The sequence below is a fragment of the Capricornis sumatraensis genome, chromosome X, assembly GCF_032405125.1.
Source record: "Capricornis sumatraensis isolate serow.1 chromosome X, serow.2, whole genome shotgun sequence".
NCBI lineage: Eukaryota > Metazoa > Chordata > Mammalia > Artiodactyla > Bovidae > Capricornis > Capricornis sumatraensis.
Window position 1 is genome coordinate 17,428,199 of NC_091092.1, and position 144,179 is coordinate 17,572,377.

Here is a 144,179-nt window from a genome sequence, read left to right on the forward strand (position 1 = left end):
TGCTTTTCAAAATGATTTCTGTAGCATATTTCAAAGGTAGCTTGCACTTTCTTAAAACAGTGATTCCGCTTGTAAGTTGGTTCTATAAAGTGATGAGGCAGTTTTTCCTATGATAACTAGAACAATAGGCATAAATGATTTCTCACTCTGTGTGACAAGTCCTATCACGGACCTTCGAATATTCTACACTAGAATGAAAGTTCATATATTTTAACCATGGGAAAAATATACTTAAGCAGTAAAGACCCATATACTAAGCTCTTATAGTAAAATGAATTTTAGACAAATTCAAAAGTATACAAATACCTGAATCTGATATGAATTACTCCCAAACATGGCTATCAAAAGTGATCTATCTTACGAAGGAAAACGGAGGAAAAATCTAAATAAAATCCTTAAAAACTGCACAATTTCTTCCATCCACAGTCAAAAGAAGGAAGAAAGAGAAGAAAGAAAGAAAGAAAGAAAGAAGACAGGAAGGAAGGCAAGAAGGACAGAAAGACAAACCTGACTGAAATAGCAAAGCAAAATTCTATATAATATTATAAGGAAAGAAAACTCCAAAATTCATATATGCTGCAAAAAAAAAAATGATCTAAAATAATAAAACAGGAGGATCTTCTTAATGAATGCCACTTTCCTACCCGTTACCATGATGATCTTAGTTGACAATGTCGAAGCTTCACCATGGCAACGGAAACTATCATCATAAAATGGTACAGTAAAACAGATAGCTAGACCAAGAAGGGGTAGGGTCTCCTGGGAAGAGGTCTGCAGAGAGGCCCAGTGACTGGTTGTGCGGCTCAGTGTCAGGAATAATGGTTGTATGGTGGAAGGGGATGCCCAATGCCATTTTGGAAATGATGATGCTGGCGATGAGCAAGGTATTCAGCATAGCTCAAGGTCATCTTTTCACTACGGTACCTGAAAGAAAGTCAGGGAAGAGACAAAGTTAACATCATGAAATAGGTGATGTGTGAATGTCAGAGCCAAGGGATCCTTAGAGATAATTCTATATCAAGAAACAGAGACCTGGAGAGACCTGCCCACACAGCAATACATAGCAAAGGTGAGAACCACCCAGGAATCCAGAGTCTGAGTCCAGGACTCTGCATTCTACTATTCCTTGTTTAGGGCTTCCTTGGAGGCTCAGATGGTAAAGAATCTGCTTGCAACGCAGGAGACCCGGATTCAGTCCCTTGGTTGAGAAGATCCCCTGGAGAAGGAAATGGCAACCCACTCTAGTATTCTTGCCTGGGAAATCCCATGGACAGAGGAGCCTGGTAGGCTATAGGCCATGGGGTCGCAAAGAGTCAGACACGACTGAGCAATGAACACTTTCACTCCTCGTTTAAATTGTTCTAGAAATTGTACTGCCCTCTCGGCTCCAGTTTGCTAACAGGAAAGAACAGAGGAAAGCCAGTCTATTACTGTCATGTATACATTTCATTCACTTGACTACTTTTTCTTCTGGGATCCTCCATCGGTTTTCTTTTACCATTCTTTTCCTTCTGTCCACAGGTCTCAGGTTTTGCCATTAAGGGAAAACAGCAGCAACACAAAACGTGTCTTGATTGCGGTATCTCAATCCTCTTTCCTCATCTTTTTTTTTCCTTTTTCTTTTCATTGCCACACTTCTCAGAAGAGTCATGTGTTTTCTACCTCTCCATTAGGATACTTCTCACCACTCCCTTTGGAAGCTCTCTGTGCCTTGCGTTCTGTAACTTCAGACTCCCCTGGTGCTCCCCTTACCTCTTGGACTGCTCCTTATCTCTCGGATCACTCATCCTACCCTTGTGCCTTGTAAGAGTTTCCTACATTTCTCCCTTCAGTTCCTTTGTCCCTATGCTCTGTCCCAGTTCAGTGAACCTTTGCCTCACAGCTTCAAGTATGTCGTCTTTGCAGATGATCCCAAATCACCACCTCTAGCCATGAGCTCTACCCATGTACATTTTCAGTGACCTATTGGACATTTCTATACAGTTATCCCAGGAAGCACTTAAAATCCAGAATCAGTGCATAAATGGAACTCCTCAATGTGGTCCATGTCTTGGTCAAAGGGACTGCCTTGGTCCCTTTTATTTAGATAAAAGCCTTGACTTGCTCATCTTCCCTACTCCTGAATGATGACTAAGTCCTTTTTTTTTTTCCACAATATTTTCTTTTCCTTCCTTTCATGCCATCCCATGGCTACAGCTCTTAAGGCTCCCATTTCACCTTCTTTAGATTGCTGCCACATATTCTTAGATAATAGAAATGTCTCCTAATTTTCCTGTTTCCAATTCTAATTTTACATTTCAAATCCATCTGTTCAAAACCCGTCAGCGGCTACTATTGCCTACAGTCGAGTTTAAACTTCTCTCTGCCTTCTGGGCCATATTCTCCCTGGTGACCTCCTTCTCTATGTACACTGATGCTCAGCTCCTTCAGTTGTGTCTTGACTCTGCAACCCCATGGACTGTACCCTGCCAGGCTCCTCTGTCCAGGGGACTATCCGAGCAAGAACACTAGAGTAGGTTGCCATTTCCTCCTCCAGGGGATCTTCCCAACCCAGGGATCGAACCTGCATATAATACATCTCCCACATTGGCAGGTGGATGCTTTACCACTGCACCACTTGGGACGCCCCTCAGAAAGTTCTCTTTAAGTTAACCCCTTTCCTCCCTGACTCTCCCCACCTGTCAAATATTCTACTCATTCTTCAGTGAGTAGAATTCTTATACTCAGCCTCCAATCTACTTCCTCTTTGAAATTTTCTGTTATTCACAACCCCCTCTTGGAATTCCTCTTTCCCTACTCTATGATCTCATACCATCCATCATATTTTGCCTTCTATTAATAATTATTTTTGCACATGCCCTTCTATTCTCCTAGAATGTAACTCCTCAGAGCTGAGAATAGCTCATTTTTAGACTATAGGCATTCAGTGTGGTTTTAGAGAATTAAAAGAAATGGAAACAGCAACCCATTTTCCTAAAATGTTTGATACTTTCCTTTTTTTAAGTCAGTACACCTATGAGCCCTTGCAGAAATTCATTCAGCATCTGTGAGTCTAGCTCAATTGTGTTTTTTTCAGCTAGCTTTCTGTCACTGCCAAGATTCTAAAATGAAATTCAAATTTGAGGGCTGTTTATCAGGATCCTGCGGTCCTGCTAAGGCATGTCAAAAGCTGACCAAAAAACTCAGGTAACTTTCTTCAGTAACGTAGTCTAAAGGCTCAGAAGGCTTGCTTTAACAAAGCCAGACTAATCACACAGAGCTAAGATGGGAAGGATGGGCTCATACAGCATAGAGGCTTTACTGTTGAGCAGAGTTCCATTGTATCCACCCTCAGAATGGCCCTGCCATTCATTTCACTCTGTTTCAGAAAAAAGCAGCAAGTATAGTTAGAGAAAAGATTACACAAGGTTACAGGTATGCACATCAAAATATATCAGTCAGCCCTGCACTAGACAGTGCTTTCTGTACCTGGTCAGTTTTATGGTTTTCCTGAATTCATTCGTAATTGGAGCTTTGTATCCTCCTTTTCTCAGTAAGGAGTCTATGGTCTGAATGTGGTCCCATCCTGTGGAGAGTAGACCAGATAAAATACCAGTCAAGCACATGTAATAAGCACCTTTGGTTAAATACAAAATGACTTTGTAGAGGTCAGCTATCACTGTCACCAACTGCTATCAACCCCTTTGGTCCTAAAAACAGGCACACAGAAGGGCTAAGATTTCACCCTGTACAGAAGCAGGTATACCATGGCACACCTTCAATTTTAGCTATCCCTGCTGGCTCACAACACCGGCTTCTTTATCTCAACCACATTCCAAGACACAGAGCCTAAGAGGCCAGCAGTAACTTCTCAGGGGTGTCTCAGCAACAAACCATAAACACTGTACTCTCCTCTAACGGTGATATCTTTAAAAGGGAGGGAAAAGACTCACTGTGCCAACTCAGTAGGACATAGGAGTCCCACACCAACTCATGGTAATTGCCATTTCTAATGGTATCTTCTGGAGTCAATCATGTATATCTGTGTGCAGCATTCAAAGGCATTTTTGTGGGTTCTGACACAGGATGTACATTCATACCCCAGGCCCTCAAGCTCATGTACGCTCTACAGAGTCAGCAGAACTACAGAACTAAGAAAATTTCAAAAGTAACCCCAATAAATCTTCAGAGAGCTGCTTTAAAGACTAATAACTCATTTGGGGGTTTACTATTAAATTTTTCAGTTCTATATCACATTTATATTAAACAGATATGGTGAAACCAAATTACCCATGCTTTCTGATGAGAAGAAAAGCTCCATGAGATAAAGAAGAGATATTCATTTCAACTAACATGAAATTATAATTTAGTAGTGGCTAGAAAGGACAAGATACTAGAGTGAAATGTATTTGGGGTTACACTGGTAGTTCCTAAAGCTTTGTGCTATGTATGTAAAGTCAAAAAACATTTGTTGACGAGGAACAAATAAAACACTATAATAGTTCATTTATTCTCAATGCTCCTAATCTTCACGGGAAACTTAACAGTTTTAATAGTAGCAGAATGAGTAATGGCAACCACCTAAGGAAACATTTGATAATGACAATGAAGTGTGTGGCTGACCATCAAACAAAAGACTTGTTTATTATGCCATAAGGCTATAGCACAGTGGAATATGGGAAAGTGGCACATCAAATTTACAGCAAACCATTACCTAAAAGCCCAAACTTTTACAAATCTTTCCTTTTTTGAAAGTTTATTTTTTTATGTTTTTGCTGTCAAACTTTAGTACAGAGATTCAACTTCTGTGTAATTCACAAATTTCAGACAGACATTGCAGTGGCAGTGATAGAAGAATCACTTCTTATAATCTGACAGTGATCAATTATCAGATATAACTGCAAGGTCAGATAGCACATTTTACTTTGTTTATTTGTTCAAATTCTTCACCAGATGGTATAAAATAAGTACAGCAATGACCTTGCTCCTTTGCGACCTCCGGTAGATAGGTGGCGGTGCGTTTTGATCCTTTTTCATTGATGAATTCTATTCTAATGCCATGTACACCCACCTGAAAGAAATGGGCAGTTTTATTAGTACAGTCTTCTTCATAGGAAAAAAAGAAAAAGTTATAATTTAACTTTCAGAGAATGCAGTTTTTTTTTCCTTTCCCCTTGCTTTTTGGAAAGGCATATCTCTTCTCTTTCCAAAACACTGACTTTGGAGATTGAAGGCCAGTATCATGGCCATGGAGACTGAAAATGTTGATTTACACGTGCCCAACATGCACCAGATTATGTATGCCATTCTCTTTGGAACTGGGACCACCACTCTGGGGCTGTGTGTAGAATAAGACAATCAATGGCAAGCATCCTGCCCCCACCCCCAAATCGTAGCTCATGCCAATAAGGAACTAGACCAAGGGAACCGACTTCAGAGAGACAGCAAACAACCATCCTGCTTTCAGGGGCAAACACCATTTCAGACTGAGTTCCAGAACTTGTGGGGTAGCTGACTCCCTTCCCAAACTGTCTAGTCTCTTTGAAACCTTGATTAGATGTAGATAAACAAACACAGATAAGACAGAAAAATCTAACAACCAGATCCTGCATCGTCACCCATTATGTCTGAAAAAAAATGTATTATGGCTTGAAGTGTGCCTGTAGCAAACCCTATCTATCTACAACACTGCTGCCAAATCTAAGAGCAGTAAAATTTCAAACTACCTTGAGGCAGGGCATTTTCACACAGTTTCTTATATACTAACCCAGAGACCACTATAACTATATTATGTGAAACAGACAAACTTTTGATGATGCCCTAAAAAAGGTAGTCTCTTAAGCAAAGGGAAATTTCTTGCTACTGTTTTAAGAACATTATATACTTTTTGTTCGATTAGCATTCAATCAAAAGGAATCTGTCCTTTCTGGTCATATGTCACATAGAATAGTACATAGAGCTAAAGACCATACAAAGTTCTTATATTCTTTATATACATTGATAATGACATTTCAAAGTATAACAAACTCCATTCTGCTTTCCCAAACGTATGGCTGCTATAGGTCAAGGGTTCCTAGGTGGAATTTAAGGTTGTCCAGGAGGGAAGATGTTAAGACCAGGTAAACATTTTTACCAAAGAGGCTTCTTTGCAGAACAGCTGGTTACATCCATTCATCTGTATGGATGTAAAGGCCTTTTGCTTCTTCTGCACTTAGCCTGAAATTTCTCAGTTTTTCAGGAATAAGAAGTCCTCTGGAAAAGCCATTTTGTTTTTTTCCCCAGGTCTTCACACATCCATCCATTCATTAGAGCCTGTCAGATCTTCTGAGAAGTTTATGTTTTTTATTAAAGCCTACCTCTGTGGGTATTTTTTCTATCTAATATCAGTATTCTTATGAATATCCTTCTGCTGAAAATGCAATCAAGGCAGCTGTTTAAAAACTAACACAATAACGCCTCCCATCCCCTGTGGGAAATGACCATGGACAGCTGAAAAGACATTTGAGTGCTTAGCTATCAGGCATTTCCAGGATAAAGGACATCTACTAATCTCCCCAGTGCCTGACAACATATTGAGACAATGACAAATTTGCAACAGTTTCTGTATACTGACTTTCTGATCAGTGACTTTGAAATTTTTTCCTTCAACAATATCAGATCCTTCATAATTTGTTTTTAAAAACATACGGTATAAATAATTTATGCTGCTATCATTCACTGAGGTGAATTCTGCATCTTCAATTCAATTTATCAAAAACCCGTCATGTTAAAATTGAAAAGAATTTTGGTGTTTATTAAGGTGTCTCATCAAAACTGTGAGAGGAAGAGTGTTTCCCTATCTGTGAAATGAGAATGTTAGATTCAATCAGTACTGTTTAATTGGTCTGGGGTGGGGCTGGGGGCTGCAAAGTTTATCAGAATTTCAAGCGGTTCGTAGGTACAGTTTGTAAAAAGAATAACTCCCCAAGTGATTTTTATTCTGGGTTAACTAGATAACCTTTAATAATCAGTCTAGAGCCGACAAACTGTGGCTAAGTATTGAAAAACAAAAACGATTCAGGCAAATTGGAGGTGATTTACACATAAATCTTTTCTTCATAGAGTACATTCTGTACTTTTCAAAAAAAATTACAGAGATTTTGAAACCTAGTAATTTAAAAATGAAAAGAGGTAAGACCAATTGTATGGTACGTGAATGATATCTTAATAAAGATTATATATAGATATATAGATATGAAGACGGTAAGACCAAACTGGAAGGGCATGTTGACCAAAATAAAAATTATTCATGAATAAAACTGATTTACTTTTGTATTTCGAGGAGGCCCCACCATCAAATTAAATATAAAAAAATATCAAAATTTTCCCATTTTGAATCAGTACCACATTTACAATTTTTAACTCTTTTTTTGTGTTCCTATGATTCTGAACAATCGAATCCTAAGTCACTTCAGTCGTGTCCGACTCTGTGCAACCCCATAGACGGCAGCCTACCAGACTCCCCTGTCCCTGAGATTCTCCAGGCAAGAACACTGGAGTGGGTTGCCATTTCCTTCTCCAATGCATGAAAGTGAAAGTGAAGTCGCTCAGTCATGTCCGACTCTTCGTGACCCCATGGACTGCAGCCCACCAGGCTCCTCCATCCATGGGATTTTCCAGGCAAGAGTACTGGAGTGGGGTGCCATCGCCTTCTCTGTGAACAATCAAAAGCCCTTGTAAACTGAACTGTAGGTATGGTGATTTTCAAGTAATACCTTTGTGAGAAATAACTTATTTCATATGTCAAAACTATATACCACAGAGATATAAAGCCAAAGCCAGAGTGACTCATTTTTTTTTCCTGACTAGTAGAATCAGGAGAATGCTAATAATGTTCTGAACAGAATCAAAGTATAATAGCCTTTTTTCACCTGTTGAGCAACAGCATTTTCCTTGCTCCCAGAACCACAGACACCACCAAATAGTCACACTGCACAATCAAAACAGGAGAGTGGAAAACGGCCTGCTGTGGAGAATGACCAAATCTGGCTAACCTAGGAAAATCACTGGCCTTGCAAATTAAGTCATCTCCACTGAAATGAGCACCAAAACTAATTCTGCATTGTTGGAGGGAGGCATCTGTCACAGCTGTAATTCCAAAATGTAACCCTCATGTACAATAATTGAATACTTCATCCCTTCAACAGACTGGAGAATCCTTTGGGCCAGCAGCATCCCAGGAGACAAAGGCTCTAGCTGCAGTGATCAACTAGATAAGAGGGCAACTGACTTAGGGGTCTTAGAGTCCTTGAAGCAAACTTGCTTGAAAACACTATCACAGTAACTTTCCATTTCTTAGGATATATAGGGAGTTAGCATATGGGAAAACTATGTCACTTGACACCCTTAACCACCACCGCCTAAAAGTACAGCCAGGTGAGCAAAAACTGAGACACGCAAAATCTAGCCTTATTGGAGTCTTCAGGTCATTTTCAAAACTATTAGAAGGTCTGGGGAGACAAATGCTTTCAAGGTCCATCAGCTGTGATAATATCCTTTTAATCAAGGCTGTACTTTTACTAAGCAAAGCTATAAATCAACTGGAATGGTAGTAAATTAAATGTAGGACTTATAGATAAGAGGATATGGAATTAAACAGAGCTGTATCTGTGTGTGCTGTGATAGAACATGAAGAGCAGTTCAACAGATTCCTATTTCATGTTAAAAAGAAAGCTATATTTATTCTGAACCTTTCTACAGCAAGTGATTTTTATTAATGCTATTATACAATCTTTTGTTTTCAATATGGCCCAGAATGATTAAATATCAAGATGAATGTTAGGACCCTAAAATATATCTTGATTATTCTGGAGTTGATTATTCAGTGTGGGGATTATGCATCCCCAACTCCCCCTGGCCTCGGCCTCATGCTCTTTCCTCTCTTGTATATTTCTCTATTTGTTCATTCCTCTATCAGAGAGCATGTGGGCACAGGGAAAAGAGATACGTGTAAATTAATCAATTTTGCTACACAGTAAAATGGTTTGGTAGGAGAAGAGCTTATAAATAATGGCTAAAATGAAGCTTCTAGACTGCAGATTTCATTTATCCTCGTTATCTCACCCCTTGTTAGAAATGTGGCTTCATTTAAAACTATTACCCCCTAATGCAGTGACTCTCAACACGGGAGCATTAAAAAAAAAAGTGCCCTCTCCCCTCCTCATTATAATACACGGTCCATATTATGCCCTGTACAATTGCATAGTCAATGTCTAAAATACCCTATAATCCACTAGCAGCACTACAAAAGGGTCTTGCTTTTACTTGTGAGCCTAATCAGCGAGCCAACAATCCGGATATGCTGAAACAGGACAAAGAGTCATCTGGCTAAAAGCATCAGTGAGTATAAAATGTGATCTGGCTAAGTGGTGTAGGCTCCATGCAAGCCTTGGACCATTTGGGTCCACAATTACCTACACATCCTGACCCTTAAAGCTAAATCTGCCCCTGATCACATCCTGGCCAACAAAACCAATTTACTTCCTCAGGTTCATCCTGTCTTAGCAAATGTCCCTGTTACTCCCACTCTTCCCCATTTTCAGAACCAAATGTTGGGTTCTCCCTGTAATGAATGGTATGGCCATAGCTTCATTCCACTGATTTTCAGTGGGTTCATCTTGAATAAAATAAAAAATATTGGGAGGTCAAAGAATCAGAGGTTGTCTGACACAGCTTCATTGCTGGTATCATTTGGCAAAATAGGCTCTGCAGTTAACAAAGCAGCCAGTCGCTGGTCATTCACATAAGACTGACCTGCCAGGCTCAGTGTGCCAGTTCCATTGAACTGAATGAAAGGACTATGTTCCTAAAGAGAGGAGCTCAGGATGTTTGGCATACCCCCTAAGCTTTAGAGGCTAGCATCATAGGAGACACACATGAGGCTCTCTCATGGGCTCTCTCACAAAACAACCCATGGCACCACGGACAGAAACAAACAAACAAACAAACAAACTACAGGTCTGACCCAGAGTCTGGCGTTTCTGCTATTTTTAGGATAAAGCCACAAGTGATATTTTGCCTGAAAGCACAAAATCCACAACGCAGCACCTTCAACTCATTCAACTCACAGCCTGACAGTACACCTTTTGCCTCATCCCCAGCTCAGCCTTCTTCACACTGACTCTTACTCTCCCCAGTGAAAGCAAATTCCACATTAAAGAGGCAAATTCACCAAACTTGGTTGTCCACCAAGAATAATTCTTATTTGGGCAAGAAAAATTAGCATTTTCATCATAAGGGCTGATGACAATTTGTACTGATCCTAATGAATCATTTCCCCCAATCCTGATAATGCTGACTACAAAAAAAAGTCAACTACATATTGTCCAAACCTGCCCATCAAATTCCCAAAGTTGTGATTCCACATCACTTTACTCTACCCATCAATTTCAGAAGTTAAGTCTGAAGCTTTGAAAATGCCCATCTGATTGATAGTTAACACTTAATGGTTAACAATGAACACTTCAGAATCTGGCCAAATAATAAATTTTAAAAATAGTGTTGCTGCAGTTCAGGGTTTTTCTTCTCAGTAACTTTTACTTCTGTGAACTTTAAAAATTATAAACATGGATTTTTTAAAAATTTATAAGAATAGTACATGCGTATTACAAAAATCATCCCTTTTGAAAATTATACAGGAGAAACTAAAGATGATGTATAATCCTCGTACTATCTAGGGGCAGCTCTTGCCTTCATGAGACTTAAAAAATAACCTTCTCTTGAACCAACTGAAATGTCACCAAGGACTGTTATTAGGCTGTTTTTATCCATTATCTGACCAGTTCCCTTAGTCGTCTTTGTAAAAAATATTACAAAAGTAAACAAAAAAGGTAATTGATTGCAAAGCCTTCACTTAGGCACAAGTAACCTTTTAGTATATTCTACCTTAAAAACTCTACTGCACCCTCCACCTCAGCTGATGGTTCCCCCCACCCTGTTGTTATTTTGTAAAAACACCTGCAAAGGTCTCCTTGATCAAAATACATATGTATTGTTCTTTTCTAAAATCTCTGCAAATTAGACATCCTTACTTAGAAATTCGGAGAAGGTGATGGCACCCCACTCCAGTACTCTTGCCTGGAAAATCCCATGGACGGAGGAGCCTGGTAGGTTGCAGTCCATGGGGTCGCCAAGAGTCGGACATGACTGAGCGACTTCACTTTCACTTTTCACTTTCATACATTGGAGAAGGAAATGGCAACCCACTCCAGTGTTCTTGCCTGGAGAATCCCAGGGACGGGGGAGCATGGTGGGCTGCTGACTATGAGGTTGCGCAGAGTCGGACACGACTGAAGCGACTTAGCAGCAGCAGCTTAGAAATTAGTTCAGTCTCCATGGACCAATTCTTGGCTTTTACAGAGCTTACCAAAAGACCAATTACTGCCAATTTTGATTCATGTAGGAGACTGAGACATCTTGTCTATCAGGAACATAAAGCTGCCAATTTCACAAAGGCCACTGAACAACAATCTGATAACATTTATTTTAACTAATGGCAAACACATAGCAAATGCATAGCTCTAAAATACCTGGGGCTTCCCTGGTGGCTCAGAGGGTAAAGCATCTGCCTGCAATGCAGGAGACCTGGGTTTGATCTCTGGGTCAGGAAGATCCCCTGAAGAAGGAAATGGCAACCCACTCCAGAACTCTTGCCTGGAAAATACCTGGACTAGCTAATAATCATCTCCATGAACTTTTAAATAATTAGCTAAATTTTAAATAAAGCATAGTTAATGAAGAGGTGCTTTGAAAAGCTAAACATGTTTATACATCATTTGCAATGAAAGAAACTGTTTTTATTCTAAGGTTTTGCAGGGAACAAGTGACAGCTCAGAGTGCAATTAAGGGGGAAAAAGCCCATTCTCTGTAATGATTAATTATAATGAGCATTCCTTAAAAATTGAACATCCTGAAGCTTTCCAAGGAAAGCTCAGGCAACACAGGTGACCTTTAAATAAAAAGCCTGCTTTTCGTCAAAAGTTGGAAAAATGCATTCCTACCATTTTTTAAAAGGGGATGAGGAAGGGAGTGAATTTACAGACAAGGAAACTAAAGTTATAAATTTTTTAAAAAAATCTAGAGATCTGCTTTAGTTTGCTTTTCAAAGGCTGAGGGGAAAAACACCTCTTGAAAATGTACCTCAATATAAAAATGTTGTTTCCCTGGTAAGAAACTGAGAACAATCTTATACACATTAGAACTGTACATACACTGAGTACCTGACTCAGTATGGTTTTACTCAGTTTCTACAAAAGAGATTTGTTCCTAAAAAGTTACATATGGCTTGAACTTATGTAAATAAATTAATCTTAAAGTCATGAGGAAGACAGTAAAGAAACCCTATAGGGTGTCCTTCTGCAAATGAAAATATCTATTTGTAAAGTGAATAATCAGTCCCTAATATATTTGCTTAATTTAGATTTATACCAATAATGTTGATTTAGAGTATGATGCAATAATAAAGTAGAAGCATTTATGGTTTAGAATTGAGTATTCTTCTTCCTAAAGAGAATTCTTTTGTGAAAAAGAAATTTAGAATGCAAAATTTTAGAAAATGGACAATCTTTAACTTTGGTGCCTACTTTAAGTTGGCAATGGCCATTTTCAAAGTTAGGGACCTTTTATGACTTCTCAATGGCTAGCATTCATTCATTCCCTGGATGTAAAACAAAATGAGCCATTTTTAAAACCGGTTTCACAGCGTCACACTCTGTCAGCATCCAGAGAGACCTTAGGAATTATCTAGTCCAACTCTTCCAACTTCCTGGTGAGGAAATGGAGGTCCAAAAAGGGTAGCAAGCTGGGTAGTGGCAGTTAGGAAGAGAGCCCAAGTCCCCTCACTTCCACAATTCAGCACTCTCTTTTTATCAGATGCTAGGGATACACACACAGAGGCAACCTGTACAGGAAAGAGTAGTTGAATGGGAACTACTACAAGAAAAGGGCTGGAACAGTTTGTGGATTTGAGGGAAGAAGCAGGAAAAAATTCCCCGCACCAAACTATGCCCTGGGAGGGAAGCTGGAAGCAAATGGAGGAGGCCTGACAATAGACTACAGCAGCCCATCTCACTAACAGTATCAATAGCTAATAGAAAATTTTATGCATTAAATCACCTTCTAGAGGTTACTTTACTTTGTTCGGCTTGCTTCCTCACTAGGCTTCTGATACGTTGAATTGTTGACTCACAGCAAATTCTTTCTAGATGGCCAGGAAGTGTGAAGCATTCCTTTCCCAATGTTCTACAGCACTTGAAAAAACATTCAAAGCAGAGCCATCAGAATGGAGACTAAATTATCCTAATGATAGTGACATCTTACACAACCACCTCAAGGTGCCTGAGAAAATACTGTGAAAAACATTTTCTTAGATAGATGAAGCCTATGTATTTTTTTTTTTAAGGTAGAAATCTTAGGTTAGAAGAGAAACAAAACACAGTGTCTATCATAGTTGGGAAAAATAAGCAAGGGTCTGGGGTTGACAGAACATATACCACTAGAAGTTATTTCACTTGGTGACTTCGTGAGTCACGCTAGTCATCTGCGTATGAATGGAAACACTGTTTTCAGTGGAACATTAATAGGAGCCAAAAAAATGTAAAACCTTTAAGTGGGGAGACAGGGTGAAAAAAAGAACATGAACTTCTAAAAAATATATATGCGAGATAATGATGGTAGCTGATTTATTCACCTCATCTGTTTACTCTCATGAAGGCTGCTACAAAAGTTCCCTATTATTAACTGCAACTGAACACGTCAGAAATGGAGTTGAGATCATTTAAGAGGTGTGCTTTGGAGCTTGCTTTTTAAAGTGAAGTACAGTTCTCTGGGTACTAAGAGTTCAACAAACTTGGGCACTTTGGGGACAGAGTAAGACTAGGAGGGACCTGAGGTCCACCTTTATAGTGTGGGGACAGATTTTTGGTACCACGTAAGAATCATGCGGGCCAGCCCCACCCAGGACGGGTTGATTCCATGTAAGCAGTCTGCCTTAGGACCACAAGTGACAACTGTATACACAGGTGAGATGTCAGTGATTCAGGAAGCTGCATATAGCAAAAAGTGCCTTATGGTTTGTGACAGTATCAGTAATCTATTGAAATATGATATATGGGTCTACTTCAGAATACAGAGAACATGTCTTCCTCATGCCTTCAAAATGATCTTGTCTCTAAAGCAGAGATAAAAGATGCCTGACTACAATTTATAAAATATTTTGATATCTGTCAGCAAATTGCTACATCAGTTCCCCACAGGATCACTGGTAGCATACTTGCTACACAAGTTCTTCTACAAACAAAAGGCTTATTCATTTATATAGTCCTGAAAATGAGCAGCTAGTAGATGACTCACCTAGAATCACCCCTTGAGTCAAACTCTAGGGAGTATGATGCCACTGGTTTTATCTTCTTCCAGATCTTTAAAAGGAAACATGGCTCCCAAACAGTGTAGCTACACAAGTTCTAGGCTCCCTATCATTTCAGAGGACTCCAACATGCTGCATGAGCTCTTTTTTTTTCCCTTTCTAAAGTGCCATGTCTGTCAGCCATCCTGCCACTCAGAACTCTGAGTGTTGTCAATTGAAGAATACAGAACAATGATGATAAGTTTTTGTGTTCAAACACAAGGCAGATCACTTCAGATATCTCCCTAGAGATATAATTTTCCTCATTTAACAACCATGTTACCCTTGCAGGTAGGTTTTTCAACTTACCAGTTAATTATTACCCACCCACCCACCCCCACCCCCGCCCCCGCCCCTGCCCAGATCAATCACGCCTCACTCTTCTCATACTTATCAGGGCAGTAAGTAGATCATGATGTGGGCAGTGATCAGCAATTCTCAGAAGGGAGGGAACACTATTCCAATTTGTCTTTCAAGCCTTTGGTGGCTGGTTTTGTTGTTTTTAATGACTATGCAGATTCCTTGAAAGGCTACCTGTAGACACTTTCATTTTAAGTGTATAATTACTATTTTGAGGAAATATAACAGATAGAAGCATTACTGATCATTTTGTCAGTTCAACAGGCAAATGTGAATTCAAATGTGTGACTTGAAAATTAGTTACATCAACTTGTGTAACCACTTATCATGCATTCTTCACATTATCAGATAGAAGCATTCTAGCCTCTAAAAGTCTGATGTAAGTCCTATTTTCCTACTAAATGTCTCATAAAATTAGAGACATGTTACCAAAAGAGAGATCCCAAATAGGCTGAGTTAAAAACCTTGGCTGAAGAAGAGAGTGACTGCCAGCCCTGTGGCAGTTTACTTGTTCCTGATCATTTGAAAATTAGGTGTCTATTACCGCTGGTCACGTCCCTCATCCTCATGACCATAGGTATGTCTTTCTTGTTGTTGAAGTTACCTAACTCTATCCCTGGGGACTTCTAGACTTTGCCCTCTTCCTACTTTGATCTGGGCATTTTTGTCCTTTTAATTAAGAATTCTACTGCAGTAACATGCTTCACCAGCGGGGGTCAACTCTCAAACTGTACTTCCACCAGAAAAGCCCTATGTTTGAGACTTCTGCTTATATAAAACATACTCATTACAGATCGATCCCTGACTTAAAAATTCTCCACTGAATTTCTGTAATCATCTCCTGTTTCCCCCTCTGGTATAAACATACGTAGTACTTTGTATTACAGGTTAAAATTAGATACTTATGGTGAATAGGATATTTCATTCCTAGAAGAAAAGCTAATACTTATTTGACTGTGTGAAATTCCTCAAAGTGAAATGTATACCTTCCTAATATAGACTGACTCCTCATAAAGGAACTCCACAAAAAATAATTAACATATATACAAAGATAAACCATAAACAAACTCCCTATAATCTTTTTAATAGTGACTGTAAATTTAATATAATCTCAGTTACATAAACAAATATGTAGATTTATTGATACAAAGATACAAAAAGAATTAAGAGAAAGAATTCCAAAATATTAACAGTTATCTCAGAATGGTATAATTCCAAATGGCTTGCAGCTCTTTCTTTACATTTTTTGAATTTTAAAAGTTTCATTCTTTTTAGAATTACTATATTATTGTGGACAGTAGTTTAAAATATATACATATATATGCATGTGCACATGTACCTTTTTATATGATAAAATACACATAAAATTTACCATTTTATCCACTTGAAAGTGTACAAAATAGGTGGCATTAAGTACATTTATAATGTTATACAACAATCTATCCAGTTTCAGAAGTTTTTCATCACCTCCAGTGAAAACCTTGTACCCATTAGGTAGTCATTCCCCATTCATACCCTCCCCCCAAACCCCTGGCAACCACTATCTGCTGTCTATCTTCATGGATTTGCCCATTCTGGATATTTCTTATAAACAGAATCATACAGGATGTGGCCTTTGTGCCTGGCTCTTTTCACTTAGCATAATGTTTCCAAGGCTCATTCCTGTTGCAGCATGTATCAGTCCTTCATTTGTTTTATGGCTGAATAATATTCAATTCTATGGCTATAATGCATTTTATCCAGTCATCTGTTGAGAGATGTTTGTTTTCCACCTTTTGGCTATTGTGAATAGTGCTGCTATGAACATTCATGTACAAGTTTTTGTTTCAACATCTGTTTTCATTTCTTTGGAGTATATACCTAGCAGAGGAAGGTTATTGACATATGCTTTTTAAAAAATTTCTTTAATTCTACTTTGGCATTCTGTGTTTAAAGTAGCAATGCTTTTTTCAGAATTGTTAAGGATAATCCTTATAATACTGATTATGGTACATTTTTTTAAAAGCCAAATCACATTCTTTTTAGAAATGTAATTTTCATCCTTATTCTTTGGGAACAAATTTCTCTGATGCTGAATACTTTAAACTATGATGAAGTAACTGACAAATGACAGTCTTTTCCTCTTAGCATAGCTATTCTAACAGTACTTAAGTCACTTTCAAATGCTTATATATTAAAGTACAAAAATATATGTATATGTTTTGTTGCTTCTTTAACAGAAAAGCATCACTAAATAGACATCAATATTTAAACTTTAAGGGCTGTATTAAATATATAATGCCAAGTAGAAGCATATAGAATCTTCTAGAAATTCAAACTGGCAGATGGTAATCAGAGAGGATGAATACACCCTAAGAGAGTACACAGTACCAATTCTTAAGTGCTTTACCTCTCACCCTCCCAACAGAAAGATAATATATCTCATGAACATACAAGCCCAATAATATCTAGGTTCATTTTAGTTGTAGACACTACTTGATGTGGACTAAAGAAGATGATGGTGTGCTTACCCATACCTATTTAGCAACTGTTGGCTTTTCCCATTTTTCCTTCCCCTAGAACATATGCACACACATTTATGCAATAACCATTCATGTACATGTCACACGTGCACACTTCTGCACCCTTTCTGAACTATACTTCCAACTCAGTGGCTGCAAGTAAAGTTAGGAATGTTTTTGTAGCCCAATCACCCCCTAGATCTCAGGTTTTTTCTGCTATTATCACTCCCATCCCTACCAATACACACATAGCGCCCTGTGATTCAGAAAGCAGAAATATAAGTCTAGCTAGAGAAGAGGAAGCAGTACTCTTAAAACAATAAGAACAAACCAAACTGTAATATTTGTTAATAAGTAAAGAATATGATTTGGGATCACTTAAAAATAAGGTACTGAGGTATTTCTATAATACCGGTAGATATCTCTTTAAGAAAAATTCAAATAAGAACAATAAAACTTATAGAAAAGGATCAACTGGAATATTTTAATTCTATAAAAGGTTTTCACATTCCAACTTTGCCAGGATCAACACTATCAACAAATTTTACTTTTTCCTTTACAAAAAAATCTTAAGATGGTTTCATATTCTAATAATGCTCAAAGAAAACCCTACCACAAACCCCAGAAAGGAACTGTTTCATCCTACTCTGAAGAATTTTTAAAATAGCTCTCGCATAACAACATTATTTATATCATGGAGATTTTTTTCGATGAAGATTAAGAACTTTATAAATGTCTTTTTTTCTGTATGTGGAAAACTGAAACACAGTGGAGTAAATTGTCCAGGGTATCACAAGGAGTGAGGGGGAAGCCAAAAATAAAATTAACTGTCAAGAAAGCAGCCTGTCCACAGAGAAAAATATCTCAGTTACCATGGGGGATAGTCATTCTAACAAGGCAGTAGAATTAAACACGTTATATCATGATGATACAGTCAAATCATTTATGAGTATCTGTGTGCACATGAATGCTCTGTGTATCACTGAATTCCCACTGCTTCATTCTTATGCCACTTAATTTCTTTGTACTTGTGTATAATTCTTTTCTCTGCTATTAGACTATAAGATGTTTATGGCAGGGACCAAATCTCAGCACTTACATGCATGAGGCACATGCCTGGAATACAGTAAGCAGTCAGGTAACACGGGTATGTTCACGTGTAAAATTTCATAGATATACACTCAACTACCACCACCCAACCACCAAAACAAATCATGGTGAGAATCTGAAGTTTCTTAACAACTCAACCCCACATACTAAAGAAGAACAAAAAGATGATCAATATAGGCTACTATGATAATTGTAATGCACAGAGATACCCTAGATATACTCTTACTTGTTAGTGTGGGCAAGGACATAGATTAAGGTAGCCAAGAATGAATTAGCATGATTTACCTGTAGTTAACCAACACCCCATTATTATTGAGCTGATTTCCCCAACTGGTATATTATCCTAACCCTTTTGCTGCTTGTTACTGTGATACATCCTCTGACTACCTAACTGGTGGCAGTCATACCAGAGAGGAGAAATAAATTCTAATCAATCCTGCTTACTACTTGTTAACAGCTTTTATGAGGTGCTGTAGTGAAGTTAATAGGATAAAAATGAAGAGCAAATTTAGTTTGGGGTATTTAAACAACATAAGGTACTTTGCTTTAAAAAAAAAAAAAAAAAGAAAAACTCCTTCACTCACATTTCATTGATCAGCTGTGAGGTTTATTTATCCATGTTATCTCCATCTCCATTACAAAAGAGTTATCTTGGGCCTAATTTTTAAACAATTACTCAGGAGTTACCTTCCTTTTTCTTTAAAAATTCTCTATTGTCTTACCTCCCAGTCCAAATAATCACAGACGTCTTCAAAGTTAGTGAGCAGAGACACTGAGCAGAACAGCCGTGGCAGCTCATCTCTTGTCATTGGGGGAAAACGGCTATCTTTAAGGGCACTGTTGAAAACAAAGTGAATATTAAAACAGTCACAAGATATGAGTTCCTAGTTTCAAATGCAGACAATCACTTGAAAAAGGTAAGAATTTCTTAAAAAATCAGTAAGGTGAGAAAGGTGCCAAAATCTCCAAATGCATTCAAGCACTCCAAAGGTTTTAGAAGTTATTTTTGTTCATTCAGCAGATTATGTTTACTAGCCAATCCTGTGACTGATTCAATTGTAAAGAGTGAATGATCAATTACATTTCCTATATAGTCATTTCCTTGTATACTTCCTTGTTACTTGTAGAATTTGACAATATTTTATTTGATTTTTGAGGAGAATAAAAACCAAAGCAGTGGAAACTTAGGGGAAGAATTCTGTATCTAGCACTGGTGGGAGGGGGGGGGAATATATATATATATATATATTTCATGTTGTTAAAAAGAAAGGTTCACACTACATTGGACAGTTACCATAGAACAACATATAAAAAGTTGAAGAAAAGGTAAAAATGTTATTTTCTTCAAGCAAAAGAAATCAAAGAAAATGAAAATTATCATGCAAATTATGGACTAAAAGTACAAAGATTTCAGGCCCCATCTAAAGAAGAATTCAAGATTCTACTCAAAAACTGTGAAACTTCAGAAAATAGGGCTAATCTTAGGAAATAAAATTATGATTAGGAGACCATTAATCACATCAATGGATTTCTGAGTACATCAACTCTGATTCAATCCTGTAATCAAGGGTAGTGCACCACAGTGCCAAATTCTAGAAAAACCTCACTGTAAAGGACAAAAATGTTGGAAGATCATAATTCTTCCTGCAACAGTAGAATAGACAGAAAAGACAAAGACACACACACACAGGCTGTGTGTTCCTGTACTTTTAAAAGAAACCACTTCCTCGTCAAGAAAACAAACACACCTCTGATTGCCTCCTATATTAATGGCATTTGCGCTGTCGATCTTCAAATGTCCTGTATAGCAGAGCCAGGCTTAGAAAATGTTTTCACAGATTAATCCTTAGAGGTTACAAACTTAGAGCCTACAAACTGCTTGGGTCATAACAAAGTTCCATGACCTTTGGAAATAATTTAACTCATTTTTCAGTAACTTCCTCATTGCTGGATTTTCTTTTTTCCATTCCTTCCTTTGCATTCAGAAACTCACTCACTGTATTGTACAAATATACCCCTATGTTTGTTAAGTATTTTTGATACATTGTGGTGCTCGTTCTATCCTGCCATACAGAGGAAAATGCGTATAGAAAGAGATGTTACACAGAGAGCATACATGGTTTCCCCATTCAAGGAGCCAAGATTAACCAAGAAAATCAGGAAATCTGTGATAACTCATACTCTGAGAATAGCATTTCACTATTTCATAATTTAACAACATAAATTTCCTATCATTGGCTTCTTTTATTTTCCAACTGGCAAATAAACTTTTAAGAAATATTTTCAAGTTCTTATCCAAAGCCAACATAAAGACATATATGATGTGTGTATAACACCCCCCCCACAACCCCACCCAGGAGAGGAGTTGTAAAAACAGAAGACTCCCATGCATAAAAATCCAAACTTTCACACTTTCAGTTTTCTTTTTGAAAAGAAAAAGAAAAAGAGAGGGTAAAAAGCCTTATACATTAGAATAACATAAAATATTATTTTTAGGGTTCTAGAGTTTATTGTGGTGAAATATACAAAACATAAAAATTACCATTTTAACCACTTTTAAGTGTTTATTTCTCTGGGCTTAAATACATTCACTTGTACAACCACCACCACCATCCATCTATCCATCTCCAGAACTTTTTTTCATTTTGCCCAGTTGAAACAAGGTACCCAATAAACACTAACTCCCCATTCTTCCCTCCTCCCAGCCCCTGGGAGAAATGTAATTTAAATACACTTTTATAATTTCAAATAATTATAGTAATATAGTTGCTAATGTTTTTCCTATGAAACAGCTTTATTGACATACAATTCACATACCATAAAATTCACCCTTTCAATGTACACAATTCAATGATTTTTCGTATATTCAGAATTGTACAATCATTACCCCATCCAATTTTAAAATATTTCATCACACCACAAAGAAACGCTTTACCCGTTAGGAGTCCGTCCCCCCAGCTCTTGGCAAGCACTAATCTATTTTCTGTCTCTATGGATTTGCCTGTTCTGGACATTTTATATAAGTGGAATCACACACTATGTGACCATTTGTGTCTGGCTTCTTTCACTTGGGATAATGTTTTTGAGGTTTTATCCATTTTGCAGCATGTATTGGTATGTGTTAGTCGCTCAGTCGTGTCTTACTCTTTGCAATCCCATTGACTGTAGCCCGTCAGGCTCCTCTGTCCATGGAATTCTCCAGGCAAGAATACTAGAGTGGATTGCCATGCCCTCCTCCAGAGGATCTTTGCAACCCAGGGATCAAACCCTTGTCTCTTATGTCTCCTGAATTGGCAGGCGGGTTCTTTACCACTAGCATCACCTTAATACGTTTTGTAAAAGCACATCATCCTTTTAACTGCACAATAATATTCAATCCTATAGATATATCACATTTTTGTTTTCCATTTATCTGTTGAAGGACATTTGGGTTATTTCTGCTTTTGGGCCACTGTGAATAATACTGCTATGAATATTCATGTATGAGTTTTTTGTGGAAAGTAATGTTTTCATTTTTCTTGGGTAGATACCTAGGAGTCGAATTGCTGTGTCACATGGTAATTCTGTGTAACTTTTTGAGGAACCAACAAATAGTTTCCCATAGTGGCTGTACGTTCCCACCAGCAATGTATAGGGTTCCAATATCCCTACATCCTCACCACATTTCTTACTGTCTGCCTTTTTCATTATAGTACTAGGTCTCCTTTAATGAAGAGATTTTTGTATCTAGCTCTAGCTTTCATATATACTTAAAAAATACACATGTTGAAGTTACCATACAGTTAATTTCTCAACACTCTGAGGCAGGTTATTATTTTATTTCCTAGCAAACCAGGAAAGGTATATTTTAGCTCAGTACAATTCAAACTATTTCAAATCAACAAAATTTTCAAGTGCAACTGAGGACCAGGCTAGGAAGCTTTCCTTGTGATATGGAGTCTATTGCTCACTCATCAGGGACTTAAAAAAAAAAATGTTTAGATCAAAGAGTGAGTGGGAGAATGCTAGCATGGCTAATAAGATAAAATAACAATCATGCCTTGCTATATGACACTCAAAACACTGAACTAATAAAGGTATGTTAATCATGATGTAAACAGTCTGATTTTACAGAAACACTCATTCAAACAAGACTTTTAATTCTTGCATTTTTCTTCGGTAACTTTTCATTAAATTCATGCGCACAGACAAATTCCAAAAGGCAGGAAGCCCTCAGTATCTCTAAATGCAAATTCCTAGGGAAAAGAACTAGCAATGAAAGCCTAGCGAGGATTTAAGGGATTATTAAAAAGATGAAAAAATGGGGCTGGAGACTACCTCAGAGCTGCTAGACTGGGGTAGATGGCTGATAAACAAGAGGTTCAGCTTCTCTTGGCTCTGCTCCCTTTTGTATATAGAATATGCGATGTGGAAGCTGAGCCTTTAGAGACAATATGCTATGGGGAGTCAGGCAGTGACTTACTCGAGGTTGACCCAGCTAGTCAGTAACACAAGTAGGGGGACAACCCAGATTCTCTGATGCAAGTTCACAATTCTTTCTAATATCCACTCCTTAGTTGCTACTTTTGACAGGATTATGAGGGTTTTTTTTCATTTGAAAACAAAATGCTTGCCTTACTAGGCAATTCTGATCTCATACCTGCAGTGCCTCTGCCTAAAAAAGATAAATAATAATGTAACAGCATTCACTAGTAGCCAAAGGGTAAACAGAGCTAGATGTCCTGTCTACTGGAAATCTGCAGGGGCAAAAAGGATTTTTAAATATTAATACTGTCCATGGAAAGCATTTTATACCAAAGTAGTATGTGCCAATTTAAAGAACTGACAAAGAAAGAGATCTTGTAGTAAATTTGTATGAAGTTCTCTTTGTTACAATAAGAAGCCATTTTCTAATGTTTAAATATTGCTAGGAAAAAAACACTTATGTACAAAAATCTGTTGGCTGCTCCATCACCCATATGATGGATGGCTAAGGTTTAAACAACAGTTTGATTCAATACCAAATTCAAATATATTCAATTCAAAGTGGCATCTTCCCAAGACTACATTCCACCTAATTGAGAAGCAGCATTAACATCTGTCAAAGTTAATATCTAATGTTAAATAGCACTTTAATGAAAATGAACATTAAAAAAAAAGTATTAGGAGCTTAGCTATCAAAGAATCACATGGTTTGTGACAGTACCTGGAAACTATGAGGGGAAAAACGACAGCTGAAAAGAGACAAAGCCTTAGATATGGAAAGGCTCATCACAAACAACAGAGCATGCAACAGAAATTATTTGTGAGTCTAGATAGCTAGTCATTCACTCACTCATTCATTTTTTCTTTTGCTTTCTAAAACACTGATGACCATAATCAGTTAACTAGTGGAAAGATACCAAACTGAGAAAGGCTTCATATTACAAGCAATCATTTTCCAGGACAAGGAAGTAATAACCAAAATTTAAAATCCTTGTTTGGACAGGTGAAGAAAAGCAAATCAAGCAAACATTAATCTAAAAAATTTTTTTTTAAAAACAGCTTTTTACACAAGGGGTTTCAATTATCTGGATATTCTGCTATTCCTCGTCAGAGCTTCTAGAACAGAATGGACATGTGACATGTCTAAACTCCAGGAGCTGAGAATATTAGAATCCTAAGCCCAAATCTGAAAAGTTATCTATATCCTCTCTTCCACATTAAGTATCAAATTTAGCTTCCCGTGGTCCAAAAATAAGTAAATAAATAATAGGCACAAAGCAGAATGCAAAAAAGTAAGTGACTATTCATCAAACCTAAGTGTAGAGAGGAACAACAAAGGACATGGTCATGCTTAAGGAGTGAGGAAGGGAACCTCATTTTGGTGAGAGTTGAGACCCATAAGAAAGGAAATTTTCAATTGTAAGCCACATGTAAACTGTTACTTAATTGGGACATGTTTTTCCCTTTTAGAGTAATGAGTACAACCTACTTGCTGCTTAATAAGCATTAACACTACAATTTATTAATTGTAATATGTATTTCTAAGCATGACAGGATGGGTACTTAGCAGGGAGTGGAGGAAAGAACTTAGGCATGGAACAAAAGAAAGAAAATGTGAAGGAGGAAAAGAAAACGAAAATATATATAAAGAAAAATGGAGAGGAAGAGAAAACTAGAAGCAGAAAAAGGAAGTGGGAAGCAAAGAAAGTTAAAAAAACCAGCACCGTGTCCGTTGCCGACGCCTCAAAAAGCGTTCAGGTCTCAACTCTGAAGACAGAGTTCCTGCCCCTCCTGAGTGTGTCGTTCGTCTCAGAGAACAGCGTCGCGGCTGCTGGCCACGATTGCTGCCCCATGCTCTTTAACTACGACGACAGCGGCTGCTTGACCTTCGTCTCCAAGCTGGACATCCCCAAACAGAGCATCCAGCGCAACATGTCGGCCATGGAGCGCTTCCGCAACATGGACAAGCGGGCCACGACCGAGGACCGCAACACGGCCCTGGAGACGCTGCACCAGAACAGCATTACTCAAGTGTCTATTTACGAGGTGGACAAGCAAGATTGTCGCAAGTTCTGCACTACCGGCATCGACGGGGCCATGACCATTTGGGATTTCAAGACCTTAGAGTCTTCCATCCAGGGTCTTCGGATAATGTGAAGCTGAGCGAGCCTCCAGACCCAGCATGAGGACGGACCGGCTGCGCCAGGGCAGCGCTGCCATGTCACAGGGAGGGGAGCCCGCCGCCAGGAAACACTGAAGACGCACATGGCGCAAACCTCGTTGTGTGTTTTGTTTGAATAGAATTGGTGAAAGTGTTGGTTTTTTTTTAAAGCAGCAGTGATTTGGGTTTTGTTTGGGGGGTTGTTTTGTTTTGTTTTGCAATTTCATTCCATTCTTGACCAAAGCTTCTCTTTAAGTAGTTTATTATGGAACGTTGTCAACACTAACTTAAAGGAAGGGGTGGGGAGGTATGTAAATTGTCTGCTAAAAAAAAAATTAAATAAAAACACTGAATATGTAAAAAAAAATAAAAAAATAAAAAACCACACACACAGAGGGGTAGAGAGAGAATACAAAGATGGAAGAATGGAAGGGTAGGAGGGAGAGGGAGATCTAGAGTGGTGGGTGCTCGAGGTTTTCATGTAAGTTATATGGCTCCTATCCTATAGGATTCACAGAGGCTTTAGTCTGTTATCACCTACTATCCTCTGAATGGCTTAAAGCTCTTGAATTGCTCTAATCTGGAATTCTTAAAAGCCTCTACTCTCTGAGATGGCCACAGCTGCCCACCAGGAAGGAAAAATACTCCCTGGGCTGCATGCTGTGATTATCAGAGCAATATTGTCAAGAATCTGCCTCCTAGCCACAAGTTCCTCACCTGTAAATTAGGAGACAAGGTTGTGAATTTGATTTAGTGGAGCAGAACTACAACTGGAAAATATCAATAAAAGATATTTCTTCATGTGAAGAAACAGATGGCTAAATGTTTGGTGTATGTAGCGTCCACATGATGCTTTCCCTGCAGAGTTTCTGGGTTTACTTGATCCTATTTTTAGAAACGAAGGGCTAGAAACTGGTTTTTAATTATTTTTCTGATGGAAATCTTTTAAAATATATTCTACCAGAGTATAACGGACATAATTTTCTCTGTATGACTGAGGTTCATCGTTAAGACTCAGTATGACTTGGGCCATTCATTACTATACAGTATTGGAACAGTACTCTCAATTTAGTCTTGGCAATAAAAAAAAAAAATCTGTAGGTATGGAAAACAGATTACAGTTTGACCACCAACAGATTCCATCTTGGGGAATTTGAAAACATGAGATTATCTCTACTTTGAAGAGAATGTAACACAAAAATAACCTGACATAGACTTTCAAAGTTTCAAGGGATCTGACCCCTGTGTTCTCTAAGTTTGTATACTATAAAACTGAACTACCTCTCAAATTGAATCAAATGTCAGTTTTACTGCCTTTCTCGGAGAGTTTAGAAAAACCTCTACAACCCTGAACGAGTATCACTTTCCCAGGGTCATCAGAGCATTTCTCCAAGGTGTAACAACAGTTCCCTGTGACTTACCACTGATAAAAATAGCTCCCAAAAATGCAAAATTGAAGTCATCGTTAATATATGAGCCCTATTTCACAGTCCTATAGAACACAGCACAGGAGAATCGTCAAAAGCTTGGATTCTGGAATCAGACACGCCTACATTTGGATTGTGGCTCCACTGCATGCTAGTTGTGTGACATTTGGTTAAGTCTCTTAACTTGTGCCAGCCTCCATTCTTCTATAAAATAGGGATAGTAATAGTACCTACCTCACGGAGCTACTGTGACAAGTGAACAAAATAATAATACCTGCACAAGTGCCTTACATACACCAGGGGCTCAGTAAGTAGTGCCCTCCCCCGCCACCATCAAAGTTTTAGTTAAGTTTATGCCCGCAGGGCTGCCTCCATGTCATGTTTCTTGTGACAGGAATGGAGCCTCAGGACTAAGACTGACCCTTCAACCTCATGAGAAGATCAAAGCAAATTATCTGCTCTAGGAACTGCTGTGACCATTGAAAGAGAATGATGGCTACCCTTTCAGGTTCTGGTGTTTTTGAGAATACTTCATTTTCTTTCACTTTCAAAATATTTATTAAGCATCTGCGGTATGCCTTTTATTATGTGAAGAGCCACAGAGGATTTAAGAATAGTAGATTACAAAATAATACATGAACACATGTAAAAGAGTTTGATAGAAAGGCTGAGAGGCAAGTTTAGGCAAGGTTAGTGTCTTCTGGAAGGATCTGTTTACACTCTCTGCTACTGGTTTACTGGTTACCAAATTCACAGAAATTAAATGTATACACATTTTTGTTTTCTAGTAAGACGTCTATTACATCAAGCAACATACTTCTTCATCAAGAATTTCCATTATCCTGCAGCCATGCATTCATATGTTGCTTTGTAATGTAACTCTTAGTTTTCCTGAGCTAGGTTTTAAAAAATCTCCAGGGCAGGGACTGGCTTTTTACTTCCATACAAAAAAAAAAAAAAAAAAAGAAAGTTTACCAAGAGATGCAATTCCCTGAACTGTGCTCAATTTATCTTCAATGGATTTAGATATGCTATTCTCTATCTTACTGGTTATGATCCAGCAAAATCCTTAGGAAAAAATGTAAACACTCTCTAAGCAGCAGACACAGGATGAGAGATGAGAAGCTCCATGCTTTCCTCATCTCACCCAGTGGTCTCCAAACTGTTTTGATTGAGCATTCTTATCAGTAAAAGAAGTCTGAGCATACATCCTCAATATGTATATTTATTTACAAAGTATGTATCACAGTCACGTACAGCGAATATATCCAAAGCATAATACAAACTTAGAATAAGTTTGCTGTTGAAAACAGTGGGTATAAACACATATTTCAAATAATGTTCTTGATCATTTCCTTCTTTGGGGGGCTGACATCTTGTCAGGTCCGATTAGATTATATTCATTTTCACTTGATGAGTTGGCCAACCAATTTACAAGGTGACTTGCAGAAGTGGCAGCTAGCTCCACCTTTTTCTTGTCCTTGCTTTGTGCTTATATAATGACTATTATCATCACTCCATTGTTCCTTTGCAGGAATGTTCTTAAGCCATTTGTCTACCCTGAGTGGCTTTAACTAGCTTTAGCCAACCTATGCATAATAGTCAAATGGCTTAAGAAGATTCCTGCAGATAAACCACAAATTGAAGATAATACTAAGAACCACGCATGTACTTAACCAGGCTCGTAAACTGAAATACGCTGCAACATCCTGCAAAAGTGACTGAAAGTAGCGTGCTACCATCAACTCCCAGCAAATTGTGGTTCTCAGACTTTCCTCAAGATCCCTCAATCTAGAGTATGCGACAATGACCCACTGACATGGACCAAATGGGAGCACCAGGGTCAATGCATACATTAAATATGAGTGGAGTGTCAGTTCTTTCCTATATTTTATGTAAAAGATCATAAATAGAATTTCCAATCTTTTCTTCCCACTCCACAATGGATGGTCTTGGATGTACTGCTCTTAGGAAACTGCTAATCTAAAGCTCTTAATCAAATTCTAAGAAATTGGTCCTGATATACTTAGACATGACACTATGAGCAAAAAGAGTTTTAAATACAAAAGAGCTAATACCTATGGAGTGCCTGCTGTGTGCTAAGTGCTAGATATGTGTTATCTTGTTGAGTCCTCAAAACAACTCCATTTTGTAGATGAGGAAACTGAGGTTCACTGAGTTCAGTGAGACGAAGCAACTTGCCCAAGGTCATTAAAGCAGGTAAGAGTTGAATTCTGGGCAGCCTGCCTCTACGGCTCCATTCTGTTTTCACAGCACCGCCTCTAGAATGTTAGTGAATCAACTTCAGTATATGCATATTCAATCAGTTCTAAGGAATTTTCCCCCAATTAATGAGACTTCTCTTGGGGTTTAACTGGATGTTGTAGGTTATAAGTGTGGGCAGGTTCTGCAACGAAGACAAATAGTACTTTTTTAGTGAAAGTTTTGGCTTGTTTTTGCTCTTTCTTCATTTTGATCTTGGTGATTCAGAGCTGCTGTCACTGAAAAACATCTGTTTTATCTAAATTTAATAAGGCCTATTAGTGAGACACTAAGCCTTCCCTTATTCTGAAGCCTTTCCACAATTTGAAATTTAATCTACTGAAAGTCATAATAGCGTTACCAAAGTACTAGTCCTGGACATATCTAGGCTGGCAGGCCTGTTTCTGATTTTTTAACTTTGCTTTTCCAACATGAATGAATAAGCTCCCTCATACTCACCACAAGAGTCAGGCAATTTTTTTCCCTTCCTTCTTTCCATGATAATCAAATCTATAAGTTGAACTCTGTAGACTGCAAAACATATGGTGTCACTCTCTCTGATGTGCTGTGTGAGGTGGGTCAGTCTTACCTCTGGTGAGAGCCTACTGGCCTTTCTTACTCTTGCCAGTGCTAGCTGGCGCAGGCCTGCTGAAAGCTAACATGCTGGTTCTTATTGGATGGCCTGTCCATGATTTTCTCAGATGTCACTGACAGGCAACGAAAGGTAACAAAGGATAAAAGAATTAAGTCAGTCTTGAAGATGAGGTACAAAATCAACTGATCAACATAACTCAGTCCTGCTGAGGAAGAGGGAGCGAGAGACTCCAGCCCTCTCCACTGACTCAAGCGATATGTTTTTCATCTTTCTTTTCCTTCTCTTCTTACCCTCTCCCAGCTTCTGGGTGTTTTCCTCTTTTCCTTCCTCTTCTTACTCTACTATGGTAAGGAAGGGAAAACTGTAAAATGTCGCAAGGAGATGAAGGAGAAGAATGGGGGTGGGGGGAGAGAGAACATGAAGACAAACACATACAGCTGCTCCTTCTACTGGACAAATGTACAGAGCAGCGTGCAAGGCAGTGGCCATTGGGTCAGGACGACCCATTGCCTTCCGTACTGGTTTTAATGTTCTGTTTCAGCCTTCAGGGAGTAGATGGGTGATGGTGACAGATACAGGTACAACCCAGTCCACTGCCTCTTTTTCTCTGGGGTTTTGAGGTACCTTTGCCAAGGGGTTGGAGGTTGGGAAGAAAAGTCAAGGGCCTCAACCCTAGCAGCCTAGCTGCTTAACCACATGTTTACAGAATCACTTGCTTTGATTTGCATACTTTCTCAAGGCATATATCTCAACAACAAAGCAAAACTACACGCCTGTTTTTAAGGCCTCTTAACTTTCCTTAACATTCATTTAAATGGAACTCTCTTTCATTTTTATCACCATCTGATATCTTTGGGGGAAAGTTTCCTTTAAACCATTCCTATCATCTTTGTTTTATATGATTCTTCATAGAATTTCCAAAGGGTCTTCACATCTTTTATCCTGACCCTCAAAACAGCCTCAGGAAGTTGACAAGCTAATGCTACATTATGTTAGAAACCACAATAGGTGTTCCTCTGAGAACAAGACCCCCTGTAGTCACAGAGTCACAAAATGCCAGAGCCACAAGCGCTTAGAGACCGTCTGGTCCACACCGCTCACTTGACATCTGGGGGAACTGGAGCAGAAAGTAATGTGCCCAAAGTCACACAGCTACCGAGGAGTGGATTCAGGGCTTACACTGCTGCACCTTCAGACATCCCTTGTCCCCCATCCATTCATTTTTTCCACTATTCTTTCACATATTTGTGGACCAGCTCTGGCCTAATCCACTAATATTCCAGCAGGGATGTATGCAGGAGGAAGAAGAAAGTGCTGCCAAAGACACTGGGGAATAGCTACAACAGTGAAACAGTGAAACAGTGAAACAGTGAGCTTCCCAAGTGCCAGGCCCCTGGGACTTGTCAGCATGCTGAAGTCACGCAGTCTAGAAACTGAGCAGATAAGGGTGGGGGAGCAGCAGAGCAACGCAGCTTTATCACTGCCCTCCTCTGCATTTCCAGTCCACTCCTTCCTCACCTCTCTTTATTCTTATTCACTCCTAGTTAGTGGTTCTCTCCCCAGTGTGCTTTTCCCTTGCTCTCTCCCCAGTGCAGTCCAGGCCAGCCATTCTGGCCTGTCACTTCTCTTAGCTGCTGAGCTACATAGGATTGCTCAGCAGAAAACTTATACATTTTAAAAATAAGGCATTTCATTCCCTTTTCTCAAATTCTCGCAACTAGAGAATCTGTCCTTGTAAATGCCACACTATGTTCTGGTAGTGTGTCTATAAATATGTCAGACTATAAAGCTGGTCAGGGCAAGATAACCTGAACACCCATTTTCCAGTAAACAGCATAACACCATGCGTGGATCCAGCATAGGAAAAATATGTGGTTCTTCATGTACTGCTAAAGTCCTCGGACTTTAATCCAACCTATCTTCCAGTGTCCTAACTTGGAACAGATTTTACTTTGTTCCTTTCAACAAATATGTTTACAGTAGGCCTGGCCAAACAGAAAAGGGTATTTTTTAACTCTTCATCTCTTGTTTGGTTTACATCTTGATAAATCTAATTTTCAAAGGCTAGTCAGAATTTTACTTGTATAGTTTCCCGTTCTATTACCATTAAAAATTACTTAACTTTCCCATTGAAAAGGTCCACTTTGATTGTTGTTTCCATGAGACAAGCACATGGGGTAATGAAATATGTTGGAAACACTTTGCAATATGCTGCTGAAATAACAACAATTGCTGATTCTGTGCTCAGTACATATTAGGAAAACCACAATAGATGCTAAAAGGAAACTGCATCATTTGGGGATGGAAAAAATGCAATGGATAAAAGCCATGCAGTTTAAATTACAGTCATGTGACAATAGCTCTGTCCCCCACAGCAGCAAAACTTGCCATGAGTAAGTGGTGGTCTTAATGATTACTGATGGAAGAGATATCTATGATCATGAACTAATTAATGCAGTAAATATTTACTGAATGCTTACTATGTGCTGAGTGCTGAGTACAACTCTACCTATAGGGGCATAGTATGTTCAGCTGCAGTCCTGTGGAACACTTTGCTTCACTGAAGTTTCACTATGGTACAACTCGTGTTTATATGAGCAACTCAGAGTACCTAATGATAAGTACAAGTTTCAAACTAAGTCATATTTAGAGACATAAAAAAAAGAGAGAGAGGTACTTAAACTCACAGGGCCTTACTATTAACTTTATGGATTCTAGGCTATGTTGAGAAAATCTACAAGACTAAGCAAAACCCTACAGAAACTCAAAACCTTAGTTTTTGACTATTTACACCTCTGCATGTGTTCTGTGTCTAATTTCATTGGACCATGAGCTCCTTGAGTGCAGCCACTGTGTCCACTTCTGCTCACCATTGTATATCCAGTGATGGCATTCAGTAGCTAGTGGGTTTGATAGTGAAAGAAAAAATACAGGAAGGTAGTCTCATATTACCATGTAGTTAACAATATTTATTGGCAATATAATAAATATTCAATGGCCCCACTGATTGTGCTTTATTAAACAGTCAACATTCCCCTATACTCTAAATAGCCTTTTATCCATCAACTGAAAAACTGTCCACTGAAGTGTGTTTTCCTTGGTTTAGTATCCATTAAATCTATTAAATGCTGCTCATTTAGAAGGTGGTAACTGGTGTTTTGAGTCTTTAGTTAGATTACTGGGCATTCACAGTGCAGCACAGTTTGGCAACCTTTTTCAATCTAAAACTCACAGACTGCTATAAATAGATAATAATCTACTCCCATGATAGAGTTACAGAGTTACTTTGATCTCAGTGACCTCTCCCTGCTCCGAGGAAAACACAGATGCCTTGCAACCTTGAGGAGCTCAGTGGCCTCTTAGGTTTATGTGGTGATTATTACTACTATTTTTCTATAGTTTGGAACATATAGGGGCCCATATTACTCATCTTTTTTTAGGCCTTTCACACCATCTTATAAAGGAACATCTTATGAACTGGATGAATCACAAGTCAGCCAGGGCAGGCACAGAAGAAAGAAGCACAAGATAACAGTCTCTCTAAATGAACAAGGGTCTGAAAGAAATCAGACGTCAGCTCACAAATAAAAAAAGTCATTCTTAAAAAAAAATCCTCTGCCTACTCTTCCAGTTCTCTGTGAGATTTCAGGTAAGTAAGTGTCTAAAGGGAAAGGGGGACTTGTTGGAAATCAACTCTCATAGGTAATGAGAATGATCTAGAGGGAAAGAAGCTGACTCTGGAGAAGATGGATGGACTGCTGATGCCCCACTTGTGGGGCTGTCAGAATGCTCAACCGAGACGTTCTAACAACCCACTGGGCTGATGGGGGTTAAAGAATTAGTATGCATCAGCACACACTCCCTCAATCACATTAGACTTTCACATTCCCAGGTCCGGTTTGCCTTTTACAAAAATAATATTGGTTTAGAATGCTGCTCAGAGCCTGCTTCACAAATCTGAGAGACCAGATTGTAGCACCTCTTTTTCCCTTGCTACTGCCGCAGCCTCTCCCTCCCCCATGTAACTAAAAAGCCACTTCTCAGACTTTGGTAAACAATATGAACGAAACTGAGAGAATATTTCTGTGGACTTAACTTTCCTGGAAATAATTATCAGTGATGGAAAACAAATTTTTTGTAACAGAATAAAACGTCATTAATTTGAGCTCCACTAATTCAAAAATCTGTGCTAATTCAAACAGACCTATGCTGACAGGAAAAGAAGGGTCTGCTCCTCTAAGTAAATCAGCTTTGTAATTAAGGTTGGAAGAGAAGTACAGGACTTGCTGAAAGAGAAACTATTTTCAGAACTGTAGAATTAACCATCTACAAACACTGTAACATCATAATTACACATTTTGTGTGTATATGAAAAAGCAGATCTCTTGAAGACTTTTATTTAATAATACTCAGCCCACTTGGGGTTACCTATGTCATTAAAACAAGCAAACTATTTTAAAAGAAAATCATATTCATTTTTATTGATTATACTGGACTTCCTGCAATTATTTTTAATTTGGGAGCTCTGACTTCCACTTTGGTGTTGCTAGGCTACTTGCCTACAGTCGTGGTCACCCTCAAAGACCTCTGAGTACAAGTCCTATGGGAGATCACTAATACCTGAGTCAGAAATACGGCCCAAGTCCCCGACTGAGTTCAGTCACTTACTGGCTGATCTAAAGAAGTCACAGACTTTTAATACCTCAGGTTACATCTAGCTGTAAAACAGGGGGAGAGAGAACAACAACAAAAAGAAAGCGTACATCCCTTAGGTTAGAGACCTACACACCAGAACAAACAAACTCAAATGCAAAGCAACAAAGTCCTGGGGAAACCTGTGTATTCAGTCATTGTGAAACAAACATCAAATGAAAGCACACCAAAGGAAGTACTCCCGAGGCTGTTACTCCTCACACCTCCATTGGCTCTCACTTCACTAGCACAGGGCAGTCTTCCAGCTCCCTCGGTGATCATGGCTCACTGCCCGAGAGGCCAGGTTACCTTGTCACAAGTTGAGCTCTGACCACTCTAATAACACTGTAAGCTCCTGGATTCCTACTGGTTTCCCTTAAGCACAAGAAATGCAGGACTCGCATGTCATGAAAGGGGAGTCTACTCATTTCACTGGGGTTGAGGTGATAAGACGTCCTCTTTTCATACACAGAACTGTAAATCAGAGCACTAGGATTAAAAAAAAAAAAAGGTTCCCAAACTTCTAGTTTCTATAGAAACTTTGAAAATACCGGAACCATGAAACGTGTTTGCTTAAGAGAATTTGGGACACTAAAATTGGTAGGTGTCCCACAAGAATAGTGAATAAAATAATCATAGGTCAGTGTTCCAATTAAAGTGAATGCTAGCCGGTACATTTTATAGGGAAAAGATTCTTTGAAATGGTTTTCGGCAAGAATATCTATACTCCATTTTTTAATTTATTTTCCTCACACCCTCTCCAGCATGTGTTATTTGTAGACTTTTTTAATGATGGTCATTCTGACTAGAGAGAGTGATACTTCACTGAGCCTGGCAGGCTACAGCCCATGGGGTCACAAAGAGTCAGACATGACTGAGCGACTTCACTTTCACTTCCATATATGGAATACCACTAAGCCATAAAAAGAGTGATATGCCATTTGCAGCAACATGGATGGACCTAGAGATTATCATACTAAGAAAAGTTAGACAGAGGAAGATAAATATCATATGATATCACTTATATGTGGAATCTATATAAACAACAAGGTCCTACTGTACAACACAGGGAGCTACACTCAATATCCTGTAATAAACCACAATACACAAAAATATGTGTGTGTGTGGGTAAGTGGAACACTCCGCTGTACACCAGAAACTAACACAACGTTGTAAATCAACGATATTTCAATGAAATAACAAAAAAATATAGGTCTCCTTATCTACTGGGTTGATCATCTGTGTCGGTCTCTATATCAGTGCCAAAGTGAGAGGAAAAAGAGGGTCCACAGTTTCAAAAGCATCTACAACCAGACACCAGACGCTTGTGAGTCTTTTTAAATGAGAATTTTACTTTTTAAATTATGCCCAGTAGCCATGTATGGATGTGAGAGTTGGACAATAAAGAAAGCTGAGAGCCAAAGAATTAATGCTTTTGAACTGTGGTGTTGGAGAAGAGTCTTGAGAGTCCCTTGGACTGCAAGAAGATCCAACCAGTCCATTCTGAAGGAGATCAGCCCTGGGATTTCTTTAAGGAGTGATGCTAAAGCTGAAACTCCAATACTTTGGCCACCTGATGCAAAGAACCGACTCACTGAAAAAGACCCTGATGCTGGGAAGGATTGAAGGCAGGAGGAGAAGGGGACGACAGAGGATGAGATGGTTGGATGGCATCACCAACACGATGGATTTGAGTTTGAGTAGGCTCCGGGAGTTGGTGATGGACAGGGAGGCCTGGTATGCTGCAGTCCATGGGTTCGCAAAGAGTCAGACATGACTGAGCGACTGAACTGAAGAATAGGCAAATATTTAAGGTGGTCAGCAAACACAAAACACAAGTCAACTACTAGGCCCAAGTAAGGCAGCTGAAAGTTCTGATTTAGGAGGGTTTTTCCATGGGAGATCATAAAAGGCATAATTCATACTCAGATAAAACTAACCATTGGTGATTAATTTTCTAAAGAAAAATTAAGAAATAAATGTAGTCATAAAACAGATTGGACATTTGTCTGAGGTTGTTTCACTACTTAATGCTAGACTATTACAACATATTAGCATAAAAATAAATGTTCACAATCTTTTATTTGAAAATTATTCTTTTAACAATGTGTACAATAGCAACCACCCTGTCATTTTCACTAAATTTCAGGGCTTCTTTTCCTTTCAGAAAGTACAAGTCAACATTTGTTTCTAAGGAATCATCTAAATAATCTTGTGGGACTAGCTGTTCATTTTTACTGCACTATATGAACACTGCTCAAACTCAGTGACCCCGGATACCTGGAAATATTATTTTCTTTGTGAATGGAAATTACTGCAACAGGGGATGGATCCATTGACTCCAGGAAACTGCCCCCACAGGCAGCTTTGAGAGGCTAGGCCAGTCAAGGAAGCCAAAGTGTCACAGAGCACTCCTACACGCATTGGAGAAGACCCCTTGGATAGAGTTACACTAGTCTAAGAGTTTCAGAGTTAGGACATCAGTCAGCTACAGTATAAAAACAATTCTTCTAAATTGGAATCATATTCACAAAACATCTGGAAAGTTCCCCAAAGGAGAAAAGATTACCAAGAAGTATTGCTAAATAGATGGAAGAGAAGATGCTGACTTTTATCATAATACAAAATTCAGTCAGTTTCCATTGTCCTAGACAAATCAGAAGACATGCTGTTTACATTTAAGGAAGCCTGGAATACATTTTAATTCAGCCCTGAAACCCAGACATTCTTAGGTAATAAGTACAGATATTTAAATTCCATAACAACCATTCAGTGTTTACAAACATTTATTTCTTTATAGATTTCCCATCCACAAAATGTATATTTGGTTAGAAAAGGAATTTTGAGGGTTTAGCTGTACTTTAACGAATGTTACAACATCAATGTTTTTTTCAAGCAAGCGTAGCCTATAAAAATTATCTTTTATTTTCTAAGCTTCACTTTGTGGCATGAGCTAAAAGAAAATAATGTTATCGAGGATCCTGTTCCTCTATTTTCTTTATTATGCCTTTACATAATATATTAAATACTACTGTCTAATATAATAATGCATGTATTTTCTAAAGCAAAGGAAATTAAAAAGTATAAACTTCCAGTTGCAAAATAAATGACTCATGGGAATAAAAAGTACAATGTGGGGAATACAGTCAATAATTATGTAGTATCTTTGTATGGTGATGGACAGAAACTAGACTTTTTGTGGTGATCATTTTGAAATGTATAAAATATCCCATCGCTATGTTCTACAGCGGGAACTAACATACTATTTGTTAACTATACTTCAAAAACAAACTGATAGAAAATGAGATGAGATTTGTGGTTGCCAGAGGTGAGGGGTAGGAGGGGGAATTGGATGAAGGCAGTCAAAGGCACAAGCTTCCAGTTATAAGATAAATAAGGACCAGGGATGTAATGTGCAACATGACAAGGATAATTAACATTTCTGTATGTTGTATATGTAAGTTGTTAAGAAAGTAAATCTTAAGAGTTCTCATCGCAAGGAAGAAATTTTTAAAAACTTTCCTTTTGTATCTATATGAGATGATGGATGTTTACTAAACTTACTGTGGTCATCATTCATGATGTATGTCTGTAAGTCACGTCATGATGCTGCTGCACACCTTAATCTTAAAAAGTGCTGTGTGGTGATTATATCTCCAGAAGAACCAGAAGAAAAAAGAAATAAGACAATGATATAAGAATATATTAAATAGTATATTTCACTCTCACTACCATATCTTGAAACAATTTTCAATAAAATTTTAAGTCTTCAATGCTCAAATTCAGGAAAAAAGATAACCTAAGATTAAAGTCAAAATTACAATGACATTAAAAACAACTCTTCTATAAGCAGTGTGTCAAACATGTACCTTTTCCTGCGTTGTTTATCACTTGTAATTGTGCCATCACGTTAGGAAGAACCTTCAGAGCCATCGTCAACTCTTCCCTGTGCCTTGTTTCCCACACACAGTCTCATCTTGTTCTAGCACTACCATGCTTCTGTTATATGTCTCTTTACAACCTTTATGCTACTAATCTAGTTCACGCCTGCAACATCTCTCATTTAGAATTTTTAAAATTAGCCTCTGCACTATTTTGTCTCTCATCTCTATCTTTTTACTCCATCCTATGTACAAGCAGCCAAGTCATCCCTAATGACCCTCTTACTCTGCTGAAAACTTTTCAATGGAAATTTAATGCCTTTAGAAAAAAAATCCAGCCCCAGTCTATCATTCTCTCTCCCATTGTCCTCCCTGGAGCTCCAGCCACACAGGGTTACTTTACTGTTCTCCCCCAAATGACATAAATACTGTTCTGCCTCGTTGCATTTGGCTCAGGAAGTTTTTTTGGACACATAATGCATACGTTCTCCACATCCTCACTTTTGAATGTTGAAATAGAGTCTTAAATGTCCGCAGACTGCTACTGCTGCTAAGTCGCTTCAGTCGTGTCCAAACCTGTGCGACCCCATAGACGGCAGCCCACCAGGCTCCCCCGTCCCTGGGATTCTCCAGGCAAGAACACTGGAGTGGGTTGCCATTCTTCTGTAAAACCTTCTCCAGTCTGTCCAGCCATAACTAATTCCTCTTACTTCCAGTAGTGTTGTTTATACATCTAAATTGAACTTAACACTTTCTTCCTTATCATTCATTTGTGTACCTGTCCATCTCTCTTTTTTCAGTTTCATTTCAGTTGCTCAGTCATGTCCAACTCTTTGCGATCCCATGGACTGCAGCACACCAGGATTCCCTGTCCATCACCAACCATCTTTCTTATAAGACTACAAGCTCATGGCAGGTAGATATCACATACTGTTCACCTTTGTAGCCCCACAGTACCTGGTACAGTATCGTGCTGAGTTAAGTGCTCAATAAATGTGGAATTGAACTGAATAAACGTTCTTTCTGCCTGATGTAATTAAGAAGCAAGACTATCAGGATTTATAATAAATTCTATCTTTAACTACAGCTCTGCTGTTATAATTGCTGCTTATTTAGAGAAAATACTGAATGCATCTTTCAATCAAGCTTTGAAACTATAGTAACTATTCTAAGTTTGAATTACCTTATTAAGAAAATAAGTAGAACAGTAAGAACACTGAAATCTGTAGTAAAATAATGCCAATGAAGAAAGACCTTTTACTGCAGATTCAGCTGTACAAGTTCAACCAGTAAGCCACAAAGGCAGTCTTTTTTTTTTTTTTAACCCAGAAATTAAAAAGGGAATATGAAGCAAATTAATTAAAACTAGCAAGGAGACAATGGGTAGAGGCTGAGTTCTTAATCAGTAACTGGTCCTTCTTGCAGCTGGATTTGGATCTTCTCCCACTGAAGGGCTGAGTAGACTTGATCCCACTTAATTTCCAAGTCTGACAAAATCACAACTTGGAAGTGGTATGACTACTGGCAGTTGTTAAGCACAGTAAATCCCTTCTCCTTCCATAACCCCCTCAAATGTCCTGCATTCACAGCTTTTTTTTTTAAAATACCAGATGTTTTGTTGAAATTAACACATTCCTATCAAATGCATGTCAAAAAAACCTTCTTTTTTCCCCACTGCATTCTATTTAATCCCCAAACTGTTTATCTGTTACACAGACAAATATTGCATAGTATTTATTGTAGGGGGAATGACAAGGAAAGTCAGGCTCATAGTACGGTGGGATCCACTCCGGAGCAAATATTCCCACAGATAAATCACAGATGGGAGCCCTTAGAGGTCATATCCCTCAAGAGGACTTTTTTGAACTTGCTGAACACAATGATGAAAAATGTTGTCGCAATCCTTAGCCCAAGTCATCTTTGGAAAAGAGGGGGTGGGATACAGTTTTGTCTGTTGAATTCAAGTTTTATTTCTATGTCAACAAAGCCCTTCTGTGTGGTTTCATCCATTAACAGATTCAAGCATAGTTAACTAGATACAAAAATAATGGCACAATGTGAAGACATGACCTGGGATTGCTCACCTCAAACTTTCATCCCTCCAAAGTGTCCAGCTGTCACAGAAAGATCATTTCTGACAAACCATCACCTGCTCACTGAAACCTTTTTACGACTGGAAACTACAAGTAAAACTTCACAGAAATGTCCATTTCTGAGGATTTTTTAAAAATACATGGATAGCAGTGCCACTGTGAATAAAATGTCCCTCATGAAACAATTCTAGTAAGCAGCCTTGTGGCACCAAATGCTTATAAGTTGCAATTGTGCACTACAGGTAATATATAGGATGTTAAATGTCACTCCCGTTTCCTTTCTTCAGGCTATTTCTGTTTCTCAATCATCTTATTTTTAGAATTAGTATATATAGGTTTTGCCATAGAGCATATTATAAACTTTTTATTTCAGTTGTTTCACTTTATAATAGCAAAACTTAATAGCTGCAACTAGGATACTGAAATATTATTGTATCAACCTAAAAAGTCTCCCATAAGAACTGTGTTCCCATCCTTTATTAAATGACAACTGATGCAATTATAAAGCAAATAATGCTCCTTGATTTAAAATTATAAATAGAAAACAAAATACAGATATGCCTCACCTTAGGTTGTATCTAGGTTCGTTCCTAAACATGAAAGTAAATTGCCTTTACAAAATAATTTTGTTGTCCTATGGTTTACATGTTCAGAGATGCTTTAATCTTCATTTCTCGCTTCCGTTGCATAGGCTTCTAACATTTTCTTTAATTACCTTATCCACCTAACTAAACAATTACTTCACTATACTAAGGGAACTGAATGCTTTTATTCAAACATTTATTTTGATCTATGCCTAATTCCCCACAGCTACTTAAGGGATGCAAAGATGTGAAAAATTTACCCCACATCCTGAAGGAACTACCCATCTAGGTAGGGAAGACAATCAAGCCAGAAACTAAGGACACTGCAAGGCAAGATAAAGCAAGTCCTGTAACTGAGGCACCAAGCAGTGTGTAATGAGCACACAGTGCAGCAGCAGTAACTTGGAGGGTTTGGGAAAAACCCTGGGTGAATCCTTTAGGAAACAGAAGACAGAATCTGCCACGGGAAACTGGAGAGCCATGAGTGTTTACTAATTTATTTGCTTTGAAATGTTTCAATTTTCCTTCTGAAAGGTTTTCTTAGTCTTGAACTTAAAATGGAATACACCTAAGGCAAGACACAGAACAGCAGCAATCAACTCTGACACTGAACAATTCCTCAGAATTTCTGCTCTACCAGGCCCCCTATCCTCCTTTCCTCCCACCTCTTTGGCCTATAAAGCAAGCCTACCAATGACACTTAAATGTCTTGTTTAGCCTCACTGACATCCCAAAGACAAAATACACTACTAATTTCTGGTCTGGCATCCCCAAGCCATTTACTGGTTTCTCTTCCACTGCATCATTAATTTGCCATGTTGCCTGCCATGAAGAATCTCTGGTATGGGGGGTCTTGAATATGTGAAATGACAACTTCTTATACTTGCAAAATTCTTGAAAGCTTATTAAGAAACATGTGACATGGACAATGTAACAACCAACACTGATTGTAAGCTTAGAATTAACAGGCAGTATATGAAGATACATTTTGAAAAGTATCTTCCTTTACAGAAGAAAAATTTAATGTTTTTTAAAAAACCTCTTCTGAAAACAGATTTCCAACAATGTATTATTTGTTTCAGAAAAAGAAAAAAAATTAAGTGGATTAGGAGCAAAAACAGAAGATATGCACAAAGCCTATGATTCTAAAGCTTTTATTACCATTTACCTCAAAATTTTAAAAAGGTAATGCACCCCTGTCTTCCAAGTACTTAGATCCCTGAATTCAGCTGCACTAAAAAAGAGACACAATCTGGATCATTTTATCTTTTTAAACCCTATGATCGTAAGAAATCTAAGTCTGGTAAAACTGATAGAGTCCATGACCAAATACATACAATTCCTTTTTGAAATTCTTTTCTTATTAATATAAGAAAAATGTCAGTCATGGATATATTTGTCCTTTATTTATATAGCTGTTTCTTGTTTTATAAGTTGCCCTAAGGAGCTTCAAATTAGAAAAATGAAAACTATGGCAGTAAATTTGGCCCGAATCATCTAGAAATTTGGAATTCGTTTCCTTAACTATAATTTCCAAGGAACAGACTAATTTCTTCCTTCCAAAATGTCTCTCTTTTGATGGAGTGTGGAGAAGAGCAAAACCAGGGCTTTTTATCTTCAGTCCCTGATGGTGAAGCCTTCCCCAAACCCTTCAAAAGTCAAAGTAGATTCCAGTGGGTTATGCCTGGCTAGAAACCTGAAGGCTGAACCAGCGTTCCATGGAAACTGGCTGATGTTAAATGCAAATATTGCACAGAGAGAAATCAAAGCTTGGGTGTGTATCCCTGAGAGAATGATCCATTCTGATGGGATGATCGGAGGAGTTCAGAACACAAACTGAACTGAGAGGATGGTTGTGAAAAAAAAGAGCACATGAGGGAGACATTGCACCACAGGATTCTGAAAGGAAAGATAACCCAGGAGAAGTTGAGTAAGACTGCAAAGAGTAGGCTGAGGGTGTACGGGAGATTTGGGGGATACTGAGTTAAGAAAGTGAGTCCCTGAATGAAAAATTATTCAGTGTTTGTTTTTCCTCTTAGCTGAGACCAGGGGGTACCAGCTGAGTTAGCAGAACAAATAGCTTTAAGAAGTTTTCATGGGAGAAGAGGGAACAGTGTCCCTGGAGGGGAGCAGTACAGCACAGTGGTTGGGAACAGACTTTGACAGGATCCGGTTCAAATTCAGGTACTGTCAAGTAGTAGCTGTCATTCAGCAAGTCACTCAACCTCTCTAAGCCTTGGTTTTTCCTAACTGTAACATAAGTGAAATACCTTCAATCTCATGCAGTTGTTGAAAAGATTAAATGAGGTGACTTATATAAAATACTTAGGACAGGTCCAGCACACCTACAAAGATAGAACTTATTTTTGTGCTTAGGAAATATGACTAGTAGTATGTTAGAGGCATGTTTGAACATAAAGGGAAATCTAAGAGTAAACTTTATATAAACTTCATATATAAACTTTATATATATATGCATTTACTTCAGGGTTCTCAATACTGGTATCCTATTACACCTGTAGTTTTGGTTGAATCACTCCAAGGGCATTCTTCATTTTATGGAAACATGCCAAAAACTTGACCCAAGGCAGATAACTTGAGAGTGAGACATTACATTACAAAATGATTATAACAGGGTGCCTTGAGACTGTATGCTTCTTAACATAAAACTAAAATAAATAAATTTACATGCTGTTATGGATACCTTCTATTGTGAAAATTGTAGTGACAGTCTCTGGTGATGTCAGAAGACTTGTGTTCTAACTCTCACAGAATTTTCTGTGATAAATTGTTGCGGGTACTAAAAATTCTAGTGCCAGTTCTATCTTGGAATCTGTGGACTGTCTGGCCCAGCCAATTTCAGAAGTCTAACATAGGCAGTGAGAGAAGATGCAGTGGTAGCAGCTTCAAAGGTTTCAATAAGGAGCCAATGAAAATTGTTATGAGTGGGTTGATGGGAGTCAGTTGTAAAGCTGTGTATCTTAACCACTCCTAAACTTCTAAAGATTCAGCCATTACTCAGAGGGCAAGTTTAACCACTGCTGGTTAATGTGGCTTTCTATAAAGGATAAAGTGCTAAATACAGGCAATCTTTGACTTCTGGCACTTCAACCCAAGCTATGTGGTAACTGGAGCTGTGGTGGTGGGTTTAGAGGTGTTTGAGAATGAAATGACTACTTGGAGTGAGTTCCAAGTCAATGGCGAGGTTCATATAGCAGCTAGATGCCCGTTTCTTGGGAGACTTTAAGAGAGATAAAAGTACCTGATGGAGGTTGGACTAGATGACTTCTAAGGATGCCTTTCCGCTCTATGGTTCCATGGTGAGCATCAATTTAGTCACTTATAGCACTTACAACAGGAGACTGACTTGATGTTAACCTGCTTTCTAAAGTGTACTGGGTAAGGACCCTGTCTTCTGGCTCAGTCTAGCTCCAAGTGGCCTTAAACTACCCCCCTCACTACCAATCAGCGTTGGCAACTCCTGCCAGCTCAAGTACACTGGCAGCAAGAGAAGGTGACAAACCTAAGCTAACAGAAGCAGACAGAAAGGGAAGAGAGTAAAAATGGTTCTTAGGATCAAGGGAAGTTGCTCCAAAGTCATGAGCCTGGTTTCTGTTGATCTGCTTTGATGTGGCTTGGTAAACTACTACTGAGAGTGAAAGCTAATCATTGCAAGCCAATGTGCTCAGTGTTCTAATAGAGGCCTGGACAAAGTGCTATATGGATACAGAGATGGACCAGCTTTACTGTGGAGTGTCTAGGAAATCTCACAGAGGAAGTAATGAGCAAGGTGAGTCTTGAAGGATGAGTAGGAGCTGACTAGCTAGAAATGGAGAGAGGTGTGATTGGCAGAGGAAAAAAAAAAAAAGTTCAAAAGCCACAGAGACACGGAAGACTACATTTGGGAAGTGGGAGTGTGCATGACTGGAGTGTGAGGTTAAGGCCTTGGATGCTGTGCTTTTGAAGAAGGATGGGAATAGGAACTGGGGGGAGAGGCAGGGGCAGACAAAGAATGGTGACACTTTAGAACGTGAGCTTAATTCTGAGTGAAATACAGGCTTTGGAATGACTGATTTTACTCCAGACAAGATGGGTAGGCAGAAAGGGTATTCGTGTCACGGGTATAGTGTATCTTAGTCACTCAGTCATGTCCAATTCTTTGCGACCCCATGGACTGTAGCCCACCAGGCTCCTCTGTCCATGGGATTCTCCAAGCAAGAATATTGCAGTGGGTATTCCCTTCTCTAGGGGATCTTCCCAACCTAGAGATTGAACCTGGGATCATCTCCTGTATTCCAGGCAGATTTTTTACCATCTGAGCCACTAACAGTAAATGAGGAGAGTTTAGTCACACCAGCGGGTAAGTCTGTGTCCATTCTGTCTGATGGGGTAAGCCTGCTGTTCTAAGCAATAACAAATGCTATGACGAGGACGATGCAACAGCATGGGAGGGCACAGATGCTTAGACAGCAGACGCACGCCTTAGTGAGCTGATGCATAAGGCATGGGAACATCTTAATACACCAGAGATGACAACTTTAAAAGGCAGTCTTTTCAAAAACTGTCTTTTAAAAAGGAGCAATTACATTCGGAACATGTCTTGATAACCTTGTGAATTTAACAGTCATCCATTCACCACTGAAGTGCTTAAGAGTTGCTTCAGCTGAAATCCACTATTATCTGAGATGGCTCCCACTCCCAGCCACTACAGGAAAGAGGAACTAAGACACAATTTCTCCAAACTTCTCTGAAACCAGGGATCAAACCAGAGATCTCCCCTTTTGTCCACAGCATTTTCAGGCCCGTTGAAACCCAAACTGTGTTCTCAGTCTCACCACTACTCCTAAAACCTCTTTTTTCCAGTGTCACACTGGCTCCCTTCAAAGGGCTTTTGAAAAGAAACTAACATTTTGAATATTCTTTTTTTTCTTTGAGAGTCAAAGCAAGTATTTTGGACTTAGTATTAACTATTTCTGGTCTTCTCAGCTGGTAAAGAATCTGCCTGCAATGCAGGAGACCCCAGTGTGACTCCTGGGTTGGGAAGTTCCCATGGAGAAGGGATAGGCTACCCACTCCAGTATTCTTGGGCTACCCTGGTGGCTCAGACTGTAAAGAATCAGCCTGCAACGTGGGAGACCCTGCGTTCGACCTCTGGGTTGGGAAGAGGGTATGGCTACTCACTCCAGTATACTTGCCTGGAGAATTTCCATGGGCAGAGGAGCCTGGCAGCCTACAATCAATGGGGTCACTAAGATTTAGACACAACTAAGCGAATAAGCGCACACACCTATTTCTGAGATAGTTCAGTTTGGGGTACTCCAAGTGTGGCATGTTTCATATGCTGAGACAATGCTGAGGTTTGGGGTGTGGTACTGAATCGCCCACATGTTCTTGTCTGAAGCCCCCCGGAATCCACTGCCCAGGGTCTAGGGTGCAGGCTGTCAATCAGAGCAAAACAAAGCCAAGTGGCCCAAATGGGGATTGAACCTGTGACCTCATTAGCAATGTCAGTCTAGCCACAGTGTATGGGTTATTTATTGCTCTTCATAATATTGCAATGCAGCTCCACTCATTTCCAAGGCTTAGCAGCCTTCTCCCTACTTAGGTAAGCAAATCAATCCACCCCCCTTAGCCAAGGAGCAGTGGAAGCCCATTTTGAAGAATGATTTAGATTTAAAGCAGCCTGAAGAATTTAAGGGCGTTTCTCTTTCCTCCCATACTTAGTGAAATGGCAGCCTTTTAAATCAGCTTTGTGGAACATATAAAGTAGTCCTAGAAGTAGTCAGGTATAGGAACAGGAAGTTGAATTCTGGGCAATCCCTTTAATTAAAGCTTCTGAAGGATTTATTTTATGGCTTTTTCTAATCTTCTCTTTCACCACTAGAAAGGACACAAGAGTTAGTACTTCAATGTATAAATTTTAAAAATGAGGCTTAAAAACAGGAGAAAACCTGCTAAACATGATTTGAATGATGAAGCCTATGTTGCTGCTAAGTCACTTCAGTCGTGTCCAACTCTGTGCGACCCCATAGACGGCAGCCCACCAGGCTCCCCCGTCCCTGGGATTCTCCAGGCAAGAACACTGTAGTTTTCATATATTTATTTACAAAGTAGCTTCGTGGGCTGAAGTAAAATTGTGAAACTAATTTAAATTTTTTCTGAACATGAGACCAACTGTAAATCTATACCTTATGAATCTAATGAATTTTCTTCACTTTTAAATTTTAAACATACTGAAAAGGTACATTTGATATTAACAATGATTAGATGTACATTCTCAATAGAAGTTATTAAATACTAGTTTTCACCTTTAAAAATCCTTAGCACCTATGAAATTCTTATTCCAGTAGAATTTTTTTGTTATCATTTGTCGATGTCTATTTTATTTGTTATATACGATGGGTGTTTTAATTAATTTCATTAATAAGAAGCAGCTGAGAAAATGTAGATATCATGCTTGCTTTTTATTTAAAGAGTGAGAGAGAATGTAAAAAAAAATCTGGAAATTGTTTCTAAGACAAATATATTTATAATGTAAGATAAAGGGCTAGCAATTAAGTGTTTAGGTGTTAAGGAACACCAAATTGTTACCAATAATGAAAAGGAAAATGTTTACCAAAGGCTACTACTCCGGATATCCACATCTGAGGTAGTTGAAAGTTTGGGGAAAGGGCAAAGATCACTGAAGAGGGCTGTTTCTTTTGCCTATTAAGGAAGTCTTTTAACAAGTATTTGCTCATGCTCACAAAACAATAGCTGAAAATTTAATACGAAATTGCTGCCCCCAAACTTAAACATTCAATTATTTTAGAGCACTCAAATAACTAGTAACATTGTCCCTTAGAGAGGTAAGTGTATATTATCTGCATGATATTCTAGACATGAATAATCACCTTGAGCATACATTGGTGTTAGCATCTTCTTCTTCCAGAATACTAAGATACAAATCCATTCTCTTGTTCATTCATGCCCTAATGACTCAAATACTTCAGACATTTATAAGTAAACCCAATATTTAGTTTTTAGAATGTTCAGACAAAAGTAAATATATTGTTAAATGCCTATGGCATGATTTTAGACCACATCTAATGTGATACTAATTTCATACAATATTTGTGTTCTAATTTATCTTTATCACTTCAGTCTTTTACCCCCCCCCCAAAAAAAAAAAAAAAACGAAGAATATTTCAAGCAGTGAGTCTTAGGAAAGGAGGTAGATATCAGTTTACTGGACTGGAACAAAACATGGGTTTACTTTAATGGGACAAAAGGAAAGTGAAATCTAAACTATTAACTTTTAGTTTCCTTCATTTGCCAAGCATCAGGGCTGTATTCCAACTGGTTGTAGACACTTTGGTGAAGAGTGTGTGTGTGTGTGTGTGTGTGCGCGCGTGCGCGCGTGCACGTACTGTTTCTGAGGTTTTATTTTTTTCCATAGCAAGTTCATTCCCTTTCCCTTTAAAATATTTATTAGTAAAATCTCTCAGAATACCCAATACCTTGTATATGGTCACTTTGATAATAACAATTTACATACATCCCTATAATCTGGACTTTTGTCCACATAGGAAAAAAGAAACCACAAAGTGGTATAGTGTTTTGCTTTTACTCAGAGTGAACTGGGAGTGGACTAAATAATCTCATAAATTGCTTTAAATACATTTCTGTTTTTATTACAGATGTAGAATGTCTGTTTATCCAGTATAACTTCCTCTGACGCTTTGGCAAAAATCACTTTGTACCTAGGACTATAATTATTTATATAACTTATCTCTCCTACTATACTATAAACTCCTAAGGCAAAATTTAGACTAGATTTATAGGATGAACTGTTTAAACATAGTTAAAGGAAGAAAAAGCAGCTTTTTAAGAGCAAAGGGGTAAAGTTTAGAGATAGATGTAAGAATAGGTTCAATTTCTCCTAGTTTACCCTCTCCTTATGAAACACAAAAACCAAGAGCTCTGATAGAGCAAAACACCATTTTCAGTTTCTTCAACACCTTCACCAATTTTCAGCTTCTCTCACACCTTCACCTTCTTACTGATTTTTGACCCAAAGGCATTGTGCCTGTGTCTCAAAGAAGCAGAGATTCCAGCTGGAGACTCTGAAGATCTGGAAGATGTGATAAGGAATTACAATCTGATATATTCAATACACTTAATTTCTGTGGCACTAGGTGCTATATGAACTCAGACACGTCTCTGCAACTCAGGAGTCATCACCCATATTGGGAATGGTTCTCTCTGTTTGGTTTCTCCTGCCACATTCTCTTGCCCAGTTTTTGGCCACATCTCTCCACAATAGCACAACAATGGAATAATGAAGGCGTGCATTAAACTAGTGGCTAAAGTGAAGATTCCAGATTCTGACATACTGAGTAAAGGACATTTAGCAAGCTAGGTTCCAAACTACACCTCAAATTAAATGCTTATAAAATCTGACAATTTCTCACTTGGTACTTTATATACTGAAACTAACAAATGAGGGATAAATTTTAGGACTCAAGCCATGCTACCATTTGTAAAAGGTATCATTCCTTCCAAAGAAATCCCAGGGCTGATTTCCTTCAGAATGGACTGGTTGGATCTCCTTGCAGTCCAAGGGACTCTCAAGAGTCTTCTCCAACACCACAGTTCAAAAGGATCAATTCTTTGGTGCTCAGCTTTCTTCACAGTCCAACTCTCACATCCATACATGACCACTGGAAAAACCATAACCTTGACTAGATAGACCTTTGTTGGCAAAGTAATGTCTCTGCTTTTCAATATGCTATCTAGGTTGGTCATAACCTTCCTTCCAAGGAGTAAGCGTCTTTTAATTTCATGGCTGCAATCACCATCTGCAGTGATTTTGGAGCCCCCAAAAATAAAGTCTGACACTATTTCCACTATTTCCCCATCTATTTCCCATGAAGTGATGGGACTGGATGCCATGATCTTCATTTTCTGAATGTTGAGCTTTAAACCAACTTTTTCACTCTCCTCCTTCACTTTTATCACGAGGCTTTTTAGTTCCTCTTCACTTTCTGCCATAAGGGTGGTGTCATCTGCATATCTGAGGTTATTGATATTTCTCCTGGCAATCTTGATTCCAGCTTGTGCTTCTTCCAGCCCAGCGTTTCTCATGATGTACTCTGCATATAAGTTAAATAAGCAGGGTGACAAGATACAGCCTTGACGTACTCCTTTTCCTATTTGGAACCAGTGGGTTGGTCCATGTCCAGTTCTAACTGTTGCTTCCTGACCTGCATACAGATTTCTCAAGAGGAAGGTCAGGTGGTCTGGTATTCCCATCTCTTTCAGAATTTTCCACAGTTTATTGTGATCCACACAGTCAAAGTCTTCAGCATAGTCAATAAAGCAGAAATAGATGTTTTTCTGGAACTCTCTTGCTTTTTCCATGATCCAGCAGATGTTGGCAATTTGATCTCTGGTTCCTCTGCCTTTTCTAAAACCAGCTTGAACATCAGGAAGTTCACAGTACATATATTGCTGAGGCCTGGCTTGGAGAATTGTGAGCATTACTTTACTAGCATGTGAGATGAGTGCAATTGTGTGGTAGTTTGAGCATTCTTTGGCATTGCCTTTCTTTGGGATTGGAATGAAAACTGACCATTTCCAGTCCTGTGGCCACTGCTGAGTTTTCCAAATTTGCTGGCATATTGAGTGCAGCACTTTCACAGCATCATCTTTCAGGATTTGAAATAGCTCCACTGGAATGCCATCACCTCCACTAGCTTTGTTCGTAGTGATGCTTTCTAAGGCCCTCTTGACTTCACATTCCAGGATGTCTGGCTCTAGGTGAGTGATCACACCATCGTGATTATTTGGGTCTTGAAGATCTTTTTTGTACAGTTCTTCTGTGTGTTCTTGCCACCTCTTCCTAATATCTTCTGCTTCTGTTAGGTCCAGACCATTTCTGTCCTTTATCAAGCCCATCTTTGCATGAAATGTTCCCTTGGTATCTCTAATTTTCTTGAAGAGATCTCTAGTCTTTCCCATTCTGTTGTTTTCCTCTATTTCTTTGCATTGATCGCTGAAGAAGGCTTTGTTATCTCTTCTTGCTATTCTCTGGAATTCTGCATTCAGACGCTTATCTTTCCTTTTCTTCTTTGCTTTTCACCTTTCTGCTTTTCACTACTATTTGTAGGGCCTCCCCAGACAGCCATTTTGCTTTTTTGCATTTCTTTTCCATGGGGATGGTCTTGATCCCTGTCTCCTGTACAATGTCACGAACCTCAGTCCATAATTCATCAGGCACTCTATCTATCAGATCTAGGCCCTTAAATCTATTTCTCACTTCTACTGTATAATCATAAGGGATTTGATTTAGGTCATACCTGAATGGTCTAGTGGTTTTCCCTGCTTTCTTCAATTTAAGTCTGAATTTGGCAATAAGGAGTTCATGATCTGAGCCACAGTTAGCTCCTGGTCTTTTTTTTTGTTGTTGACTGTATAGAGCTTCTCCATCTTTGGCTGCAAAGAATATAATCAATCTGATTTCAGGAGAACGTAAAACTGGGCTATATCAAGTATTTTAATTTTAAAGCAGTATATTTATACATAAAAACTTAATGCAGATTAGGCATTCATTTACAAAGTACCTGGTCATTTCTCTTACACTTAGGTTTTACTTTTTTTCTTTTTAATTTTATTTTGTTTGCTTTCAGAATTGTACTTTTTTAATATAAATTCATTTTAATTGGAGGTTAATTACTTTACAATATTGTATTGGTTTTGCCATACATCAACATGAATCTGCCACAGGTGTACACGTGTTCCCCATCCTGAACCCCCCTCCCACTTTCCTCCCCTACACTTAGGTTTTAGAGATTAAGAGACCACAAACAAACTAGATCACTATCTTCTATATAACGGTTAGCTTTTTACAAGAAGAAAGGGCACTCATACAGATTTTTGCATGCCCATGTTCATGGTAGCATGATGTGCAATAGTCAAAAAGTGGAAGCCATCCAAGTTTTCATGCATGGATGAATGGACAAAATGTAGAAGATACATATAATGGAATGTTATTTAGCCTTAAAAAGGAAGTAAATTCTAACACATGCGTGAATCATGAAAACACTATGTCAAATGAAATAAGCCAGTCATAAAAGACAAATATGGTATGCTTCCACTTATGTGAGGTACCTAGAAGAGTGAGAGTCATAGAGACAGAAAGTATTAGAATGATGGTTGTCAAGGGCTTGGGAAGTGGGAAATGGGGAGTTAGACTTTAGTGGGTACAGAGTTTCAGTTAGGGAAGATTAAAAAAGTTCTGGAGATGAGTGGTGGATGGTTGCATCATCAGTGTAAATGTATCTAAGGCCATAGAACTATACACTTAAAATTAAAGTAGTAAATTTTATGCTATGTATATTTTACAATAAAAAAGTATAGCTGAGTAACATGAAGAAAACTGAATAATATCTAGTCACAGATGAAAACAGTGAGTTACCAGACATCCTTTTTTTTTTTTTAAGGACACCTATACCTGACGAGTCTTTAATTTCACTATTTTTGGTTTTATTCTCTCCTTCTCTTTTATTCCTAACCTACTAAGTTTATTTGATTCCATTTATAAGTTTTATGATTTATATATAGGTCTTAAGACTGAAAGACCAGACTCCCAAGAATCACCAACTGTTATGTTCAAAAGAATTGTATTCTTCTTGGAGTCTAACCCACAATTTACATTCAGGCAAAGAACATTATTTCATTTCATATGATAGTATATTTTTGTAAAAAGCATTATTCTTTTATACAATATTAATCCAAGTCAATTTTCTTCTGACTAGTCTATTAAAATAATGTTCTAAACTTCATCTTAACTGCTAACTAGAATTTTTGAAGAGTTATTGACCCACAATTTATAGGAACCTGCTTTCAAGTTCATTATTTTCACCAGGAAGCTGCAAAACATACATTCTCAGAAAATTTTATTTTATCTTATCTTAAATGTAGTAGTTAAGAGCTTGCACTTTGCAGTCAGATAGCCTAGGTTTGAATCCTGTTTCTACCACTTACTAGATGTGTGATTGGGTACATTATTTAAATTCTCTAAATCTCAGTTTCCTTGTTTTTAAAACGTGGATATTAATACCTAAGAGTTGTTGTCAGCACCATGCATATAAAGCTCCTCTGCAGTATCTGACATGTAGTTGCTGCTAAGTCACTTCAGTTGTGTCCGACTCGGTGTGACCCCATAGACAGCAGCCCACCAGGCTTCCCTGTCCCTGGGATTCTCCAGGCAAGAACACTGTAGTGGGTTGCCATTTCCTTCTCCAATGCATGAAAGTGAAAAGTGAAAGGGAAGTCGCTCAGTCATGTCTGACTCTTCGCGACCCCATGGACCGCAGCCTACCAGGCTCCTCTGTCCATGGGATTTTCCAGGCAAGAGTCCTGGAGTGGAGTGCCATCGCCTTCTCCACTGACATGTAGTAAGTTTTTAAAAAACAGGAGCTATGAATACCACTAATAACAACAGCATGTAGAAATGATAAGTGTCCTATGCCACTTTTAAAAATGACAACACAGTTTTGACTCTAATATGAATCTAGAAAATAGAACAACTGTGTATTTTGAGACTTGTTTTCTTTGTTCCTCTCTTCCAAATAACTTCATTCTTATTATCATATTAAGCAAAAAAAGAAATTAAGTCCAACAAAAATGAGAACACCAGGTACGTATGTGTGTATATACATACACAAACACACATCTCTCTCTAATGTGTATACATACATACACAAACACACATCTCTCTCTAATGTGTAGTACATGATTTCAGCAAGTTATACAGAAACATGGGGAAAAAGTTGAAAAGTAAACAGGAAGAGTAGACTGCATTTGTATATGTACAAATACAAGTGTAGGCAAATTTCTAAGTTCAACTATTTGAATGATTCATTCAGAATCATATTATCATCAGAAAAAATATACTGTAATTCCTCTGGTAATTGCCCTAGGAGGCAGATCCACAAGTTTTACCAACGTACACAAGAGAATTTCATTTTTTTAAAGTAAAAACAAACTGCTACTACAGTTACTGCTACTAAGGATTTCTAAAGTATACAATATTTGATACTGGGATTTCTGCCACGGTTTCATTTTAAAGTACAAAGGTTTTGTATACTATCTACTTGGACACCCCAACTTTAAAGAAAAATGGAAATTTTATAACATACTTCTGTTTCTGAAAATGTGTTCCTTGGAGCACTAATGGCATAACATAAGAGGGTGGGAGGACAAAAGGGTTCTGAGAAATCCTGCAGTGAGCAAAGCTGTTTAAAGTTGTTTAACTAGTGTTCCCAAAATTTATTTGACCATATAATTCTTTTTTCAAGCAATACCAAGGAACCAGTATTCCTTATAACAACTTATTTTAGGAAATGTATAATAAATTGTCTTTCATCAGCTATTTAAAAGGTAATTTTATGCACCTGTCCCAAAGATAGTCACTGGCAGAATTTGCTAAAGTCCCAAAATGAGTCCATGATATTTCATGTCAGGGAAGAAAATCTAACATGCCTAGATTTATATTTGTACTATCTTGTAGTTATTTCCAGAATGTGTGTTTTAACCCCTTTTCTGCCTGTTATTTATATATTATTTAATCAAGTCCAAACACCCCACTTCTAATACCTGTGAAAATCTAAGAATCAATGTGACTCTCCAAGCCTTTTCCTTTCTTTCTGGGCTTTGGTGTAAGCTAAGACAACCCTGTAGCTATGAGCTACATCTTCAAATATAAGAATACTTAACTCAGTTACCATCATTTTAATAACTGGTGATATGAGCTGCATTGATGCAATTCTATAGTAAAATAATGAAGCTTCTACAACATTAATCCTGAAGCAACACAGTGACTGATTATTATTGCTACTTCATTCCCCTGACATCTCCCTAACATTCCTATAAAGTATATAAAGTACTCTAAACACTGCTTTATCTACTGGAGATTGAGAAGCTTGCCCCAAGTTCCAAGAGTCAACAGGGACCAATTTCCTGTTGGACAGACATCGTGCATTTTACAACTATAGAAACTGCATCAGATAATCACCCTGAAATATGAACAAAAACAGGAAATTCCTTTACTAATAGCTTATTATTAAGGAATTTTTTCTTTTGAAATAATTTTAGAACACAATTTGCTAGAAATCTAAACTTGAACCAAAAAAATCTGATGGCATGCTAGATAGCTTTTTTGTGAGTTCAGAAATTAAGAACAAAGTTTTAACAACTGTAATGAGGCATTCATTACTTTGTCCTCATGTTGGATGAAACAAAATAAGTAAGCTACAGTTAACTCTGGGTAAAGTAAGAATGTGAATGATTATGCTGTCAGGCTGTTGCATCACTTTCTTCTTAGGTTCTCCCTTCAATTCCAGAAGTATATAAAAGTGTAACAGAATGGGTGAGGTGGAATAGACATCAACAATTTTTTGAAAGCCTAACAAAGAAGATACAATGACTGTTATTATGGAAATAACACATGTAAGTAATCCATGGATATTTGGTCATTGATTTTCAAGTTATACAAAATAAGCTGATCATTGAAAAAAAAAACACTTAAAGACATTTATGGCAGAATACATGTAATCACAGTATTCTATATTATGATAATATATATCAATAACATTTTATCAGAGATATGGCAAATGGTCGAGGAGAAAAAAGTCTGACATGAAAAGAGTCAAGAATGTTGACAATTCAGGAAAGGAAAAGGAGTTAAGAATCAAGTTTAAGTTTCATAAGGTTTTTTTTTTTTTTTTAATGTAGAAGTAGAGGTAACAAAAATGGGTCTTCACCTGGTAAGTGTGTACTCCCTGAGTCCTGAATGCAAATTCATGGCAGAAAAAGTACCTATGCATCCACGTAATCTTTTGTCTCGACCAATCTTCCATGTTACAAACAGTGGGCTGTAATGGAAGATAAAAATAGGGTAAATCAATCAATTCAATTCAAAGAAATATTTGTTGAATATTTACTATACCAAGGTTAGGTGCCTGAAATACAAAGACTAGATGACAGGCCCTCAGGGGCTTAGCTGCATTTAGAATCAATTATAGCTACACTGTATTAAATGTATTCTTTATGTTGTTGGTGGTTTAGTCACTAAGTGTCTGGCTCTTTTGAGACTCCATGGACTGTAGCCCACCAGGCTCCTTGGCCCATCCGATTTCCCAGGCAAGAATACTGGAGTGGGTTGCCATTTCCTTCTTCAGGGAATATTCCTGATCCAGGTATTGAACCCGCATCTCCTGCACTGCAGGTGAATTCTTTACCATCTGAGCCACCTCGGAAGCTCTATATGTTAGAAAGTCCAATTAGCGGCTTTAACGGATTATGTTAATCCTCATCAACAACTCTAGAGGCCTGATACTATTACTAACATTTCCAATTTTACAGATGAAGCAGTACCACAGTTAATACATCATGAAGTAGGAACTCAAACCTGGCCAGTCTTGACTACAGAGCCATTACTGCCTGCTAAGTCACTTCAGTTGTGTCCGACTCTGTGCAACCCCATAGACAGCAGCCCACCAGGCTCCTCCGTCCCTGGGATTCTCCAGGCAAGAACACCAGAGTGGGTTGCCATTTCCTTCTCCAGTGCATGAAAGTGAAAAGTCAAAGTGAAGTTGCTCAGTCGTGTCCGACTCTGTGCGACCCCATAGACAGCAGCCCACCAGGCTCCTCCGTCCCTGGGATTCTCCAGGCAAGAACACCAGAGTGGGTTGCCATTTCCTTCTCCAGTGCATGAAAGTGAAAAGTGAGAGTGAAGTCGCTCAGTCGTGTCCGACTCTTAGCGACCCCATGGACTGCAGCCCACCAGGCTCCTCCGTCCATGGGATTTTCCAGGCAAGAGTACTGGAGTGGGGTGCCATTGCCTTCTCCTGCCTAATTCCCCATTTAAAACTCAAGTTACTGATTGATTCCTAAGTCTAGTCTAGAAAATCCGGGTAAAAAGCAACAGATTCAATAAATACTTACTGAATGTACGGGGGTGGGGGCGGGGTGCAAAGCACTGGGAAAGGCGCTATTGGAGATACGTGCTATTGGAGATGGTGCTATTGTAGTTGCCTAAGACATAGTCTTTGCTCTATGAGAGCCAGCATAGAAGGAAGGCTTGTTCACAGCTAACTAACACAAGGCAAAAGGAACTAAGTGCTAGAAGCCCTGTCCAAAATGCCACAGATTAAGCTACTGGGATAGAAGAAAATTTCATCAAGTGTGATCATCTTCAGCTTGGCCTAGAAGAATGAGTAGGGTTTGGAGAGGTGAATGTCAATAGCAAATATTAATGAAGTAATACTCTGAAACCAGAAAAGTTTATTTCAATTTTTAGATAAAATTACTGCCAATAAATAAAATCTTTCAAGCATCAAATATCAAAATGTCAATTAGAATGGCAACAAGAAAATAATTTAGTTGTTTGGATTGTTGTTTTAAGAAGGGTAATACAGTTTTTTTTGAGTTCACCATCTGCAGACTTTATTTTTTATATATTCTTTTTAAAAATTCATTTATTTTTAACTGGAGGATAATTGCCTTACAATGGATTTCTGCCATACATCAACATGAGTTGATGTTATACCATAGGTATACCATAGGTATAACATGCGGTAATACAATTTTAAATGAAATTTAATACAGTAGATGTTTGGATTCTGCAGCAAAGCACCCACAGCCTCAATCAGTGGTTAATTTTAAAAACAACTCTTTTATAAATAGAAGCAACTTTGTCAGGTTTTATAAAATAAATTAATTCATACATTTTAGAACATTTTGTAAAAAGATTAACACTCTATAGTTGGGGATGGGCCCTGTTAATAGAGTAGTCACAGAATTTGGTATAACATAATACACTTCAGCTTTCTAAAAACTAAAATTTTATGGGATATAACATATGTCATATATTTCTTATACAATTATGTATAATATATTTTATATTATATATTTATAATTTTATATTAATATACTGGAGAACACATTCTTTATTTAATGTACTCTCTAATCAGTCATCAGCAGTTGGGGGAAAAGATATCCTATTCAAACACTTCAGTCATCCACCTCAAACATTTAAATTATGCTGTGTTCCAACAAGTAACCACAATGGCAGAGAGATTCCCAAATAAATAATCCAAACCAGGGAGCAGTACTAAGAATTACCTTTTTCTAAGAGCCAAATGCCCAGAGGCACTGAAAAAGATGACTAAGTGTAAGGCCAAGTTTCGTCAGGTATTATTCACATGCTGGATGACCTATACTAAAGGTACTAAAATAAAAAGCAAAAGGTAAATTTTAGGGGTTTTTTTTTCGGTTTGTTTTCTACATCATATGTACTATATTATAATTTGATACAGGGTTCTAATGCTCCAGCTGAAATCTTTCTCTAATTGCTCTTGATTACTAGTTGATCAGGAAGATAAGTATTAGATGGGATCATTTTCTCACCAATTCTTCCATTACTTATACAAATACTAATATCCTAAAATTCACACATATTGTCTTTAAAAATGAATTTCATCTCTTCATTTTTCACCTTCTAACTTGGGGTGAATGTCAGTAATCATTAAACGAAGAGTAAGATGTCAATTCTCTCCCATAACAATGCCTATACAAAAGATCTGTATGTAAGATCCCTTGGCAGATTCAGAACAAAGTGAATCATTCTGTACTATATATAACAATATGTCTTTAAAATTCCATGATGGCTTCTCAATAACACAGAACTAAGTTGTATATTCTCTTCCTCAGTGACTTAAGTGGGAAACCTAAAAGTAGGAATGAATTTATTTGCTATCAAAAACATGAAAGTCATTTAAAAGTGCTTTTCCTTCAATCCTCTTATTTATCCCACTAAAATAGATAAGCATACCATTTTCACTGTAATCCTGTCTATTCAAGCAAACGTTAGAAATTTATAGAGTAAATGAAAAAAGAACACCATTAAACTATATTATGAAATGTGTTGGAGGGTATTCAAGCACATAGTGGGAGAAATTATATACAGTTTCTTTGTTGTTGTTGTTGTTCAGTTGTGTCTGACTCTTTGCGACCCCACGAACTGCAGCATGCCAGGCTTCCCTATCCTTCACCATCTCCCAGAGTTTTCTCAAACTCATGTCAGTAATGCCATCTAACCATCTCATTCTCTGTCGTCCCCTTCTCCTCCTCTCTTCAATCTTTCCCAACATCAGGGTCTTTTCCAATGAGGTGGCTCTTCGCATCAGGTGGCCAAAGTATTGGAGCTTCATCATCCATCCTTCCAATGAATATTCAGGACTGATTTCCCTTAGGATTGACTGGTTGATCTCTTGGCAGTCCAAGGGACTCTCAAGAGTCTTCTCCAACACCACAGCTCAAAAGCGTCAATTCTTCGGCACTCAGCCTTCTTTATGGGCCAACTCGCACAGTTTCTTATTAGGCTATGCTATGACTGATGAAGGAATGATTCACTCAGAGGGTAGAGTGCTAGAGGATAAACTGCATTTTGCCAGGCTCTCCTGGCCTGGGAGAACGGGTGCTCCATAATAAGCAAGGGCATGGAGAAGTAAAAGCACACAACACTTTCAGAGACCAAGAAGTAGTCTGACAATCTTGATAACTCATTATGGTCTCTTTCATATTTAACACTCTATGAATTTTAGGCACTGTTGAGTATATGTTCTCAAGAGCCCTCATAGAGGTAGAGCAGATGCAGAATCGTCTGTACTCTCCCTGTTGCTTACCTGCCCCAGGCAACATCCTCTTTGGTGGGGGTGGTATTGCAGGGCAGTATCTGTGTCAAAGATGGGAGGGACTGCTACTTGACAACCCCACTGTATTTAGGACAGAAGCCTGAAGATGGAAGAAACCAGACCTTTAGTAGACAGAATGAAACTACTCCTTCGAAATCTGGGACTCAAATTTCTCACTTGCAAATGCTCATCCAAAGTCTTTTATAAAGAACATGTTATGTGGAAATTAAAAAACCCCCAACATCTAAAAGCAATATTTATTTAATGGGGAAAATAACTTGGGGAGTTAAGCATTTTAAAGTAGACTGAAACAGAATAAACACGATGGAGCACAAGAGATCGTATCTTGTATATCTACAACTACTTTGTACAGGGCAATGGCTATGGGAACATTCAATACATATCGTCTAAAACTAGCAACAAAAGTTTTTCTTTTCCTAACACACAGAGGGAAGAAATAGGCAATTTCATTCTTCAATGTGTTACTAAAACATATGAGTTCCCAAAAGGATATAAAACGTCAACATAATCAGAGACAGATCAAAGCAGAAAAAGGGACTTGAGCCTGTTGAGAGGAGCTGCTTACTCAATGACAGGGAAATTAAAAAAAAAAAAAAAAACCAAACAAACCAGTTCATAGTCATAGTAAGACAAAGAGTGAATGTTTTTTGAAAATACTTTCACTATATAGTTTAAATACTTTCACTATATGGTTTGAGGCCACCAACATACATTGAAAAAAAAAGCTACAAACCAGAAAGGGGTTCAAAATGAAATGAAATATTAATGGAAATATTTATTTGAAAGTAACCAGACATAGCTTTTCAAGGAATTTTGCCACTCCTGAACAGTTTGTGCCACTATGTTCTGAGAAATGTTTGGGGGAAAGTAAATGCTCTCCATTTTTCCAAGTCTGTAGAGGAAGTGGAAGTAACCACCTAATCTAGGTAAATCCTCCCTGCCAACTGACAGACAGTACTATCAGGTCAATAGTAGCTCTTAGGGGAAATGCAGTTGCATGGAATCAGCAAAAGTCCAGAACAGCAATGTAAATCTGAGCAGGATACTCCCAAGTTGCATGCCACTTCCTATGCCTCTTTTTTGACTATTCTATTGATGTAGATCAGGATAGATTAGAAATGTTTGTGGGAGAGGGGTACAACCATGAAAAAGGCATATTTACTTAATATATTTACCATAATATCTCCTCTGCCATACCAAGGCAAAAACAAAGGTTAAAAATATCTTTGGACATTAGCAAGCCCCTACTCTGGCAATTTACTCTTCAGAATGAGATTTGTAGGTGGTAACATTAACAATACAATGTCAATCCCTATCAATATACTAATGACTGCTATAGGGGTCTTCAACAGGTTATTATAGGTAGATATAGGAAAAGAGAGAAGTTCCTCTAGCTTGGTTCTTCTGCCATCAAACAATGATTGTTTTTCAACTCAACTCAGGCTCCTCACCAACTCAGTCCATTGTATTACTCATAACATCCAACTCAACATTGTAATTCCGCAGTACCTAGAAGCTCAGAGAACCACAGAAATGGCAGTCTTCCTTCCACAAGCAGATTAAAACATTTCATATTCTGTTTCAACCCAAAGCTATACATTTCATTTCCAAACTGTATAAACAACAGATTCAATTTGTTAAAATGTACTCAATTATCATTAAATCTCATATTAGTCTGCTCAAGTCACCATAACAAAATAACATAAACTGAGTGGTTTAAACAACAGAAATTAATTTTCTCAAATTCTAGAGGATAGGAAGTCCAAAATAAAGGTTCCTGTAGGGTTGTTTCCGAGAGCTCTCTTCCTGGCTTGTAGATGGCTGCTTAGTCTTTGCATGGCCTTTCCTCTGAACTTCAAAATGAGAATGAGTATCCACGTGAGCTCTTTAGCATCTCTTGAAAGGACACTAATCCTATTTTATCATGGCCCCATCCTTATGACCTCATTTAACCTTAATTATCTCGTTATAGGCTCTAACTCCAAATACAGTCCTGGGGGGCTAGGGTTTCAACTATATGTTTCAAATGTAGTCTTAGGGGGTTAGGGTTTCAACATATGGATTTTGTGGGGACACATAGCAAATCACTAACAAAAATGTTAGCACATATTTCAAAGTTTATGTAATAAGTTATCTAAGGTTATTAGGTGAAAGAGCTTTTAAGAGATTATCTATTCCCTCTTCATTTTACAGGTGAAAAGCAAAAAGCTCTCTAGGTATAATGTAGGGTCAACTAGTTAGTATTAGAACCTGGCTACTTCTGCAGATTTTCTTACTACTGATTTAAAATTTTAATTAAATTTAGAATTGTGAGTAGCAAGCCTAGATGTCTTCTAAAATACCAGAGAACAGGAAAACCCCAAAACTACTACACAGTACCACATAGGTGAACATAAGCACAAATCTCCTTTTCTCCCTCTCCTCTCAGAAGGAACAAGAGAAATTAGTTGAGAAGATACCGGGACAAACTGGAAATGTTGGATCAGCCTAGAAACACTGGACCCAATTTGCAAGCTTCTATACTATTCCCATTAGAAGCCATAGCAAAATCTGTCATTTTACCTTTGATAGCCTATCAACACCCTTTCTCACTCCCTTGAAACCTTCATTATCTCCTATTGCCTAGCCAGCTTTCATTAAACTCAAAACTCAGGTGTTCTATCTAATATCTACAAATTTCCACCAAATCAAAATTCCCATATACCACTGGTTAACAACTGTTTAGTTAGGTACTAATCTGATTATTTAAGTAATTTGTACTACTTAATGAGACTTCTGAATGAATGAATCATTAATTAGTGAATGAAGCTTAACTCTTTCAGATAATTTGAAATTCAAATTGATAGGATTCCCTGAAGGAAGAGAAATAGGAGGAGGTACACGGTTGAGGGACAGAGAGAGAAGGTAAGATTCTGCAGCATTTTATACTTTCTCATCCACAACAATCCTTTACTGCAGATAAGGAAAATACACTAAACCACCATTACAGCCTTATACCACACTCCTCCCTCCAGGATACTTCCTGTATCCCACAGGGCTCAGGAAAATAAGGGGATACTGCTTAAACAGACAGCACGGGATAGTATAGAAGGCCCTCAAACCCTGAAAGTGGGAATCAGTAATGGCCAATATTTCACTACTTTTCTCTGCCTGGTATTCCCAGAAATTCTATCATAGCAGCATTATATTCATAATGCTCATTTAACTGGCAAATGTCAGAGGAGAGGCAGTCTAAAGACTTACAGATGACTGGGAAGGTTGAGCATGTGTGTGTGTCTTACAAATCAAGGGTAATCACCACCAACACACAATCAGGCAAATCACAAGCATACTTTAAAGGATTAGCTTGATTCTGCCATTTTTTGAACTGAAAGAACCATTTTTTACTTTTAGCAAGACCAAATCAACAATTTTCAGGAAACTAAAAAACTCAGTTTCAGGCTTAACAAATTGAGATAGTCTCATTATTATTTTCATTTTTAAAGTCCCAAATTAGGTGAGAATACTATCTGCATTGGAAAACAATACTACATTTGCACATATTCTCTCTTATTAGTTTACAATGCGGTGGGAACTAAATGTAATATATGGTAGCATTTGAAGGAAGAAAATAGCTTCTATTTTTTCTCATAACAGGAACAAACCATAAATCTTTACTATCTGAAAATCTAACTCATAAATTTTAAATGACAAATTGCTATAGATTATAAAAATAAAATAATTTCTATTTGGAATTCCTATTCTGAAACGATTTGTTCAAAGAGCTTAAGGTTTGAGACTCAGCCTTAACTATGAAAAGAATTAATTATTTTAATATAAAACAGACCAGGTCAAAAAAATGACCTACTGAAGTCCGAAGATTTCTAAACTCAATATAAGGAAAACTGAGAACTAGAACTAGATTCAGGGGTTTTAGAATGAATATTGATTGATATAGTAAACTTTTTTAAATGCCATTAAAAACTTCTATGGAACTATGTTTTGATACTTCCATTTGTCCATTTGTATGTCAGATGTTCAGCCGGATGCTCAGGGAATTCATTAACACTTAAAACAACGAAAACAACTAAGGTTTTTTTGTTGTTGTTGTGGTTTAGGTCTGTCCCTACATCTTACCTCCCCAGCTAATGACCTATGTTCTGCAATCCTGTCATAGGAAATAAATATGCTGACTGATTTAAACACTAGTATAAAAAAAGCTGGAAAGTTTTTCAGCTTCTTCATTCTAGATTTTTATCTTATTTCCCATTCCAAGGAGGTCTCATGTAATGTACGAGCTTAGTAAGTGTGCTCAGTCCTGTCCAACTCTTTGCGACCCCAAGGACTGTAGCCCGCCAGGCTCCTCTGTCCATGGAATTTTCCAGGCAAGAATACTGGGCTGGGTTGCCATTTACTTCTCCAGAGGATCTTCCCAACCCAGGGATTGAACCTGCATCTCCTGAATCTCCTGCATCGACAGGCAAATTCTTTACCACTAAGCCACCTGGGAAGCCCAGCTTAGTAAGTAAGACCAGCAATAAAACTATGATGTATTTCTTTTTCACGTTTTCTGAGTTTAGAAAGGTAACTGTTGATTTTAAGGTCCTTGTATTGGATTACTTGCTCCTTTGGGAGAAAGGAGCTAGATAGACTCAGATTTATGGCAGGAATTCGGCAAGCCTTTCTCACTTTAGGAGGAAGAAGAAAGGCAGGATTTAGGGACAAAGTACTCAACTGAGACCACATTTTGTATCAGGGCAGCTTATTCTGCCTTCGCTTTCTTTCTTTCCCCTTCTCTTTAACTTTCAAAAAATACTTCAACCTCTTAAGAACCTCTATCATGAAATATCCAAGGGATTATGGTTTTTGACATGGAATTGACATTCTCACTTCCAAAGTGCTTCTTTTTAAAAATCAACTTTATTAAAGTATATTTTGCTGATAATAAAATCAGCCTTTTTAAGGGTTAAAATTCAAAGAATTTTGACAAATGTATATATACAGGTAACCTAAACCACAATTAAGGTATAGAACATTTCCATCGCCCCAAAGAGTTCCTCTGTGTCTCTTTGCAATCAATCCCTTCCCTATACTCTTGGACCTTGGCAAATACTGACCTGCTTTTGGGCACTACAGTTTTACCTTTTCTAGAATTTCAAGTAAATGGGATCATCCAGTATGCAGTCTTTCATGTGCAGCTTCTTTCACTTAGAACAATGCATTTGATGTTCACTCATGTTGTTTGGCCCTTTTTAAATAATATTCCACTGAGTGGTTTTATCTACTCACTCGCTGATGGATATTTGGGTTGCTTCCAGTTTAGGGCTATTATAAATAAAGCTGCTATGATAATACTTGGATTTACGTTTTTGTGTGAACATAACTTTTCATTCCTTTCAGGTAACTACCTACAAAGATAACTGCTGAGCATGAGTAGGTATATGCTTAACTCTGTAAGAAACTGCCAGACTATTTCCAATTGGCTGTACTAATTTCCAGTGGCTGTACCAGTTACTTTCCTACCGGTTTTGCATAAGTGTGCAGTGACTCCATAGCCTCACCAATACTTGGTATTGTCTTTAAAAAAATAATTTAAGTTAATGTGTAAGAATATCTCACTGTGGTTTTAATTTGCAGCTGATAACTAAGGATACTGAGCAGCTCTTTAAGTGTTTAATATTCATTCACGTATCCTCTCTTGGAAGGTGCTTGTTCAACTCATTTGCTCATTTTTAAATGGATTGTTTTTCTTCTTTTTATTGAGTTTCAGGCTTTAAAAATATATTCTGAAAACCAATCTGTATCACATATATGTATTGCAAATACAATTTTCTAGTCAGTGGTTTGCCTTTTCATTTTCTTAATAGTATCTTTTGAAGAGTATATGTTCTTAATCTTAATGAAATTTATCAATTTTTCTCTTCTGGTTTATATTTTTATGTTCAATAAAAGAACTCTTTATCCAAAAGTTATGATGATTTTCTCCTATTCTCTTCCAGGGGTTTTATAATTTTAGATTCTACATTTAGGTTTATAGTTCATTATGAGTTACTTTTGTATATATTGTAAGGTGAATATTGAATATTTTTTTAATTTTGGTGATGGATTTTTGTGTCTATGTACATAAAAAACATTGGTCTGTGATTTTTTCTTCTAATATCTGTTGGTTTTTGGCACCATGGCAATGCCAGCCTCACAGAATGAGTTGGCAAGAATTTTATCCTCTTTTTCCTACAAGTCTGGTTTATTTGTTCCTTAAATCTTTGATTACATTCACCATTAAAGTTACTGGAGCCTAGATTTTAATTATGAGATGATTTTAAATTACAATTTTAATTTCTTGAATAGATATAAAGCTGTTCAGAGTTTTCAAGTTCTTTTTGAGTCAGTTTTGGTAATCTATGTCTTTCATGGAATTCTTCCATTTCATCTAAGCTGTAGAATTTACTGGCATAAAATTATTCTTAATGTTCCTTTATTACCTTTTTAATGTCTCTAGGATCTGTAGTGATATCCATTCTATCTTTCCTGATATTGGTAATTTGCATTAATTTATATCTTTCTCTCTTTTTTGTATCAATCTAGCTATCAGCTTATCAATTTTATTGATCTTTTTCAAAGAGCTGGCTATTGGTTTCACTGATTTTTCTCTATGTTGGTTTTCTATTGTATTGATTTCTACTCTAACATTTTATTCCTCTTACTTGGGGTTTAATTGCTCTTCATTTTCTTGCTTCTTAGGTCAGAATCTTAGATTATTGAGTTTTAGATCTTCCTTAAGACTATACATTTCCCTCTAAGCACTGCTGCATCCTTCAAGTTTTAATATGTTGTGTTTTCATTACCATTCTGTTCAAATATTTTCTAATTTCCCCATAACTTCTTCTTTGACTATGATTTATTTAGAGATATACTACGTAATTTCCTAATATTTGAGAATTTTCCAGATAGCTTTCTGTTACTGATTTCTAATCTAATTCCATTTTGATCAGAGAACATACTTTGTATTATTTCAATTATTATAAAATATTGAGATTTGTTTTATGGCCCAGAATGTGGTCTTAGTGAATGTACCACGTGACTCTGTAAATAAGATATATTTTGGTAGTGTTAGGTCTGGTGTTTTATAAATACCAGTTAGGTAAAGTTGGTTGGTAGTACTGGTCAGATTTTCTATCCCCTCACTGACTTTTCTATTTATTCTATGAGTTACTGAGTTAAGAGTGTTGAAATATCCAACTCTAACTGTGGTTTTGTCTATTTATCCATTCAGTTGCATCTATTTTGATTTTGTCCATGTATTTTGAGGCTCTGTTAAGAGCATACCCTTTTAGGATTGTTGCTTTCTTAATGAATTGAACACTTCATCATTATGAAATGTGCCCCCATCCTGAAGTATAATCTCATATTAACATAGATACTCCAGCTTTCTTATGATTAGTGCTTGCATGATATATTTCTTTCTATTTAGAACCTATCTGTGTCTTTATTCTTGAAGTGAGTTTCTTACAGGCAATAGTACCTAGTTGGGTCTTAGATTTTTATGGTTTTTTAATTGGAAAACTACTTATATTTAATGTAGCCTTAATATTGTTGTATTCTTTATATTTGATATTTGTTCTGTTTCCCATCCCTTCTCTGCTCCTCTTTTTCTGTTTTCTTTTGGATTAAATGAGTATAGTTTAATATTCATTTTTATTGCCATTATTAACTTATTATACTTTTTTGTTGGTTATTCCAGGTTGCAAATTATGCATCTTTAATTTATTGTTATCAATCTTCAAGTAATATGACATCACTATACATATAAGAACCTGAGCGGTATACTTCCATTTCATTCCTTCCATTCCTTGGGACTACTGTCACACCTTTTACATCTATATACATTATAAATGCACATTATAATCTGTAAATAGATTATTAATTTTGCCTTAATCAGTTAACTTTTAAAAAAATTTTTTTAATGAACAAAAGTCTTTCATATTCATCCCCCACTTACCATACTTATCTGGAACTCTTCATTACCGCTAGAGATTCAGGTATCCATCTGGTATCCTTTTCCTTCAGCCTGAAGAAATTTTTAATATTTCAGGTCTGCTGGTGACAATTTTTTGTCTGAAAAAATATATTTCTCCTTCATTTATTTTGGCTTTCATTTTTAAAAAGATTTTCACTGGAGACAGGATTTGAGGTTGACAGTACTTTTTTTCTTTAGCACTTTAAAGATGTCATGCCATTTGTCTTCTGCTTGCACTGTTTCTGATGAGATATGTATGATTTCTTAGCTTTGTTCTTCCATATGTATTGTTTCTTTCCACCCCCTCCAGCTTCTTTTTTCAATGCTCCCTCTATTCACTGGTTTTCAGCAATTTGATTATCTTAGAGTGGTTTTCTTTGGGGTTATCTTACTTTTTTAGGGTTCATTGAGCTTTTTGGATTTGTTAATTTATATTTTCCATAATAACTGGAACTTTTGTCATTATTTTTTCAACTATTTTTCTGCCTATTCCTGTCTCTCCTTTCCTTCTGGGACTCCAGTTACATGCATGTTAGTCTGATTGATTTTGTCCCACAGTATCAACCACTGAGGCTTTCTCTTTCTTCAGTTTTTTTTTACATTCTCTGTTTCAGATTGGATACTTTTGTTGTTTCGTCTTCAAATGCATTAATCCTCTCTTTTGCAGTTTAATCTATTAATCTCATCCAGTAAATTTGTCACTTTATATACTGTACTTTTTGGTTCCAGGAGCTCTATTTGCTTCTGTGTTAAATTTCTTTCCTCATTCCATCGATGTTTATCTTTCAATTGTTCAGCACAAGTTGCTTTGAAGTCCTTGTCTGCTAATTCTGTAACTGTTATTTCTCATTCAGTTTCTACTGACTTGACTTCTTCTTGCTTATGGGTCACATTTTAGTGCTTCTTGGAATGTCAAGTAATTTTCTGGATATCAGATATTATAATCATTGAATTTTTGAGTGCTTTTATTTCTGAGCCACCAGGGAAGCCCTTTATTTTACTGTCTTCCTTTAAAGATTATTGAAGCTTGTTCTGTTGTGCATCTAAATGTTTTGTGAATAATTTTTCAAGGCTTGATTTTTAAGTTTTGTTACTTTGGGTTCAAAGTATGTTTTATTCTACGACTACATTAACACTACTACTAAGGAGTAACTCTTACGTGGTCTCCACTGAATGTTTTGGGTGTTCAACAAGGTCTCTCAATTCTTGCTGTGGGAACTGAAATCTTTCTCAGTCCTGTATGAGCTCTGGTAAATTTTCAGCTCATAGCTTCTGAGAAATAGTTTTTTATCCAGCACCATGATGTTTCTCTCAATACATTCACAGATTCATAATTCAGCCAAAGATAAAGGGGACATTTATGCAGATTTCTGGAGTTACTTCTCTGACTAGCCCTCCCTCCCTTTCAGTACTCTGCTCCACAAATTCCTGTCACCTAGGTAGACCTCCCTGAGTTCCTAATTCAGTCTCATCAATTCAACAAGACTGCAGGTTCTGATTGAGTTCCCTCTCACAATGCTATGGTCCAGAAACTACCTACAGACAGAAAGCTAGTGTGACTGCAGGACTCGTTTTCTTTGTTCCGTTTTTCTCAGGGATCACAGTCCTGTGCTACCTGTTGCCCAATCTCTGAAAACACTGTTTTACATATTTTTGTCCAGTTTCAAGTTGTTTATGGGGTATATGAGGCAGAAGGGAACATGTTTTATACCAGTTACTCCTTCGTGGACCACAGTGGAAGTCTCAAAGCCTTTTAACACTGAGTCACTTAAGGGTCAAACTCTGTGGTAGGTTTCACATACTAAATGTGGAAAAAGCCTTCCACAAATAGTAGACGACCACAGTAAGCAGGAAAATGGTTCAGGAAGCAGAAAGCAAAGGGACACATCTCTTCAGCTTTGACAGCTGGTGCACTTTTAGAAGAATATGAAGTGACTCAACCAATTTCAGAGGCAATGCAGTACTCAGAACCAAAAGGTTAGAGATGTCACTCTTAAAAATATCAAATCAAGAACACTAAAATCCAAAGTAATGAAATAAAAAAAATCAAAGCAGTCAAGTATAAACTGAACTTGACAAAAGTGTCAGTTACCAGTCACTCTGATATTTCCTTCTTTAAGCCCATGCCAAAAATAGCTCTCTCCTCTTATTCTTTCATACAAGTTAAAACAACAACAAAAAATGCAATCCAGACAACCTTATTTACAACACTTAAAAAAATCTTGAGGAAGTCATCAATAATTATGAATGATGTCTGATGTATGTACGTTTTGATATTACTATTTTTAAAGGGTTGTTTTTTCAGCTATGATGACTAAACAATCTCAGGGCTCAGTTATTTACCTCACTACAAGATAAAACTGAGGTTATCAGTCTTGGCATAAATCTTGCAATCACAATGCCACATCTATAGAAGGGCAGTCGCTTAAACACAGGAACTCCACATTAAGGAAATCAGATACACAAAAAATCTCTTATGACGGAAGAAACCAGAAAAAAATTCTGCGATATGTACCATTAAATTATCATATCCAAAATTACTTTTAAAAATTGCCCACCAACACATCAGGCAACGCCATGAAAGTACAATGTTCAAAAAGTAAACTGAACCACTAACGTGGGAGGCACAGAACAACCTAAGTTTCCAAAGAAAATTAAGATAGCGGGAAGTAAGCCAGAGAAAAAAGCAAAATCCCTGAATGACAGTGACTGAGAAACCGAGGTAACGAGGTAGTGAAGTGAGAAGGAAAATTGCTTACCTTCTTGCTGTACACTTCTCTTTAGGCAGTCCTATATAACTGCCTACTTCAAAGTCTATAACTTTATAAACAAATGAAACAGAAGCTAAACAAAGGGACCAAACTCCCTGGGAAGATAAGAAAGAACACAGCAGCCCTACCAACAGGCACCAGTACAACAACTTCCTCTGTATATTTAAAGGTTCAGGTTTAAAAAGCCTCCAGCTGAACTGCTAGGTACACAGCCGACCACAAACTAGCTAATGGTGGTGTATAGGGTCTGGAAATGAGAGTGACCTACTCAGCTTCATCATGTCAATACAAGAAAGCAAGCTTTGCCACCTAAGCTATTGTACACGCTCATCCCTGACAGCTAATTTTTTCCCCAATAGTCCACCTAGTCCTCTTCTTTAAAACCAGAAAGAACAGTTCCCAACCAAACCTTTGCTTTTTAGATAAATCCCACAGATAAAAAACAATACTTTATTTTAAACCAGGTGGCGCAATGGTAAAGAATCCACCTTGCAATGCAGGAGACACAAGAGATGCAGGTTTCATCCCCGAGTGGGGAAGATCCCCTGGAGGAGGAAATGGCAACCCACTCCAGTATTTTTGCCTGGAGAATCTCATGGACAGAGGAGCCTGGCAGGCTACAGTCCATGGGGTGACAAAGAGTTGGACACGACTGAGCACACACACATGCACACACAGTGTTCCACTTACAGATCTGAAATGCACATATGGAACTTAATACTCAGTCCAGGGTTTCTATATAGCTATAGAACCAAAGACCAAGGAAACTGTTATTTCTCATCAGGCCTACTTCTCCAACATTTTCTTGGCATTAAACACTATACAAACACACATACACACCATACAAATTTCCAGTTAAAGACACAGATGTCTGGACTCTATTGGTCTCAGCTGTATACTGCTAGACTGATGAAAAATCTTTTTATTAGAGTCTTTCAGTAACCAGCTACATGCTTTCAAACTTGCCCAGTGTCTTTCCTCATTCTGACAATGTAAATGTAACACAAAAGCACCTCTTCTTAAAGGAAGTGAAACTGAGCAATGGCAAAATTACTAGCTATAAAGAACAGTTAATCAGTTAAATCCAAATTGTTTTCCATAGGAATATATTCTGTAATATAAGACAGAACAATTGGCAAATGATTATTTTACTTATAATAAAATAGTTCTCAAGTGGACTACAAAATTACATAATATACATAAGTGTAATATATATGTAATATACATAACAATGTATTTTATATATATTATATATAACATAGTATGTATTTTACATATACATATATATGTAAGCCCAGTGCATGATTCACTAAAAGGTAGCTCTCTTTTCACTCCAAATCTGTCTGGGAAGATCAATTTGAATTAGAGAAGTCTGAATTACAGAATTTAAAATGAGACAAATGTAGTTTTATTACTTGCAGATACACTCTCACTTACCTGCCCATCCTCTTCCTTCTCTACTAAATAGCATTTCTAGCACTTTAATAAATAATTTAATAGATGAGAATAACTGGTAATGAATACATTAACTATTTGTATATAAATAGAAGTTTTTTATACCTAAAATAAAACCAACCTCCATCATTCCATCTCACATGAACAATGATCACTTCCAAATATGGAAAAAGAAAATATGATTGGAAAACTAATCAATAAGGTTTCTACTGCTGAAAATATGGTAACTTTAAAAAATAATTTCAAAGCATGAAAACTGACCGATTACCAACTGTAAAAAAGAAGACAGATAAAAAAATCATTTTAGAAACGATCATAATATTTTAACATATTTAAACATAATATATGTTTGTGTATATATACTACTAAAAATAACTTTTACTGACTGTTTTCTATGTGCCAGGACTTTCTCAAGTGTTTATATGTAATTACTCTTTAAATTCCTACCACAACCTTATGAGGTAGATATTATTATTATCCCCCATTTTACTGATAGGGAAACTGAGAAGCAGAGAGAACAATCAACCTGTCAGTGGTCACACTGCTACTAAGTAATAGGACCACAATTTGGACCCAAGCATTGTGGCTTCGGGCCAACTCTCTTCATCACATACCATGAATATATATGGGGCTTCCCAGGTGGCTCAGTGGTAAAGAATCCACCTCCCAACGCAAGAGCCACAGGAGATGCAGGTTTGATCCCTGGATCAGGAAGATCCCCTGGAGAAGGAACTGGCAACCCCCTTCAGTATTCTTGCCTGGAATATCCCACAGACAGAGGAGCCTGGCCATCTACAGTCCATGGGGTTGCAAAGAGCTGGATACAAATGAGTGACTAAGTATGTGCGTTGTTTGATAGAAACCACCTAAAAATTAGTATTCCAATGTGGAACTGAATTATTGGCTTTAAAGAAGAACACCTAGAAATTAGAGCAAGCATAAATAAAATTGTTGACACTATGTATATCATAAAAATTAAACAGAATATTAAAAACATAAAACTTCACTAGAAAGAAATGCTCTACAAGTGAAAAGCTGGAAAAAAATTATGTCATAATAAGTATAAATGGACTGTGTATTAATAAAAAACATCCCACTGAAAGGATCAAAACACTTATATTTTGATTCACTATAAATGTAATATACGTTCACTGTAAAACATTTTTAAGAAATACAGAAAAGTAGAAAGAAAATAAGAACCACACATAATCTCACAACCCAAAGAAAATGAAAACTTACAATGTTTCCTGACAGCCTTTTTCTGTGAAAATATTTTCACATGGTTAAGATCATACTGCATGGTCAAACTGCATAGTTTATTTTTCAACTAAATTGCATAAATATTTTCCTACATGGTTAAGATTCTTCAAAAATATTTTAATAGTTCTATGATATTCCATCATATGGGTGTACCATAATTTAGGTAATCATTTCTCTCTTATGAAAACTGTGGGGAACATCTCTGTGCATTAAAGTTTATCCAGAGCTCAGATTTATTTTCTAAGGATAAATTTTTTTAGAAACACAATTACAGTTCAAAGTGTATGAACATTTTTGAGCTCTTGATGCATTCTACAAAATTGCTTTCCAGAAAGACAGTACCCACTGAAGGAAAAAAAAAAAAAGACTGACTTCATTGAGTTAAAACTTCAGGAATATTTATTTACAACCAGCATTTCTGAATCATTTTAATTGGTGGCAGCTGCTTTAAATGTTCTCATTGTTAAACAGGTAAAACACCACAATGGAAACAGACTGTCTTAATTTAAGGTCAAACGGCAGTTATAGTTTAAAAATTAAACTCAAGTATATTTGGCTTCTTTCCAACTTTTAGACTCCCTGTTCTTCAAAACTTTTAAAACACTTATGTCAGAAAGAACTTCTACAGCCTTACACCATAAAACTAGAAGCATCTGAGGAGGCTGCTTTTTATACTGTGTTTTGTTACACGTAGCATAGTTGAATCAATACTTAAAAATCCACCTATTTTCAGTGTTCCTCATGTAACATACTATAAAGCAAGGCATTACACTCAAAGAATAAAAGATAAACACAACCCTAAATGTACCTGTTGCAAGATTATATTTCTCCTCTTCAGTCTATCTTAAGTGCTTGGCTATGACCTTACAATCCAATTTGATCAGGGTTTCTCACAACCATGTAAGAAAGCAAGGTTTTATTCCAAAGAATGGAAAGGAAGGCAGGAACTGCTAAGAGCTGTCAGAGGCAACATTCCTTTTCTGACTTATAAAGTCTTACAGGGGTCACTGATAGCTACTGCAATTTAGTAATCTCATGGTTTGAGAAAAAAAAAAAATTAAGTGCTTTATTTTTCTTTATAGCACATATCACTACCTATTTGTTTATTGTCTACCCACCAGATGGTAAGCTCCAAGAGCGAACATGCCTTTTGCATTGCTGTATTCCTAGCCCCGGGCACACAGCAAAGGTTAAGTATATGTTTGTAGAATGAATAAAATAGTTTAATCTAAAAGATTGAGAATCACACTAAAAGAGCTTTGTTGTGGGTCTAGGCCCAAGAAATACTATTTTGGAATGTGTACTGGATGTCTAACTGTGGCACACAGAATTTATATCAAAAGCATAAACACCTTTCTCAGGCCCCTAGGAACAGTGCAAAACTTTCACACTTCAGAGATATCGTTTAGGGAGATAAATGTCTCAGGGATAAAATCAGGGGGAAACCTATGAGACGTTTGGTTCTTAGAATTCTAGTCATAGAGTCAGTCATATATCTGAATCTCAGACAGAGTTCAGATCAATGTGCTACAGCAGGATAAAAGTGCACGGGTAGAGTGGGAAGGAAACAGAAATCAGGATGAGGCATCTGAAGACACAGGCCCAAGGCTCCACCCCACCATTCAAGTCAGAAGGCCATGAAGGAGTCATTCCATTACCTTCATCTTCAGACACCGATATGCAAGATGTAGGCAACTGCACTGTCTGCTTGATAGGGATCCAAGAGCACTAGCCATTTAGAAGATTCTGAAACTGCCAACTATTACAATGCTATATCAGTAAACGTATAATTATTAATGTTATCATCATTTTTGGCCAATGAAACCTCTAACAAGTAGCCCCTCAATAGCGTTTCATTTCCTTCCTGGCATACCTGGGAGAAGTAGGGATACTTGAGTATTATAATTTAGTAGTATAATTTCTTCTAATAAGTATTATAATTTCACAGGTGGTTCTTGAATGGATTTCATGTCTGGGGAAATTTAAGATTCTGGTGCTGATAGGTGCACCATGAGAGACTGTGCCATGCTCAATTAAGTGGTTCAGGATGTTAAGAACACTAAGAAGGAAAGCGAGCGTTACCATTCAATGAGAGCATGAATGCTAAGTAATTTCAGTCGTGTCTGACTCTTTGCGACCCTATGGACTGTAGCCACCAGGCTCCTGTCCATGGGATTCTCCAGGCAAGACTGAGTTGCCATGCCCTCCTCCAGGGGATCTTCCCAACCCAGGGATTGAACCTGCATCTCTTATGTCTCCTGCATTGGCAGGTGGGTTCTTTACCACTAGCGCCACCCGGGAAGCCCTCAGTGAGAGCAAGTGAAGTGAAGTCGCTCGGTTGTGTCCAACTCTTTGCGACCCCATGAACTGTAGCCTACCAGGTTCCAACATCCATGGGATTTTCCAGGCAAGAGTACTGGAGTGGGTTGCCATTTCCTTCTCCAGGAGATCTTCCCAACCCAGGAAGTGAACCCGAGTCTCCCACATGGTAGGCATTGTAGGCAGACGCTTTACCATCTGAGCCACCAGGGAAGATCAAACGAGAGCAAAGTATGAGTCAAATATATTAAGTGTTTCCATAATGCATTTTACTATCCACAGTAGCTCTTTTTAAAAAGGTGTTATTATCCGCATTTACAGATGAGAAAACTGAGGCTGAGAAGTTGCTTACTAGTATGAGGAAGACCTGACATTATCACCCATGGTTATCTGACTCCAAAGCCACACAAAAAATTTATCATCTTCAGATATGAGTGAGCTTGCATACCATTTCCCCATTTCCTTTTTTATTATTTCAGTCATTCTTGTGGTTGATATAAGGGTTTACAAAAATTGCTGATCCACTCTATACCGTCAGGACACAGATTAACAGTAAGATTCTGAATCCACAGGGAAAAGGTGATTCTCAATCTAGGTGAAGTAGTTAAATATGACTCCTACTTAGGTGGGTAGAAGAGACATCAAAGCCCATGAAGCAAGCACTGGATGACTGTTTAAAAGTCTTAAGTAAACTCAGGATATCCTTGGCAACCAGAAAAGTCAGTTTCCAGTATTTCCCATGTGATAAACATCCTAGGGTTCAGGGATTTACAGAGGGGTGACTAAGGAAATCCGTTATCTCAGAAAGTATACCTAGGTCTAAAGAAATGCCCTCCCTGAAAACACCCAGAGAAATATCTAGTAAGAGTCCCTTCACCTTTACAGGAACAGAATACCAGCAGAAATGTTTCATCAAAACACAATAAAAGTGAATATCTAGGAAATGGTTCTATAGGTGGGAGGGTTCCAAGCAAAAGCTAGTTAACTCAGGGCAGGGAAGATCCGAGCAAAAAAGAATACATTATCAAACTAAAAGTCTGAATTAAAATCAGAACTAAAAATCAGAGGGCTAGAGATAAGGGCAGATGGGACCAAAGTCATCTTCAAACACCTAGAATTTTTTCCAGGTTTGGTCAATATAACTAGAAAGCAGGTTTGGTTTGTGTTGCTCTGATGGGCTTTTGGAAAGCAGAAAGCATCCTCTTAGAACACAGGAATTGGGAAATCTTCTTTAAAGAAACCCAACATCAAGTAGCTAGGGAGTCATGTGGATTCCTATGCTGACACCTCTTTCCGGGCAAATTTGCCAAGTGGCAATAAAAACAGAATCTTAAGATGTCACTGATAAATAGTTATAAAGTGAAGGCAGTGGTCATGAATGGTAAGTTCACAGGCCCTATCCTAGATATATATTCTTCCTAAGCCATAAGATACCAAGGAATGTGATATAGATGGAGCCAGAAGACAAAATTCTACCCTTCAAATTTCTCTGACCCCTGTAACTATATTGCAGGGGTGCAAGGGTTAAGTAGAGGGGAGGGAAATAGTCATGAAGGAGGTATGCAATCAAACTTGGCCAAGGCCATGGAAAGTGCCAAGGAATGAATTGCCCAGAGGTCACTCTGAAATTCATGGAGTTCTCCCAAGGTAGTCATCACCAGGGATGGAAACAGACGTTGGAGCTGAAGAAGGCCAATGCTGAAAGCATTAATGAACTCTTCATATCCTTTAAGTCTTAGACTAAACAGCACCTCATCAAAGAGACTATCTCTCAACCTATCTAAAGTAGAGGATTTTGTTGTTCAGTTACTAAATCATGGCTGACTCTTCTGTGACCCCATAGCTCGCCATGTGATTCTCCAAACAAGAATACTGGAGTGGCTTGTCACACCCTCCTCCAGGGGATCTTCCCAATCCAGGGATCAAACCCATGTCTCCTGCAGTGGAACACGGATTCTTTACCACTGAGCCACCTGGAAAGCCCAAAGTAGAGGACAGCAACTTTCTTATTCTTCATGTTGATGCTGTTTACTTAACACAAATAAAATTAGTTCAGTCTGTTTCTCCCACTAGACTATAAGCTCTAGGAGAACAAAGGCCCTATCTGCCCCCTTTTCACTTTTATATCCCCAGTGCTTAGCATAGGGCCCAGACCACAACAAATGCTGAATAATGTGTATAACAATGATTCTCAAAGTGTGGTCCCTGGACCAGCAGCATTAGGATCATTTGAGAACTTGTTAGAAATTCAGTTCTCAGGTCCCACCCCAGACCTACTGAATCAGACACATCGGGAGTAGAGTCAGCCACCTGCATTTTCACAAGCCCTCCAGGGGATTTCCCTGCATGCTCACATTTTAGGACGCTGGGATGTAACAAGAGAACAGACATATACATTTTCTGCTTCAGGGAAGTATAAAGGTAAAGGTTCTTTTCTAGTATGGCACTGAAATGTTTGGCCAGGTTATCCACGATTCTGAGCCTGGTATGCACACAACTAACATTTTACCTTGAATGGAGTAAGCATTTCCAAATGCAGGCTATTAAGGAAGGATCTTGCACAACTTACTTAACTTAAGCATGTTTCCTTATCTGTGAGAAAAGAATAATACCAACCTCACAGTTTGGAAGGACTGAATGAGATTTTTTTTTTTTTAATTTACCTAAGTTCTAAAATATATGAAACACTCCATAAATGATAGTGGCAGCTTCTTAATGAATCTGTTGTGGAGGCCTGTGAAGATGAGGATCTCACAGAAACAGTTCTCAACCTCCAAGAAGGCCCTGGGAAAATAAAGGGTATCACCTACATGCTAGGATACAAGTAGCTTTGTGAGAGTGTAAAGATATACTGCTTGCTAAACTCCTGAGCAAAGAGAAGCCTAAGAAAAAAAAGAAGTTAAGTCATGAAGGGTTAAAGAGAGGAAGCAAGATGGGAATGGAAAAGAGGTTTCTGGTCATGGGTGAGAGAACTGCTGGCAGTGAAAATAGCAGGTTAGAAGAGCAAGGCTAGGCCATGATGGACTCTTCTCAGAAAGCAAGAAGGAAGTCCTTATATGTCTGCTGTCTATATTTGCCAAACCAAAAATTGGTACAGTGTCTGATGAATATGAGTATACTTAGGGACACAATGGGACAAACCAAAACCAGGGCTGTCCTGGGAATTTCAGAATATATGGTTACTGTCTGGAAATGGTCTATTTTTAAAAGAAACCAACACCAGTATGGCTAAAGAACTGCACAAAGTTTCACAATACCTCCATACAGGCTCTGGTTATGACTCACCCTGAGTAATGAAGGCTGTATGGGCACATGACCCCTAAAAACTTAGAGCATTTATGAGAAGTTACTTAGGGCCATCTTCTCTTTCTTCCTTTTTCACCAGACCCTTTGGGTTTTATAAATTCACTGGCCAAAATCTGGAGACCTTAGTAAAAGATCATCAGGCTTATCCCAAATATCTTATATTAGCTACTGTTTTTTTTAAAATACCAGCTCAAGGGTACCTTTGGACTACTTCACTGCCCTTGATGGTAAGGAGGGACAAAAGGTCCTTCAATACTAAATCATGGTCAGGAATTCATAGTTTTTTAAGATCCAATAGACAATTAAGCAGAACTTTATAACCACTGGTTATAAAAACTGGACTGGTTAGAGAATTAATGACCTTACTGCCAGTGATTTTATCAATTATGAGACCTGCTACTATCAAGTCAGTCACAAGTAGGTGAGTTTAAACAATTTACCTTCCCGTGCAAGTACCAGGTTTAAGGGAGAGAAAATAATTCTACCTACTAGAATTTAACAGTAGGATACCAAAAGAGTGGAATGAAGGATAAACCACCTCTTACTACTACTGTGTCAATTTTCCTTCCCGAGATGCTTTTCCCAAATAGAAATCAAAATGCAGAGACACTCTGACTGGTGCAGTCATCTAGTGTGACTAAGACTGAGCAGGCACTGTTTTTCAGAGGATCTTTCATTTTACGGAAATGGCTGGCCCTCCAGACCTAGTTGAGTAACAACTTTCAAATTGTTCTGGTTTCCTTTCCAACCCTGGAAAAGAGAGGCTACCTTGCCATTGTACTTGGAGAGAATGCATCTGATCAGTCAGAGTGACAGCAATTAGTGTCACTTGATCTAATTTCAATATGGAGTGGGGTGACAGCTCCTCCAGTAGCCATGGGCTCCCTGTTTCCCCAGGTATCATCATTCTAGGGAAGAAATCAGTGTGTATAACTAGTGCTCAGAATTCCTCACCTCAACCATTTCTTGTATTTCAATCTTTGAAGTTACTGGTATACATGGCACCACGCAGAACAGGTTAGAGTGGGGAATACTCAGCTGTTGGAGGACTCAGACTATTATCTGGAGGGTATGCGTTGTCTGGATTAAAAGAGACTACAAAGAAAGCTAAGAGGTGTTCCTGGCCTCATTCTTTCTCAACAGAAAGAATGGGTTAGAGGGTCATCACCCCACAAGGATAAACAAGATTAAACTGCAGTTGGGAGGGTGAATTTAAGACAACAAATCATGGTGAAGCAGCTTCCCTACTCTGTGCTATCCACTAGAGATCAGAAATGACAAAGATCATCCTTCCTCATCAGGAGCTCATGGTCTAGTAAGTGAAGAAGAAAAACCACATAAATAAAATTTAACATAAAACAGTAAATGCTAAAATAGCTGTGAATGAGGAGTGAGGGGGCAGAATAAAAACACTTAGTGTGGGAGCTCAGGCAAGCAAGCAAGAAGTGGATCATGACTGGGGAAAGTAGCTCAATATCTGTGGCTTGGAGCCACCAGACAGCATAAATTGAAGGCAGAACAAAAGCAAGGAGGAAGGCTAGAAAAGTTCCCAGCCAAAAAGCTGAAGGAGCACCATTGTTTTTGGACATTTTTAGGGGACAGAGGCTTTGGCAGGGTGGAGAATTCTCTCTCAGCAGAATGCCTTCTCACTCACCTGCATATACCCTTACAGAAGATTTACTTTGGTGGAGAAACAGGGACAGGGCGGGGGAACAAGTGTGTAAAACACCCAAAAGAGTACATGACACCTAAGTTCTTGGCAAATAGTACTATTCTTGACTTCTCCCCACAAATTCTACCAGAATTTCAGGAGTTAGATTCTGCACTCAGAAGATGAGAAAAAAAACAGAGATCACCAAAGTATACTTGGAAGCAAAAATATAGACATTACTCAGCAGCGTTTCATCAGTGTGGCTGACAGAGCTCTCTAAATCCACTGGGAAATGGCACAGTCCTTCTCTTTGGATGAACACTGGAAGCATAGCATGACCTCTAGATCACTACTCATATCATTCAGTAAAATGTTATCCTATACCATTTCTTGTACTATTATCTGTACCTATTGTGTGTGTGCATACTCAATCACTTTCATCGGGTCTGACTCTTTGTGACCCTATGGACTGTAGCCCACCAGGCTCTTCTATCCATGGGATTCTCCAGCCAAGAATACCGGATTGGGTTGCCATGCCCTCCTCCATGGGATCGTCCCAACCCAGGGATCGAACCCACATCTCCTCTGACTCCTGCATTGCAGGCAGATTCTTTACTGCTGAGACACTGGGGAAGCCCTGTACCTCTTCTTTCCTCATGAATTTAACTTCACAGCTAATCCTTACACAGAACAGAGTCCTCTCTGGGCTAAACTATTCCAATGTTCTCTTCAACAATGACTCTGTTTTACCTGTGAACTGATGCTTTTAAACTATGGTGTTGGAGAAAACTCGTGAGTCCCTTGGACTACAAGGATATCAAACCAGTCAATCCTAAAGGGTATCAGTGCTGAATAGTCACTGAAAGGACTGATGCCGAAGCTGAAACTCTAATACTTTGGCTACCTGATGCGAAGAACTGACTCATTAGAAAAGACCCTGATGCTAGGAAAGAATGAAGGCATGAGGAGAAGGGGATGACAAAGAATGAGATGGTTGGATGGCATCACCAACTCAATGAACATGAGTTTGAGCAAGCTCTGGGAGTTGGTGATGGACAGGGAAGCCTGGTGTGCTGTAGTCCATGGGGTCACAAAGAGTTGGACATGACTGAGCAACTGAACTTAACTGAATCTTTCACTCTGATTCAACCGTATAACTCCCATATCAATATTTTCCTAATAGGTCAGAAAATCAAGTCAAAATGAATGAACAAATGCTTTCATTTCAAGCTTCTCCACTCTTCCCTCTCCTGATTCTATAGTTCTCAAATATCCTCATTTCTTGATAGTTCCCTAAATAAAACTAAATCAACTCTGTGATCCTCACTGGTTGGAATGTCTAATGCTCTCCCCCCAAATCAAATTCTAAATTCTTATCATTTGAAACATAATTCAAAATCTCCCATTAATGCTTCTCCAACAAATAAGTCCATTAATGTCAACATGACTAATATTCCTCCCCCATTTTCATGTATAATCATGAATACCCAACTCCCCATCACCCACATGTGGCCGTTTCCCCTCTTTCAGTTACTGGCCCGGGGTATGGCCACTCCAGTGAAGGCACTGGAGCATGGTAAGGAAAGTACATATAAACAGCTCACAGAATGAGGGGAAAAGTCAAGAAAAGAAGGCAAGGAAATTACTGTTTTGCACTATTTGCCTTAAGGTCCCTTATAGAGCCAGGGATAATGAGAGGTGATTACATATATACATGTAAAATTTCATTACATCAAGTTATAATTTGAGACATACATCATAGCCATAGAAATAGCCACCTGGTTAGTTAAATAGAAAAGATGTTTACTTACTTATGTCCCAGTACAAGAGCAAGTTGGTAAATTAGTCTATGAACTGTATAGTGAAAGTCTCCAGGCTAAGATTAACATGAAATGTGTGTGTGCATAAACACACATGCTTACAAAGTAAATGTGCCCATCCTATTCATCCCTTATAAAAGAGCTTGCCAAACTATTCTTTAAACTCCTATTTGTCCACAGTAAACTGTCAAGTACATAGAGGACATTCAAGTGGTAGTTGACAATGATCTTCAATACTAGCTGAATGAAAACCTATCCAGCCAAGTTCAGGAGGAAATGAATCTTTAATCATAAAAACACTCTAAAAAAGAATCCTGCATGTTACAGCATTCTTATAATTGTACTGGAAGATATACTGTAATTTACTTAGTATAGCCAAGAATTTATAGAACCATGATTCAGAGTCGCACACAATCTGACTTTAGCCTGAAAGCTGAAAAATAAAACCTACTGGAATCAATCCAACTTGCTTTATTTCCTGGAATACAGGTAAAAACTCATTATAGTTAACATCAGGATGACAAAGCCTCAAGATAACAATGTTCTGTCTCAAAATGAATCCACAGCAGTTTGTTGATTTGGTATAAAAAATTATTTACATCAAACAATCAAGGAAAACAAATGTTTTCTTCAATTCTCTTCCAGTAACAGTCACTCCCTGTAATGAAAAAATATTTATTTGCTGCTGGCAAAGCAATCCTCACTTGTTAATTCACTGTGAACATTTTCCCCCAGTTTTACTCAATACAACTTCCTCAACCCTTACCTCTTTAAATATTGTACATAAGCATACGTAACTACCTAAAATGGATGTCAAATCCATTCACTGCCTATGCTATAGACTTAATCTTCAAAATCAAGTTATTCTGCTCATAGAGAGATAATTTGACCTCTGCCCACCTGTGAAAGAGAAAGTGTTAGCCCCTCAGTCATGTCTGACTCTTTGTGACCCCGTGGACTGTAGCCCACCAGGCTCCTCTGTCCATGGAATTCTCCAAGCAAGAATACTGGAGTGGGTTGCCATTTCGTTCTCCAGGGGATCTTCCCAACCCAGGGATCGAACCTGGCTATCCCACATTGCAGGCAGACTCTACTGACTGAGTCACCAGGGAAGCCTACCTGTGAGTGACTACAAATAGACTAACAGACCCCCTTCCAAAGGCTGGCTATTCCTGGAGATGTTTTACAGGCCTGAAGACCATTTATACTTTGCTTCACCACTGCCTCTCCATCTCTGATCTGCCCTTTGACTTCAGTTCCTCATTGCTTCTCTCTTTGCTTCTATAAAAGAACCTAGCATCCAGACCCCAACAAGATGGTTACTTTGAGACGTTAGTCTGTCATCTTCTCAGTCAGCCGGCTTTCCAGATAAAGCCATATTCCTTGCCTCAAAAACAACAAGAAAAAAAAATCAAGTTATTCTGCGACTACCATTATCTATTTTAGCTTGTTACTTGTGTAAGATGTATGCCAATCAGGCTATATGGTTAGCCTACTAAACTGTATTTAAGTATTGATACACTGGAAATATAAATTCTACACAATAGAAGGTGGTTTAAAAAAACAGTACATTTCCATTCTTCTTTGTGTGTTTATAATAGTATTCATATGTACTGCGTATGGTTCTGATGATGTAAGCTTTAATGAAACACTTAATGCAATTAAAATTTCATGGAATATTTCTACCTTAACAGTAACAAAAAGGCCAGTGGTAAACATGGACAATTTTCATCCTAAATCAATGGCATATAAAGTTAAAACCTGATGATACTGGGTATTTTTAGGGCACAAGATTTATGCAACTTCTCAGAATGGTACATATGAACATAAGCATATAATGCATATACATAATACATTCAGGTTCTTTGTGAATAGAGCTTCAAAATGCTTTATCTGTAACAGTATATATTTCTTTAGTACACAATATGAGTTCTTAAAATGCCCTTATGAAGGATTATTCTTATTCCCACATTTCAATATTCAGTGGAACCAAAACCCAATAACCTGCTTACAATTTTACAAGAGTTCAGCTATTTGATTTTATTCCTTTCAGTACTTTAATGCTTAATATTTTTGAAATTGCAGCACCTGGTGGCTCAGACGGTAAAGGGTCTGTCTACAATGTGGGAGTCCTGGGTTCGACCCCTGGATCAGGAAGTTCCCTGGAGAAGGATATGGCAACCCACTACAGTACTCTTGCCTAGAAAATCCCATGGACAGAAGAGCCTGGTGTCCATGAGGTCGCAAAGAGTCAGACACGACTGAGCGACTTCACTTTCACTTTTTCTTGGAGCGGGGGCGGTGGGGGGGGGGGGCTTCCCTGGTGGCTCAGAGGTTAAAGCGTCCGCCTGCAATGTGGGAGACCTGGGTTCGATCACTGGGTCGGGAAGATCCCCTGGAGAAGGAAATACCAACCCTCTCCAGTATTCTCGCCTGGCGAATTCCATGGAGGGAGGAGCCTGGTAGGCTACAGTCCATGGGGTCACAAAAAGTGGGACACGACTGACTGACTTTTGAGATTATTAGTTGGGCTATCTTCTCTGGTGGCTCAGACGGTAAAGCATCTGCCTATAATGCGGGAGGCCCAGGTTCAATCCCTGGGTCGGGAAGATCTCCTGGAGAAGGAAATGGCACCCCACTCCAGTATTCTTGCCTGGAAAACCCCATGGATGGAGGAGCCTGCTAGGCTACAGTCTATGGGGTTGCAAAGAGTCAGACACGACTGAGCGACTTCACTTTATTATTAGTTGATTGACCTCATGACATACTCTTTTTCTCTCCTACAAATATAGGATGTGTGGGCATTTTTATTCAAAATAATTTTGATTTTAAAACTTCATGACACCTCTTGAAGAATTGAGAGGCAGATTTAAGAACTCACTGCTCTTAATTTCTCTGCCTTAGGAACAAATAAAAATGTACTCAGTCCTTTCATATAAAGCAATATTCTATCTGTATAGGTTAAAATGGAGTGAAAAGGGGAAAAGAAAGAAGATACAAAGACAAAGACATTAGGTCTCTGCTATCAAATGAGTTTACTATCTAATGTGGGAGAAGGACATGCATACAAATAACAGAAAACATTCAATGACTGAGGCATTAGGGAGGGGTGTGGGGACATGCCAAGTCAGAAAGAAGCCAGCTTCAAAATTTGAAATTGGAGTACTGATGCCATGCTGTAGATTTTAAATTACATTCTTTTATCTTACATATGGATTCCCACTTATGTGCAAAGAGATATATATGTAGCAATGCTAAATGCAGTCACTCAGGTTGTATTTTGCTTTCCAAACCATGCACCTACAGGTCCTGCATCCACCCAGAGAGGGCACTGTTTTTCAAATTTACACAAAGACAATGTACTGCTAGCAGTGGCCCTGAATACATAATTTTGCTTCCTGTCTTTCCCTCTGCTAGTAGTGCTTCAATCTAAATGTTCATCGATAATGGACTGGTTAAATAAATCATGGTACATCCATACAACAGGATATCTTGCAGGCATTAAGCAGAAACAGGCACTGGGGTCTAGTTAATTATACAGTGGTGCTCAAATTTCTTGGTGTTGGTAATACACTGTATTTATGGAAGATATCACCTGCAGGAGAAGCTGGGTGATGGGTGCATGGGAGCTCTCTGTACTATTTTGGTAATATCCTGTGAGTCCACAATAATTTCATAATAAAAAGCTAAAAGAAAAAAATAGAACTAGGCATTTCTCAGTGTGCTGATGTAGAAGTATCTCCAAGATTGGCACTTAACTGCAAAAAAAGTGTAGAAGAGTATGCACAGTATGCTACTTTTTATGCAAAACAAAGGGTATGTATATGTATACACATGCTAGTATATGCATAGATTATCTATAGAAAGATACACAAGAAACTGGTGGCAGCAGGGGAGGGGAACTGGGTAGCTGGGAGACAGAGGTAGGAGGGAGATCTACATCTTATTGTCCTCTTGTGATGTCTGAATTTCATACTATGGGCACATCAGATACATGTGTGCTCAGCTGTATCTGACTCTATGCAACCCTGGAGACCGTAGCCCGCCAGGCTCCTCTGTCCATGGGATTTTCCAAGCAAGAATGCTGGAGTGGGTTGCCATTTCCTCCTCGAGGGGATCTTCCTGACCCAGAGATAGAACCTGTGTCTCCTGCATTTCCTGCACTGGCAGGCGGATTCTTTACCACTGAGCCACCTGGGAAGCCCCACCATGTACACATACTACCTCTTCAAAAAAAAAAAAAAAGTTCACTCCAGGGGCACAGTCTTCCTGTCACAAGATTTTAAAGTAGTATCTTCCATCTGATGTATTCCCCTACACTCAGTTTAGAAGGCCCAAGGGTTACAGGATGGGATTTAGGGATAGGTTCTTCCACTGACCTGGCACTCTGTGTCCACCTGCTAGACAGTGAGCTAGGCTCTCCAGGGAGAAGGGCCACATCAGCTGTCCCTGGCACAAAGTCTCACATATCTTGTGACACAGATTTTCTTGAATTAATCTGACCTTTTACCCTGGCCCTTCCTTTTGACCTACTCCTAAAACCCCACACCTAGAAAGATTCTTTACCACTGATTCTGCCCCAGAAGCAAAGCTAAAAAAATTAACTTCTCATTAGCATAAGTCATTCCCAGATCAGCAACTACTGACACCAAATGCTCAAAAAGGTGCAGGCTTAGTCCAGTGAAGGCCAGAGTCTTTATGGAAACATGGGTGATTTATAACTTTCATTTTTACTTTAACATCTCTATGTCTATCAACAAGACGACTCTTCACAGTCATCTCAGCTAAAACCTGCTATCGAGGCTCATCACCCCCTAACTTCTAGAGGTTTTATTTGTCCCTCTATAAGGTAAGACGTATTTGTAGTTCAGTTATCTAAGTGTATAACTTAGCTCTCTTGAAAGTGAAAGTGTTAGTCGCTCAGTCGTGTCTGACTCTGTGCAACCCCATAAACTGCAGCCTGCCAGGTTCCTCTGTCCATGGGATTCTCCAGGCAAGAATACTGGAGAGGATTGCTGTTCTCTTCTCCAGGGGATCTTCCCAACCCAGGGATTGAACCTGGGTCTCTTGCACTGCAGGTGGATTCTTTACCATCTGAGCCACCTGGGAAGCCAATAGCTCTCTTACTAGAGTATAACCTTCTTAAGGGCAGGGAAGCCTTATCAATCTCATTATTCCCATAGTAACTAATATCAGTCATCTTTGAAGACAGTTCATTTAATTAACTTTTCATAATTTGAAAATTAAATAACTTAAAAATATCATTTAATGTATTACTGAATAAATTTGCTTAAAATAGCATAGAGGGTTTGTTGTAAGGGCAAATAAAAGACTTTACAAGTGCATCTAGAAAGAAATTAGCTATCACAACATCCTTGAGAATGCTCTGACTTCATGGAGTTGAATCCAGCACTTTCTTGATCTGTATACTAGAAACATATCCTTTCTCCTTTTCTCAGTCATGTATAGTTTGCTTCTAAGCTGAAACATTACTATGAAATTGCTAAGCTACTTGCTCTTTAAACTTGGTAAACAATTGCTAAATAAGGAGACTAAGATCCCTAGGGGGAGAGAGAAGAAGATGTAGTCCCTTCTGAGAGCACCCATTCACTAGCTTCCTACTTTACAAGGAATCCTGCTTTGCCTGCTGGACATCACTGATCCTGACAGCCAGCCCCCAGAAGCAGTGAAGTCCTTGTTTTCTGCTATTTGCAGCTGAGTCAAGATTTATGCAAAACTGCTCAGAGCCTTTAGTCATTTTGTCTGCCACATTACCTCCTCCTCAAATAAACAGAACTGAAAGTAAGTCAAAATTAGAGCCGATTTTCTCCCCATAGAAACAAATCATTGATATTTTAAGTTATAACGGATTTTATTATCTGAAACTTCATTAGTCTATTCTGTAGTTCATTTGGTTAGTTAAGTTATATAAGTTTCAAAAGGTTAGGCTATATTAAAACTCTACTGTAATTCTTATTTAGTTTTAAAGCAAGCAGTAATATAAAAGACAACTTTAAAAAAATCATATTACAATCCTTCAGACTTGTCCTTAATAGTAAGCCGTGATGAGGGCAGGAACCACATTTTATCTATCTTTGAATCTCTCACAGCGCCTTGAACATTGTAAATTTTTAAGAATATTTATTTGAATTTACTTTTTCAAGGATGCATTGAATATGCACATTGACAGGTAATTCACTTTTAAAATTCAGACATTTCTATTAGAAATGATTCAACTTTTTTATTGATGTGCCATACTTACTTTAAAAAAAAGAAATTTTTCTCAAGTCTCTTAAGAGACTCTACCTGAGCTAAAATCAACTTTCTGCGCAATAGATATTCACATTTTGTGATAGATGTAGCACATCCCACTGAAGGTCTCTGGGAATTAGTTCTGGAAGAAAGCTAAGCAAGCTCAGAGAGAGATTTTTAACTGTCTACAGCTACCTGAGGGCTGTCATAAAATTATTAAATGAGGGCTGTCATAAAATTATTAAACATACTCATTTTAATATCAAAAAATAAACATATGCCATTAAGCATTTTTAGGAGAGGAGGGATATGTTATAAAACCAATGCTTGAGTACTACAATTCTCACAATGTCAAAAATCATACATAGAAGAAATAGGCAAAGCTTAAACACTGTGGTACAGTTTTTTCATTTTAAAAACTGGAATAAAAATAAACCCATAATTCATGGGAATGTTCTGAGAATTGATGATTCTGAAGGTTTTTTTTTTGTATTTTAGTAAGGTCTATCTAGAAGGAACCCAAAATATTGCACATAGACAATATACTTGTACTTGCTTACAGTATATAAAAGAAACCGTCAAATAGAACTTAACTTCGAAAATAATCTGTAATGGCACTCCCGTCATCTAATCTGCATGTCAAAGCACTGGATTTCTGAAACTATCAATTCCTTGCTCCAGTTTGAGTCATTTTCTTAATGGCTGCCCAGGAACTGTTTTAACATCTTAACTTAAAAAATCTAGTTGCATTAATACCAACCAATGTCAATAGTATACAAAATCTCTGTCCCTCCCCTTTTCCATTAAGCTATTACTGTCATTCAAATTACTTCTTTATACATGATAAGCATTTTTTACATTAACAGTTTTAAAATTACTGCTTATGCAGTTCTTTTAAATCAAACAGAAGAAGAGTTACAAAAATAACTTTACACTGACTTTTGTTTATTTACGCAGTTACCTTTACCAATACCGTTTTTTAAATAAGCATTCAACTTACTATCTAGTGTCCTTTCAGTTCAGCCTGAAGGACTCCTTTCGGTATTTCTTGAAGAGCAGACCTATAACAACAAATTATGTTTCTGTTTATTTTCCCTTCATTTTCCTAATTTTTTCCTTCATTTATGTTGGCTAGTTTTGCTAGACACAGGATTCTTGGTTGACAATCCATTTTTTCAGCACTTTAAATACTTGATCCCACTCCCTTCTGGCCACCATGGTATCTGATGATAAACCAGCTAATTAATCTTATTCATTGTCTGAGGAGGCATTACAAATAGCTGAGAAAAGAAGAGAAGGTAAAGGCAAAGGAGAAAATGAAATATATACCCATCTGAATGCAGAGTTCCAAAGAATAGGAAGGAGAGATTTTTTAAAAAGCCTTCTTCAGTGATCAATGTGAAGAAACAGGAAACCTATAGCATGGGAAAGACTAGAAATCTCTTCAAGAAAATTTAGAGATACCAAGGGAACATTTCATGCAAAGATGGGCACAATTAAGGACAGAAATTGTATGGACCTAACAGAAGCAGAAGATATTAAGAAGAGATGGCAAGAATACACAGAAGAACTGTACTAAAAAGATCTTCATGACCTAGATAACCACGATGGTGTGATCACTCACCTGGAGCCAGACATCCTGGAGTGTGAAGTCAAGTGGGCCTTAGGAAGCATCATGATGAACAAAGCTGGTGGAGGTGATGGAATTCCAGTTGAGTTCTTTCAAATCCTAAAAGATGATGCTGTGAAAGTGCTGCACTCAACACACCAGCAAATCTGGAAAACTAATCAGTGGCCACAGGACTGGAAAAATCAGTTTTCATTCCAATCCCAAAGAAAGGCACTGCCAAAGAATGTTCAAACTACTGCACAATTGCACTCATTTCACATGTGAGCAAAGTAATGCTTAAAATTCTCCAAGCCAGGCTTCAACAGTACGTGAACTGAGAAAAAGGCAGAGGAACCAGAGGTCAAATTGCCAGCATCTGCTGGATCACAGAAAAAGCAAGAGAGTTCCAGAAAAACATCTATTTCTGATTTATTGACTATGCCAAAGGCTCTGACTGTGTGGATCACAACAACGTGTGGAAAATTCTTAAAGAGACAGGAGTACTAGATCATCTCAACTGCATCCTGTGAAACCTGTATGCAGTTCAAGAAGCAACAGTTAGAACTGGACATGGAACAATGGACTGGTTCCAAATTGGGAAAGGAGTATGTCAAGGCTGTGTATTGTCACCCTGCTTATTTAACTGATATGCAGAATACATCATGAGAAATGCCAGGCCAGATGAAGCACAAGATGGAATCAAGATTGCTGGGAGAAATATAATAATCTCAAATATGCAGAGGATACCACCCTTATGGCAGAAAGTGAAGAGGAACTAAGGAGCCTCTTGATGAAGGTGAAAGAGGAGAGTGAAAAAGCTGGCTTAAAACTCAACATTCAAAAAACTAAGATCATGGTATCCAGTCCCATCACTTCATGGCAAGTAGTTGGGAAAACAATGGAAACAGTGACAGACTTTATTTTCTTGGACTCCAAAATCACTGCAGATGTTGACTGCAGCCATGAATTTAAAAGACACTTGCTCCTTGGAAGGAAAGTTATGACAAACTTAAACAATGTATTGAAAAGCAGAGACATTACTTTGCCAACAAAGGTCCATCTAGTCAAGGCTATGGTTTTTCCAGTGGTCATGTATGGATGTGAGAGTTGGACTGTGAAGAAAGCTGAGCGCCTAAGAATTGATGCTTTTGCACTGTGGTGTTGGAGAAGACTCTTGAGAGTCCCTTGGACTGCAAGGAGATCCCACCAGTCCATTCTAAAGGAGATCAGTCCTGGGTGTTCTTTGGAAGGAATGATGCTAAAGCTGAAACTCCAGTACTTTGGCTACCTCATGCGAAGAGCTGACTCATTGGAAAAGACCCTGAAGCTGGGAGGGATTGGGGGCAGGAGGAGAAGGGGACGACAGAGGATGAGATGGCTGGATGGCATCACCGACTCGATGGACGTGAGTTTGAGTGAACTCCGGGAGTTGGTGATGGACAGGGAGGCCTGGCGTGCTGCGATTCATGGGGTCGCAAAGAGTCAGACACGACTGAGCGACTGAACTGAACAGAACTGTATGTAATAGGTTCCTTCTTGCTGCTTCTAAGATTCTCTCAGTTTCTTTCAACAATTTAACTATCATGTGTCTAGGTGTGGATCTTTCTGAATTTATCCTACTTTAACTTCATCTTACTTTGAGTTCGTTGAGCTTCTTGGATGTTGTACATTAATGTTTTCATCAAATTTTGGAGGTTTTCACCCATTGTTCCTTAAATACTCCTTCTGCTCCCCTACTGCTCATCTGGGACTCCTATTATATGTATGTTGGTACACCTGATGGTGTCTCACAGGCATCAGCATCTGCTTATTTTCTCCCCCACCCTTTTATTTTTCTCTTTGGGCTTCCCTGATAGCTCAGCTGGTAAAGAATCCACCTGCAATGCAGGAGACCTGGGTTCGATCCCTGGGTTGGGAAGATCCCCTGGAGAAGGGAAAGGTTACCCAGTCCAGTATTCTGGCCTGGAGAATTCCATGGACTGTGTAGTCCATAGGGTCACAAAGAGTCAGACACGACTGAGCAACTTTCACTTTCACTTTTCTTTTTCTCAAACAGTATAATCTCAATCTATCTTCAAGTTTGTTGATTCTTAATTCTGCCAGCTCATATCTGCTGTTGAAACTCTTTAGTAAATTTTTAAAATTTTAGTTATTAAAACTTTCAACTACAGATATTCCATATGGCTCTTTTAAAAGTAATTTCTATCTCTTTATTGATATTCTTTATTTGACAAGATATTCACAAGTTCCTGTTAATTTAGATAGTATTTCCTTTGACTATATCTATAGTAGTTCATTTAAAGTTTTGTTTACAAGCACATCTGGGCTTCCTCAGGGACAGTTTCTATCAAATGCTATCTCCCTGCATATGTGCCATACTTTCTTGTTTCTCTGTTGAAAATTGGACATTTAAAATAATGTAACAACTTTAGAAATCTGATCCCCCCTCCAAGTTTTTCTTGTTTTATTGTTATTGCTGCTATTTGTTTGTTTAGTGACATTCCTGGAAGAATTCTGTTAAGTCTGTATTCCCAGTCTGTGGCCACTTGAAGTCTCTGCTCAGTTATTAATAGCTTAGGAGTCAGCTAATGATTGGAGAGAAATTTTTCTAAAATGCCTTGTACCAACAGATCTTTCACCCTTTGCAAAGGGACTCCATGCGTATGTTGGGACAGGCCTTCAATTGATCTGGCAGTTTATAACTCTGCCTTAGTCTTCATTTTCTGCTTCTGAAGATTTTAAGGTCATCCAGAAGCGAGCACACAGGCTTCCACAGGTTTTTCCTGGGCATACACCCAGCCCTGCACACGTGTATGGCCTTGTAGATACCCAGGAATATATCAGAATTTTTTAAAGCTTCCTATCTCATCTCTAGATCCTGCTTTTGAATTTTTTGACCAGCCCCTTCTTTGTGCCTCCTGGTATCACTACCTCAGGCAGATGCAATGTTAAACAATTTCTCTGAATGTTTTAAATAAATGTCCTGAGGATAAGACTTTTCCACTGAGAAAGGATGAGTCAGGTCAAGTCAAGACAAGCCTTGTGAATGGGGCCTTTCCATGGAGCTGCCAGATGGGTCAAATAGTTACAGTTCTATGGAAATAGGGATATTAGAGCAAGTTAAAACACAATAAAGTTCACTATTCTTGCTGAAAATCAGCTGTTTTTAATGAATAAAAAAATGCTCCTCAGGTTGTTAGAAGCCTCTGGTTAATTTCCAGAATTCCAAAACAAGCCAGTGTTCATGCTGCTTTTTCATATAAGTAGATTTTCTGAGGTCCTTACTCCAATATTCTGAAATCCATTCTTTGAGTTTGAAAATCTTTCTGGAACTGGTGTTTCCCCAAAAGACTGTAACTTTCAGCTCCTAAAAGGCTCAGCAAAGCATATGGCATTCCTAGTGATATCTACATGCACATTTCTAGGTTAAAGTATTCATGAACACCTATAAAATTAGAAGAGAGAAAATATGGTCAACCTAGATTTACATTCCATTTTACCTTTGGAGACTACAAGGAAATATGTTTTTTGATAACAGACATGAAAAAAAAGCATTTACTCTTATCAACATTTGGCTACACTTAAGTATTTTTAAAATATTGTTTCTTTTTAAAGATTCACAAATTTTAATTTTACATTATAGAACATGAGAGACTGATTTATCCAAGTCATGGTAAGACTAAAGGCAAAGCATCTAATTCAATGGCTAGAGTCATAACAGATGAAAGTTTACTAAGAAAAGGTCTCAATGTATCTCTTATATGAAATGAGGAAGATAGTAATTATAAGCTCTAAATCTTGACTTTTATAAAGAATCATAAATAATTTAAAAATTCATTTTAATAGAATGTTTGCTATTTAATCATGTACAACTATTTATTATAATGTTACCAAACCAAATTACAAGTAATGAAAGTGTCTGACAACAATGGTAGCATTGTGGTGCTGTGCTTAGTTGCTCAGTCGTGTCCAACTTTTTGCGACCCTATGAACTGTAGCCTGCCGGGCTCCACTGTCCATGGGATTCTCCAGGCAAGCATACTGGAGTGGGTTGCCATGCCCTCCTCCAGGGGATCTTCCCAACCCAGAGATCAAACCCAGGTCTCCCACACTGCAGGTGGATTCTTTACCATCTGAGCCACCAGGGAAGCACAAGAATACTAGAATGGGTAGCCTATCTCTTCTCCAGCAGATCTTCTGGACCCAGGAATCAAACTAGGGTCTCCTTCATTGCAGGCAGATTCTTTACCAGCTGAGGTACCCAGGAAGCCCAATGGTAGCATTATCGTTATACAAAATTGTTGTTATTTAGTTGCTAAGTCATGTCTAACTCTTTTGTGACTTCATGGACCCTCTGCCAGGCTCCTTTCTTTGTCAATGGTCTTCCCTGGTGGCTCAGACGGAGTCAGACAAAGAATCTGCCTGCAATTTAAGAGACCCAAGTTCAATTCCTGTGTTGGGAAGATCCCCTGGAAAAGAGAATGGCTATCCACTCTAGTATTCTTGCCTGGAGAATTCTACAGTGGGTTATAGTGTATGGGGTCACAGAGTCGGACACGACTAAGCGACTAACACAATACTAAATTAGAAAATGTCAAACATATTATAACTGGTTCATTTGGAGAGTTCTGGGGGTCCTAAATGAGTTTAGTTGCACATATGATATGGAAACAGCCTGCACATAACTTGTGCACCTATGTTGTGGGGGGTATGATGTAGAAAATTAGAATGAACACATAAGCTTTCCACATAACTTCCTTGCCCCTCTTAAAGTAGCACCCAAAATTGCACATGGGACTTTGGGCTTCAGGGTCATGCTGCAAGGGCAGAGAGTCGCATTGTTGAAAGAAAAATGTTGAGTATCACTGACAATTTCTGAAACACAGTAACAGTGACTACAAAGTCATTAAAATCTTCTCCAAGAAAAGCAATTTAAATTGACCAAATCCTCAAAATAGAGGAATTCACTCATAAAAATCAACAATGATAAGTAGTCTCAGTGCTATTCATGATGCTATCATTCAGTTTCACTTTTCTAGTCTATTTCTCGTCTACACATATTTTTATAAATGTTCTAGTCTATTTCTAGTGTATACATATTTTTATAAACCATCATGAACATATGAGAAAGGTATATAACATGGTAAGTTTTCACTATGTATCTTCACAATTCCTGGACTTAGAATCCGCAACTTTAGGAATTTATGAGCAACCATTATAGTCCTTGATTAAACAATTTTTCATTTTGCCAACACATTAATTTAAAGAATTTGAATCTTGTGTACTTTAAGGCTAATATGTGTGAATGAGTTGCTAAGTTAGTAAGTCTATCCTATCATCCAATTATGCTTTGGATGTTTTCTTTGCATTGCAAACTACAAAATAAATCAGAAAGTTATTAAAAAATTGTTTTTTAAAAAAATGGTCCCCAAAATAAAGCAAATTTCTACTGCTGATGATTAATATAAGGAAATGCTTTAAGAGTCATAAAGCAGTGTTGGTTGTTAGCCAGAAGATATTAATTTGGATAAGTTAAAGACTAATGTCTTCAATTCAGCTTTGACTCAGATCTATGACATAAACAAGTCTGCCATAAAACATTTTATGAGGGAAATTACATGCTAAAATATTATTTGTGCTTTCAGGATAATTCATAATCCCTTGGGTCAGGCTTCTTCAAATCTGCCTCTCTTCATCTAAATTATATTAATGTGAGGACAGAAACATCAAGAATTTTCATAAAACAACAAAGGTATTGCTTTGGTTCATCAAATGTAGGATATTCAGTGTTTCCTGACCCTCCCAAAATACATTCTTAGGCAATAGATTAAACACTCCTGACTGCAGAAATATTAGGAAAGAAAGACACGTTTATCTAAACATATGGAAACCTAGACTGTAAAACAAAACAGTAGGAAAAAATAAGTAAATAGTACCAAATAGCCTTCAAAGCACTCCAATCTTTTTTTAAATTTTCATATTGATGTCTTAAAATTTTTTACTGGAGTATAATTGCTTTATAATGCGGTATTAGTTTCTACTGTATAGCAAAGTGATTCTATTTGTTTACATAGAAAGAAAGAAAGAAAGTGAAGTCGCTCAGTCGTTTCCGACTCTTTGCGACCCCATGGACAGTAGCCTGCACCAGGCTCCCCTGTCCATGGAATTTTCTAGGCAAGAGTACTGGAGTGGGTTGCCATTTCCTTCTCCAGAGAATCTTCCCGACCCAGGGATAGAACCCAGGTCTCCCGCATTGTAGACAGACGCTTTACCATCTGAGCCACCAGGGAAGTCTGTTTACATAAGTTTGTTTACATATATCCCCTCTAATTTAGGTCACCACAGAGCACTGAATAGAGTTCCCCTTGATACACAGTTAGCTTTTCAATAGTTATCTAGTTTATACATAGTATCAGTAGTGTACATATGTCAGTTTCAATCTCCCAATTCATCCCATCCAGTACTTTCCCCCTTACTCCAGTCTCCTATGAGAATGGAATCATCAGGTAAAAGATAAGCAGGTGACTAAAGTCTGTGCCATAACTCCTTGAGAACCATAAATACATGTTCTTACCCTCCTGCATACAGCTACATGTAGCCAGGTCAGTCCCTAAATAACAAACAATATCAAATAAATCCACAAAGATCTTATGGTGTCAGTTATACACATAAGAAAAAGATATCCACTAAGGTAAAGCACAAGAAGGAGCACAACAGAATATCTCACTTATTCTCTGCTTTTAAACTGCCTAGAAAACCTAGAAATCTTTGAGATCTGGCACTGCTCGGAATTCATCAGTCCACTGAAACAATGTTTAAGTACTCCTTTAGATATTAAATTCAGTTTGAAAAATCCTGAAAGTCATAAATTCACAACCTATTTATCACCATTACTCCATCACCTCCCCAAATTGCAAAACTAGCAGGACCAGCAAATAGCTTTCTAGATAATGCAAAATGGTTCAACACTGCTAGGATTTAAGTGGTCAAAATTCTATTATGCAGTTGCTACCAAGCCTTCAGATATTCAAGACTACTGCTTTCAAAAATGATGAAGCTCCACAGAAAAACTATGTTGAAGAAGGGGAAGAGAAGGATCTTCCTGGATTTGGGCTTCAATTTTGGGGTATGAGAGACTAGGAATTAAAAGCATTCAGATAAATACAACAACAATTCGGAGAAAAGGAAAGCACCACTGACCCTGCTGGGTTGGTGCAGGTTATTTAAGTTAATAAAGGGTTAATGAATGGTTATTATGGGGTGACGAATAATTACAACTCTTCATGAAAAAGTGAACAAAACCTTCAAGACTAAAACACTCCTTTTCTGTAAAAACTAACCTGAATTTCTCTAGGTTGAACTGAATAAAATACAGCAAAGTTTCACTTTAAAATTGGGATTTGCTTGTTCTCTTGCCACATCAAAATGGAGCCTTGGTTGTGCTCTATACCATAGAGGCCACTGCCTATTTAACATGCCTATTGTTTGAAGCCTGTGAAGAATGAAATTGGCATCTAAGTGGTTCAGCCCTGTATAAACAAAATTACCTCTCCTTCCCCTGACAAGGAAGGGCATGCACCTTTGTTAATAAAGATTTTAAGCATGCTGAGGGTGATCAAGGACCTTTGGGTGATCAAGGACCTTTGTGTGATCTGTCCCAAGAAATCACTAGATTCCATTTGGCCTCCTACCCTACTGTGTGGCAGGGATCTGTGATCACCTACGTAGGCCAAAATCCATCCTTCTTCAAAAACATTTCACTACCACTATTTTCTTTTCATATCTGGTGTTTCTTCACCTCGCTATAGTAATAGATAATTCAAGTTACAGATTATTCATAATTCAACGCTATGACGTAAGGGAGAGCTCATTTACTTATAAACATAAACTGACTACATAGAGAACACTATTCATGAGCATTGTGCTCATGTATTTTTTCTTCCTTTACATCCTGAGTATGCTGGCACAATGTCCATGTTTATGTGGCTAAAACCTGTCAGAGACAGTCTCATAGTTTCAAAATAATCTCCTTATATTCTGAAATATATTCTAGAGAATTAAAAAAAAGTGAGTTACTGAAATAAAATTTTACAATGATCACTGAAGAAGAATTTGGGGATTCTAAACCTGTAACTTAGTGTAATTAAAGACAAATTATCAACAAAAGACTGAGAATTTTGCTCTTCTGTCTTCAAAGGGCAATTGTTCAACATAAAATAAAAATATGCTGTTCTATTATAATTCAGGAAACTATTTGAGAACTTTGTTTCTAAATAATACTATAAAACCTTTAATGATTTTGCTTATATAGTTTGTGTCTTAACAGTTGTAACATTCTTGAGTAGGGCACGTTAAGAACCATAAGGAATACACCCACTAGACTAATCTAAAGCTAATTTAACAAAAGACATCATTCAATAGTTAGTACACAATCCCCCTATAATTATTATAATTCCCAGCACCTACCTTATATGGGTTACATTTGCAACGTCCAAGTTAAATTTTCTCATTAATTTAGGGAGGAAAAAAATGGCTTACAGCCATTTAATTCCATAATAAGTAGTTTATTTTTTCAATTACATAATATTTGTAGCTATTCAGTTTTCCCAGCTTCATGTTTGAGACACTGAAGTTTGGAAGAAAAAAAGAACACTGAACATAAAAGACACTCGGGCAAAGGAAGATATAACCAATGTTAATCTAACTGACTTATGCTGAATGTCTACTGATGAATGAAAGCACTTTGCATACACAGCAGACTCCTACGTGTGTTATTTCCTAGTCTCTTGTCCAGGCTTCATGACATTCAAGACATTAAAGAAGCTGCTGAGGCATAATTAACTGGACAAAAGGGAAACTTTACCAAGAAAGAAGCAATTCACAAGCCATTAATAGTTTAAAATTGTCAACTGGCAGACTTTCATTTCCAAGTGTTTGAATTATAGCAACAGTATCCTGATGCATCTCCTTTCTTGCTAGGATCTCCCCCACTTTAATCTACCTTTGCGGCATCCATTGACTACTGTCTAGTGCTCATTCTGACCTCTGTTATCTTTAAATTGATTCTCTGTCTAGAATGCTTGATCTATCTACGCAAAAGGTCTACCCAGCCCAAACGCTACTTTGTCCATGAAACCCTCTTACATAACCCCAGCTCACATTCATCTTTGTCCAAACTCCTCCAGACCTCATTGTTTCCATCATTCACTTGGCCATTAAGTCATATGTGACTTCATTATTTGTTTCCTGAATCTTGTCTCCTCAATATGACTGCAAGCCTTTTAAAGGCAGGACGTATGGCTTATGCCTATCTTATAGATCACCCACCCGCACCCAAAAAGGAGACTACCACAGTGTTCCGCCCACAACACTTATATCACTTGTTGAATGGAAATATTAGAATTAACCATAATATGAAGAGTAGTACTAGCTTAGAAGAGAGAGAAGTTTTGATGTAAAACATACTGTCTTAAGATAATGCTGGCAAATAAATCTTGAAGCTTAAACAAATATTCATTTTTAAATGACTATAAGCAAAGGGATAATCATGGTGAAAATTCTATTTTCTCTTTTAGAAGTGCAAAGGCATCTCTAAATGAAAGAAGCTAGAAACTTCTCCAAAATCCAAATTAATACATTATAATTCAGTGATGCTATTAAAAATGTCTGCACCTCTGCTAATGATAAAGAACCTCATATGATTGTGTAGACAACAGAGCAAATAAACAACTTTGAAAACCCCTGACTTGACCATATCCATTATTTCACAGATGCTATTAACACATTAAGAAGTGAGCTTTCCATTAGAAACAAGTATGTACACTATGAGAAGCCATTTCAAGAAGTGCTTAAATAGTTTATACACAAACATATGGACTGAAACGACTTACTTATAATATCCTATGAGGCAAGGTGTCTTCCAATTTTCAGTCTCTCTAGAAAACACATTTTCTAAGAAACATCAGGATTAACTGTCAAAACTAACGTTCTTCTTTAATGCCTTGGTCCCACCCTCCACCTTTAAAAGTGGGTGAACAAGGGCCAAACTCCTACCTCTCACAGATGTTTCCTTATATTATTATTAGGAAATTCATTAGAAAGCCCTAAAAAAATAGAAGATGAGATAATAACCCAAGAGGAAAGCTAGAAAATCAACCTCTGTTTGAACACACGGAGTCAGTATTTGTTCTTTTTCAGTTGCTCACTCATGGCCAACTCTCTGTGACCCCATGGACTGCAACACGCCAGGCTTCTCTGTCCTTCACCATCTCCCGGAGTTTGCTCAAACTCATGTCAATTGAGTCGGTGAAGCCATCCAACCATCTCATACTCTGTTGTCCCCTTCTTCTCCTGCCTTCAATCTTTCCCTGCATCAGGGTCTTTTCAAATGAGTCAGCTCTTCCCATCAGGTGGCTAAAGTACTGGAGCTTCAGCATCAGTCCTTCCAATGAATATTCAGGACTAATTTCCTTTAGGATAGACTGGTTTGATATCCTTGCAGTCCAAGGGACTCTCAAGAGTCTTCCCCAACACCACAGTTCAAGAGCAGTCCAAGGGACTCACAAGAGTCTTCTCCAACACCACAGTTCAAAAGCATCAATTCTTCAGCATTCAGCCTTCTTTGCAGTCCAACTCTCACAATCATACATGACTGCTGGAAAAACCATAGCTTTGACTAGATGGACCTTTGTTAGCAAAGTAATGTCTCTGCTTTTTAATACGCTGTCTAGGTTTGTCAAACCATTCTTCCAAGGAGCAAGCATCTTTCAATTTTATGGCTACAGTCACCACCTGCAGTGATTTTGGAGTCCAAAAAAATAAAGCCTCTCACTGTTTCCTTTGTATCCCCATCTATTTGCCATGAAGTGATGAGACTGGATATCATGATCTTAGTTTCTTGAATGTTCAGTTTTAAGCTAGCTTTTTCACTCTCCTCTTTCACCTTCATGAAGAGGCTCTTTAGTTCTTTGCTTTCTACGATTAGGGTGGTATCATCTGCATATCTGAGGCTATTGATATTACGCCCAGCAATCTTGATTCCAGCTTGTGCTTCATCCCGCCAAGTATTCACATGATGTTCTCTGCATATAAGTAAAATAAACTGGGTGATAATATACAGCCTTGATGTACTCCTTTCCCAATTTGGAACCAGCCCCTTGCTCCATGTCCAATTCTAACTGTTGCTTCTTGACCTGAATACATGTTTCTCAGGAGGCAGATAAGGTGATCTGGGAGTCCCATCTCTTTAAGAATTTTCCACATTTTTGTTGTGATCCACACAGTCAAAAGCTTTGGCACAGTCAATGAAGCAGAAGTAGATGTTTTTCTGGAATTCTCTTGCTTTTGCTATGATCCAACAGATGTTGGCAATTTGATCTCTGGTTCTTCTGCCTTTTCTAAATCCAGCTTGAACATCTGCAAGTTCTCAGTTCACATACTGTTGAAGCCTGGCTTGGAGAATTTTGAGCATTACTTTGCTCACATGTGAAGTGAGTGCAATTGTGCAACAGTTTGAACATTCTTTGACATTGCCCTTCTTTGGGATTGGAATGAAAACTGACCTTTTCCAGTCCTGCGGTCACGGCTTAGTTTTCCAAATATGCTGGCATACTGAGTGCAGCACTTTAACAGCTGCACTTTAAGGATTTGAAATAGCTCAGCTGGAATTTCATCACCTCCACTAGCTTTGTTCATAGCCATGCTTCCTAAGGCCCACGTGACTTCGCACTCCAAGGCTCTAGGTGAGTGATCACACCATCGTGGTTATCTGGGTCATTAAGATCGGTTTTGTATAATTCTTCTGTGTACTAGTAAAAGAAATGATAAATGCCAGGTCAAATACTAACTGAAATGCTACTAGCTTGAAATTTAACTTTTTTAAATGGTTGTTTCTGCCTATAACACCTTGAATCTAGTTTATTCATAATTTTCAATAAGTGTGGAAAAATAAATAATACTTCAAAGTCTAAATTAGGCTCTCCTGCATATAGGCTTCATGCATCTCTAATATGGGTTGGTGAGATGACATTTTAAAAGATTCCAACATTCCTATGAAAACTTAGTTGCTTGAGGTAGAGACACTATTACATACCTTTAAAAATGAGCTAAACATGGTGCTTATAGTTAACAGTACTATACACTTAAAAATGTGTTGACAGGATCAATCACATGTTATGTGTTTTTTACCACAATAAAAAATACTTGCTAAAATTGATATACATCTATATGATAGAAGAGGAAGTCATTAACCAAAAACAGCTGGTGCTCCAGTTATCTCTGAGAATGTAATGTACAATCTAAACTGACCATAGTGGGTCCTGTTAAAGAGACACTGGAGACAAGGTACAGTGAGCTGAGCATGCTAAGTAGGATGCCTTCATACGACTGCATTCTGCATTCAGAAATTACAGCTGGGTCTCTCCTTTCATAGTATCTGTTTCATAATCTTTGTGATACAGAATATCTGTGAGCAAGCTATATAAAAGAAACTTCCTACATCTAAGAAAAGGCTATTAATACCTAAATACATGGGCCTAAAAATAAGACACATCTGAATACCTGAGGATTTGTAACTATACTCATTGACACATTAAGAAAAAAAGGATTAATGACCAGAGAGCGGCAACATTTATCCACTTGGGCTATACTTAAGCAAAGAGTCGGATACAACTGAGTGACTAAACAAAATATTTAAGCTACTTGTCTAAACTCACCCAGAGGCCTCAATCCGAGGACACAATATGAATGATTATCAACGTGGTCTCTAGGGAGCACTTGGGGGACCCATACACAAGCTCTCTTATGTTGTTAAACGTCATGCTGTGCATCTGTGGCTGGAAGCCATCATTTCTTTCTAACCAGAGTGCCACCAACCCTTGGTCCTAAAGGAGGAACACCTAGGTTTGTATCATGTAAAATACGCCTCTTGTAACAGTCCTGCTCCAGACTCGGCACTCGGTCCCTTTATCTGCCCTCAATCCAGGTGTCACCTTATTTGACAACAATCTTATTTTTTCTCCTTCCCTGATTCCCACATGCCCTCTACTCCTACCTCCAGCTCTATGTGACTCTCTTTCTCCACAGAGCTTTGCTTTCAGTGTGAAAGGGTGGATTTCTGCAAAACAACTTGCTGAACGGGGCAATGGTTAGAGGAGTTTGTGGAGTGAAATATACCACAAACCACGTATCACTTCATTAGTGTCAGAGAAATAGAAAGCAGTATCATTCCTATTTGTTCTCACGGAGGGGTGGAGTTTGAACTGACAAGGGTGTGGGGCAGATGGATCCACGAATTGAATAAGAATTTTTAATCACTGACTGCCTGGCCCCCTACTCCTACCATCAAAGAGCTATTCCACAAAATCAAGTACCTGGCCAAGCTATTGGGAAGATTTTGTTCTTAATAAAAAAGAAGCATGAGAGTTTGTTTGTTTTAATCATGGGGAATTTGACAAAATGCATTGAGAACAATAATCTAACATGGAAAAAAGGCCAGAAGACTTCATGAAATTCTTTAGTGAATAAATCAGCAACACTGTCTTCCACTTACCATCTTTTTTTTTTTTAAGTGAAAAAAGCACCCATCATCTAAACACTTACCTCACTTTGTTCAAAATCAGGACGCAGAGAGTATTTCTCTTACTACAATAAGGTTTGTGCTTGAAGTCTAAGTTTTACCAGTTATATAACTTATTTGCACCCCAAACTACCTACACTTAACCATGTGATTTTTAGGCTACTAAAAGCAATACTAAAGTCACAGAGAAGAAGCACATCAATGTGACTAGCACGGGAGCATTTCTTTGAGGCAGACACAGTGCGGTGGCCTTCAGGCTGACAACACCAAAGCTGATTTTTCATAAATTCCATACTATGAGAATGACTCAAAGATCCACCAGTGCCTGAAGCAAAGCTGAGAATCTGGTGTCACCACCCTGCAGCAATCTAAGATCTCACCATAAGATATGTTAACTAGAGTTGTGTGTAATATGCTTACAGAAAGTATATGGAATGGCAAGGCAAGCTACATAGGCAGTTAGGTCAATCTCACTACTTTCCATTACTAGAGAGCTGGTCAGCATCTTCCGGCAGGATATTGCATAATACAGTCAACTGTGCTCTCCCAGCATTGCATGTGGCTTTGGGTCACAGTGTGGATTATCTGTAAAATGAAACAGATAGAGGAAAGGCAAGAATCATCAAGACTATCACAGACCTTATTTTAAAAACTAGAATTAGTAGGCCTGTACTCAAGCAGAATTTTTCACATTTGCCCATCCACTGAAGATTGCAAAGATCACAAAGCAATATGGCTGATCCTTTCCATTGATAATAACTCTCTTTGATCAATGAGCAAGGATGCAAAACAGATCCAGTTTGATTCTTTACTTTCTAAGCTTGAGGACACAGGACCTAGAACCTAGTACCAGACAGTACTTTCTATCCTTCAGAAATTTCCTTTCATCTAAGACCTAAAATTACAAGTTCCTGAGATGGTCTTCCACAAGGCTCTATTTTGTTGAAAGCTATGCTATGATATACACATAAGGAAATTAAAAAATCACTGACTGCTTTCAAACTGATAAGCCTGAAGACTGAGAAAATATATAAACCTACAGTACGGAACCCAACATTCTGTCAGTATTTCCACTGACAAAGCTGAAAACTATCACTGATCTCTACCCATCTCAGCAGCTCAAAGCTGCAGAGGGGGAGAAAGGGAGGTTGAAGAGATCCCAAGAGACCAACCAAATCATCACAATAGCTCTTTGCTGCTCTGTGGCTGTTAATTAAAAAAGAAATGACATTGATAACTGCCAACACCTGAAATATACATATTAAAAATCTGATTTCACCAGACCAATTGTTTATTTCTAGAAGACTCTTCAGAGTCCCTTGGACTGCAAGGAGATCAAACCAGTCTATCCTAAAGGAAATTTGTCCTGAATATTCATTGGAAGGACTGATGCTGAAGCTCCAATACTTTGGCCACCTGATGCAAAGAGCTGACTCACTGGCAAATACCCTGATGCTGGGAAAGATTGAAGGCAGGAGGAGAAGGGGACGAAAGAGGATGGGATGGTTGGATGGCATCACCAACTCAATGGACATGAGTCTGAGCAAGCTACAGGAGTTGGTGATCGACAGGGAAGCCTGGCGTGCTGCAGTCCACGGGGTCACAAAGAGGGACACGACTGAACGACTGAACTGATCCCCTCCGCCACCATGTTTTTTAGTGGCACCACCGTTCTCCTGGTTCCTCAGATTTATAAATTCTGAATTATGTTCAAAGCCTCTCTTACATTCACCAGCCCCAGCAATGGGAATTTGGTAGATTTCCCCCCATAATGCCTCTTTACTCACATGCAATCACCTAATTTCAGGTCCTTGTCCAAAAGCTATCTCAGCTATCTTCATACTCAATCCAAATTCAATCAAACCAACATGTCTTCTACTCCTTTCTCTCAAATTAGACACAGTTGGGAATAGGTGAAAGGTGGAAGGAAGGTCCTTACACTTGAGATCAAATTTCACAGCAATTCCAACAAAGCTGTTGAACAAACTTTTCCTGAGCACAAGAATAGCTAGGCACAGAGCCAAGAAAAGAAGAGGCAATGATGGGAGCCAAAAAACAGGTGAGCTGGGACCTTTGCACACTCCTACACAAAACCTGGCCCTAGAGTGCGAGTCCTTGCATACACTGATAACTCCTTCTACTTCTTGATTTTCCAACCTTCCTAGATTCACAAACTATGTCCCTGGGGTCCATTCCTTGTGCCCTCATCACCTTAAGTCTCACTGTTCTCTCCTACCTTTAGGCTCCTCTTCTAATTCATCCTGCATTCTAGAGGACTCGTCTACAAATTCTGTTTCCTTCCTAACATGAAAAACTATAATCAGATCCAATATTTCTTATGCAGCATTCTCAGAAGGTTCCCAAGCCAAAAGGCTACTTTCCATTTCCTTGAAGTTTTATGATCTTAGAGCAAGGGGAGTGGTATGGCAAATGCTGAGTGTTTAAGTTGCTGACTGAAGACAGCTGCTGGGAATCCCCAAGTGCTGTGGCAAGGGGTGTGGCAGTGACAGCAACCGGTTTGAGAACAACCAAGTAAGACTTCTAGATTTACTGTTCACAGGCTCTTACCAATAATCTCTGTGCTTCTGCCGTTTAAAAACCTGGCTCGAAAGTTCTCCTCTCCCCAAAGCCTTCTTCTTGGCCACTCCTATACCCCATGTCATTACCATGCTCATGCACAGTACTTTTCATGCGTCTAATTCACCTATAATCATCTATATATTGCTCTGCAAGCATGTTAAGTATCTTATCTTAAACAACACTGTGAGCTCTGGGAGGACAGAATTATTCTTCTATTTCTCTAGTTTCCAACCACGAACTCAGCGAAGTGTATATGCTAATAAGAAAAAAAAAAAACAGGTTTCTTCCCCAGTGACATATAATTTCCACTCAGCTATTCAACACTAACATTTTTACAGGTGAGCAAGTTTGAAAGTATGGTACACTAACAGCTGTAGAAAATACACCCACACTTGATAGAAAAGATGCCACTTATGGTTGGACCAAACATAAAATATGCCCCACCCAACCAACTACATTATTGCACCATACTTTTTCCTTTGGGCACTTTTCTTTCTACTACTTAAGCTTGTGGCTCATTTTTGCTCTTAGCAACACTGTAACTACAGAAGCTCAACTCTAAATAAGTTCACTGTTGGGAATCTACTCTTCCCACCTACACAACCACTGGCTTCCCACACTGTCTCCAGTGTCCTCTGAGCAACTGCCCAATTACTGATTGTGGAAAGACAGCTTACACACTGAAGGTCCATTCTTGGCAGCCCCTGGGTTTTACTGCTGGTCCTCATGCACTTAGCTTAATTGATTCAGAACAGTATCAAAAAGACATTATTACACAAGTTGGGGGGGAAAAAAGACTATTTAAGAAAATTTAAATGTAAAAGCCCTGGTCATTGTGCTGCTTTAAAACAGGCAAGCATGTGTGACATGGAGAGAACAGAAAAACGCCTATTGAAATAGGGAACTCTGACTAATCTCATTGCACAAGTTTTAGTGTTTCACACATATACATTCTCAAAAAGATGGTCTGTTAATGGGAAGCACAACTGACTTCAAAATTATAATAAACTGCAGTAATAGGATATAGTCTTTTAACACAATTTCAAAAAGTGTACAATCTTTTAAAGACAACAATGTGAATGTTAGTCTGTTTCTGAGAAACACATACTTAGAGAAAAAAACAATATATGCGTGGGCTAACAGAGCAGTTTTCTCTTTCTCAGTAGTGGTCTTTCTTCCCACTGGACTTAGAGATCCTTCTTGGTTGCTATCAACTAACTGGGACCTGAATGCAGCACAAACACAATTCATAAGCACGAAAAATTATGAGCTAGGTTATCACTCTCTTTGGCCATATGGGGAAGAAGGTAAAATAAGCATCGAGTTTTTCTTTGTAACTAAATATACCTTGCCCTACATACACCTTCATGCATGGATGTAAAAATAATTTTGTAATTTATATTTCTATAGCCTACCATTTCAGTCACTGAAGGTTTTCACAGCATAAATGACAACTGGGGGCATGCCCTGCTTTCTTTTCTATAAGATAGGACACCAGATTGCCTTCCAATGGAAACAGACCTTGTTGAAAAACAACCCATATAATACCTCCCAAAATGCTCAACAATTTTTCAGACTATTATTTTAAAAGAACTATACATTACGATCATTACACTAGCATAGATAAGGAAATCTGTAATAGCTTAGTAGCATCATCTAGGAGAAACACACACCTTCCAGCTATTCTGGTCAGTCTTCATCCAAAAGGGACTTAACAGAAATAGTCTGTGCTTAAAATGCTGATTTAATATCATTTTGACCTGAGCTGTATTATCAAATCATCTTTCTTACTAACATGTGATAGGATCATTACTGTTCTAATGAAACAAAGTGCCTAGCTCTCACCTCCCTACAGCAACCCAATTCCTCCCAAGCACACCGACAAACAGTAATTTGACTACTGTGACAAGACAAGAAAAAGGTAATTGTTCAAACACCTGATGAGGGTATCTGAAAATCTGCATGTCCAAGAGTGGATTTTTTAAAAAATACATTTTGTTCACTGCAGTGGGGGAAAACACACTTATTGATGTTTAATAGTAAAGTATTTTTTATGTGCTCTGGTTTATACAAAATGTAGTACTGCATTAACTTCAAAGGTGGTAAGAAGATTAAAATAAAAGTTCATGGGATGTGACATGCAACACAGTATTAAAGATATAAGACTGAACAATCCCAGTGCCTTAGCAGGATCCTTTTATGTTTCTTTGTTAATGAGGGAAATTCTTAAAATGCAATCCAGCAAGCATAAGTGTGAGTAAAAAGCTTTTAAAATCTTATTACAACATGTTATTTAGTGAGCTAATCATCAAAGCATTTTTTATGGGAACTGAAGGGGGCTTTAGTTAGTAAAATCAATAAAACTCACTTAAAGATATCATATCTGAGCTGCTTTTATTCCTAAACTGTGCTCCTCACATTTAACAGTTTCTGGGAAAAAAACACCTAAAATCATACTGCACGTTTCCAGGTAAGGGTTTCCTCCCCTCAATCTCACCTCGGACTGAAACCATCCCAAGAACCTCAGACTCTTATTATGATCTTGGCAGCATTCAGTCTCCCTGGTGTAAGTTAGAAAGAGCATGATAAAGGATATTGGCATGGAAGCAGGAAGTTTTACATTGGAAGCTGACAGTGAAAGTGCCATTCCCTTACAGTTGCCAGAGTACTTTATTCAGGTCTTCGGCTGTCCGAACCAGAGGGGCTCAACGTGTGGTCCTGGGAACTGTAGCAGCAGCATCACCAGGGAGCTTGGTTGAAATGCAAATTCACGGCCCCACCCCAGATCGACTGAATCAGAAACTCTGGGAATGGGGCCCAGCAATTTGTGTTTTAACAAGCACTACAGGAGCTTATGAAGTAAAGTTTGAGAACCACACCTCCCCAAACTTTTCCATGTGCCTAAGAGTCACCTGGGGAGGCTTGTTAAAATGCAGATTCAGATTCGCCAGGTCTGAGCTGGGGTATGTGAGCCTACATTTTGAACAAGTTCCAGGTGATGTGTCTGCAGACCACACTGCAAGTGTTTCCCCAAACCGGCCGTTTACCAAAAATCACTCAGAAGGCTCATAAAATCCGAGCGCCCAGGAACCACCCCACACCAAATTAATCACAATCTCAGGAGAAAGGCCTAGTCGAATACAACATACTGGTCCTCTGCCTCAGCTGCATGTCAAAAAATCACCTGCAGAGATTCTAAAACTCCTGATGCCCAGGCCCTATCCAAGACCAATTAAATCAGAATCTCTGGGGTTGGGACTCAGGCATCTGTCTTTTTAGTAATTCTTCAGTGATTCCCATGTGCAGCCAAAGTTGGGAAGGACAGTTCTGGAGTAGAACTGGCTCAACACTTGGCACAGTGGATCCCTTATAACGTTCCCATCTAGAAATCCAAAGCTCTGTGAATCATAAAATGCACCTAAAGTCATGTTTGCTTTAAATCATGTTTTGAACCTTAGTTCTGTGGGCACATGTGGCTGTACAACTGAGACCAAGGATTCATTCATTCATTCCTCACTCTGAACACAAATGTTACCTGTCCTCCACTGAACAGATTTCCACTCTCCTCCCAAACCCCGGCTACGGCTACTTCGTTGCAATGAGGTAGGTACTCAAGGAAACAGTAGCAACAGTGCTGTGTTGATACAGTTGAAACGTCAGATACAGTGAAGAATCTGTATCCATACAGCCTGTTCCTATAGTGACATCCTCCCTGCCAAACCTGAAACTGATAGATCATGGAGATTTCTAATAACCTACTGGAGTGGAAGGGCCACTGGAACTTCTCAGCCCATAAAAGGCAGATTTCACCAGTGACAGACATTTTGGCAGAAAGGTCCTGGGAAGGGATTAAAACGGTGTGCTTTTCCATAGGACAATGTGCCACTGTCAAAAGCACGTCTTCCGGTGGACAGAGACAGGACCTAAACAGCACTGCTCATGACACCATGATACTAATAACTCTGGGGGGGAGCAATGGATCTATTTATGTCTTATGGCCCCCAACACCAAGCCACACTAACAAGTACACAATGCTATTAAATATGTAAAACAGAAAGAAAATGGGTGCTGGTTACTAAGGCACTGTCAAGTGATTCTAGTTATTTTACTCCCATGATCAAACCCTGCTTTGAAGAAGTTTTCCTAAATTTGTCCACAGTCCACCTCCAAAATGACTTTAAGATAAATGAAAATAAAGATGCACTCCTCTTTCCACTTAAGTGAACTTCCACTCTCCCCTTGGTCATGTTCAGTGTCTCTTCTAAATTTGTTGTTTGGTGGAATACATGACACAGTCAAGGCCTGCTAAATGATAACAGTTATTATTCTTTCACCATTGTTGCAACGTATCCACAGTGGTCAAAGGGTGTCTTATTTTTTCTGTTTAATTCCAAGAGAAATAAATCCAGTGGGTGGGGTATTAGAGAAATAATACTTAAATATGTGTATAAAGTAGCCACTCTTAAATGACACTTTCAAAAGCAGTTTCTGTATGAGCTGGTCAAGCTCACTTTCCTTTTAAAATTCTTCTTACAGTCATTCAGTTAACCCAAACTCACTTTAAAATGTGTGAAAATAGCACCTCCTGAAAGTGTGTTCGCATATGCTTTGGAGCAATGGAGCGTGAATAGTAAAACAGCCTTTGCCAAACTCATATAACTAAACAGGAGAGAATTTTTGCAGTCCCATGACTTTGCTGAGCCAACCTATGTATCATCCCCGGACTGGCTTTAATACACCATAGACATACAAGAGAAGGCAGAAAAGTCACAAATAAGTGACTCAACCTAATAAATATTTCATAGACTTTTTTTTTACATGGCAGTCTTTTTCAAAATGAATTCTACTTCCTAACCAAAAAGCAAATTGGCTAAGTACAGGTGTGGGTTTAGGATTTAAGCTTTTAGAATTGAAACTATGAAAGTTATCAAGATATGTAATTTGACAAAGTGTCAGTCTCTACTCTTTCAAGCATTTCTTATGAACCAATGCCCAAAGAGGAACCAGGTCTGAAAGAAAATGCACAGACCACAGGAAAGTAGCAAAAATACAAAATGAAATACATTTCAAGTATCAAAGCCAAAGAAAAACAAAACGAATTTACAATTTCCAGGATACTTTATTGCAATTTCCACTTTACATATTAAATGAATATTTTTAGACTAGGCAGAGTGTTTATACTATCCAGTTGCAGTTAATCCCCTAATCTCACAAAATGAAAACAAGCAGTTTTAAAAGAACATCGATTTAGGTACTTACGGTATGGGGACAAGGGGCACTTGTCTTAGCCAGAAAAAGGGTTGATGCTTTTCAGTGTAAGTTTCACTGAAATTTTTCTCTATTATTTTACCCATTGATGCTAAGTACTCATAAGAAAAACAATCACCCTCTTTGTCATTCTGCCCTTCCTTAGGCTTTACATTCCGTCTTGAGCATTTAACTCAAAAAGTCAGTTTACACTCAAGTGTACACATTAAAAAAACAACACATGCCCCCATCTCCCACACATCCAAATGGACAGGGATTAGAATTAACCTGGCTTTTAGCTGTAACAGTTTTATTTTAAACAATTTCAACCACACACTTGAAGGGCAAAATAAAAGTACAAAACCGGAGGAAACCATAAAAATTCCTACACACTTACTGTTTAACTAGTTCCCGAATCGTCAAGCCTAACATGGGTTTCTTAAAAGTGAAATAGACACAAAAGCGAGTGCACGCGTAATGTAGAAACTGACAGTGGCTCTATGGGGACAGCTCTCTTTGAATGAGCCATTACCCAGACGGTGGAATTAAAAAAAAAAAAAAAACTCACTCTTTAAATGTGAGAGAGCCAGCGGTGCGCTTCACTAGAAACACATTTTAATGGGTAAGTTCGGATAAAAATAGGTACTAAGGGAACATGTGTCTTCCCTCCCCAGGACACAAGGAAACCCGAAGGAAAAAGATGGGTAAGCTCATAGGCTCCGGAGCTAAGTTCCATCACTGGCAGAACAGAAGTTGGATAGTTGCTATTTTTTACGCTGCAATGGGATAGTAACGCTCCATGTGCATGGTACGCGGGGCGGGAACACCGGCGGGACTTTCACTGGGGGTCAAGGAAACCCAATCCAGGAGAGGTCAACACCGTGAGGGATCCAGAGCTCCCAAACCCGGAGATGGGGAGCCGGGGTGGCGAAGGAGAGGGTCAAAACTCCTCGAAGTTACCTCAAAGAGAAAGCGAACACCTCTGGGAGTCAGCGAGCCATCTCTCGCAGCAGCACCCCTCTCCAAGTGTGGGGCGCTTGTCTCAGAGGGCAGAAAGTGCGGGGTGCCCGTACTCAGGGAGAGTGGCTCCAGGGACCCGGGGCAGCCAGAGGGGCAGGGGCAGCGGCCGGCGGGGAGGCGGACTCGTACTTTGCCTCAACTCTGAGCCCCATCCCGAGCGCAAGGGAGAGGGCGGCGGAGGGCACGGTACTCACTAGGGCTCGTTGGTGAACCGGGGGGTCCGGGGCTGCTGGTATCCGTACAGGTGACAGTAGAGCACATCGAAGCAAAAGCAGCACATCTCCGCTGACACCACCATCTTCCGGGAGCCGGGCGATGAGGACGAGGCGGCGGACGACAAGGAGGGCGAGGGAGAGGTGGCGGCGGCCGGGGTAGAAAGTAGGGTCCCCACTCCGCAGCTCGGAGGGGGCGACAGGGAGATCCCCCCGCCGCCGCCGCCGCAGCCCTGGGGGGGAGAGAGGGTACAGCCGCTGCCGCTACCTCCTCCGGCTAGACCTCCTAGCCCGTTGAGCCGCGTACCGGCGCCTCCTAGTCCCAGCTCCCCGGCTCGGCACTGGCTCTCTCCGCTGCAGTGGGAGGAGGAGGAGGCGCCACCACCGCCACCCGAGCCAGAGGGGGGCGAACTGGACAGTTTCTGCTTCTTCACCCCGCAGCAACCCGCCGCCATCTTGGAACAGTCTCCCCCACGCAGCGCTTCCGACCCATAAGTGAGGCGAGCTGGCGGCGGGGGCGAGCACGCTGCGGCCCCGGCCGCCGGGGGCGCGCCAGGGGCTCGCGGGCCACGCGCGCGCGCGCCGCTCCCTGGTCCGGCCGCCCGGCCACGCGGCCAGCCCGCGCGCGCCCCCGCCCCGGCGCGCGCCCCGCGCTTTCGCGGCTCGGCACCTCGCGCCTGTCCCGCCGGCCTCGCGCCTCCTCCTCCTCGGAGCCGAGCCTGAGCCTCGAGCCTCGCGGCCCTCCGAGGATGAGAGACGGGAAGCCCAGTAGGAAGGAAAGAGAAGAAAGCGGAGAATGGGAGCAAAGGGAGGAAGTGGGCACCCCGGACACGGAGGAGCGAAAGGGAAACTAATGGGAAGGAAGCGGGGAGAAACAAGAAAGTCTGAAGTAAGTATCCAAGTCCCAAAGTACGACTCAGTGACGGGCACTGCACATAGTGTTAGTGACACCTGAGCCAAATTAAGTGGAACCTGAGCCACCGGCCTCAAATGCGCTAGGTTCTGAACTGCCGGAGTGTGATCAAGCAGGTGCTTGGAACTCCACACCTGAGATCGCCCCTTATGAATCAGTCAGGGAACGGGCCATACTGCAGTGACTCCATCTGAACACGCACATAATCTTTTTTCCAAGAATACGGTAAAAGAGACACACTCTGTCCTTATTGACAGACATTCCAGCCCAATCGACTCTATATATCCCCATGCGTGTTCCTCAACTTTCCTTCCTAGCCCCGTAAAGACCTTTAAAAGCAAAAAATAAAATCCTAACCAACACCTCACTGATTCACAGATGTTCGCTGTGGTCTGGAACTTGCACCGGTGGGTTATTGGGAAGAGGGGATTGGCTTGGGAACAAAGCAGATTAGAAATATATCTGTAGTTAGCACAGATCTTACAGATAAACAGGGCAGGTAGTATACTTAGTCACAAGTTGAAAGATTTTGTTCAGGTATATAATTAGTTGCTAGTATTCTTTTAAAATTTTCTCAAAGAATGCTTGGATGGATGAGGAGGCGTTTGATTGAGTCACTCCCATTCTGGGCGCCCAAGACAATAATCAAATGTAAAATATTCATAGAAATGAAACCTCATAGAAACAGAAAGTCTAAGCTTATTGTGTTGTGTCTATGCCTTGCCAAAACATCTAGACAAAGCGAGGTATCTACATATTTGGAGGCATCAGAGGATTGATCGATTTTGTCACCTTTGAGCTAAATATGTGATATTTTGCAGATAGGTGAGGACTGTTCATTTCACTCCAGGGGAAAAATAAGTCAACAAATTTTGAGCCTCTCTGCCTAGTATGTTTATGACACTGTTGTTATTTAGTCACTAAGTGATGTCCAACTCTTCTGCAACCCCATGAACTGTAGTCCATCAGGCTCCTCTGTCCTTGGGATTTCCCGGGCAAGAATACTGGAATGGGTTGCCATTCCCTTCTCTAGGGGATCTTCCCGACTCAGGGATCAAACCCACGTCTCTTGTGTCTCCTGCATTGGCAGGCGGATTCTTTACCACTGAACTACCAGGGAACTTGTGTTGAAATCCAGGAAGTATGCTTCCCCACTCTAAAAGTTTATGAATTGAGTCAGATTTGTGCACCTAATCAGATTAACTACTATTTATTGAGCACTTTTTGGGTGCCAAATACCATGCCTCATCTTACCCCTGCTGCTGCTGCTAAGTCACTTAAGTCGTGTCCGACTCTGTGCGACCCCATAGACGACAGCCCACCAGGCTCCCCCATCCCTGGGATTCTCCAGGCAAGAACACTGGAGTGGGCTGCCATTTCCTTCTCCAATACATGAAAGTGAAAAGTGAAAGTGAAGTCGCTTAGTCGTGTCCGACCCTCGGCGACCCTGCGGACTGCAGCCTTCCAGGCTCCTCCGCCCATGGGATTTTCTAGGCAAGAGTACTGGAGTGGGGTGCCATTGCCTTCTCTGTCATCTTACCCCATAACCCTACAAATAATATATTATGTCATTTGATCTTCACATGAGGTTGAAGAGGTTGCTCATTTACAGATGAGGAAATTGAACCTCAGTAGTAACTTGCCCAACACCATACAACCTATAAAGTAATGGATTTTAATGTGGGCATGTCTGACTCCAAAAACCATGTTGTTGTGCTACACTGCCTCTCAGTACTGCTGCTACTGCTGCTGCTGCTGCTGCTGCTACTGCTAAGTCGCTTCAGTCGTGTCCGACTCTTCGCGACCCCATAGACGGCAACCTACCAGGCTCCTCCGTCCATGGGATTTTCCAGGCAAGAGTACTGGAGTGGGGTGCCATCGCCTTCTCAGGCCTCTCAGTACTAGTGCAGTATAAAAGGCTAGAGATGGATAAAAGATGGTGACATTAAGCTACAGTAGGTGGACTGGAGGTTAAATAAAAACAAGAACATCGTTTTTATGGAAAGATTAAAAAAGACTGAAATATGTTTAGAAGAAAAGATGAAGACGCTCCGAAAAGAGAGATTTTATGAAACAGACAGATCAATTGTCTAGGATAGTTAGACGCAACCTAAAGGCGAAAGAGGTGGTTTAACTGGTTTGTGATATGTGATCACATCCTCTCAAACCTCATCATTGCTGTTAGAACTATCCTCCTGTTTGAGGCAAAATAACAATTTGTTGTCAACCACTAGTGTAGTTTTTTTTTTTAATGTATTAATTTGTCTGTGTTGCAGAAGAGAAAGCAGATTTTCTTTCTTTCTTTCTTTTTTTTTTTAACTGCTTCACAACAGCCAGTACCGTTAGAGTGTTTTGTTTTGTTCTTTATCCTTAACTATCAGAGCCTACCTTTTAATTTGTTTGAAACTAGGACAAATACAATATCCGACAATAGGTACCAATTTATTCACCACTCCACTAAGAAGTGGTCACTTCTAGAGTAGAAAAGCAGAGCCATTTAATGACATCACACAACAGTGTAGCACAGGAAGCAAAGTAGGATACCATGGATGGCTGCTTCTGCTGGGGAATTCAGGAAAGCAGAATGTAATCTCCCAATTTAGAATTTGGCTAGTAGACAAGAGTCTAACACCCCTACTCCTGTGAAAATAGCAGGGAATCTTTAATAAGCACCAGTAGTCATGTCCTTAGTTCTGCATTTCATCTGAAAGACAAAGCTCCATCATGGTTATCGTCCAGGCTAGGGGACTGATGCAATGGGAAACCCTAAGACAAGGACATCCCAGTTGAGTTACAAAAATAGCTTTCCACCCAAGGATTTTAAATGCAAACCCCAAATCTTCCAAACATAAAGGAAATAGACAAACCCAAACACAATCCTTGTAGAAAAGACATAATTATCTGACCACTAGGTGTTACTATCTGAAGGACTTGTTGAATTGGCTGGCTAAAAGGGGGGAAAACACTCCAACTTTTCTCTCTGTGCTAACTTCTCCTAATTCTGGCTTATCTCCCATACTAACCATGAGCCTCAAGATGCTTTGCAAATCCCTTGGCAAGTGGTGGTGGTGGTGGTAATGCCTCCTTTTAGCCTTTGAGGAAATACTTCTGCACTTGTTTTCTTGCAAAGTCACCACCATAGAAATAAACATATTTCATTCAAACACAAAATCCACAGATCAAATTCTGTGGGAAAAAAACTTTTTTTTACATTTGCACAAAGTGCATGCTGGATGAGGAAACTGACCTTGTTTAGGATTCTCTTGACTTGAAGTATAAAGGTCAAAGTATGATAAAGCACATGTTTCTACCCGCTGCTGATACTGGAATGAAGTGATAATATCCTCCAGAGGAAACGTTAAGGTGCCTTCTGCTTTTTGTAACTGACTGTCAAGCTGGGAGCAAAAGATTCCATGTTTCTTTTAAATAAAAAAGAAGTAAATAGGCCATAGTTTCTTTGTTGACGAAGTATATTCAAACTGTAAGGATTTCTGCTTCTGTATCTGCCTGTAAATTGCTATTAACTAACTCTTGTCAAATGCTGTGTTACACAACTGTGACAAACTACTTGAACAAAGGTTATGCACATTAGTAACTGCAGTAAAACTGGAAATTGAATTATACCTAATAGTTGCTGATTATTTTATCATTACCTCAATTTATTCTCATGCTTACAATAGCTATTCTTCATTTCAGAAAAAAAAAAGAATAATTGTGATTTGATGAGTAGTGAACACATAAAAATGTTGCAAAATTGTTTTCTTAGATTTCTGGCAGTGTAGGTGACATGAGGAATGTTCACATAGTTCAATGAAAAAACTTCCATTTATGCCCAAACAAGTGTTATTTTTATCCTCTGTCATCAAACTTTCTCAACTGTCATCCTTGAACAACTGCAGAATGTAGTATTATTAGCTACCACTTTGATCTAACCTTGTACACATATGACACATGGTTGTGGTGGCGGAGGTGGTGATCAGTTCCCTTTTATATTTGAATGAATATGTGAATAAATACTGAAATTCTTTACCTGCTTTTCAATTCAAATGGATAAATCAGCTTTTGTTTTCTTGATTACAAGTCAGATCCTTCCCTCCTGAAACCTGTCTTTATCTAATGAACACATTAATGAGACAAAGGACCATGGTCTACTTTTGACTGTTTTCTAGTTGTTTCATTTATATCTTCTATTGTCAAGTAAGTTAATCAAATGTTGTTTCGCTAGCTATTTCCTTGAGACAAAGTTATATCAACTCTTCAATAAGATTTAGGTATGTGAATATCTATATTGAATGTGGAAGAATTCACAAAACTAGCTAGTTGTGGGTTGGCAAGGAAAGTTTTTAGAGAAGAGATGATCAAAATGAGTGTTATTTTGGGCAGTTATGGGAGTTGTAATATATTGAGAAATATCAATAACCTCAGATATGCAGATGATACCATCCTTAGTGAAGAACTAAAGAGCCTCTTGATGAAAATGAAAGAGGAGAGTGAAAAAGTTGGCTTAAAACTCAACATTCAGAAAATGAAGATCATGGCATCCGGTCCCATCACTTCATGGCAAATAGATGGGGAAACAGTGGAAACAGTGGGAGACTTTATTTTGGGGGTTCAAAAATCACTGCAGATGGTGACTGCAGCCATGAAATTAAAAGACCCTTACACCTTGGAAGAAAAGTTACGACCAACCCAGACAGCATATTAAAAAGCAGAGACAGTACTTTGCCAACAAAGGTCTGTCTGGTTAAGGCTATGGTTTTTCCAGTAGTCATGTATGGATGTGAGAGTTGGACTGTGAAGAAAGCTGAGCACTGAAGAAATGATGCTTTTGAACTGTGGTGTTGGAGAAGACTTGAGAGCCCCTTGGACTGCAAGGAGATCCAACCAGTCCATCCTAAAGGAGATCAGTCCTGAGTGTTCATTGGAAGGACTGATGTTGAAGCTGAAACTCCAATACTTTGGCCACCTGATGCGAAGAACTGACTCATTTGAAAAGACCCTGATGCTGGGAAAGATTGAAGGCGGGAGGAGAAAGGGACAACAGAGGATGAGATGGCTGGATGGCATCACCGACTCAATGGACATGAGTTTGAGTAAACTCCGCGAGTTGGTGATGGACAGGGAGGCCTGGTGTGCTGCAGTTCATGGGGTTGCAAAGAGTCAGACACGACTGAGCGACTGAACTGAATTGAGCTGAACTGAACAGGAGTTGTAAGCAACCAAAATGCAAAGGTGTTTAGTTTGGAGAATCTTTACTTGACTATTTCACTCTTTTCTTTTTTCCTTAAAGACTTCATCTACTATCCTCTATGTATTTAGTGGGGTGAAAAAATGTATATACTGCAAGTGTGCCCCACCTCCAAATTTAATTTAAACATATAGTTGTTTCCCTATAATTAATCTCATCATGTTCTGGAGCACCTACTCCAGTTGCCTGGAGGCACAGGTTGGGCACAGGTTGGACAGATTAAGGTTGTCAATTAAAATGTAAAACTGTGTTCTGAATTAAAGCTTTCTTTTGTGCAAACATTTGATTTAAAGTTCATGGCAGTGAGTGAGTCCCATAATCTCTGCTGGATCCTAGTTGAAGTCTAGCTCATTTTGCCTCACCCTCTTCACTGTTTAAATGTCCATAATTTATGGATTAGTCTCTCACTATTGGCAATGCACAGTGATTTGGTCAGGAAACTCATTGGTCTGTTCACTCATGCCACAGCGACTGCCTAGCAACTATGCTGCCTCTTAATTCTCAGCTGCCTTCAGCATCCTCCACAGGTCCCCACAAGGAATTCTGGATTTCTTCCATACCACTTGACAGGCTTCTCTCTAACTAACCCCCTCCCCATGTTGCCACTTCTACTGCAGATGATTCGTGATGGCTTATGACTTTTCTAAGGGGCTTGAAATTTCCCATGCTTCACTTGCTCTGAGTCCCCCAAATATCTCTGATTCTTCTTTCTTTTTTTATATTAAGGTATAATTCACAAAGCATTCAGTCCACTCATTTAAATTCAATGATTTTTCATATATTCATGGAGTTGTGCAATCAGCAACATAATTTTGGAATACTTTTCTAATCCCCATACCCATTAGCATTCATTCTCTCTTCTCTCCACTGCCACCCACCCCCAAGCCTCTGTCAAGCAAAACCTATTTTTTGTTTCTATAGATTGCCTGTTCTGGACATTTCATATAAATGGAATCATACAATATTTGTCCTTTTGTGTTTGTCTTATTTCACTTAACATCATGTTTTCAAGGTTCCTCCATGCTGTAGCATCTATCAGTACTTTATTCTTTTTTATGGCAGAATAACATTCCATTATATGGCTGTACTATAGTTTATCCATTCATCACTTGATTGACATTTGGGTTGTTTCCACTTTTTGATTATTATAAGTAATGCTGCAATGAATATTCATGTACAAGCTTTTATGTGGATGTATGTTTTCATTTGGGGGTATATACCTAGTGATGGAATTATATGCTATATACCATATGGTAATTCCATATGTAACCTTTTGAGGAACGGCCAGACTGTTCCAAACTGGCTGCACCATTTTCAAATTCCATCTGCAATATGTGAGAATTCCTATTTTTCCACATTCTTTAATGCTTGTTTTTTTTTTTTTTTACTTAATGACCTTTTATTTAAAATAATAATTTCAATGTTCAGTTCAGTTCAGTCGCTCAGTCGTGTCTGACTCTTTGTGACCCCATGAATCGCAGCACACCAGGCCTCCCTGTCCATCACCAACTCCTGGAGTTCATTCAGACTCACGTCCATCGAGTCAGTGATGCTATCCAGCCATCTCATCCTCTGTCGTCCCCTTCTCCTCCTGCCTCCAATCCCTCCCAGCATCAAAGTCTTTTCCAATGAGTCAACTCTTCGCATGAGGTGGCCAAAGTACTGGAGTTTCAGCTTTAGCATCATTCCTTCCAAAGAAATCTTCAGAATGGACTGGTTGGATCTCTTTGCAGTCCAAGGGACTCTCAAGAGTCTTCTCCAACACCACAGTTCAAAAGCATCAATTCTTCGGCGCTCAGCCTTCTTCACAGTCCAACTCTCACATCCATACATGACCACTGGAAAAACCATAGCCTTGACTAGACGGACCTTAGTTGGCAAAGTAATGTCTCTGCTTTCGAGTATACTATCTAGGTTGCTCATAACTTTTCTTCCAAGGAGTAAGCGTCTTTTAATTTCATGGCTGCAATCACCATCTGCAGTGATTTTGGAGCCCCCCAAAATAAAGTCTGACACTGTTTCCACTGTTTCCCCATCTATTTCCCATGAAGTGATGGGACCGGATGCCATGATCTTCGTTTTCTGAATGTTGAGCTTTAAGCCAACTTTTTCATTCTCCTCTTTCACTTTCATCAAGAGGCTTTTTAGTTCCTCTTCACTCTCTGCCATAAGGGTGGTGTCATCTGCATATCTGAGGTTATTGATATTTCTCCTGGCAATCTTGATTCAAGCTTGTGTTTCTTCCAATGTAATCAATACAAAAATTCATGTATTCTTATACACTTTTTTATTTTAAAAAATTATTATTGTAGCCATGCTAGTGGGTGAGAGGTAGTATTTTATTGTAGTTTTCATTTGCACTTCTCTAAGGACTAACCAGAGAAGACAATGGCACCCCACACCAGTACTCTTGCCTGGAAAATCCCATGGATGGAGGAGCCTGGTAGGCTGCGGTCCATGGGGTCGCTAAGAGTTGGACATGACTGAGCGACTTCCCTTTCAGTTTTCACTTTCATGCATTGGAGAAGGAAATGGCAACCCACTCCAGTGTTCTTGCCTGGAGAATCCCAGGGCCAGGGGAGCCTGGTAGGCTGCTGTCTATGGGGTCGCACAGAGTTGGACATGACTGAAGCGACTTAGTAGCAGCAGCAGCAGCAAGGACTAATGTGCTTATCACCCATTTGTATATCTTTTTTAGAGAAATGTTTATTCAAATCCTCTACTCATATTTATTTACTTAATTTATTTTTGGCCACACTACGCAGCTTTGGGGACCTCAGTTCCCTGACCAGGGATCAAACCTGTGCCCCCTGCAATGGGAGCATATAGTTCTAACCACTGGACCACTAGGAAGTTCCCCAGCCCATTTTTTTCTATTTAATATATTTAACCTAACTTGTATTTATTTACTTTTTAAATTAAAATTTATTTATTTTTTAATTGAATGTTAATTGCTTTACAGAATTTTGTTGTTTTCTGTCAAACCTCAACATGAATCAGCTGTAAGTATTCATATATCCCCTCCCTCTTGAACCTCCCTCCCATCTCCCTCCCCATCCCACCCCTCTAGGTTGATATAGAGCCCTTGTTTGAGTTCCCTGAGACATACAGCAAATTCCCATTGGCCATGTATTTTACACGTGGTAATGTAAGTTTTCATGTTACCTTTTCCATTTATGTCACCCTCTCCTCCCCTCTCCCTGTGTCCATAAGTCTGTTCTCTGTCTGTTTCTCCATCGCTGCCCTGCAGATAAATTCTTTGGTACCATCTTTCTAGATTCCATATATGTGCATTAGTATATGATATTTATATTTCTCTTTCTGACTTCACTCTGTATAATAGGCTCTAGGTTCATCCACCTCATTAGACTCAAATGTGTTCCTTTTTATGGCTGAGTAGTATTCCCTCATGTATATGTACCACAGCTTCTTTATCCATTCATCTGTCGATGGACATCTAGGTTACTTCCATGTTCTAGCTATTATAAATAGTGCTGCAATGAACAATGGGATACATGTGTCTCTTTCAACTTTGGTTTCCTCAGAGTATATGCCTAGGAGTGTGATTGCTGGGTCATATGGTGCTTTTATTGCTAGCTTTTTAAGGAATCTCCATTCCATCTTCCATAGTGGCTGTATCAATTTACATTCCCACCAACAGTGCAAGAGGGTTCCCTTTTCTCCACATCCTCTCCAGCATTTATTGTTGTAGACTTTTTGATGTTCGCCATTCTGACTGGTGTAAGGTGATATCTCATTGTGGTTTTGATTTGCATTTCTCTGATAATGAGTGATGTTGAGTATCTTTTCATGTGTTTGTTAGCCATCTGTATGTCTTCTTTGGAGAAATGTCTGTTTAGGTCTTCTCCCCACTTTTTGATTGGGTTGTTTATTTTTCTGGCATTGAGTTGTATGAGCTGCTTGTATATTTTAGAAATTAATCCTTTGTCAGTTGTTTCATTTGCTATTATTCTCTCCCATTCTGAGGGTTGTTTTTTCACCTTGTTTATAGCTACTTTTGCTGTGCAGAAGCTTTTAAGTTTAATTAGGTCTCACTTGTTTACTTTTGTTTTTATTTCCATTACCCTAGGAGGTGGGTCGTAGAGGATCTTTCCTCTGCCCATTTTCAAATTGAGTTATTTGTCTTCTTATTATTAGGTTGTAAGAATTTTTTATATATTTGAGATATCAGGATATATCATTTTCAAATATTTTCCTTCACTCTGTGTGTGTTTTTTTTTTCACTTTCTCAGTGGTGTCCAATTTATTTGTGGCTTATACTTTTGATATTATATCTAAGAAAGCATTTCCAAATACAAAGTCATGAAGATTTACATCTATGTTTACTTTTAAAAGTTTCATAGTTTTAGTTCTTATATTTCATCTTTGATTCATTATGATTTAATTTTTGTACATAGTGTGAGGAAGGGGTCCAAGTTAATTCTTTTGCATACAGATATCTAGTTGTCCCAGCCAATATTTGTTGAAGAGAGTCTTTGTTCTCCATTGAAAACAATCAAAAATAATATATAAGGTTTATTTCTGGGCCCTCAGTATTCTGTTCCACTGATGTACATGCCTGTCCTTGGGTCAGCACTGCACTGTCTTAATTACTGTAGCTTTGTGGAAAGTTTTGAGAAGATGAGCTGTGGATCTTCTAAATTTGTTATTCTTTTCCAAGATTATTTTGGTTCTTCTGGGACCCTTGCATTTCCATATTAATTTTGTGATCATCTTGTCAATTTCTGAAATGCAGCCAATTGGGATTTTGATAGGCATTGCATTGAATGTAGATCACTTTGAGGTGTATTGACATCTTAAAAATATTTGGTCTTCCAATCCATCAACATGGGATTTCTCTCCATTTATTAAGATCTGCTTTAATTTCCTTCAGCAATGCTTTGTAGTTTTCAGAGTATAATGTTGCATTTCTATTGTTAACTATATTTCTAAGTATTTTATGCTTTTGAAGTTATTGTGGTTGGAATTGTTTTATTAATTTTAGTTTTAGAATTGTACACTGTATAGAAACATAACTGACTTTTATATATAGATCTTGTCTCCTAAAACCTAGCAGAACTGTTTATAGTAATATTTTAATTTGATTTCTTCATGTTTTCTGTATACAAGATCAAGTCATCTGCAAATAGATATTTTTACATCTTCCTTTCCAATCTAGATGCCTTTTGTTTCTTTTTCTTGCCTAATTGTTCTGGCTAAAACCTCCAGGACAATGTTAAATGAAACTGGCAAGAGAAGACATACCTGTCTTGTTCCTGACCATTGCTGTTGGTGCTCAGTCACTAAGTCCTGTACGACTCTCTGCGAGCCCACAGACTGCAGCAGGCCAGGCTTCCCTGTCCTTCACTATCTCCTGGAGTTAGCTCAAACACATATCCATCAGTGCTTGTCAGTTTTGCTGTTTTTCTCAAACCAACTTTTGTTTCTTTGATTTCCTCTATTGTTTTTCTACTTTCCAATTTATCTATCTCTGTTCTAATTTTTACTGTTTCCTTCCCTATGTTTGCCTTGTGTGTACTTTACCTTTTATTCTAGTTTCTTCAGGTGAGAGGCTAGGGTATTGATTTGAGATATTTCTGCTTTTTAAGTAAAGGTCTTACAGCTATAAATTTCCCCCTAAGCACTGTTTAGCTATATACCATAATCTCTGGAATATTGTAGTTTTTTTTTTTTTTTTTAATCTCAAACTATTTTCAAATTTCTTTTGTGATTTTTTTCTTTGACACAGTAGTTATTTAGGAGTGTTTTATTTAATTTCCACTTATTTGTGAATTTCTCAAATTTCTGTTATTTAGTTCCAATTTTATTCCTTTGTGGTAGAGACTATCATATGATTTCAATCATTTTAAATGCTTCAAAGATTATTTTATGGCCTGGCATATAGTCTTTTCTGGAGAATATTCCATGTTCACTTGTGAAGATTATATATTCTGCTGTTACTGGGTAGAATGCTCTATAGATGCATGTTTAGGTTTAGTTGGTGTATAGTGTTGTCCAAGTCTTCTATTTACTTATTAAAAAACAAGAGTGGCTCACATATAACCATAAAAAAGATTTTTGGCTTTTATTCAAAGAGCCAAATGGGGAGTCATTGAAGGGTTCAGTAAGATAAATTTTGCTGCTATGTGGAGAATTGTACTTGAAGAGAATAGAGAGGAGGAAATGAGACCAGGCAAGAAACTTCCACAATCCAGGGTAGGCCTGGACATAGGTGGTGGCAGTTATTATGAAATGAATGGATATATTCTACATAAATTTTGGAGGTAAATTCAAGAAGACTTACTGATAGATATGTTGTTGAGGTGAGGAAAAAGAAGCAATTAAGAATAATGCCTAGAATTTTTCTTTAAGTAACTGGATAAACAGTGGTGACTGAGATGGAGAAGATAGGAACATGAGCTATTTGGGAAAAATAGCAAAAGTTCTTGACATAATGAGTTTAAGGTATCTGCCAGATATCCAAATGAAGATGTCAAGTAGGTAGTCAAATATACATGTTATATACTTAGAGTATTGAAATAAACCTGAGAGTTATCAGCATATTTGTGGTATTTGAAGCCATAATCTGGATAAGATAACATAGAAAAAGAATACAGTGGCCCTCTGTATCCATGGCTTTTGCATCTGCAGATTCAACCAACCTCAGTTTTTGATCTTCAACTGGTTGAATCCACAGATGTGAAACCGTAGGATAAGGAGGACTGGCTATATTCCTGTCCTATGCCATTTTATGTAAGACTTGCACATTTGCAGATTTTGGTATGTGTGGGGGCCTTCTGGAACCAATCCACTCTGGATATCAAGGGTTGACTGTATAAAGAAAAAAGAGAAGAAAACCCAGCAGTGAGTCCTGAGGTACCACAATGTCAGGAGAAATCTGCAAAGGAGACTAAAGAAGAGCATCCAGTGAGGCAGGGGGAAAATCAGCAGTTTCATGTCACAATACCCAAAGAAGAAAATGTTTTAACTTGGAGGGAAAAGTGAACAATGTCAAATGTTGCAGAGAGTTCAAGTAAGATAAGGATAAAATTTCTATTGTATTTGGCAAGATGGAGGTGGCCTGTTGCAATAACAGCAGTGGTTTCATTGGAGTGGAGAGGCCTAAAGCCAGATTAGAATGGGTTGAAAAGTGAATAGGGAGGCAAGGAACTCCTCATAGTGTGTATACAGATAACTCTGTTGAAACGTTTGGCTCTGAAGTGCAGAGAAATGAGGGAATAGCTAGAGAGGAATATTGGGTTGAAAGAGGGCTTTTCTTTAATTATGGATAGTTTCTAGAGTTCTTATAAGTGGTTGTTATTGTCATTATAAGCATTATTTCTCTGATGGTCATCATTACAAATTCTTCAGTGAAGTATACCTACAAGTAATTTTTGGACTGATGATTTAATTCTGAAACACTTCTGTTCTGAACAGCACAAGTACTGAGATCTCAAAGCATTAATTATTATTTTATTCTAGTTTCATAAATAGGGAGATGGATAAGATAGAATCAGCCAGGGAAGAAGGGGGATTGAGCTGTATGAAAATGATGAACACTGGAAGAAGGCAGGCAGTAAAATGCTTGGATTTGGGGAGTGGTTGAAGTGTGATGGGGTAAGAGAAGTAGACAGTTGAAAGGCAAAGAGGAAGGATATACATTTTATAAACCAGCTTGAGGATTCCATTGAAAATGTTGATAGCATGATGTTTTTACTGCTTCAGCAAAATTTTGCTGTTCAGAATCACAACAGGGCCTAGTGATTGCTTTGGGCATAGCTTGTCTACTAGGACTGTAGTAAACATCTACTCTCAGGACTTTAGCACAAGTAGCTATTCATTGTACAGTTTTGAGCAAGTTACTTAACTTCACTTTCCTTCTCTCTTAAATTGTGTATTAGTAGAAATATCAATAACCTCAGATATGCAGATGACACCACCCTTATGGCACAAAGTGAAGAGGAACTAAAAAGCCTCTTGATGAAAGTGAAAGAGGAGAATGAAAAAGTTGGCTTAACGCTCAACATTCAGAAAACTAAGATCATGGCATCTTGTCCCATCACTTCATGGGAAATAGATGGGGAAGCATGGAAACAGTGTCAGACTTTATTTTGGGGGGCTCCAAAATCACTGAAGATGGTGAGTGCAGCCATAAAATTAAAAGACACTTACTCCTTGGAAGGAAAGTTATGGCCAACCTAGATAACATATTCAAAAGCAGAGACATTGCTTTGCCAACTAAGGTCCGTCTAGTCAAGGCTATGGTTTTTCCTGTGGTCATGTATGGATGTGAGAGTTGGACTGTGAAGAAAGCTGAGTGCCGAAGAATTGTTTCTTTTGAACTGTGGTGTTGGAGAAGACTCTTGAGAGTCCCTTGGACTGCAAGGAGATCCAACCAGTCCATTCTAAAGGAGATCAGTCCTGGGTGTTCATTGGAAGGACTGATGCTAAAGCTGAAATTCCAAGACTCAGGCCACCTCCTGTGAAGAGTTGACTCATTAGAAAAGACTGTGATGCTGGGAGGGATTGGGGGCAGGAGGAGAAGGGGACGACAGAGGATGAGATGGTTGGATGGTATTACCAACTCGATGCACATGAGTTTGAGGGAACTCCGGGAGTTGGTGATGGACAGGGAGGCCTGGCGTGCTGTGATTCATGGGGTCGCAAAGAGTCGGAAACAACTGAGTGACTGAACTGAACTGAACGGAAGGTATTTCATAGACTTGTTGTAAGGATTAAAATTTTAAAATGTGTGTAAAGTGCTTAGCATAGTGCCTATAGTAGTTAGGGTAGACAAGCACTTGTTGAGCATTTACTATGTAACAGGGATGTAGAAATGAGTAAGGTGTTTCTAATCCTGTAAGGTCTTATAATCCAATGTAGAGTCAGAGAAAGACTTCTAAAGAGATAAGTAAAAGTACTCCACCTCATTCCAGCAACCCACTTACATGGCTACATGTGACATATTTTCTTCATTTACAACTGTTTCACATATGAAACCCTTAACCTTAAAATTCCACACTAACCAAAAACTCCTATGTAGTCACCTCCAACTAACTCCCTTACTGCCGTTAAATAGCTCTGTGATCTCATGTCTTTGTGACCTCAGGTCTCTAGACCCATCCATATTCTCCCATCTTCCTGCTATAACCTCCTTTACCACATCCACTTCACCCCTTTTGCTGCCCATACTTTCAAGCTTCCTCAATTCCCTCCTACTTATTACCTTCAACCACATCTGCTCTGCCAACTGCTAATCTTGGATGAACTTTATCATATGTTTTCTTTCCTTCTACTTTCTTTGTGTTTATCTTGTTGTGCTTTTTCTAGATTTTTCAAATGAATGTCTAGTTTTTTTTTTGTTTGTTTTCAGGTTTTATTTCTTTTCAAATATAAACATTTCAGGCTATAGCTTTCCCTCTAAGTATTGCTTTGATTGCATCCCACAAACTTTGATAGGTAGTATTTTCATTTTAGTTGAAATCAAAGTATTTTACAATTTTCAATATTATCTCTTCTTTGACCCATGGTTTATTTAAAAGTGTGTTTTAAAATTTTCAAAACATGTGTGGTTTTTCTATTTATTATTTTGTTGTTGATTTCTGGCTTAATTGCCCTTATGATCATTGAATGTCATTTGTATTATTTTAATCCTTTGTTTTGTGACCCAGTACATGATCAATTTTGGTGCGTCTTCTATGTGTGCTTGAAGAGAATGTGTATTCTGAAATTGCTAGGTTCAGTGTTCTATGCATTATTAGGTTAATTTTGTTCATTGTGCTATTAAAATCTTCTGGATATTTACTGATTTTTTGTTCTATTTGTTCTACACTAAGAGAGTTGTGTTAAAAGTTATGACTGTGAACTTGTCTATTTTTTTATAGTATTATTGATTTTTACTTTATTTTAAGGCTATTGTTGCTGCTAAGTCACTTCAGTCGTGTCCGACTCTGTGCGACCCCATAGACGGCAGCCTACCAGGCTCCCCCGTCCCCGGGATTCTCCAGGCAAGAACACTGGAGTGGGTTGCCATTTCCTTCTCCAATGCGTGAAAGTGAAAAGTGAAAGTGAAGTCGCTCAGTCATGTCCAACTTGTAGCGACCCTGTGGACTGCAGCCCACCAGGCTCCTCCATCCATGGGATTTTCCAGGCAAGAGTACTGGAGTGGGGTGCCATTGCCTTCTCTGAAGGCTATTGTTAGGTTCATTTAAATTTAACATTTATATATCTTCCCCTTGGATTGTATTTTTTATAAAAATGACTCTCTAAATCTGTAGTAGTGCTTTCTTGCCTTAAAATCTATTTCACCTGATACTGATACAGCAGTACCAGCTGTTTGGGGGTCAGTATTTGGAGAAGGAAATGGCAGCCCACTCTAGTGTTCTTGCCTGGAGAATCCCAGGGACGGCAGAGCCTGGTGGGCTGCCATCTATGAGGTCGAACAGAGTCAGACACGACTGAAGTGACTTAGCAGCAGCAGCAGCAGCAGCATTTGTGTGAAATGTCTTTTTTCCATCCTTTTACTGTCAGTCTTTCTATATCTTTATGTTTCAGTGTAACTCATAAAAAGTATATGGTTGGATTTTTAAAATCTAGTCCCTTTTAAACACAAGCATTTAGTTCATTGTATTTACATAAAACTACTTATATATTTTATTTCAAATCTATCTTATTTGAACTTCCTATTTATCTTATGCACGGTGTCTTGTTTTGTTGTGTGCTTAATGATTTTTAATTACGATTTCCTCATTTCTTTGGAAAATCATCTGTGGGAGTATTTTGAAGTTTAGGATGAGGATGAGTTCCTGCAAAGAGGATTTACATTCTGCCAGGTACTTGGTGGCACTACCAATCTGGGCCTACTTTAAACTAAATTCAGAGCTTGAGGTATTTTGCAGCACCTGGGTAATGTGAATTTAGGCTGCAAATCTTTATTAGACAAGATTGTGCTTACAGCCTCTCCACTTAATGCCAAGGCTGCTTTCCTCAAAGTCCCCTTATGTGTGTGTTTATTTGTGTGTGTGTGGGGGGGGGGGGCAGCTTATTTCTGGTTCACTTGTACACTGATGCTTTAGCTCCTTGTCATTCCAATTTTATCTGGCAAGGAACCTCATTACATGTCCCACCTTGGGTAGGCTTTTGGTTTTGTGTTTTTAATATCATTTATGACTTGTTCCCTGAAGTTTAAGTTCAGTGAATGTTCTCAAAGAAGAAACTTCATCAGTCTGCAATTCTTTCAACCCATTATTATACTCTTCCAATTCCCCCACCCCATGCCCTTTATCCTTTACTCATTCCATAAGGACAAGACATTCTACTTCACTACAAAAAAAAAAAAAAAAAGATTTTCAAAAGGGAATTCCCTCAACCCTCCTTCATTCCATTTGTAAGTGTTCTCTCTATTTTCCCATCCTTTCCTGCTTCCTTTCTCTCTCTTGGAAGAAGGAGTGTTCTTTCCTTTCTCCTTTCCAGGTCCTATGGTCTAGAATAGTGGTACCCAAAGTAAGTACTGGACCCAAAGAAGGTGGTAGACCCCTTCCAATCCTCAAACTGTTTGATATTGATCTACAACTACATAAGTATTGAAATTAAGAGTAAGAATTTAGAAACATTTTTTAGCAATTTGATAAAGTAATTATATATTCATTTGATCTAATAATGAGAAATTGGGGCTTATATTTTGAGTATCTGTGTTTTTCAGTGCATCTTTCTAGTAAATCATTTGTATTATATCTTACAAAAGTACCAATATGTGACATATTGGAAGTTTAAAAAACTGGTCCTCCACCACAGAGAGTTTGAAACGTAGTCGGCTAAAACCTATCTTGAAAAGTATTGGGCTACAACTTATCTTCCCCTGACTTGTCTGAGACTCAACTCTGAATCAGCCCTCTCCTCTCTCAGAGCTCCACTATCACTCACATTGGCAGTCTTACATGAAACGATCTTTCTTTGAACTTTGCCTACTGTGCTGCCATCTTTTTTTTCACTTTTCATTTACTGCCAGCCTTCTTGACAGATAAACCTCTTATATACTGTTTCCTTCTTCCTTATCTCCTCTTAAGTCCTCAAATCACAGCAGTCTGGTTTATGCCTTCACTACTGTTTCAACAAAAGCCACTGCTGCTGCTGCTGCTGCTAAGTCGCTTCAGTTGTGTCCGACTCTGTGCGACCCCAGAGATGGCAGCCCACCAGGCTCCCCCGTCCCTGGGATTCTCCAGGCAAGAACACTGGAGTGGGTTGCCATTTCCTTCTCCAATGCATGAAAGTGAAAAGTGAAAGTCAAGTCGCTCAGTCATGTCTGACTCCTAGCGACCCCATGGACTGCAGCGCACCAGGCTCCTCCGTCCATGGGATTTGCCAGGCAAGAGTACTGGAGTGGGATGCCATTGCCTTCTCCAACAAAAGCCACTAGTGGCGTTCTATTGCCCAATTCATAGTGGCCCTTCCTGTCCTTATTCTGTATGACCTCTTCTCTGCATTTGTGACTCATGACCATCCCTTCCTTCCAGGACCTTTCTTCTGTGTCTTCCATGACAGGTTACTGCTTCTCTCAGTCTCTTTTGGGTTATTTCTCCTACTCCAGCTACCTGCACCTCAGGCCCCTGACAACAGCCCTTTCTCTTGCTCTACGTTTGTTATTGTCATCAGTCTGTTCAACACCTGTAGTCTGATGACTCCCAAATGTCTAACTCCATCATTGACTTCTCTACCAAGCTGCAGGCTGATATTTCAGTTGACTTATTAAATTGTTTTACCTGGTGTCCCAGAGACACCTGAAATTCAACATATCTAAAACAGAACTCCTTGTATACAACATGGCCCTCTTGGGTATTTCCTATTTTAGCTAATGTTGTCTCCATCTACTCAATTACCTAGGCCTGTGAATCATTTGTAACTCCTACTTATGTCTCACCTTGTACACTTAGTCCACCAATGTTACCTCAAATCTCTTTTCGTTTCTATAGCCTTATGTCATCAGTGCTCACCAAGAGCCACTTGATTATTCTCTCTGTATCCAGTCTTACCCCCATTCTAATCCATTCTTGGCAGCATTATCAGAAGGGGCATTCAAAAAAAAAAGTGCTGTCCTGCTGTTGTCACATCCCTACTTGAACCTTTTGTTAGAATCTCATTGCCTTTAAGAAGAATCCCAAAGTCTTTAACATTGCAGAAAGGAATATTTTCAATCACACCCCAGACTAACTCCCTTGCCTTGTCTCTCACCATTATTCCCCACAAACTTTTTATATCAGTCAGATTATTGATATTTCCCTCAGCATGCTAGGCTCTATCACTTCCCTATTTTTATTTTAGGGAGTTCTGTTCCCTTCTTTACCCATGTTATTAGTTCTTTTTCGAATTTCCCTCCCTACTTCTTTTCTAGTAAACTTCAACTTATCCTTTATGTCCTGAATTAAATATTGCCTCCTCTTTCAGGTCACTCTGATTTGTAGCTCTATTGTCTTCCTCTACTTAGTTTCTACTTCTTCAGGGCAAGGGCCATCTTTCTAGGTCCCTTGGCCCCATGACTAGCATATAATGTTTCTTGAGTGAATCCAAGGAGGAAAAGAGAAACAAAAGAAGATGTTCTCCATCAGTCAGCCAGTCAGTCAGTCGCTCAGTCGTGTCTGACTCTTTGTGACCCCATGGACTGTTAGCACGGCAGGCTTCCCTGTCCATCACCAATGCCCAGAGCCTATTGAAACTCATGTCCATTGCATCGGTGATGCCATCCAACCATATCATCCTCTGTCGTCCCCTTCTCCTCCCGCCTTCAATCTTTCCCAGCATCAGGGTCTTTTCCAATGAGTCAGTTCTTCACATCAGGCGGCCAAAGTATTGGAATTTCAGCTTCAGCATCAGTCCTTCCAATGAATATTCAGGACTTATTTCCTTTAGGATTGACTGGTTGTATCTCCTTGCAGTCCAAGGGACTCTCAAGAGTCTTCTCCAACACCACAGTTCAAAAGCATCGATTCTTTGGTGCTCAGCTTTCTTCACAGTCCAACTCTCACATCCATACATGACCACTGGAAAAACCATAGCCTTGACTAGATAGACCTTCGTTGGCAAAGTAATATCTCTGCTTTTCAATATGCTATCTAGGTTGGTCATAACTTTCCTTCCAAGAAGTAAGTGTCTTTTAATTTCATGGCTGCAATCATCATCTGCAGTGATTTTGGAGCCCCCCAAAATAAAGTCTGACACTGTTTCCACTGTTTCCCCATCTATTTCCCATGAAGTGATGGGACCGGATGCCATGATCTTCGTTTTCTGAATGTTGAGTTTTAAGCCAACTTTTTCACTCTCCTCTTTCACTTTTATCAAGAGGCTCTTCAGTTCTTCTTCACTTTGTGCCATAATGGTGGTGTCATCTGTATATCTGAGGTTATTGATATTTCTCCCGACAATCTTGATTCCAGCCTGTGCTTCATCCAGCCAGGCATTTCGCCTGATGTACTCTCCATATAAGTTAAATAAGCAGGGTGACAATATACAGCCTTGATGTACTCCTTTCCCAATTTGGAACCAGTCTGTTGTTCCATATCCAATTCTAACTGTTCCTTCTTGACCTGCATACAGATTTCTCAAGAGGCAGGTCGGGTGGTCTGGTATTCCCATCTCTTTAAGAATTTTCCACAGGTTGTTGTGATCCACACAGTCAAATGCTTTGGCATAGTCAATAAAGCAGAAATAGATGTTTTTCTGGAACTCTCCTGCTTTTTCTATGATCCAACGGATGTTGACAATTTGATGTCTGATTCCTCTGCCTTTTCTAAATCCAGCTTGAACATTTGGAAGTTCTCAGTTCACGTACTGTTGAAGCCTGACTTGGAGAATTTTGAGCATTACTTTGCTAGCATGTGAGATGAGTGCAATTGTGTGGTAGTTTGAACATTCTTTGGCATTGCCTTTCTTTGGGATTGGAATGAAAACTGACCTTTTCCAGTCCTGTGGTCAATGCTGAGTTTTCCGAATTTGCTGGCATATTGAGTGCAGCACTTTCACAGCATCATCTTTCAGGATTTGAAATAGCTCAACTGGAATTCCACCACCTTCACTAGCTTTGTTCATAGTGATGCTTCCTAAGGCCCACTTGACTTCACATTCCAGGATGTCTGGCTCTAGGTGAGTGATCACACCATTGTGGTTATCTGGGTCATGAAGATCTTTTTTGTACAGTTCTTCTGTGTGTTCGTGCCACCTCTTCTTAAGATCTTCTCCTTCTGTTAGGTCCATAGGTTCCTCTATTTCTTTGCATTGATCACTGAGGAAGGCTTTCTTATCTCTCCTTGCTATTCTTTGGAACTCTGCATTCAGATGGGTATATCTTTCCTTTCCTCCTTTGCCTTTAGCTTCTCTTTTCTCAGCTATTTGTAAGGCCTCATCAGACAACCATTTTGCCTTTTTGCGTTTCTTTTTCTTTGGGATGGTCTTGATCACTGCCTCCTATACAATGTCATGAGCCTCCATCCATAGTTCTTCAGGCACTCTGTCTATCAGATCTAATCCCTTGAATCTATTTGTCACTTCCATTGTATAATTATAAGGGATTTGATTTAGGTCATACCTGAGTGGTCTAGTGATTTTCCCTACTTTCTTCAACTTAAGTCTGAATTTTGCAATAAGAATTTCATGATCTGAGCCACAGTCAGCTCCCGGTCTTTTTTTTTTTTTTTTTTTTTTTTGCTGACTGTATAGAACTTCTCCATCTTCAGCTGCAAAGAATAGAATCAATCTGATCTTGGTATTGACTCTCTGGTGATGTCCATATATAGAGTCATCTCTTGTGTTGTTGGAAGAGGGTATGTGCTATGACCAGTGCATTCTCTTGGCAAAACTCTGTTACTCTTGGCCCTACTTCATTTTGTACTCCAAGGCCAAACTTGCCTGTTACTCCAGGTATCTCTTGACTTCCTACATTTGCATTCCAGTACCCTATGATGAAAAGGACATCTTATTTTGTGTTAGTTCTAGAGGGTCTTGTAGGGCCTCATAGAATTGTTCAACTTCAGCTTCTTCGAATTAGTGGTTGGGGAATAGACTTGAATATACTGTGATATTCAGTGGTTTGCCTTGTAGATGAAGAAAGATCATTCTGTCATTTTTGAGATTACACCCAAGTACTGCATTTTGGGCTCTTTTGTTGACTATGAGGGCTACTCCATTTCTTCTAAGGGATTCTTGCCCACAGTAGTAGATATAATGGTCATCTGAATTAAATTCACTCATTCCAATCAATTTTAGTTCACCAATTCCTCAAATGTCAATGTTCACTCTTGTCATTTCCTGTTTGGCATGAAGAATAAGGAGACAGGGCCAAAGTGAAAACAATGCCCAATTGTGGATGTGACTGGTGATGGAAGTAAAGTCTTATGCTGTAAAGAACAATATTGCATAGGAATCTGGGAATGTTAGGTCCATGAGTCAATATAAATTGGAAGTGGTCACATAGGAGATGGCAAGAGCAACCAGGGAAGACCATAAAGATGCATGCCTGATCCTAATTTGACCCTCACCAGAGGGCTGGAATTTTGTCCTCTTTATTGTTGTATCCTAACATAGAGCAATGTATGACTTGTAGTAGTCACTCAATAAACAGAAGTTATAGAATGCAACTGAGACTTACCAATGGCATAGGCCCCAGAGGTTAACAGTAACCAGTTCCCAGGGGATACCTTAGCACAATGCTCTGATAGCACAAATAGTAGTAAGCATTCAAGATGCAATGAGTTGTGTAAGTACCTGAGACAGTTTTACACCTTCTCAAGTCATTGCCCATTTTGGCTTGTTGGATAAATTACATCACTCAAAGTTCAGCTTTCCTTATGTTTTCTCTGTTTCATCAGTTCCACAGCCCTACCCTAACTTTAAATTCCCTACTTCATTCATTTGAGAAATACCCCTTGAGCACTTAGTACGTGCCAGGCATTATGCTAAAAGTTAGTGACCCCTTGGAACTTATTATTTCATTGGAGACAAACAGGCTAGACACTTTCAAACAGTGATAAGCGTTAAGGAAAAAATAAGACAGGGTAACGTTATAAGGGGTTACTTCAGATTGAGTGGTCAGAGAAAGCTTCTCTAAGGATATGAAACCTTAGCTAGAGGTTGAAGATCAGCAGTTGTGGAAATAGAAGCAGCTTGCTCCCTGGGAAGTGCTCAGTTTTTTCTGAAAAGCTGTGAAAACAAAATTCTCAGCAAATGGAGGACGGTAAAGCAGAGATTGGAGATTTTAAGAGAGGAAAATGAGCAAGGATGGGCAAATTGTCATCTTACTCAAATTTGTCTCATCCCTTTTGAACTATTTTTATAGGTTGTTTCATTGTATGTAAAGGTTGGGAGGTCACTTAGAGATTACCCAGATCAGTGCTGTCCTGTATGTGGCTAAATGTCTCCCTGGTGGCACAAGATGATTTGGGATGATCACAGATGAACTTTATTTATTTTGATGTGCATTAAAAAATATATCTAAACATCCAATCTCTGAGTTCATAGTTACTGTTGCTTTAAATGAGATTAAAGGAGGTTGAGCCAAGGCAGTTCACTTTCCAGAGAGCAAATTGGCTGGCCAGGAATAGATCCTGGGTAGGCTTATGGGGATGAGGCTAAGGTGGGGAAGGCTACCACCCCTATGTTCAGGGAACGAGGAGAGCATAGCATGTCTAAACACCCTGCCTGTAATTTATGTAGTCTTTGGATGAAAACTGTGCAGATTATATACAAATGGAACATTTATTTGGCTTCTACCTTGAATACTTTCTGCAAAGAAATTATTTAGCCCCTAAACATCTTAGAGACCCTGGAGGAGGGCATGGCAAACCACTCCAGTATTCTTGCCTGGAGAATCCCAATGGACAGAGGAGCCTGGCTCGTTATAGTCGATAGGGTAGCAAAGAGTTGGACACAACTGAATGACTAAGCACAGCACAGCACAAACATCTCAGAGACTGTCAGGGCCCCTTGGTAATCATGAGAATACCTTCGCAGTTAGTCAGAACTGGATTTGAATCTCAGTTCTGCCACGTGATTGCTGTATGACCTTGGGCAAGTCGTCTAAACCTCACTGTGCCTTAGTTTCCTCATATGCAGAGATGAGGATTCTAAGACCTACTTCTTAGGGTTTGTTGAAAGAATTAAATGAGATAACATGCCTGGGAAGGACTTTCCCCGGTGCCTGGCAGATAGTAAGTACTCAAAATACATGATGCCTATAATTATCCAAGTTTTCTGGGGCAGTTCTTATTTCAGATGCTCTGTTCCATTTTCAGACTATGTGTTCCCATTTGAAATTCCAAACTGTGATCACTGTGCATTTCTCATCAGCATAAGAGGGAGGCTTTGTTTTCTCAGGCACGAAGACATAAAACTGCCTCCACTCCCTACACTTGATTTGAAACCCTTGGTTCTAGTCAGAGACATCTAATTAAGATCCAAAGCAGACTTGTGCCCATGGAAAACTGGCCAAGTGGGGCCGGGGGCAGGGGAAGTGGCATGATCTTGATCTCGGAAGTACTTAGTCTGTAAAGTCCGTAGCTTTCCGTAGAATACACCCAATTACTGGCCAAACTAGAAGCCAGGGTAGGGGAGTCTTTCTGCCAGGCATGATCCTTCATTTCCAGTTGTGTTTGAAGGTTTTGCTCTAACACAAAGGGGAAGTTCAGATGGTAGATGGCCTGACATTGCTAATGATCAGTCATTTTTCTAAATTATCCAAACTTCATTATAATTATATATATGCAATGCCTGTAATATTGTAATTACACAGCTGTCAGCATCAGTATTCAACCTGCAGGCTACAACTGCCCTATGACATTCATTATAATCAGGTTTTACCTGTTTACAAATAGGAAGGTGAGGAAATCCACCAAATGGGTTTTGCTCTGGAATCTATATGTCCATTAGGTTCAGCCAAAACTCACAGAAAATTATCTTTTAATATATGAATCAATATGCATGTACCCAACTATACCTTCCTTCTTCAACTCTTGAATTCTGCATAATCGTGAAAATTTGATTACACCCATCAATTCCTTTGCAACTTCCAGAAACAGGAATGGTGATTAAGCAAAGGGCCAGCCAGGGTGCCAATTTGAAAGGGGTGTTAGAAAACCTCTGGGATAAATTATAAATATGGTGCTGACCGCTTTGGGTTTCTTCCAGTTCTTTCCAAAATAATCTGTGAGATGAAAATTGGCCATCTCTCTTGCTAAGTTTGTTGGGTCCTTGAGTAAAAAAAAAAAAAAAAAAAAAAAGTCAAAAGCAAAAAGAGCCAGCAGTTCTTACTGGTGCCAACCATATAATTTTTGTGATGAGCACATGCAAGTTAGAGGGTGTGCCACCAACTGTGAGATTAGCAAGCTGGGAGTTGCTTAAAGTGGGCAATGCTCCACCATGAGCGGAGATTGTGAAATACCATAATGCTTGCCACAGTGCTGTTTATCAAGAATGAGGGGTTTATTTTCTTATCTGAGTTTTAAATCCTCTAATACACTTCCCCGAAAGTTGCCTGGTTTGAAAATTGCAAAAGGAAACTTAAGACAAAACAAAAACTAAAGGAAAATAGGAAATGGTCTGTTACCAAGAAAACAAAAGCAAACGATCAAGGCGGTAGGGGGATTCAAAATCTTTTAAATATAATTTGGTAACTATATCCATGTAAATTACCTCTACTGTATTCAGTTTTGAGTAACAAAACAAAACAAATGAAAGTAAGAAATGAGTAGGTTAAAATGCTTATTTAGGATTTTACTGTAGTTGAAGTCGGTAAATCATAGTGGTTAAACTCAAAGGCTCAGGTGTCAGACTGCCTTGAGCTTAAATCCTGGCTTCCCTACTAACTGTATGACCTTGGCTAAGTCACTTAACCTTGGGCCTCACATACTGAATGGGGATCAGTATGTGATGGTGATGATGATGATGCCAATCTCTTAGGATTAAAGGAGATAGTTCATGTGGAGTGGTTCATACCTGATGATGGTAAGTGCTCAATAAATGGCAGCTGTTATTGTGGCAAGTATGTGTGGTAAATTCTTTAATTTGAACATAATGCAAAAGGTTTACAATTTTATTAAGAGGATCTCAGTCTCTCCCTACTCTCATTAAATAAATTTTGAGCATATATTTTTAATATATTGAAGAGGCACCATAATGTGAGGCTGCCTGGGGCATTTATTAATACATGTCCTGGCCAGTCTTGCTGAGGAGGGCAGTTGTGTCATCATCAGAACACTAGACTTAGACTTGGAAAATCTGGCTTCAAGTTCCGTCTCTGCCACTTAATATGACCATGAACAAATCATAGAACCTCTCTGAGTTACAATTTCCTCATATGAACATCAAGATGCCAATATATAAATAATAGATTGGTGGTGAGGATCAGAAGAGCGTACGTAAAAGCACCTGGCACCTATTAAGATCAGCAAATGTTTATTGAGTCTGAATCACAGAGAGAAAATAATTTTATGGAAATTTTAATACCTATCTGTCATCGAGGATGATGGCTCAAGTTACTGGGTCACACTGATATCACCTTAAATTAGCTTCTGCTGTTTCCAGTGAAAAGGTCAGTATTGCTCTCAAATCTGCAAATCTCTAGGACCTAATTGTGTATGCCTGCTAAGATTGTTTTTAAGCAGGATGATAGAGTGTGCCTTAGATGGCAATGAAGTCCTTTCTAAATATACACAGTACTAAAAATGTGTTGAAATATTCCAAAGATGCTGCCGTTAATGCCAACTTCAAGAATGATGAGCCAGTTGATGGTGGCAACCATAGTAATATCTTTCAGTATTTTGTTTTGTTTTGTTTTAAATCACTGGCAAGATTATAGTCCAATTTCCACTTTATTGACTATTGAACAATATTGCCTATTGGACACTCCTGGAATCCATTTAGCGATGGCATAACCTGATTTTAGTGTACATAAAATTAGATTACATGCAGAAATAGGAGAAGTGAACAGAAATACAATGACTCCAGGATACTCAAAGACCTTATAAAAATATCTGACAACATTAACTGACTTCAAATCTGATAGTTACGGAGCGAATTTGGCTGTCTCTGGAAGCTCCTATTCAAAGACAGTATGGTCAGGTAGATGGCGTGGTAATATGTAAAGAGCCTTCACAAATGGTATAAACTAACCTATTTGCAGGGAAGTAAAGGATACGCAGATGGAATGGACTTGTGGACACAGTTGGGGAAGGAGAGAGAGGGACGAATGGAGAAAGTAGCATTGACATATATACACTACCATGTGTAAAACAGATAGCTAGTGAGACGTTGCTATATAATACAGGGGGTCCAGCCTGGTGCTCTGTGATGACCTAGAGGAGTGGGATGGGGGTAGGGGAGGGAGACTCAAGAGGGAAGGGATATGTGTATAATTATGGCAGATTTGCATTGTACAGCAGAGACCAACACAACATTTAAAGCAATTTTCCTCCAATTAAAAAAGAAGTTAAAAAAAAAAAGAATTAAAAAAAGACCAGTAGAAAATGGACATAGGATATGAGCAGATTATTCAAAATGTCAAATGACCATACAGACTGTCATATGAAAAAGTGTCTAATCTTACTGGTTGGTATTCAAAGAAAGGGCAAATGACAGTGAGTTACTATTTTTACTAATCTATTGCTACAGATATTTTCTAATATGCTATCCCAAGAGCTTAAGAAAACAGACACTCCTATACATGATTGATACAAACTTTCTATCCAGCAATGTGTATATCAGTACCTGGCCTATAGCATGCTCTCAAATATTTCTTTAATGAATGAATAATTTCATTGCTAGCATTGGAATATGTTTTTAGACATTCAGGAAATGTTTAACTACAAAAATTGTCCAAAACTTGGAGACAGAATTCACAGATTATTGTTTGTGTGAAAAACATAGAAAACTCATGCATTTGCTTATAACTGTTTTGATAATGTGCCTTGGTAGAGTGTTCTGAATTCAAAAGAACTACTGCTGAATCTATGTTATATCCCAGTCTGACCATCATTGGCTCCCAACCTTGTGGGAATTTATAACACACTGCTATTGTTAGCTTGATTTTATAACATCTCCCCCTTTTCCTTAAAATGCTATATGGCATATCATTTTTTTAAAATTAAAGTGCCTCATATTTAATTTTGTTTTGAGACATTTTCTGAAAGCTCATGATAATCCTAGAGGGTGGCAAATTTAGGGCTGGGAATCACTGCTCTGCAGCCATCCATATGATATTTTTCAATAGCTTTTCACTAATTCTGTAATGTACTCCTCTCACAATGTGAACAGATCTTTTCTGTCAATAAAAAAGCATAATTTTGTTAATGATAGGTAAGTACCTCTTATTATCTGTATTTGGCAGGCTTCGACATATTGCTGTCTTTGGGAGCAAAACAGCTGTTTCCAGATGTCATTAAGGAAGGCGTTACCATTGACAAAGCTTTTGCGCAAAGTATCTTAAAACAGTTCTGTTTGCCGTCAGAGCTGCTTATACCAAAAATTCTGTGGGAGTTAAGGCCTTGTACTTTCTAATTGTTGACTGCTTTGATTGCAACCTCCTGCTCAGATATTACAGTGAGTGATATTTCCATGATTTCCATGATTCCATCTATACACATATTCTTCTCTTATAACCACATTTCTTCAGTGTTATGACTCTTTTGAACTTTGTGAATACTTGCCCAGAATTCTGACACCTCCAACAGTAGCACATAGACAGACTGGGACTGTTGGAAATTGACACAGTGTATTTTGCTTGTTCTGGAAGCATTAATTTTAATTTCTCTTTTGTGGGCTTATTTATATAAATGTAATTATTTTGAGTACAGGGCTACCACTTTTTGGCATTTCTCAATTATTTGGGCTAGGTTCTTATTCAAAAGAGTAATTATTATGGTAGCTTCTCAATACAAAGGTTAATTATTATAGTTATTTTAGTGTTTTATCCACCAGATCAACAGTTACTTTTGTTTTTAGCAAGCATCCCAAGGTCTTTTTTGAACTTACTGGTTTTCCACTCTGGTCTTCTTTTTCATTTAGTCTCTCAATATTGGAACCCATCAGGAAAAAAAAATTCAAAAGCTGGTAATAGTTTGAATGACTTGTTTTTCCTTTTGACTTATCTAAAGAATTTCCTTTCTGCCCACATACTTAGCTTTCCATTCTGTCCCTACAGCTGAGAATTCAATAAGACATTCATCATCTAGGCAAACTATGAATTTGCCTTAAACTGCACATTTACATACTACATTGTTAAATACAGGCTTTGAGAAAAAAGCGCACTGCAATTGGATACTCATGATGCTGTCTTGAGAGCAATGACTGAAGATTTTTAAAAGTAAACCTCTGACACATCCATCTTATAGATGACTGAATAGCCATTAAAAAGAATGAGGTAAATATTTACATACTCAAATGGAAAGATGTCAAAAGCATACTGATGAGGAAAATTAGAAAGTCACAGAATTATATGTGTGTGTGTGTGTGTGTGTGTGTGTGTGTGTGAAGTTGCTCAGTCGTGTTCGACTCTTTGCGACCCATGGACTGTAGCCCACCAAGCTCCTCCGTCCATGGGATTCTCCAGGCAAGAATACTGGAGTGGGTTGCCATTTCCTTCTCCAGGGGATCTTCCCGACCCAGGGATCGAACCCAGGTCTCCCACATTGCAGGCAGACGCTTAAACCTCTGCACCACCAGGGAAGCCCTATATATATATATATATATATATGGTGGGGGGGGGGGGCTTCTCTTGTAACTCAGTTGGTAAAGAATCTGCCTGCAGTGCAGGAGACCCGGGTTTGATCCCTGGGTCGGGAAGATCCCCTGGAGAAGGAAGTGGCAACCCACTCCAGTATTCTTGCCCAGAGAATCCCATGGACAGAGGAGCCTGGCGGGTTGCAGTCCATGGGGTCGCAAGAGTTGGATACAACTTAATGACTGAACCACCACAACCGCCATACATGTGCATGCATATATTCTTATGTATGTGTTCATATGTATGTATATACATAGAAGAAGGCCTGGATGGATATACACCAAATTGTTAGCATTATTTCTGAGAGAGGAAGTGAAGTGGGTGGGTGAATGGGTATAAAAGATTTTTACTTTTCACTATATACTTTTGAAAGTTTGAATTTTTTATAAGTATATGCTACTTTTGTAATTTTAGAAATAATTTTTTAAACTAAAGCTCCCTATGGGATTTGCTTTTGCCATCCCCAGACCTGAACTATTAAATAAGCATGAGAAGTTCTGTGATAGTACCTCACTGGGCTTCAAATAGGAAAATATAAGTAAAGCAGCAAAGTCAGTTGCCACTTGTTCAACAATTATTTTGTGCTAGGTATTTCACAGGAATTATCTAATTTGTTCCTTCTAATAACCATGTAAAGTAAGCTCTGTTTCCTCCTCAGAATGAGAAAACCAAGGCTTGGGGAGATGAAGTAATTTGTCAGAGGCCACATAGTTGGCAAAAGCAGTTGAGCAAGGATTTCAACTTGGATTTATCTGGCTCCTAAACCTATGTTTTTGTTTCTGAACACCACAGCCTAATTGCAAGTACATAAATAGAGTTCACTATAATTCCAGGAACTGTTCTAAGTACATTTATACACAATAACTCATTTATTCTTCACAACAACCATATAAGGTAGGTTTTATTATTATCACCATCATCATTGTTTTTATCACACCCATTTTTCAAATGAGGAAACTGAGACACATACAGATCACATAACTTGCCAAATTCATAAGTGGCAGAGCAAGGATTTGAACCCAGGAAGTCCTGTCATACATACCACTACTTTTCCAGATATCATATATAAGAGAGTCCTCCATGTTCTCCCCCTATTCTCATGCTCCCATCAAGGAGATTAAGGAAAAGATGAGATGTACTGACAGAACCCAAACTTCACCAAACTATAATAACAAAGTCATAGCTCAAACAAAGCCTGCTATCTTATGTTTTATAAATTAATTATTAAGTATCTGTACAGTTCTCAGTAGGCTATATTTTTAAAACATTTCCCTGGGAAATGAGACAATCCAGAAACATTCCTCTGAAATTGAAACCCAGAATAAGGTATAGGCCTGTCCTGTAAGGCATTCTCCCCCTGTTTAGATAATATGAAACAGAAGAATTATGCCAAACTAGAAGAGAGAAAATACAACTGGGCCTGAGAGTTCCTTTATTGGTGATGGTCTTCCAGTTTCAAATAAATCTCACCTTATCCCTCAACCTGATAAACAGCATGTACAAAAACCCTACAGCTAACATTATACTTGATAGTGAAATACTGAAAGCTTTCCACCTAAAATCAGGAACAGGTCAAAGATGTCTACTCTCACCATTCCTATTTGACATTGTTCTAGAAGATCTTGCCAGGGCAATTAGGCAAGAAAAAGAAATAAAAGGCATCCAGGTTGAAAAGGAAGAAGTAAAATTTTATTTGCAGAATATATATATTATATTTCTATATATTATATACAGAAAACCCTAAAGAATTTACAAAATAACTATTAGAGCTAGTAAAAGATTTCAGCAAAGTTGCTTGATCAACATACAAAAATCAGTTGTGTTTCAATACACTAGCAATGAACAATCTAAAGATGAAATTAACAAAACAATTCCATTG

At 38.6% G+C, this 144,179-nt stretch overlaps 1 protein-coding gene across 2 annotated transcripts; it reads right to left on the reverse strand.

Moving 5' to 3' along the window:
• Positions 1-779: 779 nt before the first annotated feature.
• Positions 780-112,839, reverse strand: AMMECR1 (AMMECR nuclear protein 1). 2 transcript variants are annotated; one of them, XM_068962880.1, is made up of 6 exons: positions 112,367-112,839; positions 55,357-55,467; positions 19,113-19,227; positions 4,960-5,050; positions 3,469-3,565; positions 780-924 (listed from the first exon to the last, which is right to left on the reverse strand). In XM_068962880.1, exons 1-6 carry the CDS (start codon positions 112,837-112,839, stop codon positions 810-812), a joined length of 1,002 nt encoding a protein of 333 aa, XP_068818981.1. In that variant the 3' UTR covers positions 780-809. The 2 variants fall into 2 exon arrangements, with proteins under 2 accessions (XP_068818981.1, XP_068818982.1); XM_068962881.1 differs by lacking the exon at positions 55,357-55,467.
• Between the last annotated feature and the right edge of the window lie 31,340 nt (positions 112,840-144,179).

Excerpts from the sequence above, each read along its gene's own strand:
- AMMECR1 (XM_068962880.1), bottom strand. The coding sequence starts at position 112,839 with ATGGCGGCGGGTTGCTGCGGGGTGAAGAAGCAGAAACTGTCCAGTTCG. Across the intron at positions 19,228-55,356 it reads AGGGAGTACACACTTACCAG|TGCCCTTAAAGATAGCCGTT; the intron begins GTGAAGACCCAT and ends TGTTTTCAACAG. Across the intron at positions 5,051-19,112 it reads GTGATTATTTGGACTGGGAG|GTGGGTGTACATGGCATTAG; the intron begins GTAAGACAATAG and ends CATTTCTTTCAG.